This window comes from Saimiri boliviensis, chromosome 1 (assembly GCF_048565385.1).
Source record: "Saimiri boliviensis isolate mSaiBol1 chromosome 1, mSaiBol1.pri, whole genome shotgun sequence".
Taxonomy (NCBI): Eukaryota; Metazoa; Chordata; class Mammalia; order Primates; family Cebidae; genus Saimiri; species Saimiri boliviensis.
In genome coordinates this window covers 116,278,564-116,418,401 of record NC_133449.1, presented here as the reverse complement: position 1 = coordinate 116,418,401, position 139,838 = coordinate 116,278,564, and the positions used below count along the sequence as shown (strand labels likewise).

The following is a 139,838-nucleotide window of genomic DNA, read 5'->3' as shown; positions in this document are numbered from 1 at the left end:
CACATTGACAGGTTCCACCTCAATCACAGGCCATGCAGCTTTCCACTTACTGTCCCCAGACTCTTTCTGATGTTGGAAATTCTACCTGGCTCATGCACAAGTTAGCACAGAAAGAGCATCTTTAACCTGTGAGGCAAGAGCCAGTGGAGAAAGGCTCCAGCTTCCTGTTATTCAAGTGAACAATCCTAGCAGATACTCTATTAATTGTCCAATAGGTTTCTGGAACCAAGACCCAAGTTGTCACTAGCAAAAATCTCAACAAAAGACCCTTACATTCACTTTTCCTCCACTACCCTATCTCATGTTCTCTTATTCCCTTATTCCCAGGATTGCCTGCTAAATAAATTACCTGAACCTTAGTCTTTTGTCTCAGGCTCTGCTTTTAGGGGAACCCAGACTAAAATTTCCATTTTCATTTATTGGTTGTGTCAATCACTGTGCTAAGCATTTTGCAAGCATGTCACATTGAATCTTCACAAAATGCTATGGAATTGATTCTATTGTTATTCTAATTATAGATGAGGAGACTAAGACACAGTAAGGTTAAGTGAAGGTCACAGAGCTGGTCTGCAAATCTAGATCTCTGCCTGACTCTAGCTTTAACTATCATGCTATTCAGCCTCTCCCACCAAGGTGTGAACTGCATGAGGGCAGGAACATTTTGGATTCACTTTGCACCCTCAGCACCTAGCTCAGAACCTGAGAGCAGCACTTTAATAAATGTTACATTTTAAATTATGAATGTGCTTCTCTCTCTAATTTTACAGTTAAAGGGGAGCTTTGCTCAAAAGTAGCCTAGAGTGACCTAAACTCAGGAAAATATTCAACCCTGAAACCTGCTAGGACTCTAAAAAGGCCAAACTGGATGTAGCCCTGAGAGACAGGGGAAAAAAAGGGTCTTTTTTCCTCTCTATTCTCATACACCATTCAACACATTGCTTCTGACACCAAATCTGTGTATTTTCCCATACATTCCCCAAGAAATGTCAGCTAAGTATCTGCTAATGCAATTCAATTCTGACACTGTCTACCCGGAGACAGCATCAAATCCCACAGGTTGGTACGTCAGTCCCATAAGCCTTCTCCCCACTTCAGATGCCAGTTGCAAATAGTAGGTTGTGACTCTTACCAGCTATAAATTGGGGTTCTCATGACCCCTCCTTAGATTCAATTGCTTTGCTAGAATGGCTCACAGAACTCAAAGAAACACTTCACTTATGTTTACTCATTTATTGGAAAGGATATTACAAAGGATACAAGTGAACAGATGAAAGAGGTGCAGAGAGCAAGGTATGTGGAAAGGGACTGGGAGCACATATGCCCTCTCTGGTATGCCACCTGCCTCACTTCCGACCCCAAACCTCCACATGTTCAGTTATCAGTTATCCAGAGCTCTCTCAACCCAGTCCTTTTGTTTTTTTATGAAGGCTTTGTTATGTAGGCATGATTGATTATATCATTGGCCACTGATAATTAACCCAACTTTCAATCTCTCTCTCCTACCCTCTAATCACGTGATTGGTTCCCTTGGCAACCAGCTCCCATCCTGGGGCTATCTAGGAGCCCCCAGCCATCAGTCATCTCACTAGAACACAAAAGACACTCTTATTGCTCTAGGAATTTAAGAGGTTTTAGAAGTTTTGTGTGAGGAAATGAACGATGAAACCACAAATGTATTTCACAATATCACAGTAGGCTAGTCTTAAAATAGAAGCTTCTTAGAGACTCTCGCTCAATTGGATTTCAGAACCAAGTCATAGTGACCTTCCAGCCAGGAAAGGATCAGAGTCACACTCACTAAAAGAAATTTTGAGTGCCCTTGATAGCATAAACTGAGACTGTAAAGGTCTTACAAGCATCTGAGAAGAATGGACCCCATATTTTCCATCAGGCTGAGATGAAAGAAAAGGTATGGGAAGGTAGAGAAAGGCAAAAGAAAAGCATAAAGCTTAAGAAGCATTCCAAAACAACCTGAAAAAAATGAAAGAACCTGAAATTTTTGATTGTAAGATAAGCCCAGTTTAGAAAAAAAAAAAGTCAGGTTACTTGATCTCAAATTTCAATGAATATTCACACATGATTGAGGCAGCTTAATATTGCATATGGGAGTTTGAATTAACTTTTTAATAAAATTTTACTGTTTGTGAATTTTCGGAGGTAAATATAGAAGAGAATTCTGGGCAAGCATTTTAGGATCAATCAATGACAATCTTGGAGGAAGTCTTTCAGAGAATAAAAAAGTAGGGAATACCTCCAAACCACTTTAATGAGACCTGCATAACCTTGATTCCTAAACCCACAAAAGACCTTATGAAAAAATAAAAATTAAATGTTGATATATCTTATAACTTGTTAGATACAGTGAACTCCAAGTTTATCTTCAAAGAATCAGGATATCAGTATGTTCAGCTCTCTCATTCTTTAATTTTCCATTTTAAAGTTTAACTTTCTTGTAGTTTCACTAAACAACATTCTCCACCAGTTCTAATCAGTAGTTCACATCTGCTCCCCCAGTCCCCTGCTCCATCCTGACTCATCCCAGTCACATGCTCCAGTCACCCACTCCGGTCACATGCTTTGACCCCTGGTTACCTGCTCTGACTGGCTCATAACTGTCCTTCCCACCAAACTGCTCACTCCCCCACTACAGCTTGTACCCCTGTTCTCTTTAAAATCACCTATCAGAATTAGCTTAGACTGTACAGTCTAACCTTAGCCAATAGGGGAATGACACAGCAGTAGGGGCCACCTCTGTCAGGAATAAGCACTCCTTCCCCTTCCTTGTTCAGGTGTGTGCTCGCTATTGTTCCATCTGGGAGCTACACCCTTCCATAGAAGTAAATTGCCTTGCTGAGGAAATTTACATTTGAGTGTTACTTCTTTTGCAGCACCAAAAATTTACATAAAATAAACTTATGTGAAAGAATCTAGTGATATATAAAACCATGTATCACAACAAACTGAGGCTTATTCCTTGTGAGGACTAAGCTCTGATTTTTTTCTCATCTTGCCCAAATGTCCAAGAAGTCTGGGGAGTCATGTCCTTGTGAACTCTGAAAATCTGAGCTAGGTCTCCATTAATTTAGAGCATTTATTTTGCCAAGGTTGAGGATGCACACCTGTGACACAGTCTCAGGAGGTCCTGATAACATGTGCCCAAGGTGGTTAGAGCACAGCTTGGTTTTATACATTTTAGGAAGACATGAACATTGGTTCCATCCAGAAAGGCAGGACAACTTGAAGCAAAAGCGGGACAACTCAAAGTGGGGAGGGGGCATCCAGGTCACAGGTAGGTGACAGACAAACAGTTGCCTTCTTTTGAGTTTCTGATTAGCCTTTCCAAAGGAGGCAATCAGGGATATGCATGTATCTCAGTGAGCAAAGGGATGACTTTAAATAGAATGGGAGTCAGGTTTGCTCTAAGCAGTTCCCAGCTTGAATTTCCCTTTAGCTTAGTGATTTTGAGGGCCCATGATATTTCCCTTTCACACCCTACAAACCATAAATTCTCATCAGATGAGTTTTATTTAACCCTCTATATCATGACTTCCTTTCTAATCTGACTCTAGCATAACATAATGTGACAAAGAAGAAAATGAAATACTTTGCCCACATTTTGAAATGGCCCTGCAAAGCCATCATTTGTGGGGAGAATTTGCATCTGTAAAGAACCTCTATTAACATAGCTAGATGTTTTTCTTCCCAGTGCTCCCAATCCTGATGAGATTAACTGAGAGCGTAGCATATTTTAAAGGTCTGAACAGAAAACATTTGCCATCTACTGTCTCTAAGGGCAGCCACTATGAGACTTCAAAAGAAACTTGGTCTCCACAGTCTTCTATCTAAACCTGAACATGTCCTTTCTTTTGATGCCAGGTCTTTAGACAACCTCGATCAATTGTCAATCAGCAAATGTTTAAATTTACCTATAGCCTAGAAGCCCTCCCACACCCCTCACACCACCTTTCCTGCTTCAAACTGTCCCACCTTTCTGGACCAAACCAATCTATTTCTCAAAATGTATTTGATTGATGTCTCATGCCTCCCTAAAATGTATAAAACCAAGCTGCATTCCAACCACCTTGGGCACATGTTCTCTGGATCTCCTGAGGGCTGTGTCATAGGCTATGGCCACTCATATTTGGCTCAGAGTAAATCTCTTCAAATATTTTACAGAGTTTGACTCTTTTTGTCAACACTGGTATGCAAGGTTTGTTTAATATTTGAAAATCAATGAGTGTGGCTTATCACATAAAAAATGCCTAGCTTAATACCAAAAACTTAAGCAATCATATTTTTTTTTTCAAAATGTAAGTCTGCTTATGAGGGCAATAATGGAATTTTGCTTCCAGTTAGGATTTAGAAGCTTTTTACAGCTCCCACTCTAACGAAAAGAAAATAGTGTATAGACTTTTAAAAATTACATATAACACTATCAAAGAACTATGGACCCAGAGAAACCTAATTGAGCTAAATTCCACAGAGGGAACAAGTTGTTCCTAAATGAGTACAGATGAATATAGATGAGTGCAATTATATCTTTGGAAGAAGTTGCCGAGTTAGGGTCAAAAATAGGTAAAAGAATCAGCCTATCAGAGACAGGGGAATTGTTCAGGGACAAGGAAAAACCACTTAAGCTTCTAAAGTCAAATGTGGTTTAGCCTGGAAGGTTGAAATCTGGAAAAACGCCAAACACAGCCTTCTGGTACCTGCCTGCCAATTCTCTTCCACAGGAGTTTTTCTGAGTAAGCAGTGGCCCCGAGAAGCTAAGGGAAGTGCTGAAAACAGAAAGAACTTTTGTATATTCACAGTGTTCATCTTTCAAAGCCCCAGAGAAGTGAGGGACTTGTTTTTACATCTTCAACACATTTGAAACCAGAGGTCAATCACAACTAACCAAAAGCTCAACCCTCACTCAGCTTAATTTCTGATTAAATTGTTCAGATAACCCCTGTTTTCAATATTGACATAAAATAGAAAAAAATATATAGAATTATAAAGGAACAAGAAAATGTGACCCATAATCAAAAGACAAGTAAGATCAATAGAATCAGTTCCCATAAATGACAAAAACACTGCTATAGTAGACAAGAACATTAAGATAAATCTTAGCACTTTGGGAGGCTGAGGATGGTGGATCATGAGATCAGGAGACTAATCTGGCCAATATAGTGAAAGCCTGTCTCTACTGAAAATACAAAAAATTACCTGGGTGTCGTGGTGTGCACCTGTAATCCCAGCTACTCAGGAGGCTAAGGTCAGAGAATTGCATGAACCCAGGAGGCAGAGGTTGCAGTGAGGCAAGACTGCCATGGCACTCCAGCCTGGTCAACAGTGCGAGACTCTGTCTCAAAAAAAAAAAAAAAAAAAGATAGAAAACCAGGCAAAATAAATGGAAATATGAAATATTTCACAGAGAAATGAAAACTCTACAATAAACCAAATGAAAATTCTAAAGCTAAAAAATACAACACATTAAATAAAAAATTATTTAAGTGTGCTTAACAGCAAACTAGATAAAGTCCCCCCAAAAAAATTATTGGTGAAATTGAAAACAGGGTAATATCAAATATTTAGAAGCACAAAGTGAAAAAAAAGAAGAAAAATGAAAGCATTAATAACCTAAAGTATAATATAAAATGATCTAACATACGTGTAATTGGAATCCAAAAAGGTAGAGAAAGAGAATAAAGTGGCACAACTATTTGATGAAGTATTGGCTGAAAAGCTGATAAAAGACATCAACTGGCATATCTGAGAATCTCAACATATCTCAAGCAAGATAAATACAAATGTAAATGCAAATTTAAAAATCACTCCTTAGCATATTATAATCAAATGCTAAAACTAAAGCTTAAGAAAGTTTTGCCAAAAACCAAAGAATAAAAGACACATTGGATTGCAGAAAAAAGCAATAGAAATGGTGGCTATTTTTGTTAGAAATAATAGAAACCAAAAGATGAAAAATGATAAATGAAATATAAATATTTATCTAAAATTTTAGTGAAAGACTATTTTTAGAAAATATTCTTCAAAAATGAAGGCAAAAATAAGAAAATATGAGGAGAAAAAAGCTGAGAGAATGTGTTATTACCAGCAGATCCACACTGTAAGAAATAATAAATGATGTTTTTGAGAGATGTAGGATGAAATCAAAGAAAATTATGGAGTAGGGAACTCCAAGGCCCCGTTTCTCTGCAAAAACAGAAAATATATTGGCAAAAATGTCAGAATAAACTTTATCTGAACACTGGAAACTTACAAAAGCTTTACAACAATCAAACAAACATTTACTCCAGAAAAAGTTTGCTGAATCTCAACAGAAGAGCTTTGTGGCATTATTGGCACTCTCTTCCACTCTTTAGTTCCATGGCAGTTTCGAAGTTGGTAGCCTACAATGCAATACAAATGCATTAGCTACTGCCACCTGGGACAAAGTAGAGATCCCAGTGGAAAAGAAGCATCCTTTGTGTGGATCCTTTTGGAAAACAATAAACATACCAAAAAGCTTGGGAGGAAAGATGGGAAGCGAGATACTTTAAGGGACAAGGGCTTTGAAAGCTCTCACATACTCCTGGGAATCTAGAAGATCATGTGCTTGCCAAAAGTAGGGAGCACACTCAGAAAAGACTTGTAAGGGCCCTAAGCTCTCACATTTGGCTGACCTTCAGGCTCTGTCCAAGAAGAAAGTTAAAGCTAAGGCAGAGTTGTAAATTTTACAGCTCAGTGTTGAAGGCTTGCCTTGCTTAGTCACACAGAATACATTTGCAAAGATTGGAATAATTTGGTTGTTTTTATTTTTTCCAAGAATTCAAAGAAATCTCTGTCAAATTGCTACTTGAGTATTAAACTAACCAATGACTTAAATGTCCACAATAACAAATAACAAACAAACTTTCCTAAAATGCATTTATTAAAGTCAACAAACAAACAAAACCAACCATAAGCAGCAACAGCAAACCCTAAGGAGGGGATGACTGTGATTTCCAGAGCTGCCACGTTATTCAAAATCTCCAGTTAATAAAAAAAAGAGATGAGGCATACAAAGAAACAAGAAAGTGTGGTCTATAAATGCGTGATGAAGGGGAAGAAATTCATAAAAATTCCCACTGAGGAAGTCCAGATGTCACATTTACTAGACAAAGACTCTAACTATTTTAACTATGCCTCAAGAACTAAAGGAAATTAAGTCCAAAAAAAATTAAAGGAAATCTTAAGAATGATATCTCACCAAATATAGAATATCAATGAAAATATCAAAAATTTTAAAAGGAATCCAGTAGATTTTAGTAGAAGAAGAATACATGAACTAGAATATACATCACTTGAGATTACCCAATCCGAGGAGCAGAAAGAAAAAGAAGGAAGAAAAAAGAACAAAGCCTAAAACTTGTGAGATACCATCAACCATCCCAAATATAAACAATAGAAGCCCTGGAAGTAAAGGAAAGAGAGAAAGGTACATATAGAAGAGTGGAAGAAATAATACCTGAAAACTTCCCAAAGTTGATAAAAGGTATGAATCTACACATCCAAGAAACTCAACAAATCCGAGGAAACATAAATTCAAAAAGATTCACATTGAGACATAATATAATCAAATTGTTGAAAGACAAGGAGGCAATCCTGAAAACAACCAGAGAGAAACGGCTTGTCACATGCAAGATATCCTCAATAAGCTTAATAGATGATTTCCCATTAGAAACCATGGTGCTAAGAAGGCAGAGTGGGATGACCTATTTGAAATGATGAATGAAAAAATGGTCAACTAATAATTCTATATATAGAAAAACTGTGTTTTAAAAATGAGTGGGAAATTAAGACATTCCTGCCTAAACAAAAACTAAGACAATTTGTCATTAGTAGACCTGTCCTATAAGAAATAATAAAGGGAGTCCTTCAGGCTGAAATAAAGGACACTAGACAGTTACTGAAATCTGTATGAAGAAATAAAAAACACCTGCAGAGGTAAATACAAAGGTAAATTAAAAATCAGTGTTCATGCATTTTTGATTAATTCTTTTTCTATGTGATCTAAAAGACAGCTACATAAACAATTATAATTAATGTTGATTATAATAATTAATTATAATTAATGTATACACACAATGTATAAAATGTAATTTGTGACAATAGCAACATATGTAAAGGGAAATAAAGCAATATAGAAGGAAAGATTTAGTATATTTCTGCAACTAAGAACCTAAATTAGATTGTTATAAATTAAGATATTAAAGGTAATCTCAAAGGAAGGACTAAAAAACAAATAGAAAAATTTATAAAGAAATGAGAAGGAACAAAATGGTTGCCAAAAAATATCTAACGCTAAAGAAGTCAGTAATGGAGGAACTGAGGAATAAAAATCTGTAAGACATATGGAAAGCAAATAGTAAACTGGCACAAGTAAATCCTTCCTTAGCAGTTAATACATTAAATATAAAAGGATTAAACTGTCCAATTAAAAGTCAGAGATTGGAAAAATGGATAAAAATATATCACCCAAGTGCATCCTATCTATAAAACTCATTTTATAACCAAAGACACGAAAAATTTGAAAGTGAAAGAATGAAAAAAGATATTTCATGCAAACAGTAACAAAAGGAAAGCTAAAGTGATTATACCAATATCAAAGTAGATTTTAAGAAAAAAAATGTTTTAAGAGACAGAGAAGGATATATAAAAACAAATTTGATAAATAATCCATCAAAAAGATATAACAATTATATACATGTATATATCTAACAATGGAGTCCCAAAATACATGAAGCAGAAATTCTCAAGATTAAAGGAAGAAATAGACAGTTCTACAATAATAATTAGATACTTCAATATTCCACTTTCAGTAGTGAATGGAACATCTAGACAGAAATTTGGCAACGAAATGAAAGACTTGAAAAATAGTAAAAACCAACTATACCTAACAGGCATGTATAGCACACTCTACCAAACAACAGCAGAATCCACATACTTCTCAAGTGAACATGGAACATTCTTCACGCTAAACTACATGTTAGGCAACAAAAATGTCTCAATAAGTTTTAAAATTTTGAAATCATACAAAGTATCTTCTCCCACCACATGAAATGAAACTAGAAGCTAACAACAAAAGGAATTTCAGAAATGTCACATGTTTGTGAAATTTAATCAAAACACTCTTATACAACCAATAAGTCAAAAAAGAAATTACAGAGAATTAGAAAATACTTCCAGATGAATGAAGACAACAACACAACATACCACAACTTAGGAAGTTCAATGAATACAGTGGTCAAATGGAAATTTGTAGCTGTAAATGCCTACATTAAATAAGAAGATCTCAAATCGATAACCTAATCTTCTACTTTAAGGAATTAGAAACAGAAAAGCAAACTAAATCCAAAGCAAGTAAAAGAAAGAAAATAACAAATAATAGCTTGGAAATAAAACAAAAAATAAAAAACAATAAATAGAATTAAGGAAGAAGCTGATCTTTGAAAAGATTAACAAAATTGATTCTTTCCTTTGAAAGTCACTATCTGACCAAGACAAAAAAAGAGAGAAAACTCAAATTGCTGAAAACCGGAATGAAAGTGGGAACATTACTACCAACCTAAAATGTTCTTAAGTGAAAAAAAAAAATGTCAAACCAAATGTGTCACAAGGTTCTAACAGAATTTGATTTTTAAAGTTTCTTATATTATACAGCTAAAATAACCAATAGAATAGATCAAAGGAAAAGGCAGTGAAAAAAAAATCACAGAAAATAAAGAAAATGAGAAAGAAGGAACAATAACAACAACAACAAAAGAAACATTACAAAAACAGTAACAAAATAGTTAAGCCTACCCAAATTAGTAACACGTTTAATGAAAACAGACTAAGCACTGTAATTTAAGGTAAAGATTTTCAACCCATTCAGTAAAGTAGATTTTAAAACAAAAAATATTCTTGGAAATTAAAAGGGTACTTTTCAGTGATGAAAAGAAAATAAAATGATCAGAAAGCTATGTAACAATCCTAATAGTATATGTACCTACAAGATATCCTCAAGATACATGAAGCAAAAATCAAACTAAAAAGAGAAACAGAAAACATTATAAAGTTTAAAAACAGTTCTTGCTATATAATTAATAGAATAAGCCACAGAAAATTAGTAAAGATACAGATTTTTTTTTTTTTTTTTTTTTTTTTTGAGGCAATCTCGCTCTGTTGCCCAGGCTGGAGAGCAGTGGCATGATCTCGGCTCACTGCCAACCTCCACCTCCTGGATTCAAGCAATTCTGCCTCAGCCTCCCAAGTAGCTGGGATTACAGGCACCCACCACCGTGCCCGGCTAATTTTTTGTATTTTTAGTAGAGATGGGGTTTCACTATGATGTCCAGGCTGGTCTCCAATGTCTAACCTCAGGTGATCCAACCACCTCAGCCTCCCAAAGTGCTGAAACTACAGGTGTGAGCCACTGTGCCTAGCCAAAGTACAGATTTGAACAACATTAATCAATTTGATCTAATCAACATATGTACATTAACAACTGCAGATTATATATTTTTTTCAAGTGCATGTGGAGCATTTACCAGCATAGCCACGTACTAGGCCCTAAAACAAGTTTTAACAAATTACAGAATTATTAAAATTATGCAGATTATAGTCTCTGACCACAATGTGGAAATCAATAACATAAAGATAATTTAGCATTTTTTAAAACTCTCAAAAGTTAAGCAACATACTTCTAAATTGCCCATGTGCCAACAACAACAAGAAAAAGAAGTCACGAGGGAAATTAGGTAATGGAGTTCAGACATTGATGGAGTTCTAGATAACATAAGCGGGCTGACATCATCTATAGAAGCATATTTACTTAAGAAAGAATGTCGTTGATTAGTTGACATTCACAGTGTGTTTATTGGAATGAGTTTTTCCCTGATTGGCTGATTTTCAGAAGCAGGAGGTAACAATGAATTGCTGATTTGCAAAATTATGTTTACTGAAGAAAGTTGCCATTGATTAATTGAACAAGTTTAACAACCAGTTCTGGAGGCTACTTTTTACCGTGGCTACAAAACAATCAGTCTGTTATTAAGTTTATAAGAATATGTTTATTTTCAATATAAAAATCAATGTTCTTTTTTCTATTAGCAAAAACATCAGAAAATAACTTTTTTAAATGCTAAGCATAATAATGTTGAAAATATCAAGTACTCAAAAATGTATTTAATTAAAGATTTGAAAGATTTCTGACTTCAAACTATAAAACATTGCTAAGAGAAATTAAAGAAGATCTAAGCAAATAAAGAGATAAGCCACCTTCATGTATTTGAGGACTCATTATTAGAATGCGAATTCTCTCAAATTGATCTATAGAGTAAATTCAATCCAAATAAAAACTCTAGCAAGGTTTTTTTTTTTTTTTTTTTTTTTTTTTTTTTTTTTGGTAGGCATTGAAAAGCTAATTCTAGAAATTATATGGAAAGCCAGAGGACCCTGAAAAATGTTGAAGAACTTATAAGATATCAAATTTACTATAACTGTACTTTGACCCCTACCTCATCACACGCAAAAATTAATTTAAGATGCATTATATACCTAAGTGTGAAAACTAAACTATAAAACTTCTAGAAGAAAACACAGGGAAATATTTTCATGATACTAGAATCAGCAAGGGTTTCTGAAAGAGGATACAAAAGGTAAGGTACTAAGCAGAAAAAAATTGATAGATTTTACTTCATCAAAATTAAAAGCTTCTGCTCACCAAGAGACACCATTAAGACAGTGAAAGAAACTGGGTTTGGTGGCTCATACTTGTAATTCCAAAGACTCACGATGCTGAAATGAGAGGATTGCTTGAGGCCAAGAGTTCTAGATCAGCCTTGGCAACATAGCGAGACCCTATCTCTAAAAATAATAATAATTTAATTCAAAAAAATTTTAAAAAGAAAGTGAAAAGCAAGCCACAGACAGGGGAAAAAACACTCACAAAGTACACATCTGACAAGGGAATATCTAGAATATATAAAAACTCCCACACCTCAATAAGAAAAAGACAATTCTATGAAAAATGGGCAAAAGACTTGTGTAGGCAATCTACAAAAGATGCTATCCAAATAGATAATATACACATGAAAGGGTGTTCATCAGGGCAATGTGGTTAAAGCTGTGCTCAATGAGTACCATTACACACCCACCAAAAGGGCTAAAAATTAAAAATCTTTTAAAGGGACTGTGTCAAGTCCTGGCAAGGATGCAGAGTATAGACTGCTTGTATTATACACACCTTTACTCTCAGTGACATGGGAGTCAAGCTCCAAAAGTTCAGCTCCCTTCAACTAGAGGAAGTTAATTATTTAAATTATTTATGAGTAATCATATTACTATTATACTGCCATTATGTAATATTTACTGTTTTTCTTATTTTATCTTGCCTTCCACTGTGCTAAGTGCTCTACATTCATCATTTCATCTTTCTATAACAGTATTAAATAGGTGTTATTATTCCATTTTATAGATGAGAGCATGAAAACTACATAAAACTGGCTGGGCATGGTGGTCATGCCTGTAATCCTGGCACTTTGGGAGGCCAAAGCGAGTGGATTACCTGAAGGCAAGAGTTTGATACCAGCCTGGTTAACATGGTGAAACCCTGTCTCTACTAAAACTACAAAAATTAGCCAGGCATGGTGGCAACCTCCTGTAATCCCACCTACTCTGGAGACTGAAGCAGGAGAATTGCTTGAACCCAAGAGTCAGAGGTAACAGTTAGCTAAGATTGTGCCATTGTACTCCAGCCTGGGTACAAAAGCAAAACTCCATCTCAAAAAAATATATATGTAAAACTATAGATGAGAGCATTAAAACTTAGCAAAACTATATTATTAGTTCCTCAGCTTCCAAATCTGAGCTTTTATGCAATTCTCTATATTGCAAATGTGTCATTGGAGGCAACAAGTGGAGCTGCAGAGATTCTAAGAGAATTCCAACTAGGAGGGAGAGAGAGATGACCAAAGCCAGCCTCATCTGCTATGGCTTAGATGTGGTTTGGCCCTGCCAAAACTCATGTTGAAATGCGATTTCCAGTGTAACAATGTCGGGAGTTGGGTCCTATTGGGAAGTGTAACAACCTCCTGACAGGGAGAGTGGGTTCTCACTCTTGCAAGGATGGATTCGTTCCTGAGAGAGTGAAGAACTGGCTGTTAAAAAAGAGCCTGGCTTCCTTGGTTTCTCTCTCGCTTCCTCTCTCACCATGTCATCTCTGCACACACCCACTTCCCTTTCTGCTTTCTGCCATGAATGGAAGCAGCCTGAGGCCCTCACCAGATACAGTCACCCAATCTTGAAACTTCCAGCCACCAGAATCATGAACCACATAAACATTTTTTATTCATAAATTACTCAGCCTGAGATATTCTCTTACAGCAACACTGAATGGACTAATATAGAAAACTGGTATCAGATATGGGGTGTTATATAAAGATACCCAAAACTGTGGAAGCATCTTTGGAACTGGGCTATGGGCACACGTTAGAAGAGTTTGAAGGAGGAGGCTAGAAAAAGAGTTTTTTCCAGAGGATGGAGCATTAAGGGTGGTCCTAGTGAAGGGTCAGAAGTTAAAAATATGAGGGAAGTTTTGGAACTTCTTAGAGATTGTTTAAATGTTCATGACCAACATGTGCATGCCTTTGCTATCCATTCTGATGAGGTCTCAGATGAAAATGAGAAAAAAATATTGGTAACTAAAGAAAAGGCCATCCTTGTCACACTGTAGCAAAGAGTTTGGCTTGACTGTGCTCATGCTCTAGGGCTCTGTGGAAGGTCAAACTTAAGAGCAATGAAATAGCATATCTAGTGAGAGAAGTTTCTAAGCAGCAAAGGGATCAGGCTGCTGCATGGCTACTTTTCAGAGCTAGAAAAAAGGGAAGCAGAGTGTAAAGCTTTAGAAAATTCTCAACCTGGTCATGTGGTAGAGAATAAAAGAGCATTTTCAAGACAGGAATCCAAGGGTATGGCCCAGTGACTGTTGCTAAAGAGACCATTACTGGTGGAAGGGAACCAGTTGCTAATCCTTGAGACGATGGGGAAAAGTCGCTGCACTGTTGCCTCAGGACTCTGCTCCCCTCATCCCAGATGCTTGTGGCTCAAATGGCCATAGGCCTTGGCAGAGTCCACACCCCCATCACATGGTGTTAATTCTACAGGCCCACTGACTGCAAGAGCTATGGAGGTATGGCTTCCTCCACTGAGATTTAAAAGGAGGTATAAAAAACCCAGCAAGCCCACACAGAGACTTGTCACAGAGGCAGAGCCACTGCAGAGACTTTCTACTAGAGCAGTCCTGAGTGGAAATATGGGGTTAAAGCAGCTGTGAGAGTCCCTGCCAGGATAATGGCCAGTAGAACTGCAGGATCAGAGCTACTGCTGGGACCGCAGAATTGTAAAGCCACCAGCAACACGCAACCTCAGCCTAGAATAGCTGCAGGCATTTAACTCCAACCTACGAGATAAGCTACATGGGCTGTGTCCAACAAATCCATGGGGGCAGCATTACACAAAGCATGGGAGCCCAGCTCTCACACCAGTGTGCTCTGGATGTGGCACATGGAGTCAAAGGACATTATTCTAGAGCTTTTAGATTTAACATCTGCCCTGCTGGACTTTTGACTCATATGGGTCTGTTACTCCTTTCTTTTCTCAGTCTTTTGCAATGGAAATGTCTACAATTATATCTTAGAAGTGCCTATTTTACCACTGTTATCTTGGAAGCAAATAAATTGTTGAGTTTTGGTTTTATTTTATTTTACAAGTTCATAGCTGGACTTTGGATTTTAAAATTTGTGCTTGAACAAGTTAAGACATTTAGGACTATTTGGATAGAATGATTGTATTTTACATGTGAGAAGAACATGAGTTTGGTGGGGGTGGGGGTGCATAAATGGAATACTATAGTTTGGATGTGGTTTGTTTTCACTAAAACTCATTTTGAAATGTGATCCCCAGTTTGGCAGCATAGGAAAGCAGGGGCCTGATGGGAGACGTTTAGGTCACAGATCTCTTATGAACAAATGAATACCTTCCTGAGAGGTGAGTGAGGCCTCACTCTCTTGGGAATGGATTAGTTCCTGAGAGAGAGGAGAACCTGATGTTCAACAAGAGTCTGGCTTCCTCAGTTTCTGTATTAGTCTGTTCTCATGCTGCTAATAAAGACATACTCGAGACTGGGTAATTTATAAAGGAAAGAGGTTTAATTGACTCACAGCTCCACATAGCTTGGGAGGCCTCACAATCATGGTAGAAAGTGAATGAGGAGCAAAGCCATGTCTTACATGGTGGCAAGCAAGAGAGAGAGCATGTGCAGGAGAACTCCCCTTTACAAAACCACTACCTTTCATGAGACTTGTTCACTATCACAAGATCAGCATGGGAAAGACACACCCTCATGATTTAATTACCTCCTACCAGGCCCACCAGGCCCTTCCCGTGACATATTGGTAATATGGGAGCTACAATTCAAGATTTGGGTGGGGATACAGCCAAACCACATTGGTTTTTCTCTCTGGCTTCCTCTCATCATGTCATCTCTTTGCACATTCCTGCTCCTTTCCCACTGTCTCCTTGAGTGCAAGCAGCCTGAGGTCCTCATCAGATGCAGCTGCTCAATCTTGAAACTTCCAGTCATCAGAATCATGAGCCAAATAAACCTCTTTTCTTTTTTTTAATTAAAAAATAATATTTAATCTCATAAATGAGAAAACGAATAAATGATATATCCCTATTACAAAGGCTCAACAAGGTATTTCATGCAACAGATATGTATTCAGCACCTTCTAGTATAGCATAAGAAGTAATCATGCCATACAGTGGTCTAGAGTAATACTGAAGAAAATCAAATGGAAAGTCTGGGATTATAAAGCATTATAATATCCTCATAAAAAGAAAATAAGGGGTGATTTTTATTTATTTTATTATATATATATATATATATATATATATATATATATATATATACTTTAAGCTCTATATTACATGTGCAGACAGAGCTCTGTTACCCAGGCTGGAGTGCAATGGCACAATCTCGACTCACTGCAACCTCCACCTCTCAGGTTCAAGCAATTCTCCTGCCTCAGCCTCCTGAGTAGCTGGGATTACAGGTGCCTGCCATCATGCCCAGCTAATTTTTGTATTCTTAGTAGAGACATGGTTTCACCATATTTGTCAGGCTGGTCTTGAACTCCTGACCTCAGGTAATCTACCCACCTCAGCTTCCCAAAGTGCTGGGATTACACGCATGAGCCACCGAACCTGGCCACCTCTTTTCTTTATCAATTGCCCAGCATTAAGTATTCTGGTACCGCAACACTAAATGAACGAAGACATCATCAGAGGGATGGGGACACTGCATGTTAGCGGGGGGTAGGGCTGGGGCCAGGACTCAGGTTACTGACTCTTGGTCAGTGTCTTTCTGTACATAGATGGTAGAGATTTCTCACTTTTCTCTGCCAGGGTGGAGGCCTTCACAATCTGACAGGCACTGCAGACTAAAGGGTACGTGTATTGCCTCATTTAATCCTCATGACAACCCTGGAAGGAGGGTTTAGCCTCATTTTAAATATCACAAAACTGCTTTAGAAAAGTTATTATCTTGTGTAAGGCCCTGAATTCTGAATGGTAGAGTCAGCATTTGAAAGTAAAACTTTATAAGGAAGTTCATGCCGTTAATTCCTACTTTACCTACCTGAGGAGAGTAGTGCTTGTCCTAGGGAATGGATTTGCAAATACAGATTTCTTGTCATTTGGGAACCACAGGAGTATTTCTGCACCCCTAGACTAACCCCCATCTCTCCATCCCCCCATCCCCTACCTCAGGGCCTGCTCATTCCAGTGGAACAATGTCTCCTTCTGCTCTTCTCCAGCTTGTGTCTCCAGGGACTGCTAAGTATTCTGCTTGTTACACCTAAGCCAAGAGCATCCAACCCCAGGGGACAACTCCCTGCTGTCCTGCCAGGGAACCATTCCCTGCTGTCCTATATAGGAAACAAAGCACCTCGCCCACGGTTAGTGGGAGAGCCAGCAGGAAGCGAACGGCAGAGGGAATGATCTATTCATTAGTCTTACCAAAAGACCAAAATGCTCCCAGGGGTGGGAGCCAAGAGTTCTTGGAGAAGGGGGGAAAAAATGGTCCTAGGGCCTTCTAAGTGCCCCAGGGTCCTGGAAGGGGACCAAGACAAAGGTTTGCCTTGCTTTTCTTGGGAAATACTCAGCCTTTCTTGTCAGTCAACACCCAACCCAAAGGGACCAGTCCTATGGAAGCCTGCCTTGGACTAGAGAGGACCAGGCAAGTGCCTGGATGCAGAGACAAACCCCCAGAATACCGAAATGTTCCTGATGGAAGGACTCTGAGAGAGCATCTCTTCCAAGGCTCTCAGTGTGGGGAAACTAAGATCCCACATGGGACAGATAGCTTCATGTTTCCATTTTCCTTAAGAAATACTGACCATTGACACCTGTCTTTACCACCAGGCTTTCAAAGTTAATTTGCCATCCATAACACAGAATTTGTCATAGTAAACATATGAAGCCAACTCAAATGTCCAGCATTGGTAGAATAAAGAAATGTGGTAATAGGATAAATAAATGGTGATATATCCACATAGTGGAATTCTATAGAGCAACAAAAAAGAATGAACTGCCACTTTATGCCATGAAATGAATGAATCTCCCAGATAAAGTCAAACTAAAAAAGCCAGGCACAAAAGTAAGTCCCAGAATGTAGCGCTGAAAAACAGTCAAGGTAATCTACAGTGATCGAAGTCAGAATAGTGCTTGCCCTGGTGGGATGAACAATGGCCACGAGGCTTCAGGGGTGCCAGGGATGTTCTCAATTTTGATCTGTGTCATATGGATACAAGAGCAAAAATTGGTAAAAACTGATTTGTGCACTAAGGGTTTGTGTGCTTTTCTATATGCATGCTACATATTATACTTCAATTTTAAAAAGTAAAATAAATAGTGGGTAATTCTTTAAGTTCATACATGTAAAATCAGCTGTAGATGCATCAAGAAACTCTGCAAAGTGGCCGCAGGTTTCTAGCATGGGAAGATCTGCAGGACAGGAGACTGAGTGATTTTTATTTTTTTCATATTTTTCTGCATTGTTTGAAACTTTGCCTACAATAAGCATGCACTGTGTTTAGAATCAGGGAAAAAAAAGCTCATTCTGCTTATTTTGAGGAAAAACATAAATTGAAGTAAAATAAAAGCAAACAACCCCTGAAGAGATCTTTGAAAAGGAAGACTCCAAGTGAAGTCTAATGGCACATCATAGACAATCAATAAGTATCTGTGGAATGAATGAACAACCCCATGAGGTCATTTCAACAGACCAGGAAACTGAGACTCAGGGAGGAGAAATGCTTTAAAGTCTCATCTCCAATTATGGAAAAAAGGTTTTGTCCTCATAAAGGGATGCATCCCTAGGAGGCATATGGCGCCCAGGGGCCCCTGCCAGTCCATCCAGGTCTCTACCACCATGGGAGAGGCTGAGGGCCTTCTTGGAAGATCTTCTGACCAGGAAGACCAGGGCATGGTGATGTCAACCCTGAGATCATCACAGACATGGTCACCCTTGTGACCACTTTCCCAGAGACCACTGTGTGTCTGGCCCTCCATAGGCAGCCAAATTTACTCTTCTCAACCACCCTATAATGGAAGGCTTGGTGGCTACATTTTGTACATAAGGAAGGAGAAGTTTTTTTAAGTTCCTACAGCTAGTCTGGTAATACCTGGGGGAGACTGAAACAGGGGTGCTAAGGTAAGCATTAAAAACCCCATACAACATGACTCAGCATGGCTCCAAATACACCACAGGTTTGTTTATCACCAAGCCCCAGCAAAGCATGCACCTGGCCTACCTATCTGGAGACGCTCCTGTTCAAATGCCTGCCCTATGTCCTGATGCTAGCATCTCAAAGGTCCTGAATGCCTGAGCCTATAGAGGGAGTGGGGAGCAGTTCCGATTGGTAGCACAGAATGGACAGGCCCCTTTCAGGGTAGATACAGGAGTCAAGAGCTTGTACTCTCATTGCCATTATGATGGAAGGCTTGCTGGAGAAGGTTTCCAAATGAGAATGGCTAGGAAAGCATCTTGCCCCGCTGCATGTCCTTCTGAATCGGGAGCTAGCAAAACTGAGCAAGCTGTTGAAATTCCCTCCAGAGGCCCCATGAAAAATCCAACTTGGAAAGAGGATCCTGGATTCATATGGCAGTGTTGAGCTGAGAGACTTCAGCATTCTGAATCTATCTATTTTCAAACTGCCTCCTGCAACACTGGTTCATCAAAAGAACCTCTGGTACCACAGAGCGTGGATCTAGGTAACACTCCTTCCATGGACCTTCAAAGGAGAATCTCACCTTGTAGGTTTACTAGGTTGAGGCAGTGGTTCCCAACAAAAGTGCTTTTGTCCCCCAGAAGACATTTGGCAATGTCTGAAGATATTCGGTAGTCACAGCTAGTGGGGAGGTACTGATATCTACTGGGTGGAGGTCAGGAATGCCACCAAACATCCTACAGGGCAGCCTCCTACAATTATCTGGCCCAAAAGCTCAACAGTGCTAAGACTGAGAAACCCTTGGCTAAACAGATGATGCCTATATTTGAAATTTTTGACCTACAAAAACACCCAGTGGTTTCCCATGACTCATATCGGGTTTCAATAGATTTCAACTGAAGAGATGGTTCTGAAGTATTTTTAAAATTCGCAAGCTATAATCAAATCCAAACCCCTCGTTGCACAGATGGCAGCCACGTGGCCGAGAGAAGGTAAGGGATTTCCCAAGGTCACAGGGCAGCAACTGCGGATCCAGACTCGAATGCAGACCTTCTTCATCCCTAGTGACCTTCTCTGTCAACACAGAAGCCTGACCTCCATAGCAGGCTCACTTCTCCAACCAGAGGAAATGGCTTCCTTCCCACTTACTGCTCTCATGCCCTGCCCCAGGAGAAGTTTCCCAGAGAGTTGTCTCCCATCACAAACTTGGGATGATATCCATTCAGATTCAAAAGAAAATCTGTCTGCTTAAAAAGAAAGAAAATGGGAACAAAATAACCTTATCTCCAAACCACCATGCAAAGTGAGGCCAGCTGCAGAGAACTGAGCAAGATTAACACCCACGCACGCTGATCAAGACAGAAGAGGCATGTATGGGGCACATTGGGAATGACAAAGCTTTCCTCTTGAGGAATAATAGTTTTGCCTCAAGGGACAAGGAGCCTATCACCTTGGAGGAATGAGCCCAGGGCATCCCGTAATAAAGCTTGTGCAAAGGCCTGAAAGAGAGGAGGGGAACTTGTCTTCCAGGAAAAATGAAATTACAATGTCACAGCCACTTCCAGGGGCTGAAGACCCACAGCCTACAACAAAGCTCTGCTTGTCAGGGCTGAGATGGCCCCTGGTGATTGTCCGGGGGGAAAAAACCAAGCGTGCCAAACAGATTTAGAGTGAGGAACAAGAGCTGAGCTTGCTCTCACTCTGCAGCCAAAAGCCAGGGAGTGGTAGGCAGTTGGACCTGCAAGCTTATACAGTATTCAGCTCACTCACACTCCTTTTAGTACCAGCACACTTAAACCTCATCCAGTGACTTGCTCAGGTTTTGTTCAAACACTTGTCTATAAGTGCACGTGGGAAGTACTTATCCTATCCTGCATCCTCATTGTGCTACAGGGAAACTGAAGCACGAAGAGGAAGGGATTTGCGTGAGTCAGGGGGAGAGCTACCCAACTCTCTCATACCCAGGCCAGGGCCCTGAAATGGTTTGGCTGTAGCTCCCATAATTCCAAGCCTCATCTTGAATTGTAGCTCTCATAATTTCCAAGTGTCATGGAAGGGACCTGGGAGGAGGTAATTGAATCATGGGGGTGGGTCTTTCCTATGCTGTTCTGATAGTGAATAAGTATCACAAGATCTGATGGTTTTATAAAGAGGGGGGGCGTTCCCCTGGACATGCTGTCTTGCCTGCTGCCACGTAAGATGTGATTTTGCCCCTCATTCTCCTTCTGCCATGATTGTGAGGCCTCCCGAGCCATGCGGAACTACAAGTCAATTAAACCTCTTTTCTTTATAAATTACTCAGTCTCGGGTGTATCTTTATCAGCAGTATGAAAACAGACTAATACAGGCCCTTTCCCAGAAAGGAAGGGAAATAAATCCAGCAAACACATACCTTGTAGGCATCTTATTAACATACGTTTGTTTTGTTTTTAAAGCTTCACACTATAAGGTTAAAATAAAGCCCCTCAGCAAAAAAAATACACAAAGCTGCCCAACCATAGAGTTATGGAAGCAAATTCCCCATCCTGACAAGGAAGCCTTCCTCTTACAAAATGCATCCACTCCTTGGCTCTGCCCTCTCCAGATTTTCTATTTATCAAGGCATCATTTATTTTCCCGGGTGCACTGAGCACCAGCCATACTGGAGGACTGGAATCACCTGCCAAGACCTGAATTTCCCCAGATTCACTCTGACGGTTTCCATGGCAAACACTTACACCTCTCGTTTTATATGTAGGATTTAGGCCAACCCAAGGGCTCTTGCAAATGTTTTTTTCTGACCCCACTCATGTTGTTCCTCTTTTCCTCTTATGTATCAATAGGTTTCATTTTAATTTTGAGGCTTACAATTACATTGCAGCTGTGCTGGGACTGTCTGTCTGTTAGCACGTGACTTTAGCAGCCAGCAGCAGCCAAAATTCCTCATCCTTCTTCCTTTCAACATGGAAAGATTACAGCCTTGGTGAGGACTATCATGAGGAACAGGAGAGCTTACCCTCAAATCAAATCCTTCGTCTTTGATCTCAGCCTTTTTGACTGTGCGTTTGGCTGCTGAATACTGCTTTGATCCTCCTCCTGCCAAAAGCCACCAAAGATTTTCCATGTCCTCTGCTCTGTTTATAGAAGGAAACAGAGACTTCACCCTCTGGCAGGTCAGGGCAGCCAGCAGTAAGGAATGAGAAATGTGAACATTCACTCTAATGATGACTGCATCTGGGGAGGCTGTGATCCACAGAGCATGGAATGGGTAGTAGAAATTTTCTTATGTGACGACTTCTGTCCAGTTTGGTCTAGTCCCAAGGATGGCCATCCCCACCTCCCTGTGGGAAGAGACAGTGCAATGTCTTTCCTGTACACCACTTCTTGAGCATCAGCGCTGACATCCTAAGAACCTGCCTGTGGGAGGGATGTGAGAGAAAAGATCACTTTGGATTCTTCTCCATGTCCTGACCAACATCTTGTGAAATCATTGTTTATTCACTCTTCCCCAGAAGATACTCAGGATGGAGTAGTTATTTAAGGCGTCATCTGCAGCTGTCAAAGTCCTGAGCCCAGGGAATTCTGAAGGGAACTCAGAAGACACAAAAGTACAATCCCTGTCAGATATAATCTTATGCTTCTTGATTTACAGAAAGACCTGGAGGCCATCATCTGAATTTCTGTCTCACAGCTGTTGCCTGAGAGGCCACCATTGGTGACTCCTTCCTTATAACACACGTGCCTGGAGGAGGGTGTGGGGTGGTGAAGCTCAAGACCCTCAGATGAGGGGATGAGTTTGCCAGACTGGAGAATCCAGGTCAATATGGAAGCACCTGGACCTCTTAGCGTTAAATCTCTGCTACCATTGCCACCAGCACCTGTCTGGAAATTACACTGCATAAATATGTTATACTCATTGTCTCTCTTAATATTCACAAAGCTTATTTCAAATGGGAAGTTTTTATCAGTAGTCCCATCATACAAAAAAGGAAACTGAAGCTCAGAAAAATTCAGTGATGTTCCTGTAGTAGCACAGCTAATACGCGACAAAGTAAATAATAAGTGGAGAAAATAGACCCACCTGGCACAGCATAATGGCAGCAGACACTCTCCTCCTTCTAGTCTCAAGTCGGGCCTCCCTTTGCCCTCAGGCAGGGGTCAGCACCCGATGTTTCCAATCCATTCCTCCCCCTACTTGATTCTAGAAGACTGCGAGCAGCACAGAGAGCCAATTTGTCTTGTTCTCTCCTGGATTCCCAACTCCTAGTGCTATGTCTCACCCAAAGAGGGTATCAGGATATTTTATTAAGTTGAATTGAATAGATTGACAAAAATCATCCAAAATCCACCATGCCCAAGCTCCATCCATGCAAATGGAGGCACTTGGCTACTTGAGTCTCAAGTTTTAGAAATTTTCTTTAAACAGGTTGCTACATGTGCCAGTGGTCCAGGGCAAGGAGTTCCTCTCCCCAGACATCTTACAGCAGCAAAGTCCCACCCTCCCCATCCATGATGCTTCCCAGGCTCTACATCCAGGCTTTATCACACAGACGACTTCCTTTGCAGACTGAGCATGGACGGTTTCCGCGGTGGTATCGTATAGTGGGAGGAGTTTCATGGCTGAGGATCCTCTACTTCCCAGTTGCTTTTCTCCTTTTATCCAAGTTATCCTAGCACTCCCCAGAATATCTTTAAATTTGATTTTTAATGTGATTCTTCTTCCTATGCCCAGAGCAAGCCCCAGTTTCTCCAGGAAAACTTCTCTGTCCTGGTTCCTCTGAGCTCTGGGAGGCACATAGATAAAGTTGGGCCTTAGCATCAAGCTGCTGATGCAAAGTCCTCGTGATTACAAAACTATGCCCCCAGTGTAAAACAAAGAATACAGTGATTAATTGAGAAGTGGGAGGAGAAGGAAGCTTTTACTTTTTTAGCCATTTAGGAAATCTTTGGACACTTTAGACATGCCATGTCATTTATCATCACAGCAACACTCCCAGGAAGTATTACTGTCTCCACATCACCTATAAAAACAATTAGAATCAGATAAGTTAAGCTCCTTGTGCAAGTCCACAGAGAGAGAAAGTGACAGACGGTAATTGAATTCAGGTCTGCCTGCCTCCAGGGACCTGCAGCCTCAAACTGGACAAGCAGTACATCCTACAGACTCTGTTACAGATGATCAATGCTGGTGTCCCTCCAAGGTGCACACATTTCCTGGTCACCAGAAAGACATTTGGGCTTAAACAAGACAACGTCTGGCTGAGATCATCCCTGTTTCCTGGTGAGAGCATTTGAGGAGACGGACGTTGATTGATGTGGTTTGTAATAATACTCGTTTTTCTGTAATTACTCCTTGAATTCCAGCCAAAGTGGGCCACACAGAGCTGCAGCTGTACGAGATGTCTGGATTCTCCCAGTCAGCAAAGAGCTGGGGACAGGGTGGTCACAGAAGAGCCAAGCCAGGGCAGAAAGTTGTCTCCATTCAGTGAATGCTTGTTGAATCCTTGCTCCACACCAGACCTTGGAGGGAGGGAGAAAAAAGCCTTGAAGTTGACAATGTCGTTCCTTCATGTCAATTAAGTGTTTATTTAAAAGAGTGCAAAAATAGAAAAAGGGTGGTTTCTTCCTTTGAGGGAAGCCACAGGCACATGAATGAATACTAGCAGTATGGTGTGTTGGGTACCAGAATCGGAGTGTGCTGGGGAGTCCAGAGAGAGGAGCTTCCCGGGGGAGCTGGAGAAGACTTTCCAGAAGAGGTATTTTTAAGACAGACCTTGCAGGCAGGTCTTATGCCGCTGTTCAGCAGGTAGGTGAGAAGCTGAGAGGTAGACAGGGGGACCAGCTTGGCTAAAAGCTGCAAGTCCTGAGCCAACATGGTGTGGTTGAGGCACAGCAAGAAGTTCTGGGTCAGATGCAGCCACTGTCCCACCATGTGCTATCTAAGAGACCTCAGGCAAGTTCGTTTCTCTGTGCCTCAGTTTCCTCCTTCATGAAATGAAGAGGAATAGTCTCTGCCCCTAGGGTTTTTGTAAAGATTAAAAGTTATTACACATCTAATGCTCAGAACAGTCCCTGGCATAAATAAGTGCTCAATTAAAGCCAGTTAATTTTATTTGGTGGTGATGATGATAAGACACTAATGAGAAATAAGGACAGGACTTTAGGCCAAGGCCAAGTGATTGAGAGCTTCAAGTGCTATGGGAAGGACTGAGAAACTTCATCCCATGGGCAATAAAGGATTCTCTGTTTCTGAAAGGAACTCCAGCAGACGGAAGAGCACTGGATCCAGCTCCTGCAGCATCAGCCATGCTTTGTCAGAAAGGGAAATGGACTTCCATGTTCTTGATGGCACTGTATACTGAGGATTCTCTGCAGCTTAGCTTTCTCCCTAATTTAAGAGTCAAGCGCTGTGCATATGAAAGGTTTTGGGTTTATTCAGTGCCTCCAAGCTCCCAGACTTCATGTGATACTCACATGTTGTGGTTGAGGAGACAAAGTTAATGCTAAGAAGCAGAAGTGTCTCAAAAGAGCATGCAATCAAATGGTTAATCATGCTTCTGGGACTCAGGAAGCAAGTGACATAGGCCCTCAGGGAAGGGGCAGATGAGGGTAGACCAGCGTAGTCAGAGAGGGCACTCCCATTACTCTCAGATAAGCCCCCCAAGCAGGTGGCAAGGCCAACATACTCATCCCAGGCTTCTCGAAGGAGGGTGTGGAGAGACGAACTTGACCTGACAGGACTAGGCTCCTCACCACCAAGCCCCTGTCCCTTCTTGTGCCTGATGAGTACATCTGTAGAATTAATGAGGAAATCTCCAGGGCTTGTGGGAATTGAGACCCATGGCAGGTCTGTTCCATGGGAAACTGCCCATCTTCCCTCTTTCTGTCCCACTTGCCAGATCTCTCCATTCCTACTCATCCCACCTCCCAAAACTGTTGGAAAATGGATGTGGATATGTCACTGTCCCCCAAAGCCCTCCTAGGCTATCAGAGCACATGCTGACTTACTCTTCTTTTGTCTGCCTTGACATCGAAGAACCAGCTCCTCCTTCCCCTACCCTGTCTGATTCTTTATCAATTTGCTCCTTCCCTAGCCTCCATCCATACAGCCCTCAAATCAGCCTAACTCTCCAGTTTTATTTCTTCTCCTTCACAGCTTGGACCTCTGCTTTCTTCCCTCTTCCCCCTTGAACACCTGAGCCTCCTGTTCCTGTTCCTCTTATCCTGCCCTATCCCAACTAACTGCAATAGTCCACACTGATCTTTCCCTTCTTACTACCTGTATATGTGAGGTGACCCACAATTCCCACAGTTTAGTTCATCTTATGTCTTGTATTGGCCGCAAGTACCTTGACTTGTAGGTCTGATTCCCCAGATTGGGTGCCTTGTGGAAGTCTCTCTACTCCTCTACCCGCAGTGGGCATGGTCACTTAGCACCAGCTCAAGAGGGATTCCCCTTCTTGGGGGTTGAAGACTGAACCCTTCTTCCTCCTTTCTCTCCATTCCAGACAAAGGAATGGAGAGGAATGTTCTCTCCAATCCACAAGGAGAACAAAGGAAGCTGTTTGTATTTTCTCAAAAATAATAAAATGCAGAGAGAATCTGGAACAGGGTATGCATGTTCCACATCTGTAGTCATGAGGAGTGGAGAGAAGTGATAGAATTTGTAACAAGCCCACAAAGGGCGGTTTTTATTTGCCTGGCTTCATGGGTCAAGGCTGTACCGCCTCCTTACCTCTGAAAGACACTGCCCTCCACTTTCCCTCCAGAGCTCGGAGGGCTGGAAACTTCGGAAGCCTGGCTGATCTTCCTCATTCTTTTCCACTTGTCCTCAATTCATTGTTGAGAGAATGGAGAGCTAGAGTCTTTCCTGTGACCTTTTTCCCACTGAAATTGGACACAGAATGAGGATAGAAGTTAATCTGCTCATTTCAATCCACTCCTCACATTCATCAGCAAAACCAACCTGTGCCTAGAGGTTAAAACAAACCAAACCGAAAGCAAAGCAGGAATGACTGCAGTTAGACAGCAAGAACTGTGTTCTACATTGGGATAGAGCACAGAGGTGGCAGAGATGAGCCATGGATATTTGAAGGAAAGGGAGAGGTTCTAATTCCCATGGATTAAGCACACATGCACATACACACCCATGCCTGGAGGCAGAGGAACCTGATCTCACCCTCCCTTGAGTTCTGAGCTGCCATGAATAAGGAAAAAGGGACCAGTGGGTAAAATGAATGGCCCACAGGTGAATGGCAGAAGATCTGAGGTCTGTGACCCCACCTAGCTCTATGTCCGCTGCACTGGCTGCCTGGGAAAGTGAGGAAATCTGAATTCTGGTTACCTCTGTTGGCCTTGGGCAAGTTCATTCCCTTTTCCGGGCTCCATGCTTCCATCCTCAAAATGAGGGAACTGGACCAGATGGTCCATAAGGAGCTCCCAGACCTGCCTTCCAAAACGGTGTGAGTGCTTACTGTCTGCTAAGCCTGTTGGACACATTGCTTGCATGAGTGCCCAGCTTGAGTTGGTCATTCAGGCCCCCAGTTCACTCCAGGACACTCACCTCTACTCCCTGACTGCTGGGCAGGCCCCAGTCTCAGTGGGCCAGACATGCCACCTGGACACTGGCAGTATCAGGTGTGTGACAAGGGGCAACTGCCATTAGCCTCCCCACCTCAGGACACAGAGAGCAATGGTGATGTGCCCTGTGGCCAGACCCTCTCCTCCAGATCACTCCCAGGTAAGATACAACCTGCAGCCCACTCCTCTAAATGCATCATGCAGCCATCTCCAGCAGCCACTGGTCTGAGTCCTTGTACAAGCAACAAGGATGTCTGAATAGGATCTCTTGTTGAAGAGAGGAGAGTTGGTTATTGATTGGATTATTGGGAGGTAGGATTAGTGTAGAGGGGAATATGATGATTAGCGCTGTTAGGGGGATTCCTAAGATTATAGGGATGCTGAAGGAGGAGAATAGATTTTGGGTCATTTTGGTTTTCAGGTTGTGTTGTTTTTGTATTTTAATTAATTTTGATAATGAAGTAGTATGGAGGATAAAATTCAGTGTTTTTAGTTGAATAATGTAAAAGAGGGTCACAGCTATCAATAAAATCACCACTGGTCATGGTGAGATATCTAACTGAGGCACTCACTGTAGAGAGGGGCTGTCTCAGTCTTTAACTTAAAAGGTTAATGCTAGGTAGCTTTACAGTGATACAATATATAAGTATGAAGCTCATACTTCGAAATCTTGGAAATAGATGAATTCTAGGACAATGGGTACAAAACTGTGATTTGATCCGCAGATTTCTGAGCATTGCCCATAAAATAATCCTGGTCATATGGAGGCTAGTATGGCTTGGTTTAAGCGTCCTGGGACTGCATCTGTTTTAACGCCTAGTGATGGAACGGCTCATGAGTGTAAAACATCATGTGATGAGACTAGTATACGGATATCTGCCTCTATTGGTAGAGTTGTTCAGTTGCCTACTTCAAGAAGTCGAAACTCGCCTGGCTCAAGGAAGTATGTTGGTATGATGTAAGAGTCGAAGGCTAGATCTTCATAATCTGAGTACTCGTAACTTAATACCATTGGTGACCAATCGCTTTGAGGGTTAAGTAGGGCTTATTAAATTTGTCTGTTATGTACAAGATGCGTAAAGATGGGAGAGCAATTATAATAAGAATAGTGGCGGGTAGAATGGTTCAGATTATTTCGATTTCTTGAGCATTTATAGTACTAGTGTGAGTTAATTTTGTAGTAAGCATTAGAGAGATAGTATACAGGACTAGCGAGCTAATTAGGAAGATAATTATAAGGGCATGGTCGTGAAAGGCAATGAGTTCCTCTATGATGGGGGATGTAGCATTCTGTAGGCCTAGTTGAGCTGGTGTTGCCATTAAGATATATAGAGTTTTGATCTATAAGTTAACTTTGACAAAGTTATGTAATTCTTTTACTAATATCTTATTGAAAAAGTCATAGGGTCTATGGGATTGGCTTGAAATCAATTTTGGGGGGTTCAAATCCTTCCTTTTTCATCCAGAGTTTTATGTAAGTAGATTCTTCAAATGTGTGATAGGGAGGAGGGCAGCCGTAGAGTCATTCTAGGTTAATGGCCATTCGTTCAATGGTTAAAACTTTTCCTTTTGAGGAGAAGGCCTCTCAGATCATGAAAATTATTAGGATTACTGCTGTCAGTGAGATGAATGAGCCTACAGATGAAATAATGTTTCATGTAGTGTACGCATTGGGATAGTCTGAGTATCGTCGAGGTATTCTGGATAGGCCAAGAAAGTGTTGTGGAAAGAAAGTTATGTTAACACCTACAAATATAATGGCAAAGTGAATCTTAGCATAAGTTTGGTCAAGTATGTAGCCCGAGAATAGTGGAAATCAGTGAATAAAGCCTCCCATAATGGCAAATACTGCCTCTATTGATAGGACATAGTGGAAGTGGGCTACTACATAGTATGTATCATGTAGAACAATATCTAATGATGAGTTGGCTAATACAATTCCTGTTAGTCCACCCACGGTGAAAAGAAAAATAAAACCCAGAACTCACAGTATTATGGCAGATCATTTAATATTGCCACCATGCAATGTGGCTAGTAAAGACTTTTACTCCAGTGGGAATAGCAATGATTATGGTGGCTGGTGTGAAGTATGCACGTGTGTCCACGTCTATTCCTACTGTGAACATATGGTGAGCCCATACGATAAAGCCTAGGAAGCTGATGGATATTATAGCTCAGACCATTCCTATATGTCCGAATGGTTCTTTTTTATTAGAGTAATATGTGACAATGTGCGAGATTATGCTGAAACCTGGCAGAGTAAGGATATACACCTCAGGATGTCCGAAAAATCAAAATAGGTGTTGATAGAGAATAGGATCTCTTGATGGCACACATCAAAGAAGCCAACATACCCGCTTACCCCACACCTGACAGAAGGAGCTATCCCATGGCTCAGCAAGAATGCCCTTCACCCCAGCACTCCCAGTCCTCTCCAACAGATAGAGGCCTGCTTCAGACCGCCTCCTCCAGGAAGCCTCTCTGACTACGCTGGTCGACATATATCTGCCCCTTCCCTGAGGGCCTATGTCACTTGCTCCCCGAGCCCCTGAAACACCATTAACTATTTGATTGCATACTCTTTTCAGTAACTTTGGTTTCTTAGCGTTAACCTTGTCTCCTCAATCACAACATAACCTCCATGAGTATCACATAGAGCCCAGGAGCTTGGCAGGACTGAAAAAAAAAAAAAAAAAAAAAAAAAACCAAAACCTTCCATATGCATAGTGCTTGGCAATTAAATTAATTAGGGGGAAAGCTAAACTGCAGAGACTCCTCAATGTACAGTGAATCCTCGAGAGCGTGGAAGTGTTTCTCTTTCTGGCAATGCATGGCTGATGCTGCAGGAGCTGTGCCTACATGCCCTCAGTGCCCCATACCATTTCTGCACCTACTGGCTCAGCTGCCCATGGCCAGCACCTTCATCTTTGCCCTTGGGCTGCCAACATTCACTCTGTTCACAGCACGCGGAAGACTGGAGGTGCCAGGGTCTGATGGGTGTCAGGGTAAAACTGTGTAAAACTGCCCCCACTTCCTCACTCCCTGGCCTGCCCTAAATGCTGTTTCACACTATTTCCCAGAGCTTCCCTGTGGGGTTAAGCTCTTGTCATCCACACTGTGGCTGTTTTTCCTTCTCTTTGTCCCCTCTCTACTCATCTGCCAGTGCTCATGCCTCCCAAGCAATTTACATTCACTCTGTCAGTCCTCTTTTTAGTTCACAAACTGTATTAAGACAAGAGTGGCCCTAAGTCCCTTCCATCTTGTTGCTCTGCCCCAGCTCCCACATGTCCTCCTGCTCTGCATGGTCAAACTGTGTCCCGGGTATATCTATGCTCTGGCTCAGACAGAGGAGAAAAGAAGATACTCAGGGAAACATTTTTCCTGTGAGTGAAGTAGAGGCTGCCCCCATCCCTTCTTTTCATATGCCTTTGGTGAGAATTTAGCTACAGGGGAGGCTGGAAACACGCCCAGCTTAAAGTCTATTAATAAGGACGAGGAGAAATGATCTTGGTGGACAGCATACAGTCTTTGCTACAGAATTTGAGTAATACTCACCCATTTATTGTGCTCCAAAATACTCCGAGACAAAAGGTGCATGTCTTTCATGTACTGCTTTGTTTAATTCTCACATCACAATGAAAGTGTTACTACTATTGTTTGCAGATAAAGAGAGGAAGGCACTGAGAATTTCAGTATCTTACCTGAAGTATCACATGAGCAAACCCAGATCTGGCTGACAGGTTTTCTATTATGTGCTTATTCTGTTTTTTATTCCCATAATTGTATCTGGTGCAGTATCCCATCTTGGAAGGTGACAAAAAGGGGGGCCAGGAAAGGGAAAAGACTCACCCAACTCACAAAGAGAGCAAAATACAGAACTGGACCTTAATCTGGGGTCCCGACCACTGGACCTGCTCTTTGTCTATGAAGCCTCCTCTGGGCCAACTACCTCCAAACAGCTCCTGCCTGGACTCAGACCAGTACCTATGGGGCTGCAAGGGAAAAGAACGTGTATTCTTTGGTCTAGTTGAATTCAGAGCCCCCATCTTAGACCACAGTTGCATCTGAAGTTTCTAAATAGAAAATCTACCAGTCACAGTGATAGTGATGGCCCAGTGTCCCTTGTTACCTGTGCAGCAACCCATGCGCTCAGCTGACAGGCCTTGAATCAACTCCCCACCCCTCCCAGAAGGAGAGGAGCGTGTATTCTCGTGGGCCTGACTGTTGGCATGCAGGCATTAGATAGGGAAGCGGGATTGGGCCACCAGGGTCCCCAGATCCTCCATGAAGTCATCTCCTCGCTGTCGTCAGTGTCAGTTGCCTAGCAACTGCCTTTGGCAGATGGTGGCACGGAGTGCATGCCAGTCTCTCCCATGGCTAAAAATACATTCCGACGACAACAGGTCTATTTTAAAAGACACAATGCGCTCCCAACGTCTTTCCTTGTCTGTGAGGAACTGTGCTGTGCCGGGTCTCTCTGGGCTTCTGATTTTATCTGTTAGGGTGGAAGGGAGCATTCGAGGAAGAAAAAAACGCAAGGCCAGGCACCAAGGGGGTGCTGAGAAGGTTGTCATGAAGGAGGAGGAAGAGGAGGAATAGGAAAAGGAGGTTGAGGAGGAAGAGAAAGAGGAGGAGGAGAATGAGATGGAGGATGAAGACATGGAGGAGGAGGAGGAGGAAAAAGAAGCGGAAGAGGAAGAGGAGGAAGAGAAGAAGCAGGGGAAAGGAGAGGACAAGAGAGAAGAAATAGTGACCTGGGAAGGAGATGTGCCGTGTTCAGCAGCAAATCCTCTACTCCTCTACTCTGGCCATTTTCTCTACCTATTAGAGGGTGGGGTTAAGGAAGAAAAAGCCTAGACTCACAGAAGCCTAGAGTTGGATGAGACACAATCTCATTTCACCTTTGAGAAGCCAGAGGTCCTGAGAGGTGGAGACAAAAAGGGCTCTTTGCCATTGTTCAGTGTGGAAGAACTGAGCCCCCAGATGTGGGGATGAGGCCACAGACCTCCAACTCCTCTTGCCTACCTGGAGGAAGTTTTATCACCCAGCCCTTGTAACCAGTTGTGCAGAAGACTGGAGTTTTTTTATTACTCAAATCAATTTCCCCGAGCATTTGGGGATCATAGTTTTTAAAGATAATTTGGCAGGTGGAAACTTGAAAAGTGGGAAGTTCTGATTGGTCAGGTTGGAGATGGACTCATAGGGGGTCGAAGTGAGGTTTTCTTGCTGTCTCTGTTCCTGGGTGGGATGGCGAAACTGGTTGAGACAGATTATGGGTCTGGGTGGTGTCAGCTGATCCATGGAGTGCAGGGCCTGCAAAATATCTCGAGCATTGATTGTAGGTTTTACATTAGTAATGTTATCCCCAGGAGCAATTTGGGAAAGTTCAGACTCTTGGAGCCAGAGGTAGCATGACCCCTATACTGTGATTTCTAATCTGTAGCTAATTGATTAGTCTTGCAAAAGCAAACTGGTCCCCAGGCAAGCAGAGGGTCTTTTTGGGAAACGGTTATTATCCATTTTGTTTCAGAGTCAAACCATGAACTAAATCCCTTCCCAAAGTTAGTTCGGCCTATACCCAGGAATGAGCAAGGACAGCTTAAAGGTTAGAAGCGCCGGGTGTGGTGGCTCATGCCTGTAATCCAAGCACTTTGGAGGCCAAGGCGGGCAGATCACCTGAGGTCGGGAGTTCAAGACCAGCCTGACCAACATGGTGAAACCCGTCTTAGTGGGAAAAAACAAAAAGGAAATGTTTTTGGCTGGGCGCGGTGGCTCAAGCCTGTAATCCCAGCACTTTGGGAGGCCAAGGCGGGTGGATCATGAGGTCAAAAGATCAAGACCAGCTTGGTCAACATGGTGAAACCCCATCTCTACTAAAAATACAAAAAATTAGCTGGGCATGGTGGCACGTGCCTGTAATCCCAGCTACTCAGGAGGCTGAGGCAGGAGAATTGCCTGAACCCAGGAGGCGGAGGTTGCGGTGAGCCGAGATTGTGCCATTGCACTCCAGCCTGGGTAACAACAGTGAAACTCTGTCTCAAAAAAAAAAAAAAAAAAAGGTTAGAGGGAGTCGGTTAGGTCTGATTTCTTGCACTGCCCTAATTTCCTCAGTTATAATTTATAATTTTGCAAAGGTGGTTCAAACCTTGTAAGCTCAGCCTTTCTGTTTAATCTTGATTATCTGCAGCCTTCCCTGGTACAAACAGAGCATTGAGTCCCTTCATGAATGCATTTAGTCATTCATTTATTTAACAAATATTTATTAAGTGTCTACTGCCATATGGTGCCAGGCCTTGGAGAAACAGCAGGAAACAAATCCATACAGCCCCCACCTTGTGTTGCCTGTAGCTCACTAGGTGAGGCAGACATTGAGCTGGCGAGCACAGAGTACCCTGCGCTGTACACGTCAGAGTGAGATCCACATCCGGGCCTACTGACTAGCTCTGCAGCCACAGACTTATCACTTAATCAGGGCTGCAAGATAAAATACAGGAGATCCAGTTAAATGTGAATTTCCAATAAATGACAACTTTTAAAAATGTAAGTATGTCTCTAGAATCGTCTTATCTAAAGTTCAACTTTTACTAGGGCTCTTATATTTTTATTTGCAAAATCTGGCAACCCTACCCTTGATATCACTTTTTTCAGTTTCCACACCTATAACATGGGGGAAATAGTATCTACTTACAGCGGTTACTCTTTGGATGACATGAAAATATGTATGTATCTGTGACTGGCAGGTAAATGTCACTTTCTCTCCTCTTCAAGCAGGATTTAACCAGGGGGATAAGCCTGGCAGATGACGTGTCCGACCCAGTGGTCAAAATCAGGATTTTGTGTTAGTCCAGCTATCTCCCCAGGGTCTGGTAGTAGCTAGTGGTGGGGGTAACGCTGCTGTTTTCTGAGGCTAAGCCAGGGGATAAAGGTAATCTACAAGTTGAGACCTGGCTTGCAAAGAATCCAGGAACCAGCCAGTTAGCTGGGAGTGTGTGTCTGGCTGGGGATGCTTGTTAAGGATATGCCAGGGTTCTACCTAAGACTCGGTCTATCAGAATGTCTAGGGAAGGACATGCCCTTTAAACAAAATCCCTGATAACTCTCTGGACCCTAAAGTTTGAGAATTGCTGGTCTGAGAAGCAGGGAGGAACTGCTGTCCCTGGAGAGGCACAATCCCACAGGGTTGCTTTAGAATGTGGGCTCCTGGCCTGGATCCTGGAACAGAAAAAGGACACTAGTGGGAAACTGGGGGAAATGGGAAAAACGTCAGTAGTTTAGTTAATGGTATTGTGCCCTCATCGATTTCTTAGTTTTGATCCTTGTGCCATGGTTACATAAGACGTTAACATTAGGGAGGGCTCAGTGACGGGCATATGGGAACTCTCTGTACTAATATCACCACTCTTGCGTAAATCTCAAATTAGTTCTAAATAAAATTTTTTTTTGATATTTTTAAAGCCTGCTTTGGCTCAAAGCCTGCCTTGGGCCTTTCCCCCATTCCACTGTGCATCAGAGGCCCAGTGTGCATACTGACATTACTCCAGGCTGGAATTAGTTAAGCAAGTACAGGTAGCTGAGAGCCTCCCCCACCCCCAAATACACACCAGGTACCCGGAGAGCATTTACTTCTCACTGCCATTCACACTGGGGCTTAAATGTCAACCCCAATGAATTACATTTTAATCTGTCTAAGTGATCAACCTGGCCAAGGCCCTAATTGGATGCCAGGCACACCCGCTGAAGGGCATGCATAATTCATCAGCTGGGAGGCTGCGGAAGGGCTTTTATCCTGGGCCAGGGAAGGGGAGGGAAAGGGGAGAAAAGAGCAATGGAGGCTGGTGGACAAGGGAGGAGGGAGAAAAGAAAGGGGGAGGGCAAGGGAGATAACTGGAAGGAGAAAAGAGAGATATTTGGGGAAGGGAAAAGCTGGACAGCAGTGGGCAACTTGGAAGGGAAGAGTTGGAGGAGAAATAGCAGGTGGGGTTGGAGGGCAGTGCAGGAAGAGGCCTGGAATATTTGATAATCACAGTAACCACAAGATCTTTAAGCTCCACTAGGGACCACCTCCTCCAGGAAGTCTTCATTCATACCCTCCAGCAAGCTTGGGCCCTCTTTCTCTCTCTCCCTTAGTGCCAGGATGCACCTCGGTTACACTTGGACTACTCACAGGTTATACTGTTTAGGAAATCGTCCATCCCTCTCCAGACCCTGGATTCTCTCCCCTTTGCATGATGTCTGACTTGATGATGGATCATCACTGCCTGGCAGAGTCCCTGTGCAGAGTGTTGAATGGCTGAAGGATAGATTTCTAGTTCTGACAATACAAAGAAACTATCTTAATGCCCCTGTCCAATGGGTTCTTCTTGCCCATTGCACAGACAAAACCAGACAGTAGCATTGCAATAAAGAAACAGTTTAATAGACACAAGGCCAGCCATACCACATGGCAGGCAGAGATACTACTCAAATCAATCTCTGAAAATTTGGAGGCTAGGGTTTTTCAAGGATAGTTTGGTAAGCCAGGGATTCTATTTCTGGGTGGGGGCCACAGGACAAGTTAGGTCAGGGAAGGTCCAGGTAGAGCCATCAGTAGTCAGAAATGCAGAAACCTGAAAAGATAACTCAAATGGCCAATTTTAAGATCTACGATAGCGATGTTATCCGCAGGAGTAATTGGGAAAGTTGCATATCTTGTGACTTCCATAATAATGACTGGTAATGGTTTATATCTACACCTTAGCAGAATTCTGGTTCCTCACATCCTCTTAACCTTGTGCGCTTTCATTAACTTTAGAAAGGTGGTTGAGTTTTGGGGAAGGCCTATTATCATTTATACTATAAACTAAATGTTTCCCGAAGTTAGCTTGGACTAAGCCCAAGAATGAGTGAAGACAGCCAGGCTGTGAGACTAGAAGCAAGACGGAGTCAACCATGTCAGATTTCTCTTATCATAATTTTGCAAAAGCGATTTCATTAACTAATTAACCCAAATTGGATGTAAACCACATGAGCCCCCTGGCTCTGCCATCAAACTTGCTTCAGCTATGTCAATCAAGTTCCCTAACACCACCTTCTACTCAGCCCTTTGTCTTCTTCTCCTGCCTCCCATCTCCAGAGACCACAGGAAAGTAAGCAGTTTTAGTGGAATTGAAAAGGAAAGTCCATATTTTTTGGACACACCTCCTAATGCCTATTCAGGAACACAATTACCTCCCTGCTCCCTGCTTTCCCCAGTTCTCTCCAACTGGGCTTCTCTTCCACTGCAGCTGCTGGTCCAGGTTGCCAACCAACTCCCTGTAGTCAAAGTCAATGGCCACTTCTCAGAGGTATTGACCTTAACTGAACTCACACAGCATAGACTTCTCTCCTTGACACAATTTTCTCCTGACTCCCGACACCACGCCTTTCTGCTCTTCTTCCTTCCACCTTGGCGTCTTCATGCCCATTTACTTTGTTAAATTTCCCTCCTTTGGCCAAACCTGAATGCTGGCAAGCCCCAAGGCTCACTCCTCAGAGCTCTGCTCTCCTCTGATCACTGTTCCTACTTTAATCATCTTATCCAGTTCCATGGTTTTAAGCGCCATCAAATACTAAAGGTTCCTAAACGCTTACTCCACCTATGACCTCTCCCTTACGCTCCAAGCACAAACATTCATTTGAATGTCTGTACTGATTATCTATTGCTGTATCACAAGTCACCCCTCAAATTTAGTGGTTTAAAACAACACTTTTTATGTCACATTTTCTGTAAATGAGAAATCTGGTGCCACTTACCTGGATGCTTCTAGCTGAGGTTCTGCCATGAGATTATGGTCAAGCTGCTGGATGGAGCTGCAATCTCATCTGAAGGTGTAACCAAGGGAAAATTTGCTTCCAAACTCACCCATGTGGTTGTTGGCAGGGTTCTGTTCCTGGTAGGTCATTGGGCCAAGGATCTCAGTTCCTCACTGGCCGTTGGCCACAGGCCTTCTCCAGTTCCTTGCCATGTGGGTATCTCAACAGGCAGCTAACAGGGGAGCAACTGCCCTGCTCTGGGGCAAGAGAATGAGAGAACGAGAAAGAGTACCCAAAACAGAAGCCATGGGTGTAAGCTAATCTCAGGTTCCATCACCTCTGCCAAATTCTGCTTGCTAGGAGTGAGTCATTAAATCCAGCCCATAGTCAAGGATAGGGAGTTACAGAGGGCGTGAACAGCAGGACACAGAGGTCCTGAGGCCATCTTAAACATATATATCAAATAAAATATGTCCATAACAGAACTGTTTTTCTCCATCCCAAACTTCTCCCTCAAGTTTTTTCTATCATAAGAAATAATATACCAGCATTGTCATAATTGTGCTGTCAACTGAATAAGATGAAACTATAGCTCTCACAATCCCCCTGTTGCATGGTTCTGGGAAAGAGTAGGCCAAAATAGGAACTTGCACAAGCTCTGGAAGGTAGGAAGTGAAGCAGCAGTCAGCATTCTTGAAAGCTCATCATAGTCAGATACGCTGATGGGCAGGCACAGAAGTACCCTGGAGCATCTCTGCTTGTCCCCATGCTCTTCTGTTCTGTGTCCAGCTTGTCTTTCTAACGGCAGGTCTTGCTGACCAAATCTGCCTAAGGCCCACCTCCAGAGGCATGGCTGTAGGCCCAGAGAGGTGCAAGCTGCACAGAGGCAGCAGTATTCCAACACCTTCTCCACGATCTCCTCTCATGGCCTTTTACCTCGGTGGCTGGATGTGCTGGGTTTCTTTTTCTTAAATATGTCCAGCTACTGCTCCAACTGTAATAAATCCTTCATTCCATAATAGTCATAACGCTGGCTTCCTCTTATCTCAATTGAAATGTCTCTTCCCCAGAGAGACTTTTCTTGAATTTACTTCCCTGTTTATGTTCTAGTCCTCCCATACCATTCAATTCTGAAAGAAACAATCATCAGTAATCCTTATCCACTTCTTACCATTTCCCACATATGGAACTATATACTTTAATTGTGCTACCGCAGATCATTGTGACATCACTTATAATAAAGGGTGTGTCTATTCCTATTTTAAATTGTGAAATGAAGGCACAAAGAGGTGAAGTTATTTGCCCAGGAGCTTACAGATAAGCAACCAAATCGGTAGTAATAAGGGAATCTAAACTCACTTCTGCCTGACTTCTAACACATTCTCCTCATCGCATTATAATGCTTCCCCATGTCTGAAGCTGGAGTTTGGAGTTTCTTAGCCTATCAATCTCAGGATCTTCATTTGTAAACCACAGGCACCTCAGAGAATGATTATGAGCATTAATGGTACTTAGCAAACTTTTATCCCTTCCCACTTCCCCACCCCTACCTACAAATCTCAAAATCCAGGTGAGTATCTCTACCAGGGTGGGTCTTCAGAGTGTAATCAAGGTCTGAGGAGAGGATCCATGGGCCTATCACATCTTATGGGGCAGATTTCATCCTTGAGCCTTAGAAGCACCCTGCAGGACTCCCTACCTACCTCACTCCACCTCTCTAATGGGCGGAGACCCAACTCTCCGTCACATAGAGTCAGTTACAGAAGGCTGAGGGCTGGACACCAAGCCTTCTGCTGGGCACCAAGCCTTCTGCTGGGCAATGTTTCCCTGCACAGGCTGATTCGCTCCCAGGGTACAAGCTCCCTTCCTTCATGGCCTTCACCAGCTTTTTGTGTCAGGCCCTCAAGATCTACCTGAAACCCTTCTGAGCTTTGTGCAATATGTGAAGACACATAGTCAGAGAAACAGACTCATAATTTGGCAGATCAAAGGGCTATGGAGAAGCTAGAGACACTTGGATGTTACTGGGATTAGTTTCATCTCCATTGCCTGCTGGTTAAAGCCTGAGGTCTTCACCTACCACCCAGAGCTCTCTGGAATCTGCCTTTAGCCAGGATTTCCTACCCAAATGATTTTATCTGCTTTTTTCCTCAGAAAGAGCAGACTCTTTTTGCTCCTTTGACTCTCAGCTCAGAACCCTTCACCCTCTTGGTGACCTTTCTTTGTCTCTTTACCTGCTTTCTACCCTTGTTCAAAGGTACACTTCAAAGCCACTAGCCATATACAGATGAAACAACCTTTGCAAATGATTTTCTTTTAAGATTTAGAAAAATCACTACTTTTAAAAAATCAATTTATACATTCCAAAAATGTTTTCCCATCTGTTGTCTCATTTTATCTACCAAAAATTATTAGGTGGGTTGGACATAAACCAACTCAACTGTAGAATTGTGAAAATAATCAAAACTGGTACATTTGAGCTCCTTCTCTTTGCCCGGCAGTGTGCCAAGCACTTTCCTTGAGTTAAATACAGTGTGTCCTTCCAAAAGTCCTGAAAGGCAGCTGTATTTATTATCCCCATTCTCCAGAAGAGAAAGCTAAGGTTTAGAAATATTTAAGAATGCCTGAGAATTCCAGTTCCAAAATGGTAGCATAGAAGCAAGCTAGTTTCACATACTTCCGCCACCCTTCCTACCAACAGGAAATCAAAAAGAAATACACAGTGTCAAGATTATCATCAGAAATAACCCAGCACTCAAAGATGAAGATGAAACAGTTTTGGGGGCTGCAGGGAAGTGAAAAAACTCCAAGAAAACAGTAAAAGAATTGGACTCTCACATCCATGATGCCCTTCCCCTCATTCCGCCCTGCAGCAAGTATGCAGAAAATTGTTCTCCAACTCACTGTTTCCATACAGCAAAAGGTGAGATTGAGAAGAGCAACCAACTTCTCCACCATCTTGGGTTCTCTGGCAGGAGACCTCTTTCTACCTTAACTCATAGAAAGCGTCACTAGTGTCTGAAGGGAGAACCATCCCTGAGGAGAGGCAGAGAAAAGGGGGAGGTAGTACCTATAACAGCATCACACTGCAGGAGATTTGTCCCACAGGTCTTTTGGGAATGAATCCCTAGTCAGCCTTCCTGCACTGCTAAGGTATCACCTTTAAAATCCCCCTGTCAGGAAGGGCAGTGCTTAGATCATTTGTTCGAGCCAAGGCAAACGTAGGCTAAAGGCACTACCTAGAGTTGAAAATGAGTCAGTGGCCTAGTGGTGAACAATCTCTAAAAAAATATATCCAGGCCGGGTGCGGTGGCTCAAGCCTGTAATCCCAGCACTTTGGGAGGCCGAGGCGGGTGGATCACGAGGTCAAAAGATCAAGACCATCCCGATCAACATGGTGAAACCCTGTCTCTACTAAAAATACAAAAAATTAGCTGGGCGTGGTGGTGCATGCCTGTAATCCCAGCTACTCAGGAGGCTGAGGAAGGAGAATTGCCTGAACCCAGGAGGCAGAGGTTGCGGTGAGCCGAGATCGCGCCATTGCACTCCAGCCTGGGTAACAAGAGCAAAACTCCATCTCAAAAAAAAAATAATAATAAAAATAAATAATAAATAAATAAATAAATATATCCAATAAAAACCAAAACAAGCCAGCCAGGGAAGACAGAAACAAATAATCTTTCAATACAAAAATATAAACATACATCCATAAGAAGCAACTGCAAACAGGGATCCATGATCTCAAATGGACAAAGCAAGGAACCAGCAACTGACCCTAACGAGATGGTGGAATGTTACCTCTTTCACCAAGAATTCAAAATGGTAGTTTTAAGGAAACTCAGTGATCTCCAAGAAAACACAGAAAAGCAATTCAGAAACTTATCAGAGAAACTTAACAAAGAGACTGTAAAAACCAAACAGAAATCTTGGAAGTGGGAACTATGTTTACTGAACTGAAAAATTCATTAGAACCTCTCAACAACAGAATGGATCAAGCAAAGGAAACATGAGTGAGCTTGAAGATAGGCTTTTGAAAATACACAGTCAGAGGAGAAAGAAAGAATGAAAAGCAATAAAGATTATCTACGAGATGTAAACAGTTACATCAAAAGGCCAAATCTGAGAATTATTAGTATTCAAAGAGAGTTCAACAAGAGTGAGAGATAAAAAGCCTTACTCAAACAAAAAAAGAAACTTCCCAAAACTTGAGAAAGAGACAAATTTCTATGTATTGGAAGGTCAGAGAATAAATACCAGAAAGATCTGACCTAAGTAAGACTATGCCAAGGCATATGTAATTAAACTCTCAAAGGTCAAGGACAAAGAGAAGATCCCAAAAGCAACAAAAGAAAATAAGCAAATATTATATAAAGGAGCTTCAATTTGTCTAGCAACAGACTTGTCAATGGAAATCCTACAGGCAAGGATGAAAAGGAATTATACTTACAAAGTGCTGAAAGAAAAAAAAAACTGTCACTCAGAATTACTGCATTCAGCAAAGCTGTTCTTCAAATATGAAGGAGAGATAGTCTTTCCCAGACAAACAAAAGCTGAGAGAATTCACTACCACCAGATCCATCAGAAAAGAAATACTAAGAAGTTCTTCAATCTAAAAGTTAAAAAAAAAAATTAAAGTGCAAAAAAAAAAGAGAAAAACTGAAGGCATAAAAGTTACCGGTAAAATTAAGTACACAGACAAACCCAGGATCCTCCAATACTGTAATTATGGTGTACAATCCACTCATAACTCTAGTACGGAGGTCAAAAGACAGATATATCAAAACAATAATAGCTACAGCAAACTGGTAAGAAATGGGTAATAAGAAAATATGTAAGTTGAGACAAATAAAAGTCAAAATGGGAGAGGGAGTAGAGTTAAAGTGTAGGTTTTTAATTTTTTTTTGTTTCTATTCTTTTCTTTGTGATCTCAGATAAGTTGTCATGTCCTTATAATAACTTGTTTTATCTATAAGATGTTTTTTGTAAGCCTCATGGTAATCATAATGTAAAAACTTATAATAGATTCACTAAAAATAAAAAGCAATGAATTAAAACATACTACCCGGGAAAATCACTTAACCACAAAGAAAGACAGGAAGAAAGGAAGAGAAGAGTTACAAAGCAACCAGAAAACAAGCAACAAAATGTCAATCGTAAACCCTTACTAAATAATAACGCTGAATATTATCCCTGAATGTAAGTGGATTCAGTTCCTAGTTAAAAGACATAATGGCTGAATGAATAAGAAACAAGACTCAACTATGTGCTGCCTATAAGAAAAGCTATAAAGACAGAGAGACTGAAAGTGAAAGGGTGGAAAATGATAATCCATGCAACCAGAAGCCAAAAAGGAGCAGAAGTAGTTATATTATGTCAGAAAAAATAGACTTCAAATCAAAAACTGTAAAAAGAGACAAAAATGGTCATCACATAATGATAAAGGGTCAATTCAGTAAAAGGATATAACAATTATAAATACCTATGCATCCAATACCAGTGCTTCCAAAGTATATAAAGCAAACATTAACAGATCTAAAGGAAGAAGTAGACTGCAATACAATAATAGTAGGAGACTTTAACACCCCACTCTCAGTAATGAGACAGACTGTACAAACAGAAAATCAATAAACACTGGAGTTAAACTACACACTACCTAATAGGCCTAACTGACATTTATAAAGCATTTCACTCAACTGCTGCAGAATGCACATTCTCTTCATCAGCATATAGAACATTCTCCAGAATGGACCATATATCAGGTGATAAAACAAGCCTCAATACATTCAAAAAAGTAGAAATGATATCAAGTATCTTTTTTGATGACAACGGAGTAAAACTAGGAATGAATAACAAGAAGAATGTTGGAAATTTTACAAACAAGTGAAAATTAAACAGTATGCCCCTGAATGAACACTAAGTCAATTAAGAAGTTAAGAAGGAATTTTAAAATTTATTGAAGAAAACAAAAATGACCAATATACATGGGATACAGCAAAAGCAGTAATAAGAGAGAAGCTTAAAGCAGTAAACACTTACATTAAAAAAGTACAAAGACTTTAAAGAAACAATCTAATGATGCACTTCAAGGAATTACAAAAGCAAGGAAAAGAACAAAATTAATAGAAGGAAAGAAATAATAAAGATCAGAGCAGATATAAATGAAATTCAGACTAAACAATTTAAAAAAAGATTAACAAAATGAAAAGTTGCTTTTTTGAGAAGATAAAATAACAAATTTTTAGCTAGACTAAGAAAAAAAGAGAGGTAACCTACATAATTTTGAGAAATGAAAAGGGAGACATAACTGAGACCACAGAAATACAAAAATATTACGAGAGACTGGTATGAACAACTATACTTGAACAAATTGGAAAAGCTAGAAGAAATGGATAAATGTCTGGACATATACAACCTATCAAGATTGAACTATGAAGATACAAAGAACCTCAATAAGCCAATAATAAATAATGAGATCAAAGCCATGATAAAATGTCTCCCAAAAAAGTAAAGCCCAGGACCTGATAGCGTCACTGATTAATTCTGTCAAACATATAAAGAAGAAGTAATACCAATTTTTTTCAAACTCTTCCAAAAAATTGAAGACAATGGGATACTTCCAAACTCATTCTATGATGCCACCATTACCCAGATATGAAAATCAGATAAGGACATAATAAAAAAAACAAAACTACAGGCCATATCACTGAAGAATATAGATGCACAAATTCTCAACAAAGTACTAGCATAAAATACATCACATTAACAGAAACAAGAACTAAAACCACTTGTATATTTCAATAGACATAAAAAAGCATTTTATAAAATTCAACATCCCTTTATAATAAAAACCATTATAAAACTGAGTATAGAAGGAACATACTCAAAATAATAAATCCTATTTATGACAAACCCACAGTTAATATCATATTGAATGGGAAACACTTGCAGGCCCTTTCCCTAAGATCTGGAATAAGACAAGGATGCCCACTTCCACCACTTTTATTCAGTATATTACTGAAAGCCCTGGGTGAGTAATTAGGCAAGAGAAAGAAATAAAGGCATTCCAACTGGAAAGAAAGAAGTCAAATTATCCTTATTCACAGATGACATGGTCTTATACTTAGAAAAATCTAAAGAATGCACCAAAAACAGAATGGATAAATGAATTCAGTAAAGTTGCAGGATACAAAATCAACATACAAAAATCAGTAGGAATTACATATGCCAGTAGCAAACAATATGAAAAAGAGATCAAGAAAGCAATCCCATTTACATTAGCTACAGAGAATATAAAATACCTAGTAATCAATTTAATCAAATAAGGGAAAAATCTATACAAAAAAAAACTATAAAACACTAATGAAAGAAATTGAAGCAGACACACACAAAAAAGAAAGGTATTCCATGCTCATGGATTTTAAAAATTAATAGTGTTAAAATGACCATATAACTCAAAGCAATTTATAGATTCACTGCAATCTGTATCAAAATACCAATGATAGTCTTTACAGAAATAGGAAAAAAATTCTAAAATTTATCTGGAACCACAGAAGACCCTTAATAGCCAAAGCAATCCTGGGCAAAAAGAACAAAGCTGGAGGCATCATACTACCTGACTTCAAAATTTATTTCAAAGTGATTGTAACCAAATCAGTGTGCTACTGGCATAAGAACAGACACATATACCAATGGAACAGAGTAGGGAACACAGATACAAATTAAACACATTTAAAAAACAATGAATGATGCTAGGAAAACTGGATTATCTACATGCAGAAGAATGAAACTAGACCTCTATTGCTTACCATATACAAAAATCAAATCAAAATGGATTAAAGACTTAAATCTAAGACCTGAAACTTTGAAACTACTGGAAGAAAACATTGAAGAAACTCTACCGGACATTAGTCTGGGCAAAGATTTTTTTGTGTAAGACCTCGAAAGCACAAGCAACCAAAGCAAAGATAGACAAATAGAATTATATTAAGTTAAAAAGCTTCTGCACAGCAAAAAAAAAAAAAAAAAAAAAAAAAAAAAAAAATGATCAGCAAAGTGAAGAGACAACCCACAGCATGAGAAAATGTTTGTAAACTCCCAACTGACAACAGATTAATAATCAGAATATATAAGGAGCTCAAACAATTCAATAGCAAATAAACAATCCAAATAAAAAATGGGCAAATGATCTGAGTAGACATTTCCAAAAGAAGACATAAAAATGGCCAACAAGTATATAAAAAACAATGTTCAACATCAGTAATCATCAGAGAAATGCAAATCAAAACAACAATGAGATACCATATCACTCCAGTTAAAATGGCTTTTATCAAAAAGGCAGGCAAAAATGGATACTGGCAAGAATGCAGAGAAAGGAAAACTCTCGTACACTGTTGGTGGAAATGTAAATTAGCACAGCCATTATGGAGAACAGTTTGGAGTTTCCTCAAAAAACTAAAAATAAAACTACCATATGACTCAGCAATTCAACTACTGGGTATATATCCAAAACAAAGCAAATCAATATGTCCAAAAAAAAATCTGCACTCCCATATTTATTGCAGCTGTATTTACAACAGTCAAAATAATGAATCAACCAAACTGCCCATCAATGAATAAATGGATAAAGAAAATAAATGGATAAAGAAATAAATAAATATATATATATCATATTTTCTTATTGTATATATATATATACACACACAATGGAATATTTTCCAGCCATAAGAAATAATAAAATCTTGTCATTTGCAGCAGCATGGAGAGAACTGGACATCATCATGTCAAGTGAAATAATCCAAGCACAGAAAGACAAATATCACAAGTGAAATGGGACTTAATCAAACTAAAAAGCTTCTGCACAGCAGAAGAAATAATCAGCAGTATAAATACACAACCTCAAGAATAGGAGAAAATATTTCCAAACTATATATCTGACAAGGGACTAATATCTAGAATCCACAAGAAACTCAAACAAGTCACTCATATGTGGGAGATAAACAAGGCAGGTAATGGTAGAGAGGAGAAGAAGAATGAAGAGAAGTTGGTTAATGGGTACAAATACATGGTTTGATAGAAGAAGTAAGACCTAGTGTTAGCTACATCACTAGGGTGACTACAGTTTATAACATTCTATCATACATTTTTAAACAGCAAGAAGATGTGAATTGTAATAGTTCTAGAATGAAGAAAAAAAATATTTAAGGTGATGGGTATGCCAAGTACAATGATTTGATCCTTACAAATATATGAATATATTAAACTATCACTAGTACCCCAAAACTATGTACATATTTATGTACAATTTTTTTAAGAATAGAAAAAAAAGGAATACATCTGTTCATTGTCCTTCAACTAACAAGTATGAAGGGACTGCAATAAAAGTGTGAAAAATGAAATTAAAAGATAAAAATTAAAAATATAAACTTTATTTCTCAACATAAGCTGCATCAAGCTCAAGACATTTTTATAAGCAATGATGTTAGTCATTTGGTCCATCTCTGAAGAACTGAGGGTCCTTGCAACTTAACCATGTCAATGAAGTCACTTTTACACTATTAACTAAAGAAAAATGAGTGCCCTTTACGAATTTTTTAAGACTAGTAAATAAAATAAGTCAGAAGAGGCCAAATTAGAACTTTAAGATAAATGCCGCATGGTTCCTCATCAAAACTCTGGCAAAATTACCATTGTTTAATGAGAGAAATGAGCAGAAACGTTGTCATGCTGGAGAAGGACTCTCTGTGAAGCTCTTCTGAGCATTTTTGCTAAAGCTTTAGCTTTCTGTAAACATTACCATAATAAGTAGATGTTATTATTCTTTGGCTTTCAAGAAAGTAAACATGCAAACTGCTGTGAGAAGCCCAAAAAACTGTTGCCATGACCTTTGCTCTTGACCAGTCTGCTTTTGCTTTGACTCAACCACATCCACCTCTTGGTAGCTATTGCTTTACTGGTACATTGTCTTTAGGATTGTACTGGTAAAAAGCCATGAAGGTGGAAGGGTGGGAGGGGGATAAGGGACAAAAAAAATCCCCTATTGTGTATAATGTACTAGTTCAGGTGACAGGTACACTAAAAACCCAGACTTCATCACTATAGATTCATTCATGTAACCAAAAACAACTTGTACCCCTAAAGCTATTGAAATTTGTTTAAAAGATGCTCAACCTTCATTTTAATAAGAAGTAAACATCAATTTTTAAGAAATAAAATAAAATTTCCATTGAGACTCTGCTGTTGCCTATAGTTGATCTAGGTGCAACAGTTTTAACACCCAATGTAAAGTTTCCTCAACTTTTTTCCATTGGAATTTGGTAAGCTAAACCAGTTGAGATGTCTATGGTGTTGGCTGTTGATTTTGCTGTCAATCATTAGCCTTCTTCAATGCCTTTCCCCATCCCCTGCTTTCTGATATGCTTCTGACCTGACTTTGTCTTGGCAACCCTAAATGTGTCCCCAGGACTCAGAGGTCCCATGTGACTCTGACCTCACATCGTGGGAAGGTCTTCTAGCCTGTGTCCAAGGCCCTAGATGGATGTCCAGTCCATCTGGACATCTGGCCCTTCCCAGCTGCAGCCTGCAGATGCTTCCCACTCTCCTGGGAAAATGCCTCCCCAACAGCCTTGCCAAGGGAGGTGGGCACTTGGCTCACAAGCCTGGTTGGCAGTCACACAGAGCATCCCCCTTGCACCCCATCCCCAGAATCCCCAGAAGAGGGGGGAGCATCATGCCTGCCCGTACATCCCCCCCACCCGCCACATTCAGACGATCTAGTCGCATCTCTCATGTGCACCCCATCCCCATGACTCCCTACATCCACACGGGCCCCTCTGAGCCTCCACATCCACAGACCCAAGTCACCACTTCAAAATCAGAGTGCTTCCAAATTAGGGCCAGGCCCAAAATTTATGGAGCCACCCTAAATACTCAGCAATCAAGATAAATATTACTTTCATACACTATTATTAAATGAATGCAAAATATGTCCATGATGAACAAAATAGCAAAAATTTACATGAAGACAGAATCTGACAGGGTGTAGATTGGGTTGAAGGAAGTGAAGTTGAGTCATGAAAGTGTAGGATTAAATGCTGTCTTTATTGAAAATGTTGGTATTTTGCCCACAATTGAATTTTTTTTGCATTACTTTGAAATTTTCTAAAATATCACAGAAATATACTGTCTATCCTAAATACTGATTTTTGGCCCCCACTTCAGTTCTGAGGCTGAAGTGAGAACCTTGCTCTCCTCACTTTAATTTCAGTTCTGTAAAATCCGGTTATGGTCCCCTCACCATCCTCCTTGGCCCCAGCAGTGGCTCCCCGATATTGTCAGGATATGGGCAAAACTCTGTTATAGTCTAGGTCCTCATGGTTGGTTGGGTCTCTGTCCACCTCTTTGTTCCAATCACTAATGGTCAGATGGAACACATCCATGTAGCCATAAGGATTGTTAGAATATTGAAAATACTTCCTCATCTCAAGCACGCCTACACCAAATGTCCCCTGACAGTCTCCCTCCTCCTGCAGGACCGTCAGAAACCCCCACAATTCAGCAACCAAAGGACCAATGTCTGACCAACTTGATTCCCTAGGCTCTGCCCATGCAGTATTTTCAATAGTCCCCTGTCCAGCTTCTTCCTTTGCCAGGCTCCTCTCCCTGCTCCAGCCACACCAGCCTTTGCCCTGTCTCTCTGAATATGCTGTTCCCTCTGCCTGGCACTTGCTACCTTCCCCTCTCTGCCCAGTTATCTCTGACTCATTCTTCAGATCTCCCCCAAGTGTCACTACTGCAAGGAGTTATCACAAGAGAGGGTCTATTATAAAAGCCAGTTTGGTTCTGTTTATTGCATTCCTTAGCCATATGATGCCCACCCTGGGACTCTGCAGAGTCCCCACCAGCTAGAAGGCCCTCACCAGATGCAGCACCTTGATTTTGGACTTCCCAGCCTCCAGAATTGTCACAGGTTTTCTGACTTTCTTTTGAATGGTTCTCTTCATGCTGTGTGCTACTTCTGTGGTTCTAATCACAGTTGTAATTTTACATTGTTTGCGTGATTTTTTTTTAATAAGTTTTCCAGTGCTAAACTGTAGGCTTCACGAAAATAGAGAAACTGGGCCTGTGTTTGTTTTATCTCCAGTGCCTATCAAAGTACTGATACATAGACACACACTAGGTCTGTTCCCTTGAGAAGGGGAATAGAGGAGATGCATAAGAGCCATTTCTAGAATATGATTTAAGTCAGACAAACAAAATACATCCTACTTCAAGATCATGGTGCTTGAAATCACACCATCAGTATGATTCTGTAAGGTTGGGCATTTTTGTTGAATTACCAGATTAAGCCCAAAGCCCCATTTTCCATATGGAGAAATCAAGGCCCAGGGAGATGAAATGAGTTATCCGAGGCCATACAGTAATTAGTGACAGAACCAGGGTTCCTGACTCCTATTCCAGTGCTTTTTCCACTCCACCCTCTGCTACTCTCTCCTCAACCCAGGAATTAGTTCCAATGTCCAAAGTTCTCTACTGTAAATATTCTTCCTTCTCATTCCCTTTCTACAGTCTTCTGCAGTCTGTTAGACAGTAATGGAGTTGAGAGCCATGGAGAAGAGAAATCTATGCAGCCAATGAGGAACAGAGGTAAGATCCTTTAACCAAAGGTCCTCCACGTCACCATCATACTCAGAAGGAATTAGCCTAAGTCTGTTCTGCTACAAAACACTTGAACTCAGTCAATGACAACCTACTGATGCGAGGTCAAGTGCAATCTTAGAGTGACATGACAGGTCTTGGGTGATCTGGCCCTTGCTCTATCTCCACCCCATCTCTTACTGTTGCAACTCATATCCCACATTGCTGTCATTCTGGACTGGCCTTAACCCTATTTTCACCCCTCTGATCCTTTATGCACAGCACTTCTACTTTCTAAAAGACCCTACTCTTAATCTATCAGGCTAACAGCCCTCAGTCCTTTTGAGGCCTGCCTCATGCATCCCCTTTTCCAGGAAGCTCTTCCAACCTTCCCTCAAATTAGGTTAGACTGGGTTGCAAGCCCACTGCACCATGACTCCTGGCCTCTCACTACTCAACCATGAGATTCCTGAGGACAGGGACCTTGCCTTGGGCACTGTTGTACCTCTCATGATGAATTATGTGATGCTTATGAAGTATCTACCATGTGTTAAATGCATACCAGACACTGGCTACCATGGTGAATGCTTGCCCCATCCGAAACTCATGTTGAAACCCAATCACCAATGTCACATTATGAAGAGGTGGAACTTTTAAGAGGTGTTTGTGTCATGAAGGCTATGCCTTCATAAATGGATTAATCCACTCAAGGATTAACAGATAAAATTGATTGATGGGTTATCACAGGAGTGGGCTGGTTATCACAAGAGTGTGTCTATTATAAAAGCCAGTTTTGTTCTCTCTCATGCAATTCCTGTCCATGTGATGCCCTGTGCCACCTCAGGAATCTGCAGAGTCTCCACCAGCAAGAAGGCCCTCACCAGATGCAACCCCTTGATTTTGAACTTCCCAGGCTCCAAAACTAAAAGAAATAATTTTTTTTTTTTTAATAAATGACCCAGTCTCAGGTAGTCAGTTATAACAACAGAAAATAGACTAAGACACTGGTGACACAATGATGAATAGAGGTCTCTCTTCTTGTGGAGTTTACTCTCCAGTGGGTGAGACAGAGAGTAAATATGTTAGTTAGTTCATTTGCTCTTTCATTAAATTATAAATTGTTGTTAGTGTTTAAAATACACAGTGTGTAATGACAGAAAATAATGGGGAGGGGAGGGGAGGCAACACTGGATAGAGTCATCAGTGAGGCCTCTCCGAACAGATGAGATCTAGGCTGAGACCTGAAGTATAGAAAGGAGCCAGCCATGAGACCAACCGGGCAGAGGAAATGCACAGGCAAATACCCTGAAAAGAAAGAGCTTGTTGAGTCTGAGGCAGAGTGAAAAAAGCTCAGTGAGCTGGGGGCAGATGAGATGAGGTTCAAGAGGAAGGCAGGAGCCATACATATCACACAGCAACTCAGATAAGTGCAACAAGAAGCCATTAAAGAACTTTGATCTGGCTGTTGTGTGAAGAATGAATTTGGGGGATACAAAGGTAGTAGTAGAGACATTAATTAGATGACTATTCCTTGAAATATCTGGGTACCCCATGGCCCAGTCAAATTGACACATTAAAAATTAATCATCGCATTCATCTTAGAATACCATTTCTTCTCCTTCCATATATCAAAAGTCAAGCCATCCTTCAAGGCCCAGTAAAGAACCACCTCTTCTTCGAAGTCTTACACCACACTCCTTTTCCCTCTGAGTTCTACCTCATTTTAAAACTTTACTTATAGTCAACCTCAGAGTCTCTCTAGGTAGATGTCTGCGTGTAAATTCTTAGCCAGTGCATTCTTCTGTGAACTCTTCTGATGATGTTTCATTGATTTATGCTTTTATTGGCATATTGTTTCTTCCATGCATACTCCATCTAGCTCTTCTGGCAATGTTTACAATATGAGAGATAGCCATGCCTTCCAACTGTCTCATCACAAAGTTATAAGAAATAGAAGTTAATAAACAGGAAGCAACATATAAAAACATTGAGTCAAACAAATGACACACAAATCTGAAATTTCCATTGCTGCCAATAGTCCAATCTGTAAATGGGTCTTTCATGGTCACCGAAGCAGGGAGCCCATGAGCCCATGTTCTCAGGCCTGCCTTCCTCCTGACTTCAGTTTAGCATTCTCTGATGTGGTGCTTTAGCTGTCACTCCTCCTTGGAGCCTCTGTCACCTCCAGTCTTCCCAGCCCTCCAGTAAGCATGCTGTTATTTCCGGACCACCCTCAGCAGCATGCCTAATTTCCCATGATACCTAGAAATCTACTTTCCATGTCTCAAAGAATTAATGGAAGACAAAGAAACCATGGAGATACCTGGGGTTTGCCTTGCATAATGCCATCTTTGCAGCTCTGCAATCCCACATCTTCTCCTCCCGTGTGTGTTTGTATGAAGTACTTGCTGGAAAACCCATTTGAGAATCCTCTAGGATCTCTGCACAGTCAGATAATTCCCCTCCCACACCCTTCTGGCCATGATGCTCTTTATATCAAAGCACCTACAAGCTGGAAAGTAGGGTCATCCTATGGTGTATCTTTTTTATTGGACCCACGCATACATCAGGTTTCCCCAGCTGGCCCCTAAGTCTGAGGGCCAGTTCTTAGTCCTATCGGTTTTTGTGTCTCCCTGACTTTTAGTAGTAGGTGCTCCTCTAATCCCTGCTAATCATTGAGTGATACAAATCCAGATGAGAGAATTAGTTAATTCAGTGGCGGGATATTTGTTGAGAGTAGATATTAAGCTGCTAGAGACTTCCAACAGCCAAAATAGTTTTTATTTTAGGTGACAGAGGTCACTTAAAGCTGAGGAGCCCTTTAATGAGGAAAACATTTTTTGAGCATCCTTTAAATATAAAGTATTGTACTGTAACATTTACTGATTGCTTACCATGTGTAAGGCATCATCTCATATGCTTCATATATATCCATACATATTAAACAATTTAATCCTGAAAACAACTCTAATGAAGAAGCATTATAATTATACTTCCTTGACAGATGAGGAAACTGAGGCACACAGCTGTTAAGTACAGCAGCAAATGGCCTGCAGGAGACCAGGCAGATACATGACGCTATTACAAAGAGCAGAGTAAGACAAATACTACAAGAGAAGAAAACAGTCGAGTTCTCTCACCTGGAATTTCCATGTGTGCTTTGCCTACCTGGAGAACATAACATGTCCTTCAAGACCCAACTAAAGATCTGTGCATTTTAGTAAAGGCATCTCTAACCCCTGTCCCCAGCAGAGCTGACTGCACCCTTCATTGCCCTCTCCTGCTGAGACATAGCATTGGCCCAGTCCTAGTCACCCTACATGATGACTGCTTCCATATCTTCCTCCCTCACTGGGCCATGAGCTCTCCTGGAAGGCAGGGACAGATTGTCTCTTTTCAAGGCCTTTTCAGCACCAGCCCTTTTGATGATACAGCAGTAAGGCAGGCTTACCTGAAGTCCTCCATCCTGAAGTGACTTCCACTCACATTCCATTGCCCACAGCAAGCAGCATGCTTCTGGTTGCATTCCACACCTCAGACTTTGCCTGGTGAAACTCACTAAGCCAGAAAAAAGAAAAAAGAAAAAAAAACCATGGGGATGGGGACTGACAGTTGGATGACTGACAAACAGGTGGAGGATGGCCAAGCCAAGTGGGCACATTATATTCACACCTGGGACCCCTGCAAAGAAGCACTTCAGGAAATGTAGGAAAGCCATAAGTGAGGTCTGGATGGTGTGGGCTGTGGTGAGAGCCTTTGGGACAAGAAGAAGGAACCCACGCTGAAGCATAATTCTTCCTGTTATGTTAATTCCCTACCGGACCTTGGACAGAACCCTTTCCAAAAAGGGTCCTTTTTCTCTCCATCGAAAAAATATTGGGCTACAAGCTTACTGTCTCATAGTTCGAAGATTCCATGCTCTTGACAACCATGCTGGGCACCTGCCTCATCTATGTGCCAAAAGTGATATCTACCCCCTAGTTTAGGATCCTGAGGAATTTTAGCAAATTTGCCAAATACTATAGAGAAATAGATAATTTTCCTTTCCCATCTTTAAAAGTCATCTTTTTTTCTACACATAATTTTCTCCTTTTTGAATATTGAGTTCCAAGAGCGAATAAGCTGTATCACCAAGTTTCCAGAAATGTAGATTCCATGGAGCGAGGGAAAGTAGGAATGGACCATCTTTTCCCTTTTGTCACAGGAAGCTGCAGCACATTTCTAAAGTAAGATGGGCTTCTAATTATTAAAAATAAACCCTGGCCCACAGCCTGATTTGCACATTAGTGTAGCCAGCAGATGCAGACTTGCAAACATGCTCTCTGGCTCCATACTGAGACCCAGCATCTCTGCCCACTTGTCATGCTGAGATTCTCCAAGGACAACCATTTCTGTTTGGAGAACCATGAAATCAACTAATTGCTCTCTCAAGGAGGGGGATGGTGCCCTGAGGCTTAAGAGGGCAATGGGTCCCTAGAATCTGACAGAGGAAGTTAAGGAGAATGAAAGGAAACTTAAGATACGTAGATAAGTATTAATACTCTTTCAATACTTAGTAGCAGAAACACCAATTGATACTGGCTAATGTAGAGGAAGTTGGTGGCGGGGTTGTTACTGTTTTGTTTTGTTTTGTTCATGTACCTGAAAAGTCTAGAATGTGGGAGATGACTACTAGCTTCAGGGATGACTGGATCTATGTATTTAAGCAAGCTCATTAGGAGTTTGTCTTTCTCTTTCTTAGCTTACTTTCCTCAATGTGCCCTTTTACTCTCAGGCAAACTCTTCTCAAGCTGTGACAAGATTTCATCCCTGTAGATAAATAACCCCAGTGAAGAGAAATTATGTTTCCTACTAGTTCCCACAAAAGTCTCAGAAATAACCCTTGTACAATTTAAATCACATGCTCATTCCTCAACCAATCATTGCAGCCCTGAGATAGAACACATTAACTGGTCAGATCAGAGCACATGGAAGTAGGATTGAGGTCCACCCCACTCACATCTCATGAACCGAGAGTACTAAGAGGTAGTTCCCCAAAGAAAAAACAACTTTAAAACCTGGACTAAATATGTGCACTATTCTGAGGACACTGTATAGTAAATATTAACAGGTAGATAGGGAAGTAAGACCAGAACTCAAAGTACCACTGAATGTTGTGAATTCTTTTTTCTCCTCTGTTTTACGAGGACCAGAACGTGACATGGCCTGATACCCTGACGTGGTCATTAACATGAATAGAGAGCTCTAGGAGACACTCTATAGTTCTGGGTCAAGAAATTGGAAAGGGAATTCATACTCTCAAATAGGAATGAACTGAAAAACACCATCAACAAGTAAGACCTTACTGACATTTATGGAATACCCTCATCCAACAAAAGCAGCATATAATTTTTGTTCAAGTGCATATTAAATATTTGCCAAGATAGATCATGATCCTGAGTCATAAAACAAGCTTTAACCAATTTAAAATAATTGAAATTATACAAATTATGCTCTCAAACTATAATGGAATTAAACTGGAAACCAATAAGAGAAAAAGAAGAGGAAAATATCTAAATGCTAACATATTAAGCAACACACTTCTAAGTAATTCATAGGTCAAAAAATAAGTGTCAAGAAATAGGAGAAAATATATGAACTGAATGAAAATAAAAATACAGCCTATCAAAATTTGCAAGTTGCATCTAAAATTGTTTACATGAAAATTTATAATATTAAATCCTTATGTTGGTTAAAAAAGAAAGAAAGAAAGAAAGAAAGAAAGAAAGATCTCAAATCAGTCATCTAAGTTTGTACCACAAGAAACTAGAAAAAGAAGAGTAAAACAAAACCAAAGTAACCAGGAGAAAGAAAGTAGTAAAAGTAATGCAGAATCAGTGAAATTGAAACAGAAAGACTATAGAGAAACTTAATCAAGCCAAAGGTGTTTTTTTAATAATTGAAGAAATTAAAATGTTTCTAGCAAGACTAACAGAGAAAAAAAGAGAGAAGATACATATTGATATCAGGAATGAAAGAGATACAGATCCTGTGGCCATTAAAAAATAATAAGGAAATACTACAAACATAATACATATAAATTCAAAAACTTAGATAAAATAAAACAATTCTTGGAAAACCACCCCAAAAAAACAAAACTCGTTCAAGATGAAATGAATGAACTAGCTAAATAGTCCTATAAATATTAAAGAAATTGAATCTATCTTTTAAAATCTTCCCAAAAAAAGTCATTTCCTGGCCAGATAAGTTTACTAGAATATTCTACAAAATATTTAAAGAAGAAAAAAGTATTAATTCTATGCAATTTCTTTCAGAAAATAGAAGTGAAGGAAGCATATACCCACTCATTTCATGAAGCCAGTATACCAAAAACATACAAAAATAGTAACAAACAAAAAACTGCACCATCAAAAACAATGAGTTCGTGTCCTTTGTAGGGACATGGATGAACCTGGAAACCATCATTCTCAGCAAACTGACCCAAGAACAGAAAATCAAACACCGCATGTTCTCACTCATAGGCGGGTGTTGAACAATGAGAACACATGGACACAGAGAGGGGAGCACTACGCAGTGGGGTCCATTGGGGGGAAATAGGGGAGGGATGGACAGGGGGGTGGGGAGGTGGGAGAGATAGCATGGGGAGAAATGGCAGATATAGCTGAGGGGAAGGAAGGCAGCAAATCACACTGCCATGTGTGTACCTATGCATCAATCTTGCATGTTCTTCACATGTACCCCAAAACCTAAAATGCAATTTAAAAAAATTAAAATTAAAAAGAGAAAAAAAACTGCAGACTAATATCCTTTATAAACATAAAAGCAAAATTTTTCAACAAAATAATAGCAACCAAATTTTAAAAAACACACACACAACCAAGTGGAATTTATAGCAGTAAATAAGGCTAATTCAATGTTTAAAAATCAATCAATGTATTCTACTATAGAAAAAATTTAAAAGGTAAAATACATCATCATATGTAATCCAGAAAATGGATTTGGCAAAATGCAACAATTCATGATGAAAACTCTCCATAAACCTGAGATAGAAGAAAACATTCTCAATCTAACAAAGAACAAATGTAAAAAGCCTATGGCTAACATTCTTCTTAATAGTAAATTGTGAATGTTTTTCTTATCAGATTGGGAGCAAGGCATGGATGAATTCTCCCTGCTTATTTTTAATATTGTACAGGAAGTCCTAGCTATTTGCAATAAGCAGAGAAAAGAATCAAAAGGCATGTAGATTAGAAAAGAAGAAATAAAACCTTCCATTTGTAGATGACATAGCTTTCTATACAGAAAGTACCAAGGAATCTATAAAAGCTTCTAAAACTAATACATGAGTTTAGCAAGATTGCAAGGCAACCCATATAATCAATCATATTGCTATATATTAGCAACATATAATGAAAACAAAATTTTAAAACAATGTCGTTCACAATACCCCTCCAAAAAATGAAATACTTATATAAAATCTGTATGCTGAAAAGTATACAAAATGCTGATGAAAGAAGTTAAAGAAGACCTCAATAAATGGAGAGATATACCATATACATGGATTGCAAAACTCACCATAGTTAAAATGTCAGTTCTTCGCAAAATGATCTACAGATTTAACACCATTCCAATAAAAATCCCAGGAGGATTTTTTAAAAATATTGACAAGTTGACTTTCAAATATATAGAGACATGGAAAAGAGCTAAAATAGTCAAAACAATTTTGAAAAAAGAACTACAAAGTTGGTCCATTGACACTACCTGATTGTAGGATTTCCTACAAAACTTCAGTAATCCAGATAGTGTGGTGTCAGCAAAAGGACAGGCACATAGATAGCATGAGTGAGTTTCTTCAGGTGATCAAATTGTTCTACATTCTGATTGTGGTAGTGGTTGCACAAACCTATACCTGGATTCAAAGTCATAGAACTGTACATCCTTCCAAAAGTCAATTTTACTATATTTTTAAAATAAAAAAATTTTTAGACCTTTTAATTGAAAAATAAAATTTCCAAGGTGTTAAGTCAGTTCACTGGAGAAAAGAAAATGTTTTTAACAAAAAGTACTGAAACAAGTGTTTATCCATATGGAAATAAATGAACTTCAACTTTATCTTCATTCCATGCACAAACATAATTTAAGACAGATCATAGACTTAAGCATAAAAGTGAAAACCATAAAGCTTCTAGAATAAAACACAAAAGAATAGTTTTGCATTCTTAAATTAGACAAAGATTTCTTAGGACATTAGAAAGCACTAAGCATAATGAAAGCAATAGATAACTTGAACTTAAATTTTTTAAATCCCTGCTTATGAAAAGACATCATTAAGAAAATGAATAGAAAAAAAATAGTAGAGAGGTTTTTGCCACATTCATATCTGAGAAACGACTTGTGTATAATGTATAAAGAATTCCTACAAATCAACAATAAAATGACAAGCTAATTTTTTTAAACTGGGCAAATAACTTAAAAGATACTTCACAGAGGAAGATATAAATATAGCTAATAAGAAAGGGTACTTAACAACAGTGCAAATTTTAACTACAATGAGATACTGTTCTATGCTCACTAGAATGACTACTCTAACAATACAAAATATAGAACCTATGCACTGTCTGGAACTCTGCTGTGTCACTGTTGGGAATGTAAAATGGTATATAACCATTTGGATATCTGTTCAGCAGCTTCTACTAGAGTTACACATGCATTTATTGTATGCGTCAACATTCCACTCCTATTTCAACAGAAATGGGTTCATATGTGCACTTAAAATGTGGAAGAGAATGCTAATTGCAGTCTTAATCATAATATCAAAACTGGAAATAACTCAAATGTTTTCAATAGTAAAACAGATAAACAAATAGTGGTATGTCCATACAATAACATACTATTCAGCAGCAGTAAAGGAAAAAACAACCTGGATGAATCTCAAAAACATTACAGTGGGCAACAGAAGCCAGGCACGTAATAGTACATACTGGTTGAGTTTGCTCATGTCAAGTTCTAGAACACACAAAACTAAGCAAAGGTGATAGAAATCAGAACAGTGGTTGCCTGTAGGCTGGGAAGGTTGGTTACAAATGAGTCCAAGTGAACTTCCTAGAGGGATGTCAATACTTTGTATCTTGTTTTGAATAATGGCTTCACAGCTGATTACAATTTTCCAAACTCATGTAATTAAACATTTTAGAGTTGTGCATTTCTATTGTACATAAATTTTTACCTCAATTTAGTTAAAGAAAAAAAGCATTTATAAATGTAGCACTTAACTTTCTACAAACCACTTTCACACCCATTCCCCTGTTCCCTCCATGTGATCTTCTCATCAATCCTAGCCAATAGGAAGATCAGGATTATTGTAAGAATGAATAATCTATGACAGAACAGAATGAGGAATTGACTCCCAAGGTCACACACAGAGCAAGCTCTTGCCAGTGCAGGGACTAAAGCCCAGGTGTTAGGACTCCACAGCCAGTGCTCCTTATGCAATGCCTGACTTTTAAATGCCCTCTCCCTTTCTCTCAGGCATTACAGAGACCCCCAGGGGCACAGTAAATGTCAGCTTCCTCAATTCTCACCACATTAATCTCTTTTGCATATTCAAGTTCTGCCTAAGATTTCATTGAAAAGTGAATTATCGATATTACAGATGCTAAAACAAACATAAATATCAAGGGGCTTCTCTTTTCCTTTGCATACCTTTGTGGTATAATTTGGGATATTAGATACACTATAATTTGGGATATTAGATATTAGAAATACTTCCCTCTCCAGCTACCCCATACTAATACTCCACCCTCAGCCACACTCAAAGTGAATTTTTCATCCTGCCTTTAAATCTCAATCTCATTCATCATCACCAATTTTCACTCTGGGCCAAAAACAGTTATATCTGTTTGAAACAGTGCAGGCTCCAAGCACCAGCTATTATACCAGAGTACATAGAACAGAAAAGACAGGCTGGAGAGGAAGGGCTTTAACCACAGTGTGATGTCAGTCTAGTCACTCCCCCTCTCCGAGACTCAGTTTTCCCATCTTTCATACAAGGGATCTGGACCAGATAAGCTTTAACTGAGTATACTACAAGAGGATCACCAATGATACTGAAGCTATGAATATACTACGAAGAACTAGGCTTCAATACTTATATAGTCCCAACAGCAGACTTAAAGCCAGAAGAACGTTGATTCCTTGAAGTTGATAACTGAATGATTCTCCCTATAGAGATCCCCATTCGTATATTAATCTCATCCAAAGACATCCTCCACTCATGAACCGTCCCCTCATTGGGCCTCAAAACAAATGCAATCCCCAGATGCTTAAATCAAACTACCTTGATTGCTACATGACCAGGCCTTTACTAGAGACAATAGTAAAGAGCTGGAGGGGCAGTATTCATCTTCTGAAACCTCTCATATGAGTATTATTAGCCAAGACATCCCACCTGAAGATTCTCTTTCCAGAGAAAAGTTGTAAGTCATTGAGCTGAAGGGGACTCACCTCCATGCAGAGAAGTGACCAAGACCTCCAGGATTAATCATCTTCCATTCCCTGTTCAAGGAGACTTTTAAGGATCTGACAGCCTCTCTGCATTACTTCTGGGCTAAGAAATTGTATTGTGAAGACTTGGGCCCCAGTCCTGGTTCCATCAATAACTGACAATACGACTCTGAACAAGACCCCTCTCCTTCAGGGACTTGTCACCTCACCATAAAATGGAGTTAATGGCCCCGACGACCTCCTGGATTGTTGAGAAGATCTAATGAAGTAAAATGTAAGAACATGCCTTGAACAGAATAAACTCTACCACCACTGGGGGCTCTCATCTTCTGGGAGACGGAAGCCAGGGGCATCCTCTAGTCCCCGTGGTGCGGACCAACCTTTTTTCCCCATGCCTGTGCAGTGCCACTCGGACCACTAGATGGCGGTAGCTGTCACTTGCCAATTCTGGAAAAAAGGGTGTGGGAGAGCCAGGGGCCCGCCTGTTTTACAAAAACTAGGCCAAAGCTAGCTCGTTACATCACTTCTGATCCAAGCAGCCAGTTCAGTCTGGATTTTTCCTTATTGCAGGCGACAATGCAAAAACCTTCCAGGCTCCTGCACATTTCAATGCTAATTGTTCGGCCTGAAACCAGTCTTTAACTCCCAGGGATTGGCCCTGCAGGCTCTGTCCCATCTTCCCTGGGTACAGGCTTCTTCTCTACCTAGGTTCTCCTGCTGCCCTCTCCAGCTGCCCCATGCTAATACCCCACCCTCAGCCACACTCGAAGTGAATTTCTCATCCTGCCTTTAAATCTCAATCTCATTCATCAGGCACTTATGGATATCTACTTGTGTGCGGAGGCCTGCACCAGGGGCCATGCTGAGGTAAGTGGGACCCAGACCCTGCCCTCAAGGGAAATAAGGGGGCTAGAGACTACATGAGTTCATATCCGCCTCTGCTTCTCACTTGCTATATGTGTGATTTGAATCAGTCACTCGAGTTTTCTCTTCTTCAATTTTCTTCATTTTAAAATGGGGTTAATAATAGGCTTGTTTTGTTTATTAAATAAGTTCATACTGACCGGTTCTTTGATTTGGAAGGGGGTCTAGAACTTCATAAGCAGTAATCATTTATTGAGCACCTACTAGGGGCAAGTACGTTATCTGATTTAATAGCCATATTAATGGCTCAGAAAAATTAAGCCATTTGCACAAGGTTGTTCAGTGAATCAAAAGTAAAGTTAGCATTTGAACCTGGTCTGTCTGACTCCAGGAGCACTACCTTCAGCTGTTCTTACAGAAAGTGAGCAGCTAAGCTAATGTTTCGAGGGACCTGCAGACGACACCACCAGTTCCAGTCCCAGCAGCACAGCTGCAAATCGGGCAGCCTAAAACTGCCATTCGGGTCTCAGTGATCTTGTCCTGGATTTAGCTCTAGCACTAACTGGGGCTCTGTGATCTGGGAAAAGACCCCTCCTTGGGACTCAGTTTATTCACCTATAAAACAAGGCAGCTTGATAGATCAGTATTTTCCACACATGTCTACTTGTCAAAATCAAGTGGGGTCATTCTTGAAAGTATGGAATTTTGGACTCCATTTCAGATCTGCTAGAATAGAATCTCCAGAGGGAAGGGCCTGCAGATCTATTTTTAACAAGTGATTCAGAGGATTCTTAGGATCAGGAAAGTTAGGAAAGCATCCTAGGCCCAGATGATCTTAGCAATTCTCCCAGGTCCTACTATCACTCAGCCCGGCTCTTGATCTGCTTCCCTACAGACCCATTGTGAACACTGCAGTCCCTCTCCCTATGCCCCAGGATTTGAGCCCCCTGAGCAGTTCCCCACCCTGCATGGATTTGGAGCTCCTTCCTTCCTGTAAGGCACTTAGGTTCTAAAGGGAGCTAAAGCTATTTAAATAATGAATGGAATTTACAGTAGCAATTGGAATTCACTTAAGCAATAATAACAACGATTGCAGTAAAGTCTCCTTAAAAATCTTTTCAGCGGGTTAGAAGGAAGATAAAGTAACTTCTCCCTTGACTTTCCTAACATGCAAATCAGGAAATTTTGACAAGACTCAATTCTAAATTTCTGCAATGTCCATTTGGAAGGTGTAATATTCACTGTCAGAATAACAGTACCCTGCTGCCCCAGTCTGATATACCCAGAAGCCGTAGGTCAAACCACATTTCAGGCCAAAGGCAGCTCCTGTGTCCTGGTGGGGAGCCTTGTGGAAAAAAATGGGAAAGAAGCCAGCCCCAGCTCCATTATACCAGCTCATACTATAAATCCTCTAGATCTTTGTTATTCCTGTTTGCAGAGTCATCAAATGGCACAACTGCGCAATATTGGCCGCCCATTTTCCCCTCTTTCTGTTGCAGTCTCAGTTCTTGCAAGCAGTTGATTTCACTAACCTGAAATAGATGTGAAATTCTCACTGTTAGGCCATGCCCAGTGGGCTAAGGGAATGTTTTCTGGAAGAGTATGTACCTTGAGCTGAGTTTTGGAAGACTGGTGTATTAGTCAGCTCCTGCCATAATAATGCCACATAACAAAGCACCCCAGTACTCAGTGCTTATGGCAATCAGTTATTCCCACTCATACATATATTGGTTAGCTGGGGCAGCACCGCTGATCTCACCTGAGCTCAGCTGAGTTTGGCTCCGGCCTTGAGTTTGATCCAGGTACTCCAGGTATCTCTCAGTTCTTCTCGGACCCACTGGGCTAGCCAAGACATGTTTCTCATTGTGATGGAAGAAGCCCAAGAGGGCAAGCTCACCACTCAAGTTTATTTCAAGCTGCTGCTGACATGACATACAATCTGCCCAATGTGAGGCCACACCAAGTCACAGGACACAGAAAAGGCATGGGAAGGTTAAAATGGAAAGGAAGTCAAGCACTTGGGGCCACTCCCTGCAGGTGGGATGACAAAGGGAAGGAATCCTAGGGAAGCTGGAGCTGGGCTTCATTTGGAATTCACTTAAGTAATAAAAACACGGTGGCAGTAATGTCACACCAGGTTGTTTGCATTAAACAAATCACAATTTCAGCAAAAGAACAGATGGAGAAGAGATACTGAGTGACCATTTGTCCCACCCCCTCAGCTTCCTGATAGACTAATAGGGTAAAGGGACTTATTGAAGGTCATTAGGCAAGTAAGAGGCAGAAGGAAGAATATTATCTGTGCTTAAGCAATTTTCCCATCTGAGATGAGAACAGTCAGGGAATTAAAATTTCATTTATTTGACAGACATTTATTTAACATCCACTCTGTGCTGAGCAGTCTTCTGGATGTTAGGAATATAGAAGTGAACAAAGCACTTCTCATAAAGCTTCCATTCTGCTTGGGGGAGAAACAGACTAAATAAACAAGGAAATCCATTGCGTGGTGATAAGTGCTATGGGAAAAAATAAACATGGTTTAGTGCCAAAGTTAGGATTGTAGGGAGAGGAGGTTAGTGTCATTAATTGGGTGGTGAAGGAAGATAAGAGGACATTTGAAATGGAAGTTGCAGGAAGTGAGGGGAGGAGCCATGAAGCTATCTGGCCATTTTCAGCAGCAAGAACTTCAAGTAGGTCAGGAAGAAGCTTGGCATGGACTGGCGTGAGCAAGGGGGAAGTAGTCGAAGGAAAGGTCAGCAGGGGACGGCAGGGGAGGGCCAGGTCATAAAGAGCCTTGAGGGCCATGGAAGGGCTAGGAGTTTTGATTAAAATGAGATAGAAAATATTGGAGAACTTCGAGCCAAGAAGACACATGAATGGACTTTGGTTTTAAAAGATCCTTTTGACTGCTGTGTTGAGAATAGATTGTAGGGACTAAGAGTTTGGAAGCTGAGAGCTTCACTAGGTGGTATAAACCAAAAAAAAAAAAAAAAAAAGTGATGTCAATCAATTTAAAGGCTGATTTTGCCCAAGTTGAGGGTATCCCTAGGATAAAGAGACACAAGCCACAATAGGATCTGTGGCTCACACTTTTTCCAAGGAGGATTTCAAGGGCTTCCATATTTAACATGAAAAAGATGGGCAGGCAGGGAAAGGAGGGGAAAAAAAGAGGGAGGATATGGTTACATTTTTATGAGGCTTTGATTAGCACTTACCGAATCCACATCTTGTATATGAAAAGGAGGGGGCAGAGGAACAGTCAATTATGTATTCGTCTCGCGCTCAGTAAATCTGCACTTTACATAAGATACAGTAAATACAGAGTACAGAAAGCAGTCGAATATAAATTCATCTTGGGGTAGGCGATGGAAGGGAGGGGTACAATTTCTAGTCTCCTCTTGTCCTGAACCATAAAGATAAGCTATTAATTTACATTGTCAGGGTGAGGGAGGCCCTCTGGGGAGAACGTGGCCTTCTGTAGCTATCTATTTAGGAACAAAAGGAAAGGCAAGTTTTTGGCATGACTTCGTTTCCAGACTTAACTTTTCCCTTGACATGCAGAGTTGGGGGTCCTGAGATTTTATTTTTCCTTTCACAGTGGCAATTGCTGTAATCCAAGCTAGGGATGGTGATGGTGGCTGGGACCCAGGGGTTGGCATTCCAGGTGGTGAGAAAGGGTTAGATTTAGGATTTTGGATGGTAAAGCTGAGCAGATTCCCTGATGAATTTAATTAATGTGGTGTTAGAGTTTGAGGTCAGAAATGACTCTAAGATTTCTGTCTTAATTGACTGAATAGATGTATTACTATTTTCTGAGTTGGGGAAGCTGCAGAAGGAGAGATTTGGGGGGGCAAATCAAAATGCACATGTAAGGGGTCGTTGCCTCCCCATACTTTCTGGCTGGCCATATGTAGCTCCTTTCTCCATTTCCCAGGGCAGGTTGAAGGGTTTCTGTAGCCAAATATAGCTACAATGGTGCTTTGCTCTGCTACATGTAGTAACTTTCAGTAAATACTTGATCATAAGTTGGGATTCACAGGAAGCAGACCCTGAGATGAAGTTTAGCAGGCATGAGGTTCATTAGGGAGTTGATCTTGGGGTCAACACCAGTGGAATGAAGGGGAGGAGGCATATTGGGAAGAGGGAGACAGTGAGCTGCAATGCATTGTCAGGGAAGCATGGGGAGTTCTGAAGATAAGGTGAGCCTTCAGAACTGCCTGAGTTGGGGCAGAATGCTGAGAAAGAGGGCTACTGACCACCAGGGGCAAAGCCATTCTTTTATCGGAGGCAATCTCCAAAGGGGAGAAAGGGGAAATGTGTCCTTCATTCCTAGAAGAAGATCTATGTGGCATATCACAACGCCCACCACATCCCCTCATGCCAGACACAAAGAAGCAGGCTGATTTCTTTATGTCCATCTCTTCTCCTGCACTAATAATTCATGGCTGATCAGCAAATGGGAAACCTATCTGAGTTCACAAGCTTTCCAACCAGAGGTGAGGCAGGATAAGAACATCCTAACATTGGAAATAAACACAAAGGGAATTCCCAGAGGAAAAATGCCACTAATGGAACTATGGACTGTGAGTCCAGTGCAGCTGTTGGCCAGATTCAAAGGGCAGACCCAACCCTGGTAACTCCTAGTCAAACTACTCACCCTCATCTTTGGAACTGTGATTTAAAACATCAGTGTTCAATACATACAAAGTTGAGGAGGTTGGATAAAACCAGTGAACCAGGGCACAATCTTCATATTCCCCTTCTTATCCTAAACTCCTAGGAAAAAGAAATAATAACAATAATAAACATTGATGATAACATAAATAAAATGCAACATAACCAATATAGCATGTAAATAAGAATATAACAACATATAATAATAAAAATCCATAGCAGTATGGAAAAAAAGAAGGGGTACCCCAGTGGATGAAAAAGTTAGGAATGGCTGAAAGGAGAAAGATGGAGAAGACTGAAGAAGGACACCGCATCCCAACAGCACAAAGGGGAGACCTGCTACCAGAAACGGAGGAGCTCCAGGGTCCAAGGCAGCAGGAGCACCCGAGGATGATTGATGGGATGCTTGGTTGGGGTTCTGAAAAAAATCAAACTTATGAAAGAAAAGTCCCAAATTCAACCATCCAAGGAACTAAACTGGACATGAAGAATTAAATTGAACAAACTGAAAAACTAAATGCCCATGGAAAGAATTAATAGAATCAATAGGAAAATACTTATAAAAGTCTCATTAGTATTGTCATGCAAGGGAATGTGGCACATACAAAATTATCAGATGAATATCTTGGAAATTACAAACTCGAGTATTGAAATTTAAAAAAAAAAATCAATATATAAGCCAAATATCAAAATAGGTAAAAACTAAGCAAAAATTACTAAACTGGAAGATTCAACCAAGGACTTTTCCCAGAAACAGAACACAGAAGGAAACATGGAAGTTAAGAAAAAACTAAAGAGAAAAGGAGAATGAATCCAACAGTATAAAAATCCATTTAATCAGAAAATGGGAATAAGAGGAATGAAGGAGGAGAAATAATTAAGAGGCAGAGAAAAAAAAGATGGAAATCTTTAGATTGAAAAAAATATAGAAGTCTTTAGATTGAAAGGGTCTATCAACTGCTGAGTAAGTTAAATAAAAAGATTCACACTTAAACATTTTTGGAAAAATTTACAAGGAAAAAGGAAAACTTTTTCCGAGAAACAAAACAGATTAATCAACTTTGGCTGCCATAGCAAAATACTACAGACTGGGGAGTTTAAACAACAGAAATTTATATCCTCACAGTTCTGGAGGACAGGGAAGAAAGAGAGTAATAAGAGAAAGCGAGCGGGAAAGAAATATAAGTTTTTAATATTTTTTCTGGGAGGTTCTAGGAAGTGATTGACTCTAAATATTAATATGTCTCTTAAAATGCTTCAATGCATCAATCTATGGGTTAGCAATATAAAACAGGATGAATAATTTCAAACCATTATAGAAGAAAAAATGAAATGAAAAGTTATTCAAATGGAAAATGTTAGATTTGGAAACTAACATCCAGATACATGCTGCTTGTGAAATACACCTAAAGCAAAATGAGACAGAGAGGTGAAAAATAAAATAATTAAAATAGCTATGTTGTACAAATTCTAAGAAAAAGAAAGTCAAGTTGTGATAATATCAAACAAAATAGAACTCATGGAAAAGAATAATGAAAGGAAGTAGGGGGATGGGGTATCCATGCTGATAAAATATGACATCAATAGAGAAGATACCTCAGCCATAAACTTTTATGCACCCAATAACTTAGCTTCAATACAGAAAGCAAAAACTGAATAATATACATGGAGAAAGTGTTAATCTACAATCATGGTAAGAGACCTTGTTATTCAGCTCTCAGAAATCACCAGATCAAGTAGCTGTGGATCAGGGACAGTTAGAGAGGATCTGAAGAACATACACATTATAATTTTAAAGTGAGAACATTGATGTTAAGAAAAAGAGACTTCATTATTTTCAGTCATACCTGAAACATTAAAAAAAAATTATTCATGTAATAGGCCACACACAAAAGAAGCCTTAACAAACTTCATTAACAAGGAGTCTGACAGGTTACTTTCTGGGACAAAATGTAATAAAACTAGAAATTAATAACAAAAAAAATGGCTAAACAATTCTATGCACCTGACCATGATAAATACTTTTTAAAAATTCTACATTAGCAATGAAAAAAATGTACTGTTTAGAAATGAATACAAGAAGAGGCCATATATCAAAAACCTGAGATAGATACCTAACTCATGAAAATTTATAGTCTCAAATAAAGTTATTAGAAACAAGGAAAAAAGTAAAAGCAAAGTCAATAAACTCTTTAATTCAATAAGTTAGAAAGAGAAAAGCGAAATAAACTCAATGAAATTAGAGGAAGATATTAATAAAGATAAAAAGCAAAAACTAATTAACTAGAACACCAAAAAAATCAATAATATAGATCAATAAAACTAAAAGCTGTTTCTTTGAAAATATCAATAAATTAGAGCAGCCTGTGACAAGACTGAAAGAAGGAATAGAGGGAGTAATGGTGATAAAAATAAACAACATTAAGACTGAGAAAAGAGACATAATATACAAAGCACATTTTAAATTAATGAGAATTTGGACCAAAACATTTCAAAATCTAAATGAATGAAAAATTTCCTGGGAAACAATAAATCACAAAAATTGGTTCAAGAAGAAAATCATGGAAGACCAATCATCACAAAAAATTGAAATAGTAATTTAAGAGCTACTCCCAATAAAGTGCACCAAAAAGAGAAAGTTTATGGTCAAGTTCTAGCAAACATTCAAAAGATCCATAATCCCATATGATATACTATGCAAGGCATGGAAAAAGATAAAAATTACTCTAACTCATTCCATGTGGCTACCATAACCTAATACCAAAAGTGGGCAAGGAAACATAGATGAAAGAAATAAGTCAATATTATTTATGAGCAAAGATACAAAAATTCTATCTAAAGTATTAGAAAGTAAAAACTAGTAAGATATTAGGAGCAAAAAATGTAAGAATAGTCCAACATTAGAAAGCAAGTAATGTTCCTCACTAGAGTAAAATCATCTCAACAGATAATCCCAACTGATGCTAAAATTTAATATGCTTTAACACCCATTTCTGACTAAAACTAACAAATTCAACTTGTAATGTTTTTATACCATAGACCCAGAGTGTATATCATAGTTAATATCAGAAACAATTCCTTTAAAATCAGAAACCAGGCAAAGGTCTCTCATCACTACTACTTTTCAATATTGCCCTGTGAGCTTACCCATAAAGACAAGAGAAGAAAATAAGAAATGTAACTCTGAAGAGAAAGAGACAAAACTGTTAGTATTTGCAGTCAATATAACCATCTATCAGAAAAATCCACAAGAAGCAAATGGAATCAAATATGAGTTAATTAAGTCTATCAGACGTAAAATCAACACACAAAATTAATAATTTTCATGTACTACAGCAGTAACTCTGCAGAATATATATTTTTAAAACCCTATTCACGAAAGGAAAAAAAAAAACTAAAAAATATCTTAGACAAATTTTATTAAAAATGTCAGCAGAAGTGGTCTAAAGAGTTAGGATGTGAAGGGAAACATGATTGTGATATTACTAGGTGGAGAAGAGCTTAAATACCTGGTTTTGTTTGCTTGTTTTGGTTTTTAGTTTTTCTTATTATTTTGCTTCTAATGGTATTTTCTCTTAAAATTTTTAATTGCTATGGGTACATAGTAGATGTATGTATTTATGGGGTACATGTAATGTTTTAATGTAGCCATGCAATGTGTAATGATCACTTCAGGGTAATTGGGGTGTTCATCACCTCAAGCATCTATCAGTTATTTGTGTTAGGAACATTCCAATACCACTCTTTTAGTTATTTCTAAATACACAATAAATTATTGTTGACTATAGTCAGCCTGTTGTGCTATCACATACTAGCACCAATTCCTTCTATCTAACTACATGTTTGCACCCATTCATCACCCCCACTTTTTCCCCTGCTCCCCACTTCCCAGGCCAGCCTCTCATAACCATCGTTCTACCCCATCTCCATGAGTTCAATTGTTTTAATTTGTAGCTCCCACATGTGAGTGAGAACATTCAAAATGTGTCTTTCAATACCCGTTTTTTTTAGGCTCTACTTCCCTTCCAGTAGAACCAAGCTCGGACAGCAAAGGCCAAAATCAAACACCTGCCTGTTGATCCATATGTGCCAGGCTTTGCAGGTTCTCTATTTTATTAGCAATTAAGAAAATATCTTTTCAGGAAGCAGAATGAGAGCACATATTTTTGGAAGCGAAGGGAAGGGGGCAGAAAGAGTTTGAGGAACATGGAAAACAAAGCCTACAGACACGCTAAAACTTCTCATAGTTGGTCCTTATCGAGGTGAAGCTCAGGAGTGGGAGAGGAGAGGTCTCTCCCCCTACACATGCCCCAAAAATCCATGGTGGCCAAACAGATGGTGCACAACATTTTTAAACCACTTTTAACACAGTGACTTTTTTTTTGCCTGCTTGCTCTTTATTCCTTTAGTCAAAAGTCTTACCAGCTGTCACCATCTCAAGGAAAATGTCAGGGGCTTGTGGCTGCCTGTGCGTCTCCTCAGCTTGGTGGGGGAGAGAGGTGTGGAACGTTAGCCAACTACAGTCCTGGCTGTGGAACTGCCGAAGTGGCCAAGGGTAGGGGAAAGGCCCCTCACAAAAATGAACCCACGAGAGAGGCTCACAGCCAATCTCTTCCACATTCCATCCCTTCCAGGACTAAGCATGAATACTTTCCAAAGTACTTTCCCTAGGTTTTTGTCTCCTCCAGACACCCTGAGACAAATATTATTCCCATTGCACAGAGATAGCAATGGCAAAGTCCGGCTTCTGGCTCTGCAATCTACCACCTGTGGGTTCTTAGAAAAGCCCCTTTTCTTCTCTGGACCTTAGCTTTTTCACAGGCACAATGAAATTGTCCAAATGTCCTCCAAAGTTGCTTCCAGCTCTAAAGCTCTGATGCATTGTCTAATACCAGTTAGACATCCCTGATCCTCCGCTCTGAATGACAGTTCTGGCTGCTGCTTCCCTGATCCCTTCCTTCTGCTCCAGGGAGAGCTCACTATACACCAAGGAAATTAGAACCTGAGAACTACAATAGGCTACCAAAATCGCTTCCTTAACATTTTTTCCTTTCTTCTTCAAATACCAATAACATTTTTAAATGGAAGCCAAGTAAGGCTGTTGGTTTCCTGTTGAATCAAAAAAAAAAAAAAAATTTATGAGTAATTTGCTGAAACTAATCCCCTCCATCTTTTAAAAATCACACATTTAAACTAATTTCAAGAGACCTTTAAAGATGCATTTAAATTTTCTTTCCTCTTTGTTTAACTATATAATTGTTTTCACTCACAGTAATATTCTCTCGGAGGTGTATGCTTGATTTACCTAATAAATCTTTCTCCACATTTGAAATCATCCATTAGCAATAAGGAGCTTGACACTCCATTACCCACAATAAATTTCAATACCATTAAATTGCCACATACCGCATGGAGGAAAGGAGATACCAGGATGGCCTCTCTAAGACAGGGTAGAATCAGAGCTCAGCATAGAGCCTGCTATGAGCCTGCCTCTCGGTTCCTTACTCCAGCCATGGGTTCTCCTGGCAGTCAAGGTATCTATCTAGCCTACCTGGGGGCTGACCCAGAGAGACAAAGTTGGGCAGGTTAATTTGCATCTACTCTAAGACTCATCTCTCTCATTCCAGTGGGTTTGGGCTGGGGTCCAGGCAGTAGCAGCCTGTGGCTAGTACCCACCTTTAGGCCATGGCATGGAACAGCACAAACAAGAACAGCCATCAGCCTCCCCCTTGGTCCTAACACAAAACCTCAGCATCCCAGCTGGCCTTGACACAGAGTCCCAGTCCTCTTGCACATCATATACATGGAACAGCTGATAAAGAAAAGTCAAATGAGTTCAGCACTTTCTTCCACCGTTGCCAGCTGGCTGCATTCTCAGGGGACACTGAAGCTCAGCTTACAAGCTGATGACGTCTCTGCTCACCACCAACTGGCAGCTCCTGCGTGGAGAGAAAGAAAGAAATCATTGACAGGGAGGACCTCAGAATCAGAGCTGAAAGAGACCTCAGAGGCCATTGATTGCAGGAGTTCTGAGCTTTGGTATGTTAGTATCACCTTGTGAGTTTGTTAAATGTACTCATGTCCAGCCCCACCACACAGCAAGGAAATTCTAACTCAGAAGGTCTGGGTGGGCCTGGGTATCTGAAGCCTCAAGAGCAGCAAATACTGAGGCATCCAGATTTTTTTAAAACCAGCCATTTGGCTTCCAGCTTCTCAACACTGGCTGTATAGGGTAATGAGCTGGGGCCAGGTGTGGTGGCTCACGGCTATAATCCCAGCTCTTTGGGAGGCGGTGGGGAGCAGATCACTTTCCCCCTGCTTCAGGAGGTCAGGAGTTTGAGACCAGCCTGACCAACATGGTGAAACTGTGTCTCTACTGAAAATATAAAAATTAGCTTGAAATGGTAGTGCACCTGTAGTCCCAACTACTCAGGAGACTGAGGCAGAGAATCGCTTGAATCTAGGAGGCGGAGGTTGCAGTGAACGGAGATCGCACACTGCACCCCAGCCTGGGCGACAGAGTCTTGCTCTGTCTCAAAAAACAAACAAGCAACCAAAAAACCAAAACCAATGTAATGATCTGGGGAAGATTTAAAAGTACCAGTTCCTGGGCCTCACCCCACACCGATTAAATCAGGATTTCTGGCTATAAGCCCAGACATCAGAATTTTTTAAAAGTTCCCCAAGAGATAGCAATAGGCCCTGAGGATTGAAAATGACTATCCGGGCAGTTGTTTTCCCTTACAGGAGGGAACTAAAACCCAGAGAGGGGTCAGAACTTGCCCCAGGTCACATAGCAAGTGAGAGGGATTGCTGCATAGAACCCAGGTCTCCACCAATCTGATGTGAGTTCCTTTTGTGAGCCAAGGTATGTGTGGGGAAGGAACAGGCTGGGCTCAGTTGGTTACTGGTGCCCAAGAAAGAGTTCCATGCCCTGGAAATAACAGTCACTCTTCAGGGAATCAAGCACCCAGGTTGGGTCAGTGTTGCTGGTCTGGGACCACACTTTAAGTAGCAAGGATTTTTTATACTTATTTATTTATTTTTGAGACAGAGTCTCACTCTGTCGCCCAGGCTGGAGCGCAGTGGCGCAATCTTGGCCCACTGCAACCTCTGCCGCCAGGGTTCAAGCCATTCTCTGCCCCAGCCTCCTGAGTACCTGGGATTACAGGCACCTGCCACCACACCCAGCTAATTTTTTTGTATTTTTTTCGTAGAGACGGGCTTTCACCATCTTGGCCACACTGGTTTTGAACTCCTAACCTCAAGATCCACCCTCCTCAGCTTCCCAAAGTGCTGGTATTACAGGTGTGAGCCACGACGCCTGGCCCCAGATGCCCTTTATTTACCTCCTCCTCCTTTTGGAATCCTTGTGTCCACCCGTCAAGAAACAATTCCCAGTTTTCCACAGTCTCCGCACAGAGTGATGTCACAGAAATGAACGCACTTTGTCATCTGGACCTTAGGGAGGGACGCTAAGTGTTGTGAATTAATGGCATGTTGGGTAAATCCTGTCCAGATTGTAAGTGTTCTGAGGGCAGTCCTGAGCCCCCTTCTCTTGTCTCTCTTGGTTTGGAGCTGAACGGTCAAAATGTGAAGCATGCCCAAGGCCCTGCATAGCCTTAGGCAAGTCACTTCCTTGCAAGAGTCCTACTTGTAAAACTAATATTCACCTCCTAGGGTGTCATTTGGATTAAATGAGACATTGAAAGGAAAGGGCCAAGCACAGAAGGGATGTGTAAAACATAGTTGACTGGGCCAGGTGCAATGGCTCATGCCTGTAATCCCAGCACTTTGGGAGGCTGAGGCAGGAGGATCATGAACTCAAGAGATCAAGACCATCCTGGCCGACATGGTGAAACCTCATCTCTACTAAAAATATGAAAATTAGCTAGGTGTGGTGGCACACGCCTGTAGTTCCAGCTACTTGGGAAGCTGAGGCAGGAGAATCACTTGAACCCAGGAGGTGGAGGTTGCAGTAAACCAAGATCGCACCACTGCACTCCAGCCTGGTGACGGTAAAATTCCATCTCAAAAAACAAAAAACAAACAAACAAAAAAAGCATAGTTGCCTGTCTCAATTTCCTTACAAAGATGGCATAAACAAGGGAGAGAAACTGAACTAAGACTGCCTGGGTCCAATCTAGGCTGTTTCACTTCGTAGCTGGGGCAAGTAGTTAACTTTTCTGCCCTTGATTTTCTCTTCTGTATAACAACACATTCCACAAAGGGTTGCTGTGAAGTTTAGATTAGAAAGTGCATTTAAAGTGCTCAGCACAGCGCTAGGCACACAACACAGTAAGCACTCCATAAGCATCAGCTATTATTATGGCTACTGTTGTTGTTACTATTGGTGCTCCACATCCCTGGCCTCCTTTGCAATCTGCACGGCAAATGTTGGGAGTTCTATTCCTGATAATGGTGGGGACTTGCATGGGACTTTCCACCTTGGGAAACAGACATAATCACCATTGCAGTGAGGATTGCAAAGTATGGCCATAACAAGAGAGAGCTACCTGGATTTTCACCACTCCTAGCCTGGAACTGAAGTCCTCTGGGCAAATAGACAATGGTGCCCTTCACATGGCAGGAGGGTATCCCCCATTGGTGGTGCCTTATGGAGTCTTGTTTATGCCTCTGTTAGGGCACTCATAACATCCCAGTTCAATCATTGTCTCACCCTCTAATCAAGACCCCAGAGTCCAGGGCCAGGCCTTTTTCATCTATGTGTTCCTTTTGAAGCCTGGGAAACAATAGATTCTCCAGAATGTTCTCTGGATTAATGAATGAGTGAGCTAATGAATTCATACTGGAAATTTTTATTAATTTAATAATCCTAAAAATCTTATTACCCTTTTTGGAGTTGAGTCATGTGGTGGAACCCCACTAACAAATAGCAGGGATCTACTTATCTCAGGACAGCCAACCCCGTCCAGGATGGAGACCCTTTGGGAAGAGAAGGGAGCCCACAGGATAGAGGCTTTCTCCTAGCAAAATTCTCTAATTCCATGTCTGGACCAGGGAAATTTCTCTAATGCTCTTGAAAGTAGAGTATGCAAACTGTGGAGGGGATTCCTGGAAGGAAAGTCAGGAGGAAGCCTAGAAGGACGGACTGTATCCTAGACTGATGTCCTGAATCCAGAGCCTCCAGACCACAGGGTTAGAGCTTATGAATCAGAGTGAATGCTACCATTTGACTTTCCTTCACCATCACACAAAAGCTTGAATTTCCACTAAAACTTCAATTTAATACTCTAACGTAGTGGCTCCCCTACCCTAGCAGTGGTGCCAGGTTCCAACCCATTTGTTTCCCCAAAATGGGCAACATAAGCTCCTTAGAACCAATCATTTCAGATGGTCCCAGCACCGCACAGATGGGGAAAGCAACCAAGAGAAGTTTTGCATTGCCAGGAATATTGATGGGTTGGAATGCAATTGCTTCTGCAGTGATTCAAAAGCACACTATGTTGCAAATGAACTGAAACCTGTAACCCTTGCATGATTAGGTCATTTAACTTAGTAAAAGATAGTATTGTCTGCCTCCTTGTCTCCTCCTTTAGAGAAACAGAAGGTCACAGGACTTAAAATAGACCCATAAAGGCCAAAGGTAAGTAGAGAATCAAAAGAAATGTGATAAAGTTGGTCTTCTATTGCACTATGCATTGAGCATGAGACAAGAGCAAAATTAATGGGCTCAAGCAAAGTTTAAATGGAAGTAGACATCTCACCAACCTTAAAGGCTGTGCAGATTTGAGAAGATGAGAGACACCCTTGAAATTAGTTCCACCTCTGTCCAGATTCCTTGGAGGAGGAACAATGTCACTATCAGATTCATATAATCATCACCAGCTGGCCCATATTCCCTGGCCCATAATAGGTGCTCAACACTTGTTTGATGAGTGTCCAGAATGGTGTAGAAATTACTCATAATTGGAAGAAGACTATGTTGAACCAAGGCAGGTGGATCAAGAGGTCAGGAGCTGAAGACCAGTCTGGCCAAGGTGTTGAAACCCTGTCTCTACTGAAAATATAAAGATTAGCCAGGTGCCTGTAATCCCAGCTACTCAGGAGGCTGAGGCAGGAGAATCGCTTGAACCTGGGGGGCGGAGTTTGCAGTGAGCCGAAATTGCGCCACTGCACTCCAGCCTGGGCAACAGAGTAAGACTCCGTCTCAAAAAAAAAAAGAAAGAAAACGAGAGAGAAGTTTTGCTACAGGTCAGCAAACTACAGCCGGTGGGCCAAATCAGCCTCAAACCATTTTTGTGTAGCTCATAAGCTAAGAAAGGTTTTGACATTTTTAAATAGAAAAAAATCAAAAGAAGAATATTTTGTGACAGGCGAAAATCATCAGTGTCCATAAGGTTTTATCAAAACACAGCTACACCCATTCATTTGCATATTGTTGACAGCTGCTTTTGTGTGTAACAACATGAGAGTTGAGTAGTTGATATAGAGACTGTATGGCCCACAAAGCCCCAAAAAATTTATCACAGGGTCTAATCCTTTACAGGCTTAATCTTCCTGTTCTAAACCTTTAAAATAGGTAAAGATTTGGGAGAGAATAAGATACACACACACACACACACACACACACACACACACACACACACACTGAGAGAGAGAGAGAGAAAGAGAGAGAGAGAGAGAGAGAGAGAGAAACTTGGTAGCAGAGAAAACTGCTTAACAACCAGAATACGTTAGTCAGCTTGGGCTGCTACAACAAATTGCCAACTGGTGGTTTTAACAGCAGACATTTATATTCTCATGATTCTGGAGGCTGTGAAGTTCAAAATCAAGGTACCAGCAAATTTGGTGTGTGGTAAGGGCTTACTTCTTGGCCAAACAGGAGACAGGGCGGGGGACAGGGGTAGCAAACATGAATGCAAGTGCATTCTGGTGCCTCTTCTTATAAGGGCGCGAATCCCATCATGAGGGCTGTACCCTGATGATCTTATATAAACCTAATTACCTTTCAAAGCCTCCATCTCCAAATACCATCACATTGGAGATTATGGTTTTAACAGATGGATTTGGTGGGAGTGGGGGGGGGATTCATTCAGTCCACAGCACGGAGTTATTAAAAAATTATCTATGTAGCCTTGAAAGAAGTGTTTTCTCTCACTGTAAGTGTCTGCAGATAGGCACACACTTCTCAGAGATGCTTTTAGAAGTTTCAAGCATTAGGACAGGAAGCAGACAGACAATCTTTAAAAGTCTTCCAGCCCTTAGGTGTCCAGAGTTTATGACTCAGACACAATTGAGGCCAGAAGGTGCCAAGGTGACTCTCTGGTCTAGGGGTCTCTTATGCATTTTGGTTTTCCCATTACATTCTCCCTGCTCTGCCTGTTCTACAGGAATCCTTTCCAATTCAGTATGCTGGACGATCCACTGAATATCATTTATCTATCCATCATGTAGGCATAGCTAGAGATACAGGACTGTCAATTCTGAATGTATTTGTTAAACTTAAGTGATAGCAGTTGCTGACAAGGAGAAAGTTATTTCCTTATTCACCCGACAAGGAGAAAGTTATTTCTTACTCAGTCTTCAAACATAAAGGTGACTTTGCAGTTACAGATGATTTTCTGTGGCCTTTTGTCTATGGGACCACTATTTCTCATTTGAAGCCATAAGAGACTGATGTACCTGTAGTTCTTGCCTTCCATCTCAAAGCACTCTATAAGCCATCTTAACTTAAAAATGTTCTTTTTGGTATCAACACAGGCTGGATTTAGGATTAGGCATTGTGGGGATAGGCATGGAAGCTGTTCTTCTGTTTGTTTGTCTTTGGTTTGTGACAGCCTCTCACTGTTGCCCAGGCTGCAGTGCAGTGGCGTGATTGCAGCTCACTGCACCCTCTGTCTCCTGGTTTCAAGTGATTCTCCTGCCTCAGGCTCCCAAGTAGCTGGGATTATGGGCATGTGCCACCATGCACAGCTAGTCTTTTTTGTATTTTTAGTAGAGATGAGGTTTCACCATGTTGGCCAGGCTGGTCTTGATCTCCTGACCTCAAATGATCTACCCGCCTTGGTGTCCCAAAAGGCTGGAATTATAGGTGTGATCCATCACGCATGCTGAGGCTGTTCTTTGATCCTGTTATACCTAATGAATAGTCATTAATAATAACAAATGAAGGAAAGCCACAGAAGAAAACAAAGAGCAGGACGAGTAGCTCCCCAGATAGCTCAGAGTAGCTCTGGGAAATCAAAATGGCTGGAGAACAGACTGATGTGGTTTAACAAATTTTTCTGTCATTTCAGAAGGTGGAAGAGTCAGGTTTTACTGTAATAATGCTGTGTAACAAAGAATCCCCAAATCCTAATGATTTACAATACTAAGCATTCATTTCATACTCATGAGTCAACTGTAGGTTCAGCAGAGCTCCATAAACTGAACTAGACCCATGCTTTGGGATGTTTCAGATCTCTACTCTGTGTCTTCCCTCAGGGCGGGGCATGTTCTTGTAATGCAGAGCAGAAGCTACAAGGGAGCTGGAAGAAACTCACTTAAGGTCTCAGCTTGGAATTTGCACCATGTCACTTCTGCCCACATCTCATTGGCCAAAGCAAACCATATGACCAAGCCTCAAATCAATGGTGCAAGGAGGTATGCTAGAGCTATGGATAATCCATGGCTAGGGCACAGAAAAAAGGAAGAATTGTGAACAAATAATAGTCTAACACAGTGGATGAACTAATGTCCCTTTACTTTACAAACTTGCTGAAATGCTACAAGAAAATCAAGATCTTTTTCCAGACAGAGCTCAGGGATTGTAAAGAAATTTTGGCTTTGAGATGGAAAGCATGAGCGAGCGTACAGACCATTATTCTGAATACCACTGGTCTCAGATCACTAGAGATACAGAAGTATATGAGAGTTGGGGCTGAATCCAAGCCCACATGAATGCAGTTTCTCTTATCTCCACATCCTTTAAAGACTCTAACCAGTTAGTCTGCCTGCAGTTCACCAAGATTGTATCTTGTAAGTGTTTCCACCACCAGTTAATGTGTGATAGGTTATTTCTGAATACCCAGGATAATGATAAAATAAACAAAAGAATATAGTTCTTTTTATGTGCTGCCTTTTTTTTTTTTTTTTTTTTTTTTTTTTTTTTTTTTTTTTTTTTTTTTTTTTGGAGACAAGAGTCTTGTTCTGTCGCCAGGCACCAGGCTGGAGTGTGGTGGTGCGACTTCAGCTCACTGCAACCTCCGCCTCCCGGGTTCCAGCAATTTTCCTGCCTTGCCTCAGCCTCCGGAGTAGCTGGGACTACATGCCCAGGGCACCACGCCCAGTTAATTGTGCCTGCTTCTTAACAGTTTACAGATGTTTTTGCCTACATGATCTCCTTTGACACTAACAACCATCCTGCCAGGTAAACATAAGGAACACAACAAAAAGAAGGTAAGTCCATTTTAAGAGTGTTTTAAAGGGTAAGTGATGTGCCCAAGTTCACAGGTAGGTATTAAAGGTCTGTCAATGGAGTTGAGATGTCCTAACCCCTTGCCCTCTCTCCCTGCTCCTCTCCAGCCACACCCACTTCTGTGATTTTCCTTGGGCGCTGTAATCATGCTTCCCTCTTAAAGTCTTTGCACCTTAAGTTCCCTCTGTCTAGAATGCCGTTCCTCCAAATAGACCAGGGGTTTGCTTTCTCACTGTGTTCTGTTCTCCGCTCAATTGTGCCTGCTTCAGAGGTGTCTGAGCACCCTGCCTACAATTCTGTATCTCATTACCCTCTATGCTTTTCCTGTCCTTTGCTTTTCCACATAAGGTTCATCACTTTGTGACAATACATTCTACATGGAGATGTCTGCCTGTGTATTACCTGTCTCTCTTCTGAGATGGGAGCTTCACAAGGGCAGGAAGCTTGTCTGTTCACTGCACTATCTAGCAGCACCCTGAAATGGAAATGGTATATGGCAAATGCTCAGTAAATATTTTGTGAATGAATGAATCAATTAATGGAATAAATGAGTAAATTAGCTTTAGTTCTTTCTCTCTCCAGACATAAACCTCTCTGACGCCTCACCTATGGCAGGTGCCAGACTTTGCCAGACTGTCTATAGGTTTCACTCAGCCTTTAAGAAGAGCTGAGCCCCAAGATACTATCAGTAATGTTCCAACACCACTTCAGGCCCTTCCAGTGGCTGTTCTGGCACACTGTTATGATCAGCAGCCTGGATCAGAGGCTTGAGGAACCAAACCAGAGGTCAGGAAGACAAGCATCTTGTGTCCCTGGAGCAGAGGTCTTGAGATAAAGTCCTGGCAACTGGCATCTGGGCCAGAAGCATGTGATTGGCTGGGTTAATGCTCTAGGATCTCTTCATAAACATGGCTTCCTTAAGCCAGTTTGTTATTTGGCTTCAGTCCCCAAAAGGCTTCTGCTAAGAGACCCCACTAACCCTGAGGACTTCCTTGAGCACAGGAAATACATAATTTTGCTTTGTCCCAGGCCCATCCTGTTGAGAACAAATAAAGACCCATCTTGACCCCCCCATGCAGTGGGGAGAAGACCCTCTCCCCTGCCAGAGCCAGCCTTGGTCCCCTCTCCATTAAGGATTATTATGCCACTATTCATCAACAGAAGCCCAACCCCCACCATAGGATTTTAAAGTAAAAACACACACACACACACACGTTAAATAGTCTCTGTCTCTGTCCAAACATCGAGATGCGTAACACACTCTACAAACAGAGTACACGTCACATATATGGAGCCACCAGCAATGTGACTTTAGCCGAACATCAAAAGCTTTCACGTCTCAAGAGCTTCAGTATCCCTCGATATCCACAAAATGGGAATCTATCTCAACAGGTTGCTAGAAAGATGCCAAGGGATGAGGTTCCATTCTCTAATCTATCTCTAATGATTTATTTAACAGGTTAGTTTGGCTCTTTCCATTTCAGTTTCCTCTGTCATAAAAATGGGAAAGCTAAATAAATACTAGAGTTCCTGCCAGCTCTAAATGTCTATAAAATGTCATCAGATTGTCCAATGAATTTGGCAAGCTTGCCAAAGATTTTATTTCTGATATAATAAAATATACAGTACATTGTAAACATTTTAATTAGTAGAACCGATTGTATAATTTACACGATGTATATTGCACTATGTCAAATATATGTGTGATAATACACCTCAAAATTATGACAATGTGTGTCCCAGATAATAAAAACAATTATTTCCTCCAGTTCACATGCCCAATGCTTAATTTGATTTGGAGAAAAATAAAGCATGGAAATTACCAATTGTCTCACGGTTACAGTGTTTTAAAACACCAATTGCCTTGTAAAATGGATCTGGGGACCATTTACAGCAACCCAGTTTCATCAGAGGCCAGGAAGATGCCATTTCAACAGTCGTATCCTTTCCTGAGGCCTACATTGCTCTAGATGTGCGAGCAGGACGTGTCCAGCCTCAAAGGGAGTGATGTAGGACTTACTACTACAATCTCCACCAACTTAGATCAAGAACAGCCTTGGATTGCATGGGTGGCAGATCACAGGGCCAACAGAGGAAGCTCTTCCAGCATCAAATCTCCACCAAACATAAGCTTCCCAAGGTCAGGGACTGAGTCTATTTGCTTACCATACAATGCTTGGCACACAACAGGTAGTCAACAAATATTTGTGGAAAGGGAGGAGCAACAAGATATTACAAAGATCCCAGCAGGGCCCACTCCGTAGGCAAGAAGATCTCGTGATGGGCACATTGCCAAGAGAAGCCAGGCATTCATGGGGACCAGACCTGCGAAGATGAACACAAAATGGGGAGCAGAGGAGAGATAAGACAGTCCCTCTTACTCATTTAGGTCCAAAGAGCTATGAATGGATATAGTGTTGGCTGAGTTGTAGTAAGTTGGGTGATTTTTCTTCTGGAATGGGGACTTTTGGAAGCAAATATACATCTGAAGCTGAGCTGTTGGTGAAATGAGTAATAGAGTTCAGCCCAGGCTGGGTAAAGCATAAACTATAAGCATGGTCTCAAGAAGACTAAAGCTTGGCCTCTATATTAGTTCCTAAGGCTGCCGTAACAAAGCAGCACACCCTGGGTGGCTTAAAACGACAGAACTGTATTCCCTCACAGTTCTGGAAACCAGAAGTCTGAAATCAAAGTGACAGCAGGGCCTCGTTCCCTCTGAAAGGTCTAGGTAAGAACCCTTCCTCGCCCCCTTCGAGCTTCTGGTGGTTTTCATGGCATTCCTTGGCTTGTAGTGGCGTCAATCCGATCTCAGCCTCTGTCTTCATTTGGCCTTCTTCCCTGTATGTCCGTGTTACTCTGTCCAAACTTCCCTCTCTTATAAGGACAGCAGTCCTGGAATTAGGGTCTACCTTCATCCAGTATGACCTCATCTTAACTAAACTAATTACATGTGCAAAGATCCTATTTTCAAATTAAGACACATGCTAAAAATCTGGTGAACAGGAAGTTTTAGGAGACAGTATTCAACTCAGCACAGCCTCTGAGGATTATAAGGGGACACTCTCCATGTGGGAGCATGGGATCTCAGAGTCTAGGCACTCCAACAGCAATGTTTGCTCTTCTGGGGCTCTTGAACCCTTTCTGCCTAATGTGCTGGCCTCAGGGAGGGTGGTACTGTGCCTCCTTTAAACACACACACACACACACACACACACACACACACACACGGTTAGATAGCAGACAGTCTAATGGTTCTTTTAAGTTTTAGAGACCTATAAAATCCTCAACTTCTAAAGTGATCACAAGGATGTGGATATGGCTAAAGTCATATGAACCAAAGAGAGGGAGACCACCGAAGCCAGCACCCCTGCTCCTGGCCTCCCTGGTTGCTCTAGCAGTCTCTGCAGGGGAGTCCTGGCCCCAGCTCCTCCCCACAGAGCTGTGACTTGGTTCTTGTCTCCACAGACAAACCAGTAAGCCTCAGAAGGGATGCACCAGACAGATTGTGGTGTGTGTGTGTGTGTGTGTGTGTGTGTGTGTGTGTGTGTGTGTGTACGTGTGCATGTGGGCAGTGCTCTCCTGGAACTGCTTAGCCCTGAGATGGCAAGGTGGTAAAGGAGAGACAGTGAGTGAATCAGAACACAAGAGGACCTCTCCCTCCTTCCAGTAACCTGTGGAATGCTGCTCCACCAGGTCCACATGATTAATCTGAATTGCCTCTTCATTGAGGGATGAAGAGACCTTTAAAAGCTAGCTAATGTGGCACAAGCCTATAGTCTCGGCTACTTGGGATTCTAAGGCAGGAGAATCTCTAACCAGGGAGGTGGAGACTGCAGAGTTGAGATTGCCCCACTGCACTCCAGCCTGGAGATAGAGCAAGGCTCCATCTCGGGGGAAAAACACACACACACATATACGTGCGCACACACACACACACACACACACACACACACACACCTAATATAAGATAATGGTTCCGACAAAATACAGCCTGTGAAAGAGATCGGAAAAGAAAGTGGGTTAGTGATTAATAATTACACTGCTGAAAATCTAGGCAGCATCTCCCAACCCCAAACATGTAGCACTGAGGAAAACTCCTAAGTGCCCACTGCTCCCTGATCCCCATGGGACTCCCTGCAACCCTGGAGGATGAACCTTCAGGAATCACCCTCCTCACTTTATAGATGGGGATATGGATTATTGAAGATCATAATATGGCTAGCAAAAAGTGACTCCTTCAAGGACATCCAAGGAGCCCCTTTCATTTACACAAAAGGAAAATGAGGTCCAGAGAAGGTGATGCATTGGAACGAGGTCACACAGTTGCTGAGATGCCAAGTCCGAATTGAACCCAAGTTTGTCTTGTTCGAAATCCAGGGCTCTTTTCACATTACCCCGTGATGATGTGGTTTTGTGGCTTGCTCAGGTTCTCATGGTTAGTGAGTGACGTAATGATGTCTTAACTGAAATGAAGGTCTTCCCCCTACTTGTCCAGGCTCCTTTCCTGCTTCATACTTCCAAGACTCAAAGAGAGGATCACCTGATCACCAGCTCAGCCTTCCCCTTCTTGTTTCACTCTCACTGATGGTCACTCCAGGACCCTCCCCAAGGAGACCAGGCGGGTTCACGTGGGAAGAATGGGAGACCTCATGACTAAGCACTTACTGGAAGGACAAGTCCTTGCCTTTACTACACCACCAGGCTGTGTTCTCAAACTGGGCCAGAGCACTTGTTATTTTGCATCAGCTCTAAATGCTGAATAGCAGAGAAAAAGTGGGACACTTTGGAACTGGCTTTCCTCAGTGCCAACAAAGTGCCATTATTTTAACTTCATTTGTGCGGTACAAATGAGGAGATAAATGTTGTGTTCCAGCCAGAGTCTATTAGTGGGTATCAACTGTAACACAGTAAGATTGTACAATCTCGCCATGTGAGAGAAGGGGAAGGAAGACTGCACCCAAGATCATAGCTCTTACATTCCTTCTACCTGGGATTTCTGAAATGTGAAGCAAGATTAAAATGCAGACAATGAATTACATACCTCCAGTCAGTTGCCTATACTTTTTCCTCAAATTAAATACTAATTCTAACTGGGTAACCTTGGATATGTTCCAGGTAACCTCTTGAGGTTACCCAGCTAGAATTAGTTTTTAATTTGAAGAAAAAGTATAAGCAACCGGCTGGTGGTATGTAATTCACGGCATGCATTTAATTTTAAATTTTCTCATCTGTAAATTTAAGACCATGTCTGACCTGCCCTCAACGCCATTTTTGTATGAGGATTAAAGAAGCAAATGGAAGCAAACTGTTCCATAAATGTTATTAATTATGCATTACGCATATATATACACAAAATCATTACACAGCTAAGCAGTTTGGAGGCATATTATAGATGTGTCATTCAAAATGTAATACATTGATGTTTCACATTCCTGATGTTACTCATTTGCATAATAATCCTGTGGGATCCGATAGCAGAAAGGAAGGAAGGTTTAAACCTTCATTCTTTTTGTTTTGTTTTAATAAATTTTTGTTAAAGTACAGAGCATGTCATATGGAGAAGCACTCGATGAATTTTTCCATAGTGAATACATTCATATCACGAGCAGTTAGAGTCATAATTAGGATATTACCAGCTCCTCAGAAGCTCCATATCCAACTGTTAAATTAAACTAAGTTTGACCTGAGGATATCTCCGTACTTGAGTCTATATATAATGAACTGCAACCTACCTTAGCAGGTAAGCTCACTGAAAGCCTAACTTAGGAGTATACTTTTGTAACAAATAGCTGAGTCTCAGCCAATCACAGCAGCCAAGCTTCAGTCAATCATAGAAGCCCCACTGATCAGACCATGTTCAAATAAGGCAAATGCTGAGTTGTAACCAATGGAACTGCCTCTGTACCTCAAGCTCCTATTCTTTCCATAAATGCTGTCTGACCCCATTGCAGGCTGGAATTCTCTGAATCTATTCTGGTTTTGAGGGCTGCCTGATCATTATTTTGTGTGAAAATTTTTCTTTGCTAGATTAAACCCTGTTAAGTTTTAGCCCACTCCCTTTCCCACCAGAGGAAGCCCCCAAAGGCTTCATTCCTGGGACAATAATCTACTAATCTCCCAGAAAATAATAATAATAATAATAATAATAATATTTCTTCATTAGGGATTTCAAGTCAAGTCTGAAAGATCACCATGTACAAGACTGCCTAATTTAAATTTAGTTTGTCTAAAGTTTTCTTTTAACAGAGTGATGTCAGAGTGGCGTCCAGAAGTGAACTCCAGTGACTCCCCCAAGGATTCCTGAGTGAAAGCAAAGGCACCCAACTGGGCCCATTGTGCCCTTTGACCTCTCGCAGTAACTAGGATCATGGGTAAGGTCTCTCTCAGATTCTGAGTTCCATGAACTTGTATCTGGAGCTTTCCAAGTTTGAGTGTTTTTGATTTAGACTGGGTTAGGAAGTCACAAAAGAAACAGGTCTGGGTTCTGTAAGGAAGCCTCAAGTATCTGACCAGGTCAGACAGAAACTAGGCTGGGTTCAGTAGGTAAGGTTCCCAGAAGACAGGGAATCATGAGTTCATCTGTATCCAAGGAATCTGGAACGCCTCCATCTGGAACTCCAACCAATTTCATGTATAAAAACTATAGGCCTAGAACCTGTGCTTTTCTAGAGAAATGGATGAACCTTCCCAAAAGTAATTTAGAGTTATAGTGGTCACAGTGTGAAGTTTTAACCCAAGTATAATTGTTCACTTGTGAGATGTATTAGAAAAGAAGGAATCAAAAATGCCTCAAAAGCAAAGAGATGTATTTTTTATTGGTATACAGAGACTTCCAAAAAGCTAAATGAATCAAAAATTACGTCTAAAAGACTCCTTAAAAAGGCAAACAGGTGCCTATCTTTACAGCTACAACAATTTTAGGAACCAAGAGGACTTTTTTTTTTGTATACACACACACACACACACACACACACACACACACACACGGCAAAGGCACACTTTTTTTTCTTTTTCTTTTTTCTTTTTTGAGACAGAGTCTTGCTCTGTCACCCAGACTGAAGTGCAGTGGTACGATCTCAGCTCACTCCAACCTCCACCTCCCAAGGTCAAGTAATTCTCCTGCCTCAGCCTCTGTAGTTGCTGGGATTATAGGCAGCCACTACCATACCTGGTAATTTTTGTACTTTTAGTAGAGATGGAGTTTCGCTATGTTGGCCGGGCTGGTCTTGAACTCCTGACCTCAAGTGATCCACCCACCTAGGCCTCCCAAAGTGCTGGGATTACAGGCATAAGCCACAGCACTTGGCTCTTTTTTGTATATTTTTAAAATCAAAACCAAGGGGTCCCAAACTGGAGAGTCCTGTGTCCACAGATGCCTGCCTTTATTATAAACAGCCAGCCCACTGGAAAATATATTGTCCATTTTTACACCAGTCATCTGATGGACCCACTCCCTTTGGGGTGGACTGTTTCCCCACCAGAGGAAGCCCCCAATGTCTTCACTCCCAGGACAATAATCTACTAATCTCCCAGAAAGAAGAATAATAATATTTTTTCATTAGGATTTCAAATCAAGTCTGAAAGGTCTCCATGTCCAAACATGTCTAATTGACACTTTGACCATTTTTGGAAAAACGTTTGTAAGAATTAGTCCTCTTTATTTTTCTACTTGATCCTGCTTCACCCATGGGAACCTCCCAGTCAGCTAATGCTCCTCTTCTAACCCCCTGCTGATGAAGGGCTCTAACAACTGTTCACTTCTTTTTGTTGACTTGATCTCTTGCTTCAGAATTCTGTCTTGGAAAAAAAAAATGGTCTATCGTTGAATCTTAAAAACAGACAGAAAAGAATGAAGCAGTCTCTGACTATTCGGCAAGATAAGAAGTATCTGCGCTGAGTCCAGCCATGCAAAATGCTTGGCCTAGTCTTCAGTGGGAACTACTCACTTAGTATTCTAGTTAAAAGACACAGGCTGAGCTGGGAAACTGCTACAAATTAGTCTACAAAATATGCCTTTCTGGCATAAGGACTATTTTCAGCTGGTTATTTTGAGACCTTTTTGTAAGAAAGTTTTACATCTATACAGAAAATTGTCATTTGAAAGAGTGTCTCCCTCTCTGCACTGGGAAGAGAGGGAGGACTAAGTCCCAGCGGAGAAGGCATTGTCTTAAATTTGCATAAGAAGTCTCACCTATGTTTAAGAAGCTTTTTCTGGCCATCTTATCTTAACCGGGCCTTAACCTATCTGCTTTTTTCTTGGCTTAGGCAAATAATAATATTTAGGCCTGAAATCTAAATGTTATGCTTTTGAGATGTAAACCACCTTGTTCTACCTAAAAGCCATCCATTAGGAAATACAAATTTTGGATAGAAAAAATGTAAATGGTTATTACAAACAAGATGAATAAAATGGACAGTTGTGGGTTTAAAAGAAAGGTTTTAATACAATACATTGAAGTTTGGACTGACCAAAGAGAGTCCCTGCTGGTCCCCTAACATAAGGCCCCAAATCAGCTGGATCCATTTATCCAAGTTTGGAGAAAGTGAAAAAGCAAAAAAGTAGAGATAACAATGAACCACCTAGCTAACAATGGCTTGGGGCAGTAACCAGGAAAGTCGGTTTAGAAAAGGGCACAGGTTCTTTGTCTCAACCTCCTCACTGGAATGGGTGAAACGATAGGGAGATTGTCAATCAAGAAAAATGATGCAACAACTCTCAGTCATTTTAGGAGGTTTATTTGCCAAAGGTAAGGACGTGCATCCCGGAGACAGGTTGATTTCTTTCTCCGAAGATGATTTTGAGGGCTCCACATTTAAAAGGGAAAGGGCGAGATATTGGGACGTACCCAATTTTCATGTAAGAGGCGGACAGGGTAAAATAGTCATTCATGCCTTTGTCTGGCTCAATGAATCTGCATTTTTTTTACATAAGATGACATAGACAAACAAGGCAGAGGAAAAATGCAGGGAATCTGCATTTTAACCTAAGCTAGCATAGACAAAATGCGACAGGGAAAGAATCAGATATACATTTGTGTCAGGTGGGCAGGGAGGTGATTGCACCTGTGAAGATAAGCTATCAATTCACATTGCCATGGTGAAATTTAACAGAAACACCTTAGGGTAAGGATCTTGGAGCTCACTAAGAAATTCTTTGTGGGCAAAATATGGGGAAGGCATGTAGCTTTTCATCTTGTAGCCATCTTATTTAGGAACCTAAAGGAGGAGACAGGTTTGCATTACCTGGTTCCCAACTTAACTTTTCCCTTTGGCTTAATGAGTTTGGGGTCACAAGATTTATTTTTCTTTCACAAGTTAAAGAAGAGAGGCATCCTCACAATAAGTGACTTTTGGGAAGGATGAAAGGGGTCTTGGAAGAAGAGACGATGGTTTGTGGCAAGGTCTGTCTGGATAGGATGAAGTCTCCTCTACTCTGATAAAAGTTAACCTTCCATGGTTGCTGAGACTCCCTGTGGGGAGGACTGATAACAATTAAGTTCCTCTGGGAAAATATATCCTTAGGCAGATGAAATGAATTCAGAAAGCCTTACTCTTCTTACCTATTGGTGATCAATACGGCAAAGCAACTCATTTTGGGATTCTGAGTCCATTTTATGTTGCTATAACAGAATACCTGAGACTGAGTAATTTCTAAAGAAAAGAGGTTTATTTACCTCTTATAGTTGTGCAGGATGGAAGTACAAAAAGCGTGGCACCGACATCTGTTCAGCTTCTGATGAGGGCCACGTGCATGGCTAAAGCATGGCAGAAAAGGTCAAAGGGAAAGCTGACACGTGTGAAAAGGTAAAACCCAAGGGGAGTTCTTGCTTTACAGCAACCTGCTCTCACAGAAACAGAGACTGCAGAACAGAAACTAGTCTGTTTCTATGAGAGCAAGAATTCACTGACCCTCACAGGAAGGCATTAACCTATTCATGAGGGATCTGCCCCATGACCCAAACACCTTCCACTAGGCCCCATCTCCCAACATTGCCACATTAGAGATCCAATTTCAATATAATTTTGCCAGGGATAAACCATAGCATTCTACCCCTGCCTCCCCTAAACTTGTGTCCTTCTCACATACCAAATACAATCACTTCATTCCAATAGTCCCCAAAGTCTTAATTCATTTCAGCATCAACTTGAAAGTCCAAGGTCTCATCTGAGACTCAAGGCAAGTTCCTTCGAATGAGGAATCTATGCAATCAAAAGCAAGTTATTTACTTCCAACATACAATGGTGGGATGACCCGGGGTACACATTTCCATTGCAAAAGGGAGAAATTGGCCCAAACAAGAGAGAAGTAACAGGCCCCAAGCAGTTCTGAAATCTAGCAGGGCAGACATTTAATTTTAAAGCTCCATAATAGTCTCTCTTTTTTTTTTTTTTTTTTTTTTTTTTGAGATGGAGTCTCACTCTGTCGCCCAGGCTGGGGTTCAGTGGCACGATCTCAGCTCACTGCAACCTCTGCCTCCCAGATTCAAGTGATTCTCCTGCCTCAGCCTCCCCAGTAGCTGGGATTACAGGTGCATACCACCATGCCCTGCTAATTTTTGTATTTTTAGTGGAGACGGGGTTTCACCATGTTGGCCAGGCTGGTCTTGAACTCCTGACCCCAGGCAATCAATCCACCTTGGCCTCCCAAAGTGCTGGGGTTACAGGTGTGAGCCACCACACCCAGCCCAGAATAATCTTTTTTAAATCCATGTTTTCTTGAACTCCATCCTGAGTACATTGGTGCAAGAGGTAAGCTCCCAAGGCCTAAGTCAGCTCACCCTTATGGCTTTGCAGACCACATACCTATTCACTCTCAAAGGTTGGAGTCAAATGTCTGCAGCTTTTCTAGGCTGAAGTTGCATGTTGCCAGTGGCTCTATAATTCTGGAGTCCCAGTGGTAGCCCCACCCCTGTAGTTCCACTAGGCATTGCCCAAATTGGGGCTTTCTGTGATGGCTCTGTCACTACAGCAGGTTTCTGCCTGGTCTCTCTGGCTTTCCAATATATCCTCCACAAATCTCGGTGGAAGCAGCCAAGCCTCCACAGCTCTTGCATTCTGGGTACCAGCAGACTTAGCAACACATAGGCTCCCCAAGGTTTATGCCTTGCATCCTCCAGAGCAGTTACACAAGCTGCATATGGGGTTGCTTGAGCCACAGCTGGAATAATGCTGAGCACTGTGCCAGAATTTGGGGAGCAGAATCCTGAGGCAGTGCAGGACAGCAGTGCCCCAGACCTGTGCCCCAAAATTATTCTGCCCTCTCAGACCTTTGGGCTTGTGATGGAAGAGGCAGCCTGAAAGACTTCTGAAATGCCTTTAGGATCTCTTTTTCCAGTGTCTTGACAATTAGGAACTGGCTTCCTTCTATCAATACTAATCTCTTTAGCAACAAGTAACTCAGCCACACCCTTGGATTCCACTCCTGAAAATACTCTTTCATTCTCTACCACATGGCCAGGCTACAAATATTCCAAATTTTTCTGCTTCCTATTTAATTATAAGCTCTTCCAAAGGTCATTCCTTTGCTACCATAACTGAACATAAGCTGTTAAAAGTAACCACATCTCTTCTGGAGCACGTTGCTGCTTAGAGATTTCTTCCACCAGATATGCTATTGCATTGCTCTTCAGTTTGGCCTTCTACAAAGCTCTAGGATGTAAACACAATGAAGTCAAGTTCTTTGCCATAGTGTAACAAGAATAGCTTTTTCTCCAGTTCCCAATGCCTTGTTATTCAGTTTCATCTGTGGCCTTATCAAAATGGCTTTTACTATCTATATTCCTATCAGCATTTTGCACAACCAGTTAACCAATCTCTAAAGAGTTCTAAACTTTTCCTCCTCTTTTTGTGTTCTTCCATGCCCTCACCAGAATTGTCCTTAATGCTCTATTCACTGCAATACAATCTGTTTCTATCCTGCTCCTCCAAACAATTCCAACCTGTGCCCATTACCTAGCTCCAAAGCTGCGTCTGCATTTTCAGGTGTCTGTATAACAGCACTCCACTCCTTGGCCCAATTTGCTAACTTAGTCTAGTCTGCATTGCTATAACAAAGTGTCTGAGGCTAAATAATTTATAAAGAAAAAAAGATTTACTTAGCTCATAGTTCTGCAAGATGAAAGTGTAAAAAGCATGGTTCTAGCATCTGCTTGGCTTCCGGTGAGGGCCATGTACTGGCTTAAAATATGGCAGAAGGAGTCAAAGAGGAGGTGGACACATGCAAAGAGGCAAAACCCAAGGGGCATCCTTACTTCATAACAACCTGCTCTCATGGAAACGATCCATTTCCACATTAGTGACAACTCACCCCTGAGGGAGGGCATTCATCTATGCATGAGAGATTTGTTCCCATGGCCCAAACACCAGGCCCCACCACCCATTACTGCTACATTGGGATCAAATTTTTTAAGAGAAGGGATCTCACTTTTTTGCCTAGGCTGTCCTTGAACTCCCAGCTTCAAGCAATCCTCCTGTCTTGGCCTCCTAAAACGCTGGGATTACAGGCATGAGCCCATATGCCCCTCCTAGGGATAAAATTTTAACATGAGTTTTGATGGAGATAAACCATATTCAAACCATCATAGATGGCATTTCCTGAACTCCTTCAATGGCTATCTTTGCCTAGTAGCCAATTCAAACATAAATGTTAAGAGTGAGCAAATCACGTGAATGTAAATGAGATAAAAGTTTATAAATAAATTTGTCGTAGTTTCAAAAATCTCAGTAATTTGAGATTTTAAAGTTATGTTAAATTAAATAGTTGATATTTATGAAATATCTGAGTCATTTCTAAGTTAAAACACTGAAACATTAATATCTATACATAAGTTTAAAGTACATATACTTCAGCATATTGTTTTTATGTGGTATAGAGAAGCTAAATATATTTGGATCTTTTAGTGAACATAAAAAAAATTGTTCTCTGAGGGAGCACATGTTTCTGGAAATTATGAACTATATATTCATAAAATGTCAGTACATAACAGTTTAAAATTGCTTCTTGGGTTTTCATTAGAATTAAGACTACAGAGAGCTAAAAGTCTAATCAATATATGGTAATTAAAAATGGAAATGACAAAGGAAACAACACCATAATGTGAAGAAAGTAAAATATGCCTTTAGCAAGGAAAATATACAAGAATGAAGAAGTTTTGTTTTATTAAGAAAAAAGAGTAGTTTTGTCCTAAAGTAGAGTGACTGGTTGTTCCAAAATGAGAAGAGGACAAAAACAGAATGGGCAAGAAAGTTGCAGAAGGTTTGTGAAAGATGAACCTTGTGAAAGAAATTTTATGCATAATCAAACTAGCTAATATGAGAAGGAAATTATCTGTAAGTTTTTCTAAAAATTGAGCATTAATATACTGAGGCAAAACTGGAATATAGTCCTTTCTGTTAAAACAACAAGGTTTTCTTAGGGTATTGGCCGCTGCTTTCAATAAGAAATTATGAAAGGTTTTTCTTTACTTTTTAGGGTAACTGGCCTACAAAATAAAGAGTCTGTGTTTTAACAAGATAATTTCTGTGCTTCATGTTGTCTTTAGTAGGTTTTTGATCACTTAAGAAAATGAGTTTTCATTATGAAAAGAGCTAACGTATTCTACAACTATGTAAATTTCTGTATTTGCCTTGAAGTCTTTTCATTATCATGTTACTTAAATGAGTGACTGCTGTTCACAATAACCTGAGATTCTATTTTGATTAAGTGTTTTAACACACTTTGGTTTTTTACATACTTCCCAAAATCAAATTCTAAATTAAATCCTTTTGACCTTTTGAGCTGTGGAGTTTTCCAAATTGGCCCTTGGAACTGATCAAAAGAAAATTGTTCTCTCTTATAAAAGAGAGATATTAAGCTAATTAGGCTTATTTGATATGGTAAATTATATGGGAAGCATTGTCAAATAAGAAACGATGTTTTACCTCCTTTGAGTCATGCTTGTATGGATGTATTAATATGCATTTTATAAATTATATAAAATTCATAGAAATCTAATAGTCCTGGCATATTGCTATCAGCCAAAATTCTAGTTATCTTAAATTATTATATGCAACAGAAATAATTGTATCTTTGTTAGTTGTGTCATCATTGTAATGAATGCTCTTTGGATTTTTAACCACGGCTACTTTAAGTCTTATTATTCACAGTTTATTGTTTACTCTGGTGCCTTCTCAGCAACTATAAGCCTAAAGTGTTTCATCTTTAAGAATATTTATGGAAAGGACTCTGACAAGTAGGTTTCTGATAACTTTAAGATCATACTATTGGCCTGGGTAAGGATTCCCAGAACTCTCATGAAGAAACTGACTGGTTCATGAAACTGCTATCCCAGCATCAAGCAGAACCAGAAGTCGTCAAATACAAGGGAAATGCTTTGGCAGCTTTTCAGGCTAAGTCAGCCAGTACTGACACTGTTAAGATAGTCCATTTAAGTGAACTCTTTATGATTGATTCTCAAATTACCTATAATAACCTATTTAATAAATAGTGCTATGCAACTGAGATGGAGAAACAAAATTGGATTGGAGTATGTAAATCTAGATTTAAACTCATGAAGAGCCTAGACAGCTATCTGGTTGGCTGCCTGGTTCTTTGTGAGTCTTTAAAGTTTCCATTATCAAAAGTTCTGCACCTCTCTTTCCCCTCTTGTGTTTCCCCTCTGGAATTCCCTTCCACACTTCTCATGGAAGGTTTTCTGTCTTCTCCTCCTTTTTTAATCTTTTCTCTGCCTAAATAAAATCATCTTTCTGCATTAAAAATTAATTAATTAATTAATTAAATAAAAATAAAAGTTCTGCACTCCGTAACTCACCATGGTCTAGACAGAATGAGACAAAAGAAAAATATTGATATGGTGACTTTTCTAAAGTAGCTAAACTGGTTTATAACCAGTGTTTGGTTTGTCAAAATCTAATCTTGAGAAGATAATCAAAGGTTCAAATGATACATTTCTCCTACCTCATGAGCCATTTGTACATTTACAGAGGTATTTTATTCAATTGTCACCTTCAATGGGATATGAATATGTTTTTGTAATAGTCTATGTTCTCTGGTTCAACAGAAGCTTTCCATGCAGGAAGACCAATAATACAACCATAAGTAAAAGGTTATTCAAAAATGTGTTTCCTTTATGGGACAGTTCCAGAGAAATCTACAGCAAAAAAAGGACCCATTTTACTGGAAGAGCTATAAAGCAATTAAATCAGCTATTGTTAACATAATGGCACTATCACTGTCCCTATCATCTTCAGTCTTCTGGGAAGGTTGAAAGAACAAATGGGAACTTAAAAACTGAAATTGGCAAAGTTAACCAAATTGATCAGATTGCCTTAGCTAAAGTTATTACTATTGGCCTTAATGGCAACCAGATCCAGCCCCAGTGGAAAAACATAAGTTGATTCCTTATGAAATAGTCACCAGAAGGCCTATGTTCCTAATAACACAACCTTATGTATCTCCTGCTCTCCTAAACAGATATTATTACATGCTGCAAGGCTTTAATGCATTATGCCAAAGTATATTTTCACCAGGTAAAGGAGGCTTTTCATTGGATATTTTGGAATCATCAGAGAATGATTCCCCTTGAACTCCGTTGGAAGAGACCATGCCAAATTCTTCTCTGCAGCCAAACCTCAGGGCCTCAAGTCTTAGATCCACATTTCTCAACTCAAAAAGGTACCTCCAGACCCTGGGAACTGCATACTTCTTAAAGACATTATGGTAAAGCTGACCACAGAAGGTTTTTACCCAGAGGCAGACAGCATCTTAGATATGGACAGCTTTTCCAAGAAAATGGATCAAGGCTTCTCTGTCATTATAAAACTCTTATCTTTTTCCTTTTCCCCCTATTTCCTGTTATTCAAATCTCTTCCCCTCCCCCCTCTCTTTTTTTTTTTACAAAACAACCCATGGAACATAATTTGTAGATAGATTGTTGGTGTTTGTTAAGGCTTATGTTCTAGCAAAAAAACCAAAGTGACAGTTGAGTTTATGAAGATAAGCTAGTTATCACTGACAAAAGATTCCAATGGGATTCCTGGGAACCCACTTTTGGTGGTAGTGGGGTACCAGTAATATGAAAGTTTAAGCTAATACATGAATTGATAAAATAATCTTGAACTTTGTGGACAACCAGACCTCCTAAGGGTTCAGATGGGTACAAGTCACTTTCCGAAAGGTGGATAATAACATCTAGGTTCAACAAACTTACTTAAGGAGACATCATGATTTATATCTCCTTTTTCCTCAAGTTGGGGGCTTGTATATGATACAGAACAAAATTGAATGTTGTACCTACCTCTCAGCTGATTTTGCCGCTACAGAAAGCTGAACTCTAAAGGTGGCTGATACTGCTGCTTCTTTAGACACTGCTATCAAATACATTAAGGGAATTTATCAAGGAAAAGAAATGCATGATGTATTTATAGGAGCAACTAACAATTGGTTTGCCAACATCCTAAGTGTTGGACAGCAAATCTGACTTTTCCAAGGTGTTCAAATTTTGATGTTCTTCTGGTAGGTCTCCAGTTTACTATGATTTGTATTGGAGGCTAGAAACAAAAGTAGATACCTCATTGAATAGGACCATTCTACAGAGAACTATGGACCCCAATTGCCATCATACAACTGGACTACAGCCAATTGAACTCAAATAATATTGAACTAACTATATTGGCCTGAACTTTGACTTGTTTGATTTAGGTCAGTTCCGTTTGTAGGGACTCCTCTTAAGGTGTACACTTCAGTCCTTCATTATTATCCTCCTGATAGTCATTATAATAGTCCCCCTGGTGTGCTGTATTCTGTAAAGTCTTAAGTGTTTGGACACAACCATCCATCAAGCACTGAGTGATTTTACTTCAACTAACCCAGCAAGAACATAAATAATTATTTAATTGATTTGTTGTCTGACTTGTGAATTCTGTATGGAAACCAAAAGAATCCTTTTATAATGGTTACAGAGAGTGGCATCAATGCCCAAAGTTTTGGACAATCTCTCAGAATTGAGAATCTGACCAAAGGGGAGAATTGTTAAAACTAAGTTTACTCTGAGGATGCTTCTGTACTTGAGTCTTTATGTAACTTACATTAGTTATATAAACTAAAGTAGGTTACCTTATGTAACAGAACTGCAACCTATTTTAGTAGGTAAAGTAACTGAACATTCTGCATAGCAGTAGTTCATTTATTTTTATCAGTGATCCTATTGTATGAAAATACCTTTATTATTTATTCTGCTGTTAATGGGCACGCAGGTTGTTCTCAGTTGGAGACTAATACAAATAAGCTGCTCATAGCACCCTTGTATATGTCTTTAAGAGCATATATGTAGATTTTTTAAAATATATAACTGAGAAAGGAATGCTGAATCATACCTCGAGTGCTGAATGTTCAGCTTTATCAAATATGGGCAAATTATTTTGAAAAATAAATTCAAAGTGATTCTTCTCATTTACACTTAAGCCAGAAGTGGATGAAAATTTCTACTGCTCTGTGTCCTTATCAGCACTTGATGTTGTAAGTCTTTTTTAAATATTCAGCCATGTTGATGGGTGTGAATAGTATCTCATTGTATTTCAATTGCCCTTTCCTGATAATCGATGAAGCTGAGCACTTTGTCATGTGTTTATTGGCCATTTGGATATCCTCTTTCATGAAGTGCCTCTTCAAGTCTTTCCCGCTTATTTGTATTGTGTTGCTTACCTGTGTTTAATTTGTAGGAATTCTTCATATATCCTGGGTATTGTATTATAAACGTTTTATTTATTTATTTATTCACATTACTGGTGATATGTGGGATGGTTTAAGTAGCACCAGGATGATTTTAAGTGATACCATGGATAAGACTATTGATTTTAAATTTGGTAACTTAACAGTTTTATTTTTTATGTAACAGTTTTATTTAGATACAACTCACGACCATATAATTCACCCATTTAAAATATACCATTCGAAGGTTTTTAGTATATTCAGAGTTTTACAACCATAACCGCAATTGATTTTAGAACATTTTCATCCCCAAAAGAACCTTGTATACTTTAGCCATCACCTCCTAACTACCCCTCAGTCCCCTAAAAACATCCCCCCTCTGCATCCCTTCACCCACCTCCACTCTTTACCTCTTCCCTCAACCTCACTCCTCCTTTCCCACTCCCAAGCCTAACCATTAAACTACTTTGTCTGGACATTTGCCTTTTGGGGACGTTTCATATAAACAGACCATACCATATGCAATCTTTTGTGACTGTCTTCTTTTTTTATCTTTATACCACCCGTGGGCGTGACTGGGTTCTTTAACTTAGCATAATGTTCAAGTCTCATTCATGGGTAGTGTGTATTAGTACTTTATTTCTTTTTTTGTTGCTGAATAATACTGCATTATATGGATATACCACATTTTATTTATCTCTATATCAGTTGATTGGCATTTGGGTTGTTTCACATCATGCCTATCATAAATAATACTGCTATAAACATTTGTATACATATTTTTTGTGTAGATGTATGTTTTCAACTTTCTTGGATATTTACCCAGGAGAAGAATTTCTGGGTCATACAGTACTCTGTGTTTAACACTTTGAGGAACCACCAGGCTATTTTGCAAAGTGGCTAAGCCATTTTACATTGTCATTAACACTGTATGAAGGTTCACATTTTTCCACAACTTCACAAACACTTGTTATTATCTGTCTTTTTTATTATAGTCATCCTAGTGGGTGTAAGATGGTATCTCATTGTGGTTCTCCTTTGCATTTCCCTGAGAGCCAATAAATAATGTTGAACGTCTTTTCATGTGCTTACTGACCACTTCCAAGTCTTCTTTGGATAAATGTCTACTCGGATTCTTTGTCCACATTTTAATTGCATGTTTTGTCTTTTTATTACTGAGTTGTAAGAAGGGTATTTTTTTTAATAACAAAAAAATTACTGCTGTTTCTTTATTATGAGTTGCAAATTCTTCTTCCCAGCTTGTTGTTTCTTTTTCACTCATGAAGAATTTGTGTGAGTTTTTGTTTCTTTTTTGTTTGTTTTTTGTCTTTGTTTTTTAGAGTGGTTTTAGGTTCACAGCAAAATTGAGAGGAAAGTACAGGATTTCCCATATACCATCTGCCCCCACACATGCTTAGTACCCCCATTAGCAGCATTCCCCAAGAGAGTGGCACATTTGTTAAAATTTATCAATCTATATTGACACATCATTATCACTCAAAGTCCACAGTTTACAGTAGAGTTTATTCTTGGTGTTGTACATTCTGTTGCTTTGTACAAATGTATCATAACATATATCCACCACTATACTGTTATACTGATTATTTTCATTGCCTTAAAAATCTTCTGTGCTTTGTCTATTCATCTCTTTCCCCCACCTCTAGCAACCACTGATGTCTTTAGTGATCTAGCAACCACTGTCCTTATAGTTTTGCCTTTCGAAATGTCATATAGTTGGTGTCATACAGTATAAAAGCTTTCCACATTGGCTTCTTTCACTCAGTGATATGCATTTAAGCCTCTTCCATGCTTTTTCATAGTTTTATAGCTCATTTCCTTTTTCATTTGTTTTGGCCCACTTTTATAAAAACAGATATCATTTTTTTTAGCATTGATTAATATTTTATTGTCTGGGTGTACTACAGGTTATTTATTCATTCACCTACTGAAGGACATCTTGGTTGCTTCCAAATTTTGGCATTTATGATGCTATAAATATTCATGTGCCAGCTTTGGTGTGAGCATAAGTTTTCAACTGCTTTTGTTAAATACCAAGGAGTGCAATGGCTGGATTGTATGGTTAGAATAGGTTTAGTTTTATAAGAAATCACCAAATCATCTTCCAAAATGGCTGCATCATTTTGAAATTCCACAAGCAATGAATAAAAGTTCTTCTTCTTTTTAACTTTTAAGTTCAGGGGTACGTATGCAGGTCTGTTATAAAGGTAAACTGGGATAATGGGGGTTTGTTGTGCAGATTATTTCATCACCCACATATTAAGCCTAGTAACCATTAATTGTTTTTCCTCATTCTCTTCCTCTTCCCACCCTCCACCGTCTGATAGCCCAGTGTCTGTTGTTCCTTTTTATGTGTCCATGTGTTCTCATCATTTAGCTCCCACTTTTAAGTGAGAACATGCAGTATTTGGTTTTCTGTTCCTCCATTAGTTTGCTAAGAATAATTAATAGCTTCCAGCTCCATTCACGTTCATACAAAGGACATTATCTTGTTCTTTTCTATGTTGCATAGTATTCCATGGTATACATGTAATACATTTTCCTTATCTAGTCTACCATTGATTGGCATTTAGGTTGATTTCACATCTTTGCTATAGTGAACAGTGCTGCCATAAACATACACATGTATATGTCTTTATGATAGAATGATGTATATTGATTTGAGTACATACCCAGGTACAGGATTTCTGGGTTGAAGATATTCCTGTCTTTAGGTCTTTGAGGAATTGCCATACTATCATCCACAATGGTTGAACTAATTTACACTCCCACCAACAGTGTATAAGCTTTCCTTTTTCTCTAGAACCTTGCTAGCATCTGTTATTTTTTGACTTACTAATAGCCATTCTGACTGTTGTGAGATGGTATCTCACTGTGGTTTCAATTTGCATTTCTATAATGATCAGTGACGTTGAGCTTTTTTTAATATGCTTTTTGGCCACGTGTATGTCTTCTTTTGAGAAGTGTCCATTTATGTCTTTTGCCCACTTTTTAATGGAGTTGTTTGTTTTTTTCTTGTAAATTTGTTTAAGTTCTCACAGATGCTGGATAGTAGACCTTTGTCAGATGCATAGTTTGCAATAATTTTCTCTCATTCTGTAGGTTACCTGTTCACTCTGTTGATAGTTTATTTGGGTGTGCAGAAGCTCTTTAGTTTAATGAGATCCCATTTGTCAATTTTTGCTTCTGTTGCAATTGCTTTTGGTATCTTTGCCATAAAATTTTTGCCTGTTTCTGTGTCTTGAATGGTGTTGCCTAGATTGTCTTCCAGCACTTTTACAGTTTTGGGCTTTACATTTAAGTCTTTAATCAGTCTTTGGTTGATTTTTGTGTATGATGTGAAGGAAGGGGTACAGTTTCAGTCTTCTGCATATGGCTAGCCATTTATCCCCGCACCATTTATTGAAAAGGGAGTCCTTTCCCCATTACTTGTTTTTCTCTGCTTTGTCAAAGATCAGATGGTTGTAGATATGCAGCCTTATTTCTGGGCCCTCTATTCTGCTCCATTGGGCTAGGTGTGTGGTTTTGTACCAGTACAATGCTGTTTTGCTTATGTAGCCCTGTAGTAATAGTTTGAAGTTGGGTAGCATGATGCCTCCACATACTTAGTGACATTTAGTGTTGTCTGTGATCTGGATTTTGGCCATTCTAATAAATATGTCTTGATATCTCATTTCTTTTTTTATTTTCATTACCCTGATAACATATGATATGAAACACCTTTTTATTGGCTTATTTGCCATCTATATCTTCTTTGAAAGGGTGTTTCCTAAGACATGTGGCCCATTCTTTAATTCTGTTGTTTGTGTTCACATTGTTGAGATTAAGAGGTTTTTGCATATATTATAACAGCTCTTTATCTGATATATCTTTGCAAATGTTTAATCTCAGTCTGGTTTATCTATTTATTCCCCTCATCATAATTTTTGCATGGCCAAAATCTTTTTATTGGTCCCACTTATCAGTTTCTTCTTTCATTTATCATGCCTTTGGTATGACATATAAAAAGTCATTGCCAAAACCAAGGTTAACTCTTGTTATCTTCCAGGAATTTTATAATATTGCACTTTATGTTTAGGTCTGTGATCAGTTTTGAGGGTTTTTTTGTGTGTGAAAGCTATAAGGTCTTTGTCTAGATTCATTTTTTAACATGTGCTTGTCCAGTTGTTCCAGAACCATTTGTTGAAATGACTGTTTTCTCCATTGTATTGCCTTTGCTCATATGTATCACAAGGCCTTTTCAACATCGTATTACCTTTGCTCAATGATCAATTGACTAGATTTATGTGGGTCTATGTCTGCGACGTCTATTCTGTCCCATTGATCAATTTGTCTGTTCTTTCACCACATTACTTAATCACTGTAGCTTTACAGTAAGTCTTTAAGTTGGGTGGCATCAGTCATCTGATGTTCTTCTTCTCCTTAATATTGTGTTGAGTATTCTGGGACTTTGCCATTCCATATGAAAAGTCACTTTACAATCACTTTGTCCCTATCCACAAAATAACTTGCTGAGATTTTGATTGAAATTGCATTGAATTCATAGATCCAGTTGGGAAGAACTGACATCTTAAAAATATTGTCTTCCTATCTATGAACATGAAATATGCTGCCATATTTCCTCTCTGTACTTTTATGGCTTCATATTTGCATTTAAATGTTTATCACCTTTGAAATGTTTCCAAATGGATATGCAATTATTCCAGCATCATTTACTGAATTGTCCTATAATTTGGGGTATCTTCTTTATCATATTTTGAATTACCATACTAGTTAGAACTATTTATGGATTTTCTATTTTGTTTCATGGGCAATGCTGTTCATTCACAACTGCCTTGCTTTAGTTAATGAGGCTATAAATATAAAATATATTTGGTTTTTGTCCTGTCATATTATTTGTACTGCATTCCTAATAATTTCATTTTTTAAATCTTTCCATTATAAAGTTATTATGGACTGAATGCCTGTGCTCCTACCCCACCCCCGACTAAAATTTATATGTTGAAATCCGTACCCCAGTGTGATAGTATTAGGAGGTGGGGACTTTGGAAGATAATTAGGTCATGAGAGAGGAGGCCTCATGAATGAAATCAGTATTCTTCTAAAAAAGACCTCAGAGAGTTATCTTGCTCTTTCCACCAACATGAGGATACAATGAGAAGTCTGCAGTCTGCACCCCTGAAGACAGCCCTCAGCAGAGGCTGATCACGCTGGCACTCTGATCTCAGACTTCCAGCTTTCAGATCTGTAAGATATAAATTACTGCCATTTATAAACCACCCAGTCTGTAGTATTCTGTTATAGCAACCTGAACTAAGACACTATAGCTTTTATGTGTAGTTAGTCTAATATTTAGGAAATATTAGAATATTTGCAGTCTAATGGTTGCCTTTATAAATGTAGTATTCTCTTAATTTTCTTAGCTATTTTCCTTAGTTAGTTCTTTATTATAATGAAATAATTATATTTTCTCTTCCTTTCCCTATCATGTTTCTTCATTCTCCCACATAGCTCAGAGATAAAGACACCACTGATAATCAATAAACATTGATTTGCTGTTACTACTTTCTGAAAACAAAACACAACAAAATGCACACACTATGTCAGTAGAAGATATTTCATTCTCTTTCCTCTTCTGCCTGGATACCCCACACTGGTTTGTCTAGAATTGTCTCCTACTCCTGTTTGACAACATTCTCTCTGACCTAAAGACAGGAATTTTAATGCCTTGGAGATGAAGAAAGGTTGAGTCAATGCAGGAATACATGACACATTCATATTTCCCTATTACACCCTGATTTCTTTATTGCCCAGGCTCTGAATTTGGCCTAAAACCAGAGATTAGTGGGAGAAACCAGAACTGAATCATTACAGGGCCAGCATTCATCAAATGCTGACATTCCAAAGTGCTGGGTCCACAGGACTGGGAACACAAGTCAGGAAATAGAAGCAAATTTTAGGGACATACTGATGAGGTATGAGTCACATGACATATGGCATCTGCCTAACCTGCATATAGCATGGGCATAGGTCTCAGGGAACAGGATTGCTTTATGTCTGATGAACCAAGGAATTTCCATTTGGATAACAAATTATAGAAGTATCCCACATATAGCCCACACACATTAAATGTGACAATTTGGTCATATCTAATTAGGCCAGTGATAAGGTAGCCTTGGCCATCATCATCATCGTAAATGGAAAGCACACACCTTGATGTTGCCATTGATTGGCTGCCTTTCTGGTGAAGTCTCACTTTCCTCATCTATAAAATAAAGACAAAACAGGTATGGGTTTCACTGACCTCAAAAGTTTATTTCATTGGTATATCAGAATTGGATTTTTACATAGTGCAACCATTTTTCATTATTATCAAATTATGTAGGTCATGGTTATTTTAAGGCTCAGAACAAAAAATGCCCAGAAAAGTGCTTTCTAAATCACGTGACAGTGGGTAAATGACAAGCATTGTTACTATAGAAGAAGACTTCCTGGCACTTACTTTCTTTTGGAAAGAAAAAAATTCAACAGCTCTCTTGATTTCTTTCTACAAGAGTTAGGTCCATGGAAAGAAATCTTCCACCATCCCAGGGATATGCACAAGGTCTGTGGGCTCCATGAGGACAGAAGTATTTGCTTTACAGGAATCAGGATCTGAGCAAGGTGTCTTGTGTGCTCACAGGAAATCCAAGCCCACAATAATTTCAGGTGACAGCCAATTCTTCGGAGGCTCTGAGGGCCTTAATTAAAAGGTCAATTTTTTCTAAAGCAAAATTATTCAACTCAGAATTTTTACAGTGTACATTAGAAGTATTCATGATCTGTTCAAACTGACTGATGCATGCGCTTCTGCCCCTAAGGAATGAGTTACAAAAGATATTCATTAGGCAAAGGTAACTACACCTAATAAATATCCCAGACCACTCTTTCCATGTCCACCTCCGCCTCTTGTATAGAATCCATCTTTAAAGGAAAATTGTCTAGAGATAAGACTCAGAGCTTTGGATCCACCTGCTATTTTGGAAAAATTTTCTAAGTACCTTAGTTACACTGCAGCCTTTCTCTTTCCCTACCCAGAATGAATTATTCATTGCCTAATCCGCAAATTCCACCCCTCTTAGATGGCAGGTCAGCATGCTTTTTCTTAAAGGGCCAGGTACCAAATACAGGCTTTGTAGGCCATATGATCTCTGTTGCAACTATTCGGTTCTATGGTTGTAGTGCAAGAGTTGCCGTAGATGACACGTAAACAAATCAGTGGGGCTGTATTCCATAATAGTATTTATGGACACAGAAACTTGAATTTCATATTGTTTTTACTGGCCATAAAATATTCTTCTTTGAATTTTCTTTCAACCATTTAAATATGTGAAAACCATTCTTAGCTTATGGGTCATACAAAAATGGTAGCAGGCCAACATACTTTGCCAACTCCTCCTCTATATCGTGAGCAACTTGAGAGCAGAGCTGAATGATAATCATGTCACTATCTCTTAAGGCTGGGCTTCAGTGCCTGACATCCAGGAGAGATCCAAAACTGTGGAGGAAGAAGTGAGAGACAAAGGCCATGGAAAGCGCAGCAGATGAATCCATCACACACAACAAAGTAAGTCCTTTGTGTTGTTCAGAGTGGGTACCAGAAGGGAGAATGTGTGGTAGTAGGGTTATTCTTCTCCCTGATATTTTTTACATCAAATGTGTAGGAAATTTTCCACACCAGTTCTCCAACTCTCTGACACCAACTGGGTATCCAGCAATTCAATTCAATTCTGACACTGTATAGCTGAAGTCAGCATCAAATCCTACAAGTTAAAGGGCTCAGTCTCACAAGAAAGGCCCCACTTCAGATACCAATCGCAAGTCCCAGGCCCCCTATGCTTCTGACAACCAAGTATAAACTGGGAGTTTCCAAGTTTGCTAATTCATATTGGATCATTTGCTAGAATGGCTTACAAAATTCAGGAAAGGACTCTAGTTACATTTATCAGTTTATGATAAAGAATACAAATGAACAGCCAGATGAAGAGGTACATAAGGCGAGGTCTGAAAGGGCCCCAAGTATGGGAGCTTTTGTCACCATGAAGTTGGAGTATGCCCCTCTCCCAGCATGTGTATGTGTTCACCAACTCAGAGGACCCCCAACGCCATCATTTGGTTTTTATGGAGGTGCCATTATATAGGTTCCATTGATTAAATCATTGGCCATTGGTGATTGATCCAATCTTCATCCCTTTTGCCCCCCATATTAGTTGGACGGGGGGAGGTTTGAAAGTCCCAAGCTTCTAATCAAGCCTTGGTCTTTTCGGTGACAAGCCTTCTACGGTCCCACTAAGAATCACTGCATAAGAACAAAGATGATTCTATCACCCTTATTATTCAGGAAATTTCAAGGGCTTTAAGAGCCTTGTACCAGGAATCAGGAACAAAGACCAAATATTTTTCTAATTATGTCTTAAATATCTAATAACATCACTTTGGAGTCAGAAAGACACCTTTGTTTGCATTCCAGCTCCACCATTTCCTGGTTTAGCCCTGGGCAAATAACTGCACATCAGAGTTCATTTTTCTGCAATTAACAGAAAAAAACAACTAATGGTGGCTTGAACACTTATCAAGAAACATGGGCATAGGGGTTTCAAGCCTGGTTCAGTTGTTCAACATTGTCACTGAGATCACAGATCACACCCTCTTTCTTTCTCCCATTCATTGGCGTTTTATCTCTATTTGTCATCGGTGGTTGCCAATGGCTGTCAGAACTGTAAGCATCACATCCACCATGTTCAAGCCAGTAAGAAGGAACAAAGTAAGTACCAGCTGTCTCCTCTTATGCTATCCCTTTATCAGGAAACCAATGACCTACCTAGAACTCTCTAGACAGATGTCATTTATATTCTCATTGTCCAGACCTGGGTTCCATGGCCACCCTTGTTGTAAGGAAGGTCAGTCTTTATGGTGGTTAGCAAGGGAGAAGGGAATTGGGAACACGGTGGAGTGGGGAGGGGCCTTAATGGTGTCTGTCTCACAGATGTGAGATGTGAGAAGTGAGGCAATGTGTGTAAAGCATTGCACATAAGCACTCAGTCAATGGAAGCTGCTATTATCAATAGGACTAACCTAAATATTTTCAAAATCCTTAAACATAATCTCTACGCTGCCAATATAAAAACTGCAATTTCTCAGATGAAGTTAGAAAGCCTCATACGTTCATTTCATGATGCCAATAATTACATACATTTAAAGTGAATGAAGATTGAAATAGAAGAGAGAGACTGTGTGAGAGATATTCAGTTATTGATGTATAATATTCCATATTACATAGAGCTACATACACACACAGACACACACACGCGTGCTTGCATGCATTAAGAATAAATGAGTAAAGCCAGGTGTTGATAGATAGGCTCTGCATTCTGAATGTTCAATTAGATAACTCAGGCACTTTCCTCAGGCTAAAATCCTGAGTCATCCTTCTCCCTCTGTCCTTCCCTTTCCCTAGTCAGTCAAAAAGTTCTGTAGATTTTGCTCGGCAATATGCCTCCTCTTTGTTCTCTCTTTTCCATTGCCCAAGTGCAACCTTTATCACCTCTTGTTCAGACAATTGCAGTAGACTCCCTAAGTATTCCCCTGTCTCCAATCATTCTGCCCCCTACCAAAGCAATCCATTCTCACCTTCTTGTCAGTTATCTTCTTAAAGCAAAGTTCTGACCATGCCACTTCCTGGCTTGAAAACCTTTAATGGTTCCCGATTGCCTACAAAGTCCCAATGCCTCAAATACTATTCAACGATGTCCTTACCTGCCCCCAAACTCCCTTTCTCATCTTCTAATTTCCTTACACACTCACAGTCCAGCTTACTTAGAAACTATTCCCGATTCTCTCAGAAAATGCCTCCCCTATGCTTCCTGAATTTATCTTAATTCACACTGATCCCTCTTTGCTCTTCTAGAACTACCTTGAGGGATGATGGTAGCTTCCACTTTAGCCTACACTGAAACTCGGTCTCATGGAAGACTACAGAGCACCCAGAATTTTATAGACCATAATTTGTGCGAAATTGTCTGATTAAATTAATAATACTGTCAATAATTCCTGCTGATGTTTCTCTAGTCCTGAGACATTTAAATGTGCTGATGACTGAAAATTTTAAATTGAAACGTTCCATTAAATGAGCTGAGAAGGGAACAGTTGATTCAGAACAGCAGGCTCAGGATCAGGACTGGACAAGGAAGAGACCTGCTTGGAGCTTGGCTTGGTTCTCTCCCTCCCTCTAAATAGAGATGTCAAATGAGCTTTCACATAGTGGAGAGGCATGTACTCCATGCTGTCCCAAAGTGGGAAGGAAGCTATTATTGTTGGTTTCATGCACTATACTGGATGTGCCATTTTGCTGCCCAGTTAACCATTTTGCAGATACCTCTTGAGGTAGGCATTCTCATTATCTCAGAAATGAGAGATCCAGAGGTGAGTAAATTCTTTTTTGGGGATTGCGGGCTGGGGGCGGCTTTGTGACTCTCTCTCTCTTTTTGTCTTCTCTCTCTCTCTCTCTCTCTCTCTATACATATACATACATACATATATATATATATATATATATATATATATATATATATATATATAATTGCACTTTAGGTTCTGGAGTGCATGGGAAGAACATGCAGGATTGTTGCATAGGTACATACATGGCAATGTGGTTTGCTGCCTCCATCCCCATAGCCTATATCTGGCATTTCTCCCCATGTTATCTCTCCCCAACTCCCTACCCCCCACTGTCCCTCCCCTAGTCCCCCTCAACAGACCCTAGTGTGTGATGCTCCCTTCCCTGTGTCCATGTGTTCTCATTGTTCAACACCCACCTATGAGTGAGAGCATGCAGTGTTTGATTTTCTGTTCTTGTGTCAGTTTGCTGAGAATGATGGTTTCCAGGTTCATCCATGTCCCTACAAAGGACACAAACTCATCATTTTTTATGGCTGCATAGTATTCCATGGTATATATTTGCCACATTTTCCCTGTCCAGTCTATCATCAATGGGCATTTGGGTTGGTTCCAGGTCTTTGCTATTGTAAATAGTGCCACAATGAACATATGTGTGCTTGTGTCTTTATAATAGAACAATTTATGATCCTTTGGAAAAATACCCAGTAATGGGATTGCTGGGTCAAACGGAATTTCTATTTCTAGGTCCTTGAGGAATAGCCACACTGTCTTCCACAGTGGTTGAACTAATTTACACTCCCACCAACAGTGTCAAAGTGTTCCTATTTCTCCACAGCCTCTCCAGCATCTGTTGTCTCCAGATTTTTTAATGATCACCATTCTAACTGACGTGAAATGGTATCTCAATGTGGTTTTGATTTGCATTTCTCTAATGACCAGTGATGATGAGCATTTTTTCATATGTTTCTTGGCCTCATATATGTCCTCTTTTGAAAAGTTTCTGTTGATATCCTTTGCCCACTTTTAAATGGTTTTTTTTTTCTCATAAATTTATTTTAGTTCTTTGTAGAAAAAGAGGTATTAGCCCTTTGTCAGATGGATAGATTGCAAAAATTTTTTCCCATTCTGTTGGTTGCCTAACAGTTCACTCTAATGATTGTTTCTTTTGCTGTGCAGAAACTCTGGAGTTTAATTAGATCCCATTTGTCTAGTTTGGCTTTTGTTGCCAATGCTTTTGGTGTTTTGGTCATGATGTCCTTGCCTATGCCTATGACCTGAATGGTTTTGCCTAGATTTTCTTCTAGGGTTTTTATGTTAGGTCTTATGTTTAAGTCTTTAATCCATTTGGAGTTAATTTTAGAGTGAGGTGTCAGGAAGGAGTCCAGTTTCTGCTTTCTGCACATGGCTAGTCAGGTTTCTCAACACCATTTATTAAACAGGGAATCCTTTCCCCATTGCTTGTTTTTGTGAGGTTTGTCAAAAATCAGATGGTTGTAGATGTGTGGAGTTGCCTCCGGGGCCTCTCTTCTGTTCCATTGGTCTATATCTCTGTTTTGGTACCAATACCATGCTGTTTTGATTGCTGTAACCTTGTAGTACAGTTTGAATTCAGATAGCATGATGCCTCCAGTTTTATTCTTTTTGCTTAGAATTGACTTGGCTATTTGGGCTCTCTTTTGGTTTCATAGGAGGTTTAAGGTGGTTTTTTTTTCCAGTTCTGTGAAGAGGGTCATTGGTAGCTTCATGGGGATAGTGCTGAATCTATAAATTACTTTGGGCAGTATGGCCATTTTCACAATATTGATTCTTCCTATCCATGAACATGGAATGTTTTTCCATCTGTTTGTGTCCTCTCTTATTTCCTTGAGGAGTGGTTTGTAGTTCTCCTTGAAGAGGTCCTTCACCTCCTTTGTTAGTTGTATTCCTAGGTATTTTATTCTGTGTAGCAATTGTGAATGGCAGTTTTTTCTTGATTTGGCTCTCTTTAAGTCTGTTACTGGTGTATAGGAATGCTTGTGATTTCTGCTCATTGATTTTGTATTCTGAGACTTTGCTGAAGTTGCTTATCAGTTTAAGGAGATTTTGGGCTGAGATGATGGGGTCTTCTAAATATACAATCATGTCATCTGCAAATAGAGACAATTTGACTTCCTCCTTTCCTAATTGAATACCATTTATTTCTTTTTCTTGCCTGATTGCTCTGGCTAGAACTTCCAATACTATCTTGAAGAGGAGTCGTGAGAGAGGGCATCCTTGTCTAGTGCCAGATTTCAAAGGGAATGCTTCCAGTTTTTGCCCATTCAGTATGATATTGGCTGTGGGTTTGTCATAAATAGTTTTTATTATTTTGAGATACGTTCCACTGATACCTAGTTTATTGAGAGTTTTTAGCATAAAGGGCTGTTGAATTTTGTTGAAGGCTGTCTCTGCATCTATTGAGATAATCATGTGGTTTTTGTTTTTGGTTCTGTCTATGTAGTGGATTACGTTTATAGATGTGTGTATGTTGAACCAGCCTTGCATCCCCGGGATGAAGCCTACTTGTTTATGATGGATAAGCTTTTTGATGTGCTGTTGCAATTGGTTTGCCAGTATTTTGTTGAAAATTTTTGCCTCTATGTTCATCATGGATATTGGACAGAAGTTTTCTTTTCCTGTTGAGTCTCTGCTGGGTTTTGGTATCAGGATGATGTTGGTCTCATAAAATGATTTGGGAAGGATTTCCTCTTTTTGGATTGTTTGGAATAGTTTCAGGAGTGGTACCAGCTCCTTTTTGTATGTCTGATAGAATTCAGTTGTGAACCCATCTGGACTTGGGCTTCTTTTGGTTGGTAGGCTATTAATTGCTGCCTCAACTTCAGCCCTTGTTATTGGTCTATTCAGGGTTTTGACTTCTTCCTGGTTTAGGCTTGGGAGGGTGCAAGTGTCCAGGAATTTGTCCATCTCTTCCAGGTTTCTGGTTTATGTGCATAGAATTGTTTGTAGTGATCTCTGATGGTAGTTTGTATTTCTGTGGAATCTGTGGTGATATCCTCTTTATCATTTTTTATTGCATCTATTTGATTCTTCTCTTTTTTTATTAATCTGGCTAGTGGTCTATTTTGTGGATCTTTTCAAAAAACCAACTCCTGGATTTATTAATTCTTGAAGGGTTTTTTTGTGTCTCTATCTCCTTCAGTTCTGCTCTGATCTTAGTTATTTCTTGTCTTCTGCTCGGTTTTGAGTTTTTTTAATCTTGCTCCTCTAGCTCTTTCAATTTTGATGATAGTGTGTTGATTTTAGATGTTTCCTTGCTTCTCATGTGGGCATTTATTGCTATAAATTTTCCTCTACACACTGCTTTAAATGTGTCCCAGAGATTCTGGTACATTTTGTCTTCATTCTCGTTGATTTTGAAGAACATCTTTATCTCTGCCTTCATCTCATTGTTTATCCAGTCAACATTCAAGAGCAAGTTGTTCAGTTTCCATGAAGTTATGCAGTTCTGAGTTAGCTTCTTAATCCTGAGTTCTAATTTGATTGCACTCTGGTCTGAGAGACTGTTTCCATTCTTTTGCATTTACTGAGGAGTGATTTACTTCCAATTATGTGGTCAATTTTAGAGTAGGTGTAACGTGGTGCTGAGAAGAATGTATATTCTCTGGATTTGGGGTGGAGAGTTCTGTAAATGTCTATTAGATTTGCTTGGTCCAGATCTGAGTTCAAGTCCTGGATATCCTTGTTAATTTTCTGTCTCATTGATCTGTCTAATATTGACAGTGGAGTGTTAAAATCTCCCAATATTATTGTGTGGGAGTCTAAGTCTCTTTGTAGGTCATTAAGAACTTGCTTTATGTATCTGGGTGCTCCTGTATTGGGTGCATATATATTTAGGATCTTTAGCTTTTCTTGTTGCATTGATCCTTTTATCATTATTTAATGCCCTTCTTTGTATCTTTTGATCTTTTTTAGTTTAAAGTCTATTTTATCAGAGACTAGAATTGCAACTTCTGCTTTTTTTTGTTCTCCATTTGTTTGGTAAATCTTCCTCCATCCCTTTATTTTGAGCCTACCTGTATCCTTGCATGTGAGATGGGTTTCCTGGATACAGCACACTGATGGGTTTTGACTTTTTATCCAATTTGTCAGTCTGTGTCTTTTGATTTGGGACATTTAGACCATTTACATTTAAGGTTAATATTGTTATGTGTCCATTTGATCCTGCCATTTTGATGCTAGCTGGTTGTTTTTCCCATTAGTTGATGCAGTTTCTTAATTGTGTTGATGCTCTTTACCATTTGGTACATTTTTGGAGTGGCTGGTACTGGTTATTCCTTTCTATGTTTAGTACTTCTTTCAGGAGCTCTTGTAAGGCAGGCCTGGTGGTGATGAAATCTCTGAGCAATTGCTTGTTGGTAAAGGATTTAATTTCTCCTTTGCTTATGGAGCTTAGTTTGGCTGGCTATAAAATTCTAGGTTGAAAGTTCCTTTCTTTAAGGATGTTGAATATTGGCCCCCACTCTCATCTGGCTTGTAGGGCTTCTGCTGAGAGATTCACTGTGAGTCTGATGGGCTTCCCTTTGTGGGAAACCTGACCTTTATCTCTGGCTGCCCTTAGCATTTTTTTCTTCATTTCCACCCTGGTGAATCTGACAATTATGTGCCTTGGGGCTGCTCTTTTTGAGGAATACCTTTCTGGTGTTCTCTATATTTCCTGGACTTGAATATTGGCCTGCCTTGTTAGATCGGGGAAATTCTCCTGGATAATATTCTGAAGAGTGTTTTCCAGCTTGGATTCATTCTCCCCATCACATTCAGGTACACCTATCAAATGTAGATTAGATCTTTTCACATAATTCCACATTTCTAGGAGGCTTTGTTCATTTCTTTTTACTCTTTTTTCTCTAGTCTTGCCTTCTTGTTTTATTTCATTGAGTTGATCTTCAATCTCTGATATCCTTTCTTCTGCTTAGTCGATTCGGCTATTGAAACTTGTGTATGGTTCACGAAGTTCTTGTGTTGTGTTTTTCAGCTCCATCAATTCATTTATATTCTTCTCTAAGCTGTTTATTCTCATTAGCATTTCGTCAAACCTTTATCAAGGTTCTTAGTTTCTTTGCATTGGGTTAGAACATGTTCTTTTAGCTCAGAGAAGTTTATTACCCACTTTCTGAAGCCTGTTTCTGTCAATTCATCAGAACCATTCTCCATCCAGCCTTGTTCCCTTGCTGGTGAGGAGTTACGATCCCTTGTAGGAGGAGAGGTGTTCTGGTTTTGGGTGTTTTCATCTTTTTTGTGCTGGTTTCTTCCCATCTTTGTGTATTTATCTACCTGTGGTGACTTTCGGATTGGGTCTCTGAATGGACGTCCTTTTTGTTGATGATGAAGTTATTTCTTTCTGTTTTTTATTCTTCCTTCTAACGGTCAGGCCCTTCTGCTGTAGGACTGCTGGAGGTCCACTCCAGACCCTGCTTGCCTGGGGATCACCTGCAGCGGCTGCCAAACAGTAAGGGTTGCTGCCAGTTTCTTCTTCTCTTATCTTTGTCCCAGAAGAGTACCCACCAGATGTCAGCCTGAGCTTTCCTTTATGAGGTGTCTCTTTGGATATATGGGGGTCAGGGAGCTGCTTGAGGAGACAATCTGACCCTTATAGGAGTTCAAGTGCTGAGCTGTGAGCTCCATTGTTCCATTCAGAGCTGCTGGGCAGGTACTTTTAAGTCTGCTGCAGCAGAACTCATAACCACCTTTTTTTCCCCAGGTGCTCTGTCCTGGGAAGGTGGGGCTTCATTTATAAGTTCCTGATGTGCTGCTGCCTTTTTTCAGAGATGCCCTGCCAAGCAAGGAGGTAACCTAATCACAGTCTGTCAGCAGAGGCATTGCTGAGCTGCCATGGGTTCTACCCAGTTGCTGTGTAAACTTCCTTGTGGTTTTGTTTACAGAGGTACAGTTAGAACTGTCCTAGTAATGGCAGTCTGCCTCAGTAATGGTGGACTGTCTCTGTAACAGCAGAGTGCTTCAGTAGTGGTGGATTGCCTCAGTAATGGCGGATTGCCTCAGTAATGGTGGACTGCCTCAGTAACGGTGGACTGCCTCAGTAATAGCGTACTGCCTCAGTAATAGCAGACTGCCTCAGTAGTGGTAGACTGCCTCGGTAATGGCAGACAACCTTCCCCCCAAAACCTGGACCATCCCGGGTCCAGCTGTGCTTCCTATGAAACTCAGTCCAGAGCATTTCAGATTGCTGGTCTTTGTGGGGGTGGGACCTGCTGAGCCAGATCACCTGGCTCCCTGTTTCAGCCCCCTCCTTTTTTTTTTTTTTTTTTTTTTTTTTTCAGTTGAATGGGTGACTCTCTCTCCCAGGTGTTCCAGGTGCCAGTTGAAACAGCACCTGATTTGTGTGAGTTTCTGTGTGGAGACCCGCTGCACCAGCTGAAATAGCCATACTGGAGACTTGTGGTGCTTTTCTACCTGCAAATCTCCTGGTCTGTGAGCAGTAAAAATTCGTTTGGAAATGCGGTGATCACTCACCCTCTGCATTCTCACTGGGAAGTGCACTCCAGAGCTGTTCCTATTCAGCCATCTTGCATCGTCTCCCAGAGGTGAGTAAATTCTTAAAGTCACAGTGTTGGGATTCATGACCCTTATCAGGGTAATGCAGATACTCTCTTACCCCAAAATCTGTCTTACTCCAAAATCCCAGTCTTTGCACTTATCCAAGATCATATAGCAGAGTAACTAAATTTGTTTTATATTAATTTTTAAAATTGACACATAATAATTGAACATATCCCCTGGGGTACATAGTGCCTTTTGGCTATTCTCAGCCTTTTGGCTATGATCATGTACAGCACAGTGATGCTGCAATACATATAATGTATAGTGATCAGATCAGGGAAATCAGCATATACATCATCTCCAACATTTATAGTTTATTTGTATGGGGAACATTCAGTATCCTCCTTCTAGCTATTTGAAACTATGTAATATATTATTGTTAACTAAAGTCATCCTACAGTGCTATAGAACACTAGAGCTTATTCCTCATTTCCAGTTATACTTTTATATCCTTTAATAAATCTCTCCCTGTTCCCCACTTCCCTTACCTTGCCCCACCTCTGATATCCTCTGTTCTACTTTGTACTTCTATGAGATCACCTTTTTTTTTAAGTTTCCACATATGAGTAAGAACATGCAGTGTTTAACTTTCTGTTGCTGGCTGACTTCACTTAATAAAATGTCCTCCAGTTCCATCCACATTGCTTCAAAGGACAGGCTTTCATTCTTTTTTATGGCTGAATAGTATTCCATTGTGTATATACCACAATTTCTTTATCCACTTATCTGTTGGGAGACACCTAGCCTGATTCCATTTCTTGGCTATTGTGAATACTCTTGAAATAAACATGGGTGCAGATGTTTCTTCAATATACAGATTTTCTTCCTTTTGGATAAATATCCAGTAGTAAGGTTGCCGGATCATATGGTAGTTCTATTTTTAATGTTTTAAGGAGCCTTCATATTGATCTCCATACTGACTGTACTAGTTTATGTTCCCACCAAAACCATAAAGAGCTCCCTTTTCTCCACATCCTCACTAGCATTTACCATTTTTTGTCTTTTTGATAATAGCCCTTCTAATTGGGATAAGGTGATACTTCATTGTGGTTTTGATTTGCAACTCCATGATGATTATTAATACTGAGTATTTTTTCATATACGTATTGGCCATTTGTGTTTTCTTTTGAGAAATGTCTTTTCTAACTATTTGCCCATTTTTTAATTGGATTGTTTGGATTTTTGCTGTTGAGATGTTTGAGTTCATTACATATTCTGGATATTAATCCCCTGTTGGACAGAGAGTTTGCAAATATTTCCTCTCACTTCATAGGTTGCCTTTTCACTTTCTTGATTGTTTCATTTGTTGTGCAGAAACTTTAATTTGATATAATCCCATTTGCTTATTTTTTCTTTTGGTGTCTATGCTTTTTAAATTTTATTCATGCAATCTTTTTCCACATCAAAACCCTGAAGCATTTATCCTATGTTTTATTCTAGTAGTTTTATAGTTTCAGGTCTTCCATTTAGGTTTTTGATGCATTTTGAGTTGATTTTTATATAGGGAAGAAGTGATGATCTAGTTTTATTCTTCTGCATATGGATATCCAATTTTTCCAGCACCATTTATTGAAATGACTGCACTATCCATGCCCAACATATGTTCTTGGTGCCTTTGTCAAAATTAGTTGCTATAGATATGTGGATTAATTTCTGAGTTATCTATTCTGTTCTTTTGGTCTATTCTTCTGTTTTTATGTTAAATATCATGCTGTTTTGGTTATTACAGTAGTGTAATGCTAGTGTAATGCCTCCTTTTTTTCTGAGAATTGGTTTGGCTTTGGTTATTTGGGGTATTTTATGGTTCCATAAACATTTTAGAAGTTTTTCTATTTCTGTAAAGAAAGTCATTGGCATTTTGATAGGGATTGCACTGAATCTGCAGTTACTCAGGTAGTGTGGTCATTTTAACAATATTAATTATTCCAATCCATGAGCATGGTCTATTTTTCTTTCTTTCTTTTTTTTTTCTTTATTTTTTTATTTATTTATTTTTTTTTGGTATCCTGTTCAATTTCCTTCATCAGTGTTTTGTAGTTCTCCTTATAGAGATCTTTCACCTCTTTGGTGAAATTTATTCCTGTTTTTTTTTTTTTTTTTTTTTTTTTTTTTGAGATGGAGTTTCGCTCTTGTTACCCAGGCTGGAGTGCAGTGGCGCGATCTTGGCTCACCACAACCTCCGCCTCCTGGGTTCAGGCAATTCTCCTGCCTCAGCCTCCTGAGTAGCTGGGAATACAGGCACGCGCCACCATGCCCAGCTAATTTTTTGTTTTTTTTTTGTTTTTTTTTTTTAGTAGAGACGGGGTTTCACCATGTTGACCAGGATGGTCTCGATCTCTTGACCTCGTGATCCACCCGCCTCGGCCTCCCAAAGTGCTGGGATTACAGGCTTGAGCCACCACACCTGGCCCATTTCTGTGTCTTTTATGTAGCTTTTGCAAATGGGATTGCCTTCTTGATTTCTTTTTCAGCTAGTTTGTGTATAGAAACACTACTGGTTTTGTAGGTTTATTTTGTATTTTATAACTTCATTGAATTGTTTATCAGTTCTAGATTTTTTTTGTCAGAGTCTTTGAGTTGTTACAATTATTAAAGGAAAAGCTTTCAGCTTTTTCCCAATCAGTATGATGTTAACTGTGAATCTGTCATAGATATCCTTTATTCTGTTGAGGTACTTTCCTTCTATACCTAATTTATTGATAATTATGATCATGAAGAGATGTTGAATTTTACTAAATGCTTTTTCTGCATCTATTGAGATGATCATATAGTTTTTGTTCTTCAGTCTACATTTCTAGGATAAATCCCACATGATCATTGTGTATTATCTTTTTTGTGTGTTATTGGATTTAGTTTGCTAGTATTTTGAGGATTTTTTTTTTTTTTTTTTTTTTTTGTCTAGGTTCATCAGGGATATTGGCCTGTAGTTTCTTTTTTGTTGTTGCTTTCTTGTCTGGTTTAGTATCAGGGTCATGTTGGCCTCAAAAAATAAATTAGAAAAAACATTTATTAAATAGTTTGAGAATAATTGGTATTAATTACTCTGTAAAGATTTGATAGAATTGAGTTACCACTCAAGCTGTCTAGTTCCGGACTTTTCTTTATTGAGAGACTTTTTATTACTGATTCAGTCTCATTACATGTTATTGGCTTGTTCAGATCTCCTATTTCTTCTTGGTTCAATCTTGGTTGGTTGTATGTGCCCAGAAATTGATTCATTTCCTCCAGATTTTCATATGTATTACATACAGTCATTCATAGTAGTCTCTAATGATCCTTCATATTTCTGTGGTATCTGTTGTTTTTTTTCTGATTTTATTTATTTAGGTCTTCTCTCTTTTTTCTTGGTTAAAATAGCTAATTATTTCTCAATTTTGTTTATCTTTCCAAAATAATTCTTGCTTTGTTGATCCTTTGTACTTTTGTCTCAATTTCATTTATTTCTGCTACAATCTTTATTATTTATTTCTTTCCACTAGTTTTGGGTTTGGCTTATTCTTGTTTTTCTTGTTCCTTGAGATGTAGCATTAGGTTGTTTACTTAAAGTCTTTCTAGTTTTTTGATGTAGGCATTTATTGCTACAAATTTTTCTCCTAATACTGCTTTTTCTGTGTCCCATACATTTCCAGATATTATGTTTTCATTTTCATTTGCTTCAAGGATTTTAAAAATTTCATTCTTAATTTTCTCCTTCACCCATTGGTCATTCAGGAGCATGTTTAATTTCCATGTGTTTGTGTAGTTTAAAGTGTTCTTCTTTTTGTTGATTTCTAGTTTTAGTCCATTGTGGTTAGATTAGATACTTGGTATGATTTTGATTTTTTTTAAATGTTTTGATACTTGTACTGTGTCCTAATATATAGTCAACCCTGGAAAATATTTATTCCTACTTTTCATTGGAGTCTGTTTTCATTAGTAACAACATAAAAATGGAACCAGCCATACTGCAGTAGCAAAGTTAGGCATTTTAATTACCAAGATATTTGAGTTATATCCCTAAATTTTATAAGCTCAAGGTGAAGTGGAGAAGAAAATCTATAATGTATTGAATATTTACTATGTACTAGACACTGTGTTAAGTAAGCCCACTGGTACTCATAATTGCACTGAGACCTCCCAACAGCCCTACGAGTAGTTCTTCTTAACATCCACACTTTACAGATTCTAAGACTGAGGTCCAAAGACATTTAAATAACTTGACAAAAGCCACACAAATAAAAAGCAGAAGAGCTAAGATTCAGTCTAGTTAGAACCCCAAAACCCATACCCAAATAATTATAATAAAGTACCAAGTGGCATACGACAGAAACAGCAGCTGAAGACATGAGAAAGGGAGTAGAGATCAGGTAAGCTTTCACACAGAAGGTAGCAAATAGGCTGGGTTTTAAGCATGGGTAGACACCCACCAGGTATTTGAGTTGGTGGAAAATCCATGTGCAATGCCCTAATGAGAGAAGGGGGCTCTGTCCAAAAGAATCAGAGGGCTGAATGTCATGAGATTATAGGGCATGCAGGGGAAAGTGATGAGAAATCACTGCCCTTAAGAAGGAGGAGGCTATGGGAGGTGATGGAAAGCCCCATTACCAGAAAAGGGAGCTTAGGCTTTGCTTTTAGGGACTGGGGAGCCCTAAACAAGATGTGGTTCGATTGAACTTCAGATCTAGAAAGAACAAGTTGGTGGCAAAGCGGAGAAGATAGGTTTGATCATGGAGGCCAAGGGACTAACCAAAAAAGTCTCAGTGAGACGTTGATCACTACTTGCAGGGGGTCTGTCTTGCAAACTTTGACTTTGTGACAGATGAATAAAATACACTTACACACGCAGTACAGTGTACGAGTGGGCTAGGGAGGTCATCAGCTGCTCTTAGAGGATTATTGCAACTACCTGACTTCTTAAGAACAAGCACGTACTGCCAACCCAAGAAGCAGGCCAGAAAAGCCCATGTGAATGGAAGAGTGTAAGCTGAATCTGGAGTGGTCTCACCTACCCCTGCTCAGTTCTGGCAGACGTTGCCACGTTGGAGAATGGGCCCAGAAATAGAGATTTTTAAATCTTTAAATGTTCTTACTATCTTGATTTTTTAAATCTTCTATTCCTTAGAATTCTTACTATCCAAATGCTACCTAGACTCAGGAACCAAATACAGAATCACTTGCTCTCTTGTGCTTACTCTGTATCTAAACTCTCACTGCCCTAAAACAGAGATGAGACAGATTTGGATGATGTGGGACCTGTCAGCAACCAATACAAGCATTAAAAAATTACTTGTTCACTGGGTGTGGTGGCTCACACCTGTAATCCCAACACTTTGTGAGGCTGAGGTGAGAGGATCACTTGGAGCCAGCAGTTCAAAACCATCCTGGGTAACTAAGTGAGACCCCTGTCTCTACAGAAAAATTTAAAAATTAGCTGGGCATAGTATTGTGTACCTGTAGTCCCAACTACTCAGGAGGCTGAGGCAGAAGAATCACTTGAGCCCGGAAGTGGAAGCCTGCAGTGAGCTATGATCGTACCACTGTGTGTCCTGGGCAACACAGCAAGACCCTGTCTTTAAGAAAAAGAAAAAAACAAACTTGTCAATATACATAATACAAATATAGATACATATGTGTAAACATGCACATACAAATACACATATATACACATATACATGTATGCATGTTTATGTATGTATATATGTGCATATACAAACATATGTCTCTTAATGATGGGGACACATATTGAGAAATGTGTCCACAGGTGATTTCATCATTGCAGGCACATTATATAGTCCACCTGCACAAACCTAGATGATATACTGTACACCTAGGCTTTATAGTATAGTCTAATGCTCCTAAGCTACAAACCTGTACAGTATGTTACTGTACTGAACACTGTAGGCAATTGTAATACAATAGTAACTATTGTGTATCTAAATATATCTAAACAGAGAAAAGGTTTAGTAAAAATAGAGTATACAAGATTTAAAATGGCACAATGTATAGGATGCTTAGCATGAGTAGAGCTTGTAGGATTGGAAGTGGCACTGGGTGAGTCAGTGAGTGAGTGGGGACAGAATATGAAGGCATAGATCATTACCGTACACTACGTATAGACTTTATAAACACTGTACACTTAGGTTACAATAAATTTATTTAAATTTTTTCTTTCCTTAATAATAAACTAACGTTAGCTAACTATAACATTTTTCCTTTATAAACTTAAAATTTTTTTTACTTTTTGACATGTATAACAGTTAGCTTAAAATACAAACACATTATACAGCCATACAAAAATATTTTCTTTCAAATATTTCTTCCTTTACAAAATATTTTTCTTAAATCCTTATTCTACAAGCATTTTTTTCTATTTAATTTTTTTTAAACTATTTTGTTAAAAACTAAGACACAAACACACACATCATCTAGGCTTATGCGGGGTCAGGATCTTCAAGATGTCACTAGGCAACAAGAGTTTTCCAGCTCCATTAAAATCTTATGAAACCACTAACATCTATGCCATTAACTTTAACATTATTTTGTGGCACATGACAGAGCTACTACCGTTAGTACAACTACAAACACTCAGTGTCTCTGAGTTACACAGCCTGTCCGGGAACTCTGGGCTTTGATAAGCTCTTAAGACACATTCTTTTTGGAGCCTTCAGCCAAACATGAACCTTCTCTCTAGGTTTTCTCCCATTGCTTGATGTCCAAGACCCTGGAATTGTCCTCAGGAGGGTGGACAGATAATTAAGATGTACAGCTTCACACGTCAAAAGCAAGAGAGAGAGCTGGGTGGTTTGATCCATCAACCAAAAGTATAAGACAAGAAGGAATGAAAACAGTCCTCACGGTGCTTCACTTGAGCTACTACTAAGTTTAATTTAGTAGGTGAAACCCTCAGCTCTTGTGTTGACTCAACTCTTTTAATAACTTCTACTCATAATCTACTGTATCACTCTATTGTTTGGATGGAAGTCTCTCTCTCTCTCTCTCTCTCTCTCTCTCTCTCTCTCTCTCTCTCTCTCTGTCATTTTCTTGGACTACAAATGAGTGAAAAATGCCTACTCCCTCACACAGCTTCAACTCCTCTTCTACTATTGGTTTTCTCCCACTTCCTCCCATCAGCCGCTTCTTTGCAATGGAAGCTTCAATACTTGTGGGTAGTTTCTCAATTATTTAACACATTTGCAGTCGATTTCCTGGACATGATGAGAGTGCCATTCAAGGTCCCTGAGGGCTCTAAGTGCATTTCTGGAAGCCAAGGCTTCTTACCTTACCCACCATCATCGGCCCTCAGGAGGTCTAAAATCAAATGGTTCTTGCATCACCTGGCCCTGTAATTCATCTGTCTGATTTATCATACTTGGCTGAGGACCTAGGACTTGATTAAGAAAAGGTTTCTGGCTGGATCCTTTACAACCCAACAGTGTTTCTGTAATTCATGGTGGTTTGTTTATGTACAGTAGCAGAAACACCCTCTCCCTTATCTGGTTTTGTGGCTGTTTTCATGCGCCATTAACAAAAGTTTGAGCACCTAGAAATTTAATTTTTTAAAAAATCTGCCTGAACATGAGATAATTTCTGGAGCTAGTAGATGAATCCAACAAATATTTACCCTATACCTATGATGGGTAAGACACTGGTCTGGAGTAGGTGTGGACTAACCCTTTATTTGTTTTGTAAATAAAGTTTTATTGGAATGTAGCCACATCCATTCATTTACACATGGTCTGTGGTTGCTTTCAAACCAGTGACACAGTTGAATACTTGCAACAGAGACTGCATAGCCCATGAAACCTAAAATATTTACTATTTGGTCCTGGATCAGACACTCATCTGAATAATCTTATTGGTTCTCATGCAGTTCACTGCAAATATGGTGACTCTTGAAATCTGTAGCACTATTTGGACCTCTTTCCAAAGCTCCAAAATCTTAATTTTAACATTTTGGGGACACCTCTACCTGCTGTCCCAATATTCTGCAGGCTTTCCAAGCTCAAAATCCCCACGGGAACCTCTGTTTCTATAGTGTCCCTTGTCTTATTTATGGCATCGTCACCCACAGATCCTGAGCCTTGGTCCCTTGGGTGGCATCCCTGGATCCTCCCTTTCCCTCAGCTCCACATGTAACTGCCATGATTTCCTCCTATACCTCTCCCTAATCTGTCTTCTCTTTTCCATCCTTGCTGCCTTCCTCTTCTGCGTGGACACTGCTGAAGTTTACCCTTTCCACCCTGGGGTTCACCTCACTGCACAGGAATAAGAATCAACCAAGCAAAAGCACAAAGGAGACATGAGATATACGGCTTTTCATGCAAATTAGGAGAATGGCCCTTATAGCTCTAAAATAACAATATCCAACACTTATATAGCTCTTACTGTATTTCAGGCACAGTTCCAGGTAACTTAACTTATGATAGTGCCTTGGAGCCTCACAATCAACCTATGAAATAGGCACTCTTTCTGTCATTCCCATCTTACAGATAAGGAAGCTGAGGTTCAATGAAATTGAATAACATGTCCAAGGTTACAAGCAAGCAAGGGTTGGAGCTGGGATGCAAATTCAGGCAGTCTGGCTCAGGTCTGTGCTCTCAACCACAAATCTGTGCTATGCTGCCTCTGTTGACCTGAGTTTGTTTTACTATATATATATATATATATATAGCTAGGGTTACCAACATTCAACCCATAGTCAGCTCAGGTAACAATTTCCTCATAGGCTGGACCACTCCTCAGCAGAATGTGGAGAATTCTTGCACAACAGATCTTAACTTGGCATGCCAGGAAAGGGGCTGCTCATCCACTAGGCCTCTCCCTCCTAGTGTTGGGGAGTGAAGAGTGAGGTCCTGGGGCTCGTTGCAGAAAGGATCCCAGGGCTGCACTGATGAGGGAAGATTAGAATTTCAGGATGGGGCTAGAGTAGTCAGGGCAATTATAGCCTTTAAGCAGGCTTTCTCCTGTGTTTGTCTGAGATACAATCCATTACCAAGTTGCCTTTCTGCTCCCAGATCTGTCACTCTTCAAGCTTTTATCCTGAATAGCAACACACTTAAATATTCAGCAAGTGCCCCACAGAGAAATAAATACTGAAAGCACACATAAAAGGTCATGGTCTCCATCCCCTTCCTCCTCCCTGGACTTACAGTTTAAGAGGCAAGACCCCAAAGCTGCACTCTTAATAAAATGTGGCCTAAAAATGTAGAAAGAAATTATTTCTTGCCCTGCTTTTTTTCAGCATTGACTTTCTCCTGTCTTTGTTGGGTATAATCAGAGGCAAAAGGCGGATAAAATGACAGTAAATCCATTTGAACAAAGTATATTAAGAATTTACTCTATGCAAAGCTCTGTGCTTGGCATTGAAAGGGATCAACAAGAGTGTCAAATAATTACTACCTTCAAGAAGTTTTCCCTCTAGCAGTGGGATACGTTCTAAGTTTACTTAAATATAACACCATATTATTGCCCATAAAAGGTTTACAGAAGGAAAACAATGGTGAGAATGTCACTCATCAGGCCCCTGTGATTCACCAGGCACTGTGTTCAATACTGCAAATCTTCCACCATCTCATATAATCCTTACTACAACACTGCAAGGCAGGAATAATTAGCACCATTTTACAAAGGAGAAAATGGAGGCAACTCAGAGAGGTTAAGTCACCTGCCCTAGAGGAGGAAAAGCTGGAATTTAAACTGAAGCCATGAAGACTCCAAAGCCCGTAAGCAGAGGCATTCTTTAAGCTTCTTTTTGCCCTGATGAGTGAGTGGAATGTTGAAGGGTTTGGGCCAGTGCATCCCAAGCAGAGGGAAAAGCATGGGGGAAAGGCGAGAAGAGGGAAATGTAGGCTTTGTGTCAAGAGTGGAAGAGGAGGGAGTGTGGTGGAGTAAGTCTTGAGAGCAGGGTGGAGGCTTTGACTGGGTACTGAGGAGGTTCTCTCATTTGGTGGCCACAGGGTAACCACAATGGTGGTTCTCCCAGAGGGCCTCACATTTTCAGACATAAACATAGCCCTAAAAATTTTTGGCTTTTTCTGATTTTAAGCCAAATCATGTCTATCTTCTTCAATACTGTTCCTATCTTCTTTTTTAGCACAGCCAAATCTTCAGCAGTTTTAAGCTGAGGAAACATGGATGTTCCGGGCAGACCACTTGTCCTTGCAATGGGCCTTCATGCTCCAGTGGTGGAGATGGCAGGGACTCAGCCGCCCTCCCACTAATCCCTTCTCCCTCAGAGATGAGTAGTTATTGCTCTGCATCTCTGCCTCATCAAAGATGAGACAAATTGGTTTGTGGGCATTCTACTGGGATTGGTATGTGGCATGTTGCATTAATAGAGTGTTTGAAGTACAGCCTTCAGAAAGTATGTTTCCATTTGCAGCACTGTAACATCATCAGAGACTCAGCATCAACCACAAGAAAGAATGAAGTCTGAAGTCTACTTACTGGATGAAAAGAAGTAGATAAGCAGGGGTAAGATAAAGAAGTTTGTGGAAGAGACCCAATCCATGTTTTCAATAGCAAGCACATTTTCACATTGTCCAAATGATGTCTTATGAACAGAAAGACTCAAGGTCATTGGAGGAAATAAGAATAAATTAACTAGGCCAATTTCCATAGTCTCTAGGGTGATATGCAAGGGTGATCTCAAAGGTCAAAGAACTCGGATCATAGACTTACTGCAGAAAGGAACAACAGAGATTAGCCCTCTTTTTAAAATTGAAACAGCTATACCCCTAGGGAGTGCAAAGACTCACCCAAGGTCACACAGATGGTTAGCAGTGGGACAGGATCTGAAGTATCCTGCTTTCCAGCCCAGGGTCTGTTTATGACACCATGATGCCTTCTAGGAGAATGTGACCATTAGTAAGCGGTAAATATTTTAAGGTATCAGAAACCTGAGTATGGGTGCAAAAGGCCAGGGGGGCTTCAAGGAGGACACAGAAGGATGTGAAATAGGCTTTGAAGAATAGGTGGAATTTAAATGGGCAGAGAGCAGAGGACATTGCAGAGAGAGAGGGATGCCCTCCACCTGCCCAAAATGTGCCAAGTTTGGCATCTCAGTATCAGAAAGAGAAGTCAGCAGATTCTTGTGGTGAAAAATTGCTACAACAGTAAAATTAAATCCCCCTTCCCGGAAGAAATGTAAACCCTTGTAAGAGATAAGAAATCTAAACCTTCATGCCCTAGCTTAATAGTTTTCAGAAACCAACAAACTCCTTGAAAGGTTGAAGAGAAAAGGAGGAAAGAACTCAGCCTGCCTCCCTGCTTAAAGGAAGAACGTTTCCTGCTGGCAGCTGTAAACATTCACGGAGCACCCTGAGGGCTTCAACTCCAGCAGGGCATCTTGGGCAGGGACAGTCCCCCAGGCCCCAGCAGAGGCCAGGTCCAGCTTCCTCAGGGCCTTACTTATTCACCAGTGGGTGACATGACCACAGGAGACCTGAGTCACCGTTGTTAGTTGTGCTCAGATTGTTGGCCCATAACAAATCTCCCTCAACCAGAATAAAATGTGGCCTCTAAAAGGATGTAGACAAAGATAGCAGCTCACATTGGAGCAGCATTTATAAAATGAGCCCAGATGAAAAGTGCAGAACCCATGCCCAGCGCAGGAAGATGACAGAGATGTAAGACATATTTAAGGAGGAATTAAGATTGAAAAGAAAAATGAACACAATTATGTCCAGCTGGTGGGATATTGGATGCTTTTTTCATCTTTGAAAATAATCTTCATTGCAATTGTATGTGATATAAATCATAAATATATACATTTCTCCATACTTTTCAAACTGTGAGCCCGTAAAGAAAGTAGACAAAGTTTTTCTCCAATACTCAGCCCACCCCACCCCTACCCCTCTAATATCCTCAATTTACGTCCTGCCTTAACTCCGCCCAGCCTAATTCCTTAACTATTATCTCAAATTAATGACTTCTCTCTCTCTTTCTTCCTGCCATTTACCTCCCTAAAGTATTTCCTAGTATTGAAGCTGTTCTTGGTGCTAGCAGTGCAGTTGCTAACCTAATGAAGGAAGGGACAGGTAGGTTTCCCCATAGGATAATGTATTTGCTTGTAGATGGATAGTCTACAAAGACAGCCATTGTCAATGCCTGCCCTCCCTGCACACATATCTACTTCCTCACCCTGTGTCTGACCTGGCTGTAGTGACCTGCTTCACCAACAAAATGCAGTGGAAGTGACAATCTGGGGGCTTCCAAGGCCAGGTCCCCAGAGAAAATGGTGGGCAGTACGGCTGGCTGGGTAGGTTGGGATACAGTTCTTTAGCGTCTCTCCTTGAGCAGCCCTCTGGGCTACACTGTCAACATGTCCCTGAAGGTTGGGGTCAACGTGATCTACATTCTCTGCCCCAATCTGATCACCGATTGTTCCCAGTTGCAAACTTACTGCTTTGCCAAGAGATTAAAGATTCAAGAATGCAAGAGTTAAGTCTAAATAAATCTCCAAGGAATTCAAAGTGCACGTTTCTGTTTCTAAAGCGCAGCCTTCATTGTATTTATGAACTGTAGCAAAGTCCACACATTCCATTCACTATCCATTAATATTGATGGCCATGAAGATGCTTTTAGGTGGGAGAGCATGATCATAGCTCAGAGTTAATAGGTGAAAGAATTAATCCCATTTCAACCTCCAGGGAAAGGCTGAAGTTGGAGCTGGAGAAGGGTCATGAGAACTGTCTCCAAAGTATTAGCTGACCTTGGTTTCTAGCTCTGCTGGTAACTTGCAGTGTGAACTTGGGTAAAACACTCTCCCTTACTGAACCTCAGTTTCTTCATCTGCACAATACAGGTGATCTCTGAGGTTGCTTTAAGTTTTGACATTTCATGATTCTATGCGTGAGAGACACATTAAATGAAGTGGAGAAACGAGGTTCTTACATATCTGCCATCAACTTCAACACATCTATGGGATTCAGACCAAGTACTAATGACATTAATGTTTTGCTAGTGCCATGCATAATAGCATTTGGCTGAAAATAAGATCCAATCTCAGATTCCCATACAGTTGACTTTTTTCCAAGGCATCTGGAAACTATGACCACAAGTTTCTCCCTGTATCTCTCATTCCTGAGGTCAAATTTCATTATTGCATGCTTCAATGTAATACATGTAGACTTAGCCTCATGTACAAAAACACTTTCACTAGGAAAGGGGAGATACTCTCCATCAGATTTTCTTTTTCACTTCTTGGGAATGTAATGTAACAAACTCACTATACCATAAATTTACTTCAATGACTTGAAAAAGCAAAGTTCAGCTTCTTGATAATATTTAAACTTTATAGTAAAATTACTATAAGCAAGAAGCCATAAAGCTCATGATAAAGTAAATTACCAGCTCACTAACTTACAAGTTGAATGCTCTCAGTTCTTTAATTCAAAGAGGCATCACGAGGTTGTGGAGTTCACTCAAAACTTCACAACAATGTATGTCTCAACATCCCTAGGTCTGAATACCAAGATGCACTTTCCTATACATCCACAAAGGTTCCCTGTCTCAGGGATTGGGACTCACAAAGGGGTTGGAGGTGGCACTTGCTGGTAGTAGGACATGGTCGGTTTATGCTGTTTCAGAAATGATGCCCCATCCACCCTCTCTGTAGGTTGCCAGTCGCCCCCACTTGTGTCAGCTGAGACAACACCACAGACCACCTCTCTCTCCTGTTGAGCAACAAGGTAGGAGTCAAAGAAACTGAGGGATTCCTTTAGGAATTCTGCATCGTTTCCGACTTGCAGTAAGTAGAGGTGAAATGGGACCCCCAAGCAGAGATCACTCTGAACCCCTCCTTTTAATATACATTCCGATGAATGCCCAAAGGCATTCTCCTGCTTTCTCCTTTGAGAAAGAGAGGTTTGGGGTAAGCAAGGACAATGCTTAGTTTTGGGAAAAAAACTACTGTGTAGGAGAAGGACAGCCTAATGCATGGTTCTAAGAGTTCAGAGGCAGGATAACACAGTGGTGAAGAGCATGGACTCGGGACCCCAACTGTCTGGTTTGAATCTCAGCTCTGCCACCGTCATTGGTGTGATGTTAGGCAGATGACTTAATGTCTCTGTTCTTAGGTCCTTCATCTGTAAAATAGGAAAAGTTAGTGCTTATCACATGGGGATGCTGAGATCATTAAATATCACACATATGAAGCACTGGAGCAGTTCCAGGCACGTGCTCTATGTTTGCTATCTTATTGCTATGGGGGCTTCAGTAGCTACTATATAAAATCACACCTGGGGGCCTCCTAGTAGAATGTGGCCATCCAAGAAAGAATAATCTTTCAGGGTCCTCCCCACTGGAGAGCTACACAAGTCATGAGCAGCTCCTGGCCTCATCTCTGCTAAGTTGGGGAAGGGCAATAGAAGGCAGGGGAGTAGGGAGTGGCACATAACACATGCAGGAGAGTCACAAGGGCAATGACTGGGCAGTCAAGACATTTGGTTCCAGCTTCAGTTCTTACTTGGAATATATATTTGACCCCTGTGGGGGTTGTTCTGCATGGCCTCCGTGGTCTCCCCTGCTAAGATTCTGACACACTAGGGCCTGGCACTCCTGCCCAATACCCCACTCTTGGGAAACCACAGCTCCCCTTTGAAAATTCTGACTTGCCATCATCCCCATTTCTCTAAAACTAGATGTGCAGCCCTTGTGCCTGTTTTATCTCACAGGGTTGGGCTCCTTCCAAGTCCCTGCTGCCTCCCATTCACACCTGCCTCTGTCCTGAGATAAAGTGACGGTGCTGGACAAGTTTATGCCCTTTTTATCCTCCACATTGCTAGAATCCCAAATTCCTAGGACCCCAGAAGCTTTTAGGACCCCATGGATCACAGCTTTTTGATCACATTTGTTTTTGCCTTCAGTAATTTAGCTCTTTTCAGGGGAAACCCTGAGATAACTAAGCTATACTTGCGTCTCTGTCCTTAGCAAAATATAACAGCACATTTTTCTGGGCTATATCAGCTCACTGAGCTGTCAAAGACACTTGAGAGGAATCAAATGTTCTTCGTGGTTGGTGTGGCCACACACGCACACTCACTCACTCACACTGCTCTTTAAATCACTGGATAGTAAGTCAGGCAAAGACAGAGGGTGGGAGTTCAGGAAGAAGAGAAGTTTATATGCACTCACCTATTCTTCCTCCAGGTTGAATTTGTGAGCTTTTAAAAATCCAGCTGAGTCCTGATTCTTACCTTCCTCTAGCTGAGTAAAACATTTGGCCATCAGAGTTTAGTAAACAACTTTGCTGAGTAGGCAAAAAGAATTTGGGCTCTGCTTGGTGCTACCCCTGTTCCCCTATCTCTGCAATGGTTAATGGGCCACATGGTGATAGATGGGGACAGGGAGTGACCTCCAGAATTTGTGCCAGAATGTGAATGTCTAACGTAGGACGGCTTGTTGAATTTCAGGCAAGTGAGTGATAGCATTCCCACATGATGAGCTCTCATTGGGTCTTTCCTGACTGATGTTTTCTCTCACTTTACAGGCTCCCTTGAGGAATACATTTAATTGGGGAAAAAAAAAAACATACGGTTTCTACTTAATTAGACCCATTTCCCATAAAACTAAAACTCTTTACTAAAATACACAAGTACAAGCATTAATCTGAATTATCATAAATGTCATACTGATAGGGGCTGCTTACTTCAAACCCAGAAATATAAATACATAGATATAATTAGATGCTTTACTCGCCAAGCCTTAACTTTCTGAAATGAATATTTAAACCAGTAGCTCTTTACTTTGTGGATGTTCCTGGGCATCTTGAGAATCTCTTGACAGCTATCACCCCCTCCCTGTGAAAATGCATTTGTAACCAACATTTTGCCTACATTTCTAAGGCATGCATAGGCTGCCCAGAGCCCATCCGTGGACTTCTTTCCTCCCATACCCCCCAGATCTATGGATCCAGGTTGAGAACCCCTCACTTGCTTCTCAGCCTTGGTCCTAGCTTAAATGCTATGCATTAAGAACACCTCCTGAATTTTTGTAACATTGGGATTTGAGAAAAATCCTTTCCCTAGCCTAAATGATGTTTTAGATCCTGAGATTTAGTGATGTTTGGCATCAAGGCCCACATGAAATTTTTTTTATTAAGGCTTCAACTGCCATAGCAAAGATTTATCCCAGATTAATGGAAGATGGGCCTTTATTTGCCCTCTACCTTCTCTGTCTTGAGGCCTTTTTTCTTCACCTTATAGCCAAGAAAAAGAAATGAGAAAATTGTTAAAGAGGAACAAAGTCTTGCTGAATTTTACAAAAACCCATGATTTGCTTTCTTCTGATTAGGAGGGGTTAACTTTTCCTTCTCTTTTAGCAAACATATTTAAAGTTCCTACATGCCTTTGTATCAAGAATCTAAAATATTGTTATATATACTTAATTTTTCTCTTTAAAGACTCTCCTTTTACTTAAACTCTGCTGCCTTTGGTGTAAGTTCCCACCACCTCCACCTCTAGAAGAAACAAAATATCTACCCAGACCAGAGAAAGGGTGTTAATATGCTTTCTTTGTTAAGCTAGAATTCCTTAAACCTGATGTCTGAAAATGTTATTCATAAGCTCTGAGCATTAGTCTCTTCATCTGTAGAAGCAAGGCTGATAAAAACACTAACAGTGCAGGGTTGCTGTGAGGATTAAAGGATGCAATGTGTGTAAAGTACCTGAAACAGTACCTGTCATACCCAGCTAATAGACACCTTCCAAGAGGGCTCGCACAAGGGCCGCTGCAGCACCACGGATAGCTCCTCGTGCAGTGTCTTGTTGGAGATGGTCTTCTTCCTAGAGCTGACAGTTGTCTCACAAGGCTGCCCTGCTCTATGGAGGACTCTCCGGTTCTAAAAACAACCTTGACCACCTCTTGTTCTCCTGAGTTAAGGAAATGATCCTCTTGTTTATTTCTATGTGAAAGTGCAACCCATCAACATAAGCCTCATCCAAGGGATCTAAGTTCTCACAGGTCTTCTTGGATTCAATACTTGGGATTCCCATTAGTGTCCTGTGGCTAATTCCCCAACTGGCCATGCTTCATAAATTCTTATTCCCCAGAGATGAGGACAGAGACCTCAGGGCTCTTTGTATCTCTGGCTCCATCCTTGCTGTATTCCTTGACTAGCATTTACTTCCAGAGGGTATACTCTGGCCCCCTACTTTGTACCTTCTTTGACCCGGTATGTGGGTTTCAGGGCACTTTCCTGCTACATTTAGGACAGCCAGCTCCCACAAGTGAAAATACCAGCCAAGGCACTATCGTTCTAAATAAAACTCTGACTAAATGTTAGCAGGCTTCTTCGTCAGAATGGGGCAGGAGCTGTGAGGGGGGCTGAACAAACATGTAGATGTGCTCTTTGGGGACAGTCAACAGCTGCTCGAGTTCCTGCCACAAGCTGCTCCATGTAGCTGCCCACATAAGAGCATGTGCATCTATGCCCTGTTCTCCCACCCCATCTACCCTACAGGGCTTTCAGCTCCTCAGTGCCAGCACCACCGGTTGGTAATACAGGTGGGCTCTGCTGTTTTGATCTGGGGAATGTATGTTAAATTTGGAATTTTATAAAAATCAATACTGCCTTATCATTAATTGATGTCAGGACTAAACACATGCTTTTAATTCCCAGTTGCCTCCTGGCTTTGTATGGACTTAACATTTTCATTTGCATATGTTCTGCCTCCTGCCAAACTGGTTCTGTCAGATGTTAGGAGTTTGATTATCATTTATCAGCTTTTCCCTACGACAGGTCTTGTTACTACATCCATGGACAATAGCAACAGCCTCATGCCTTCTTTTACCACCTTTTTTCTCCACCTTAAATCCAGTTTACAAAAAGCTGCCAGATTGAATTTCCTGAAGTCTATCTAAGTATACATAGCCCTGTTTAAAATCCTTATTTTTAATGGCTCTTTACTGCCTACAAAATTACATACAGACCCTTCACTCTGATATTCAATGTCCTTGATATGGATTTAACCAGCTTTTCCTGCTCTTTTTCCTAATAAGTAGCCACTGTGTATCAGCTGGATTAACTGATAATTCCTAAACACGTTTGTCTTTGTGCCTTCATTCATGTGCCTCTGTCCTTCTGGAACGATTCCATTTCCCATAAAATCCTCCCATTCTTTAAGGAATGGGAGAATTATTACCACAAAACCCATTCCTTTGTACAATCTTTGCTAAATAGCAATAAAAGCTAACATTCATTAAGCACTGAGGATATGCAAGGCACTGGGCTAAGCATATTACAGGCATTATACATCATTTACTTCTAGCAGAGATAATCTATATTACTGCCTATATTTTTCAGATGAGGGAACTAAAGTCTACGAAGCTGGGCCATTTGTCTAAGATGTTGCAACTATTAAGTAGTGAAGCAGGATTTGAACCCAGGTGACCTGAGTCCAGGGTCTTCACCTTTAAACCACTCTCTTGTGCTGCTACACCAACCGCTAGCACATGACAAACTCGCACAGTGTTTATTCCACTCCATCTCTATCCTGCACTATAATTATCATTCATGTATGTGTCTTCCTTTCTCTTACTCTGGATATTGAAAGCATTATTAACATTGCTCTATTCATCTATATCCATAACTAGTGTGGTACCTAAAGCTTTAGTGGAAGGAACTTCAATAAAAAGTGGGGAGGGGGCTGTTAGTGTGAGCATTATAGATGAAGGAGACAATGTGATCTGCCCCGAGAGGTCTGTGACCATGAGAGAGCAAAAAGTAAATCTCATCCTAAACATATTCTATGGTCCCTGGAGAAATGCCTACTGGCCTGGGGCAAACAGTCAAGGAGCTAACATCATTTCAGCCAGGCAAAGCCCAGAACCTAGCTGCAGGGAACTGCACTTTTCAGACAGCTCTTTCTTCCACTCTTGTCCGTAGGGACTGCAAAGGGATAATAGCAAACTAGCTCAGAGAGCAAGAGCCGTGATGTGGTTCACCTCAGAAGAAAAATGCATGACCTGGGGGAAGCTAGCCAAGCCTGGGCTGAGGCAGATCTGTCTGGAAACTGGAGGGTGAGGACACAAGAGGAAGGGATAGACAGGATGACCCCCACAATGGGTTTCTTCATACTCTGGCTGTACGGGTCAGGGTCCCAGCACCTACAAGTTGGATGATTTGAGAAAAGGGACCCTCAAGAGTGTGGCAGGTGGTAGGGAATTCATGGAGGGATGGTGCTGTGTACTGAGGTGAGTAACAGTAAGGGATTAATGGGATAAGAGGGAGAAAGTGTGGAACGTGGAGGAAGCGAAGCTGTCTAACAGGAGCAGTGACCTTCAGTGAGGGGTCACAGCCAGCCCACGGCAACCTTGGAGCAAGGTTCTCCCATCTCATTCTCCTGTCTCCCTCCCTCATTCCCCTGTCTCCCTCTAACTACCTACTTACACTCTACATTGGCTAAACCTAACCAAAGCAGAGGGCAGTGTTCCCAGGCACAACTGCTCCATGTAGCTGCCCAAATAAGAGCAGGTACACATATGACCTGTTCTGCCACTCCATATCCAGGACAAGGCTCTTGACTCCCCAGTGTCAGCACTACAGATTGGCAATACAGGTGGGGTCTGTAGTTTTGCTCTGGAAAATATACATTAAAGACACAGGGCAGGGGGCGGGGGAATAGAGGAGGGACCTGGAGGGGCAAGGGAAACATGGCCGAGTTAGAGTCACAATCTAACCTCAGTGACTTTATGAATGAAGTACAGACTCTCTGAGCATTTCATGAACTGAACTTTCCTCTCCCCCTCACCAAATTTTTATGTTCAAGCCCTAATCCCCAAAGTGACTATATTTGGAGATAAGGCTTTGTATTAGTCTGTTTTCACACTGCTATAAAGAACCTCCCTGAGACTTGATAATTTATAAAAGAAAGAAGTTTAATTGACTCACAGTTCTACATGGCTGGGGAGGCCTCAGGAAACTTACAGTCATGGCAAAAGGGGAAGCAGGCACCTTTTTCATAAGGCAGCAGGAGAGAGAATGTGAGGAGAAATTGTCAAACACTTATAAAACCATCAGATCTTGTGAGAACTCACTCACTATTGCCAGAACAGCATGAGGGAACCACCCCCATTAACCAACCACCCCCAACCAGGTCCCTCCCTTGGCATGTGGGGATTATGGGGATTACAATTCAAGATGTGATTTGGTTAGGGACACAGAGCCAGACCACATCAGGCCTTTAGGGAGCTAATAAGGTTATATAATTCACAAGAATGTGGTCTTAATCCAATATGACTAGCACCTCATAAGAAAAGAGACACTAAAGATGTGTACATACAGAAGAAAGGCCATGTGAAGACACAGCAAGAAGGTGGCCGGCCATCTACAAACCAAGGGGAGCAGTCCCTGCTGCCTTGATATTGGACTTCTGGTCTCCAGAATTGTGAAAAAATAAATTTCTGTTGTATGTTAACATATAATCTCTGGTATGTTGTTAAGGTAGCCCCAGCAGACTGGAATAGAGCAAGAGGAACCCTTAGAGAACATCCCATCTCACAGTCCAGTCCAAATTCACGGAGGAGGAGTCTGAGTAGCAATGGGGGATGTACTGTCCCCAGAACCTCATGGCAATGTAGAAGCAGGGTGTAGATTAGAACCAAAAATGGCAAACTCCCAGACCAAAGCCTCCCACGACACCCAGAAACTACAAGCCAGAGATCATGGGTTAAATCCAACTTGCTAATGTATTTTGTTGGGTGTGTATTCACTGTTGGGTTTTAGTTGAATTGGTTTCCCACTTTGAAAAACCAGGTGATTTCATATTAATATCCAGATATTCAACTTCTGTTTAAAAATCAGCCTGTAATCCCACCACTTTGGGAGGCCAAGAAGGGTGAATCACAAGGTCAGAAGTTCGAGACTAGCCTGGCCAACATGGTGAAATCCCATCTCTACTAAAAATACAAAAATTATCTGGGCTTAGTGGTGCACGCCTGTAGTCCCATCTACTTTAGAGACTGAGGCAGAAGAATCTCTTGAACCCAGAAGGTGGAGGTTGCAGTGAGTGGAGATCATGCCATTGCACTACAGCCTGGGCGACAGAGTGAGACTTCATCTCAAAAAACAAACAAACAAACAAACAAAAAAAAAAAAAAACCAGAAGATCTGGCAACTTTGGACTCACATTCTAGGATGTCTACACACAGCCTGAACTGAGCTGCTGCTCTGTACGTCCAAGGGGTCCACACCAACCAGCCTGCCATCATGCATGCTACTCTCATTTTGTCAGTCTGGCCCCAACAATGCCTAATCACACACAAGCTATTTTTTTCAAACAGAACACGCATGGATAGCAACAACTAATAAACATGCTACCCCTCACAGGAAATACATGCAGTCAGTACTTGGAGACTGCAAGACTTTGGAAACAAGGGACATAAGACAGTCTTCTGGGAGACAAACTGTGATGTCAACCAGGCTAATCATCTTAAAGAAATAAAAGTGCCCTGGGTGTGTGGTACAGGACAGGAACCTAAATGTGTCATAAAGAAAGAATGTGTCAATGGGTACAATAGACTGAACGTTTCTGACCCCCGCCCCAAATTCAGACGCTGAAACCTAGTCTCCATTGGGTTGTTATTAAGAGGAGAAGCATGTGAAGTGATTAGGTCATGAATGGAACACTTTCCCTTATGTAAAAGGCCCCTGAGAGCTTCCTTGCCCCTTTTACCAAATGAGGACACAGTGAAAAGAAACCCATTTTTGAGCCAGATGTGAGCCCTCACCAGATACTTGGACCTTGATCTTGGACATCCCAGCCTCCCGAACTGTAAGAAACACTTTTCTGTTTTTTTATGAGCTCCTCAGTCTATGGTATTCAGTTATAGCAGTCCCGATGGACTAAGACAATCATGTGGGGTTGATCAATCATGAAAGCTTAAAAAACAAAGTAGATTCAGAAGTAAATACTGCTGATAACCACTCAAGTACCATTCAAGAAGAGAGGATTATAGTCAGAAACACAGCTGGACCAGCCCCAGGACAGATAAGGTCCACCTTGCTGTGATTGCATGGCCCCATCAATCATTTGAATTATTTCATGCTATTTGCTCTGATGCCATGCTCACCAAACCAACTCCACTTCAGCTTTCAGTTTTCGTGTAGAAAATGAGCCTCTCTCACCCTCACACTGCCTGAGGGAGACAGGAGTACCAGTTTCCTTGTACTGTTTTGTGCTAGCTTTCTAATGGATTGCATTTGTTTGAGGAGCTTGATTAAAGGGCTCCCACCTCTGAAAATCAATTTGACTCTCCTTGCCCTGAAAAATCTAGTTTCTGTGCCTGCGAGACTGAACCAGATGTTCCCCTGGAGGCCTCTTGGGAGCCAGCAAGTTGGTCTTTCTGGCACATTTCCTCTCTTCTCCCCTCCCTATCCCCATACACATGCCAGAATTTCATCTTTGGCCATATGGCCTCACTTTAAAATAATAATAATAATAGTACATAAGCATTTTAACAAGGATCTTCTGGACACAGAGACAATCAAAAGGAGAAACACTTGGATCTGCATGTCCATATGTGACTATTTAAATTAATTCAAATTAAATTAAATTAAATTAAAAATTTAGTTCCTCAGTTACTTGCCACATTTCCAGTGTCCAATAATTAAATGTGGCTAGTGGTTGCTGTATCTGACAGCACAGTTAAAGAACATTTCTAACATTTCAGAAAGTTCTTCAGGACAATGCTGGCATTGGTGAGGGAAATTGGTTAGGAAAGGAGCTAAGTGTAAATGCAGGCATTTTTTGAAGGCTCTCAAATCATCCCCCTTGGGCCTCCAGATGCTGCCATCTATGAGTGAGGTGTGATCACTTGCAGAGCCAGAGTAAGTGAGGGGAGCGGGATAAGAGGCTCAGGTCAGTCTCTTAGGGTCTGGTTGATGTCTACCTTACCAGCCTCCTATCTAGAGATGAACCTGAAATCAACCGGGAGTTCTTTGCAGAGGCTTCATCACTCTTCAGCAGCTGAAGGCTTGCAAAATTCCAAACCTTGGAGGAAACTCCAGACACCTCTTTCCTGGGACTTGCCGCTCCCTAAAACTCTACAAAGGGGACCAGAGGGCAGCAAAAGAACAAGCTCTCTCATACAGATGGCCCTGTACCAGGCTTCCCTGCCAATTCACTCATTCATTCCTCATCAGAACTTCATGAGGATGGCAGGGCAGGATGACCAAGGCCACTTTGCAAATGAGAAAACTGAGGCTCTTGAAAAAGCAAAGAAAAGTTTCAGGTGAAGCTAGAATTTGAGTCTTAATTTCCCAACTCCTGGCTTAATGCTTCTTCCTCTTATACCATGCTGCCTCTTTGGAAAACAACTCCCAACATTGCACACCATTTGCCCAAGTGGCAGAGGGTTGGGACACATAGTTTGAAATGAGAAAGATGTCCCTGCACCACTGAGCTCTCAATATAAGGCAATAGTTGAGGATCCAGAGGATGCCCAGCTTAGATGACAGAGTGGGGGCCTTGGGAAACACACTTCACTTGTGATGAGGAGTTCTGCTTTCCAATCTGTAGTGTGGAGATGGTACTAATGCTAATTGCCTTTTCTTAGCCACATAGGGAGGCTAGAATGACAGATGAGATCATGGATGAGAAAAATCATCAGGAAGATGGTATGAAGCCCTGAGGATTATAAGCCTCCTCCTCCTCAGAACCCAAACAAAAGTAAAGCTAAAATAAACAGGCACTTTTTGCAGCTTTTCACTTTTATGAAAGAGATAAATGTCAAAGAAATCAAGTTTACTTCAGACAGATTATATATAAATTTTCCCCTGGGAATCCATGTGTCAGCAAAGGTTCAGCTCAGCCTCCTATACTTACCCAGTTGGTGTCCAAAATAATGAGAATTACTCATAATGATGTAACAAGGCCCTACCAGACCGTGATGGGCCTTCTGAATCACCAGAAGCACATCCCTGGATTTTTATACAGCAGATTTCACTGTAGTATCATTATGCGGATGTTGGTAATCTATGTGTTGTACATATGGCAGCCCTCTTTTAACAGAATATTGCTTTTTTCACTAATTATTTTGGAAAATGGGAATTTTGTTATATTACTGGAGAACTATTTGGATTTGTAATTGACTTTTTTGAGGATATGGTTGCAGAGGGGAGAAAAAAGTTATTTTCCCTGAGTTTTAGCTTTTGGTATAGCTTTATGTTTCATATTATATGGGTTGCAGTGAACAACGTTTTAATGAGATGGGGTATGGAAAGTCTCACTCAGGGCCAGGCATAGTGGCATGCACCTGTAATCCCAGCTACCGGAAGCTGAAGCAGGAGAACTGCTTGAGATCAGGAGTTTGAGATCAGCCTGGACAACATAGCAAGACCCCATTTTTAAAAAGTTTATTAAAAATTAGCCAAGTGTGGTGCCATGTACCTATAGTCTCAACTACTCAGGAAGCTGGGGCCAAAGGATCACTTGAGCCCAAGAAGTTGAGACTGCAGTGAGCTATGCTCACACCAGTGCACTCCAGCCTAGGCAACAGAGCAAGACCCTGTCTCTTAAATAAATAAATAAATAAATAAATAAATAACAAAAGAAAGAAAGTCTCACCAAATAATAGCCTTCCAATAATAAAACAGAAGAGCAGAAAGGAGAGAAAGACAGTGCGCGCGTGCACGCGTGTGTGTGTGTGTGTGTGTGTGTGAAAGAGAGAGAGAGAGAGAGAGAGAGAGAGAGAGAGATTGAGAAACTGAGCCAACAGTAGTGCTTCTTCTGGTAACTCCTGTCCCATCAAGTTCCCACCTGTGAGTAAAAGGATTTCTAAACCCCACAGAGAGTTTACAGGACTGTCCAATTCTCATAAAGCAAAAGTCTTCATATATCTAATAGCCTTTCCCAGCTGCACCAATTCCAATCTTAAGAATCGTCCTGAAGCACAGTGCAAGTGGCTGACAGAACCAGACTTTACTGAGTGTAATGCTGTCTAATGGAATTCTCCAGGAAATATTTCTTAGCTTTTCAGATGATTCTCATTTCAGCTCAAACCTATTGATCTCCTGCCAGATGATCTGGGCAGCTATGTGCACTGTTTACTGATATGCTTCAATCAGTGCCCTGTCTTAACCACCCTTCAGCTAAATGAGGTTTCTTTTCCTTTTCACCCCAGCCTGGATCTCCCTTACCATATCATTAAAGCAGGATGTACACCTGGAGGATTGTATTACTCTGCCAAGAAAGTGACTCTTGCCCCAAGTTACCTTTTCTCCCTAAGTCAAAACTATTCCACCCATTCACGTAATAAACATTGTAGACCACTCAAACTAAGGCCTGTCCCCTCAAGCCCAGTTAAAGTACTAGAGTTAATCCAAACACAATTTTCCATGTAAAACATGCACACATGTGTGTTTACGGAAAAGGTTGACAAGGTACTGTATGTAAGTATAGGTTGCACTCCATAAATAGACAATAGAAAAGTCTTTGTGACTACATTTTTTTTTTCCAAAATGCACACTTTTAAATCTATCTTGACTTTATCAAGAGTTCTTTTCTCTGTGGCCTGTCTCTAGGATTCTTCATCTGTTTCTGATGAGAATAGAGTCCTTCAGAGACCTGTCTGGATTATCCAGTTGGATCTGAGACATCTGCCCAAAGCAGAAGCCCAGGCTCTATCTAGGATCAGAGGGGAGGGATGAAGGAACTGGGGAATGCAGATGGCAAGCAAAGGAACTGCATCAACCACTGTGGAGACCATTCCATCCTAGTCAGGATGGAAAGGAACCAAAATGCCTGGGTCCTCTTTCAGGCCTGCCACCTGCTCACTTATGACCTTTCCTGAAGACACTTAACCTCTCTGAGCCTGAGAATTTCATTTGAAAAATGAGGATGAGAAGTGTCCATGTCTCTTCCAGAAAGAGACTACACCTGTGAAA

The 139,838-nt window shown here is 40.5% G+C and overlaps 1 long non-coding RNA gene across 2 annotated transcripts; it reads right to left on the bottom strand.

The window, feature by feature from the left end:
- Positions 1-33,173: 33,173 nt before the first annotated feature.
- Positions 33,174-79,695, bottom strand: LOC141585130 (uncharacterized). 2 transcript variants are annotated; one of them, XR_012518458.1, is made up of 6 exons: positions 79,621-79,695; positions 71,475-71,737; positions 56,462-65,900; positions 53,209-53,315; positions 35,518-38,254; positions 33,174-33,827 (listed from the first exon to the last, which is right to left on the bottom strand). It is a non-coding gene; the product is annotated as an uncharacterized LOC141585130 (long non-coding RNA). The 2 variants fall into 2 exon arrangements; XR_012518457.1 differs by having other exon boundaries at positions 33,174-38,254.
- Between the last annotated feature and the right edge of the window lie 60,143 nt (positions 79,696-139,838).